Source organism: Macaca thibetana, chromosome 18 (assembly GCF_024542745.1).
Source record: "Macaca thibetana thibetana isolate TM-01 chromosome 18, ASM2454274v1, whole genome shotgun sequence".
Taxonomy (NCBI): Eukaryota; Metazoa; Chordata; class Mammalia; order Primates; family Cercopithecidae; genus Macaca; species Macaca thibetana.
In genome coordinates, this window is record NC_065595.1 from 50,474,155 (window position 1) to 50,618,333 (window position 144,179).

Consider the following 144,179-nt stretch of genomic DNA (forward strand, 5'->3'; position numbering starts at 1 on the left):
AGAATGTTACATAAACTTAGTTGATAAAGCACCAGGAGAGTTGGAAAGGATTGAATCCAATTTTGAAACAAATTCTACTGTGGTTAAAATGCTATCAAATAGCATATCACATGCTACAGAGAAGCCTTTAGGAAAGGAAGAGTAAATTGACACAGCAAACTTTATTGTTGTTTTATGTAAATAAATTGGCTCATTCCTCCAAGCTTCAGCAACCACCACCCAGATCAGTCACCAGCCATCAACAATGAGGCAATACCTTCCACCAGCAAAAATATAAATCACTGAAGGCTCTGGTGATTTTCAGCACTTTTTAAGAAATAAAGTATTTTAAAATTAAGATATATACACATTGTTTTGTAGACATAATGCTATTACACACTTAACAGACTACTGCATATTGTAAATATGACTTTTATATGTACTACGAAACCATAAACTTTGTATGACTCACTTTACTGTGATAGTTGTTTTATTGTGGTGGCATGGAAACAAACTTGTAATATATCTGAGGATCTGAGGTATGCCTGTAATTCTATTTAGAGTGTGTATGTGTGTGTGTGTGGCTTCCAGTCTTCCAAAAAGCAGTTATCAAGAAGGAACAAGATACATAGGACAGTTGTTGGAGGAAATGCCTGTGAACAAAGGGTAGAAAGCAGAGGTGGGTGTGGAGACTTCAGACCACAATGCAAAGTTGAGCCCTTTGAAAGTAGAGAGAGGAGAAATGAGGGCTGCATAGAAAGAGCCTCTGATTAGAGTGCAGTTATCAGAGAATTTCAACTAGGCAATGAGGAACCTCAAAACAAAGACTGCCCATTGACTAAGTCCTTCATTTGTCAGGAATGGTCCAGCTCCAATTTCCCTGCTTGCTTAGTCATTGGCTGGGAGCAGCCCAGCATATATGTGAGGACAGTGTAAACTCTGCAGAACACTTTGAAGGTGCAGCCGTTGGAGAATTCCGGGTTATCACAATTCTCCCAGCAGTTCCTCCCTTTAAACGCAAACTCCGTGGCATATTCCCATGACTGCCACAGAGACCTGGGGGTTGTGTGCCCCTCTGGCCTTTAGCCATGCCAGGCTGGCTGACTGATTATTCCAGGTATAAACCCATCAGCATGGAAATTGAACCTGGGATCACCAAGAGAATTTTAGACTGTAATCAGGACCTTACATTGCCTATTCCCCTTTATTTGGCTATGATTAAACAGTCAGATACCCTGTCCTCAGAGATGAAGAGCTTCACCATTAAATCAACTGCAAATCAATTCTATTCATTCTTTTCTAACCCCATATTCCACGGGAATCATTCTCTGCCCAACACCATATTCAATAGAGTACTTGATATTCTGTGGATATATATGTGCTTTGTCTTGGTAGACATTTCCTTGCCACTTCTCTAGTCATTGCCAGTTACTGGAGTCCTTAAGTAAATAGATTTTTGTAAGTGCATCTGTATTCTCCACTGAGCCCTGACTTTCAAGAAAAAATACAATCTAACTCATTTCATAGATTTTGTTCAATTGCTGGAGCTAATTTTTCAAATGAAAACAAAAATAACCAAGAAAGTTTTTAGTTTGTTTGTTAAGCACCAATATAATCCATTTCACCTTAGAATCATGATCCACTATTTGACACTAAAGATATAAAAGTAAACATATTTTAGTCTCTAGTTTTTAAGTTCCTACATTCCATCTTGTAAAAGAGTCTTGTAAGTATACCTAATCAGAATATTCCACGCTCTTACCGTCAGCATTTAATCTACTGAAATTAGAGCTAATACTACTGAAATCTATTTTAACTGTCAATTGCAGCTTCACAAAGTGTAATGAGTTAGAGAGATATAAAAGCAAAAGTGGCAATTGGTAACAATTTTCTGAATGAGAGGAGGAAAGTTCTTGTGTAACTCAAGTGCTGTGCGTGTAATTATTGTCTTTAGAATGATTTGAATGTGCTTTTTGTGATTTAAGCTCAAGATAAGTACATAATCTTATTCTACATTAATGCAAGTAGGTTGGCAGATATATTAAGAAGATTGTCAGTGTTCCATTTGAACTATTGCCATCTCTTTTGTACTTAATTATAATCACTGACTCTTGATTTGCTACCTGAGCAGAAAAGTGTAGCACATGTGGTACCATGTATAATTTTGTTTCCTATTCAAGACTAAAGAACATATAAAGAATTTACTGTACTTATATTTTTGAAAGAATATTGGGTAATATAAGATCAACAGCACCTGGCTTTCAGGGGAAAAAATATGATAAAAAATCAATTGTCAACCAGGCACGCTGGCTCATGCCTGTAATCTGAGAAATTTGAGAGTCTGAGGCAGTCGGATCACTTGAAGCCAGGAGTTTGAGACCTGCCTGGCCAACATGGCAAAAACCCGTTTCTACCAAAAAAACAAAATTTAGCTAGGTGTGGTGGCATGAGCCTGTAATCCTGTCTACTTGCGAGGCTGAGGCAGTAGAATCGCTTGAACCCAGTAGGCAGAGGTTGCAGTCAGCTGAGATCATGCCAATGCACTCCAGCCTGGATGACAGAGCAGAACTCTGTCTCAAACAAAAGAAAATAATGCGTTGTCCAAAATACATTTCTTTATAAATATAAAAACATGTCCAATAAGGATAATCAGCCCCATGGAGTAGTCAAAGTAGCACAGTTATAGGAGTTAGAGAATTTAGACTATAATCTTAGTTTTTTCATATTATTGGTAATATTTTTTGTATTTAAAGTGTTTTTGAAATCACTATTTTTTGTTGTTGTTGTTTGAGACAGAGTCTCACCTTGTCACCCAGGCTGGAGTGCAATGGCGTGATCTTGGCTCACTGCACCTCTGCCTCCCAGGTTCAAGTGATTCTTCTGCCTCAGCCTCCCGAGTAACTGGGACAACAGGTGCGCACCACCATACCTGGCTAATTTTTGTATTTTTAGTAGAGATGGAGTTTCACCATATTGGCCAGTCTGGTCTTGAACTCCTGACCTCATGATCCACCCACCTCAGCCTCTCAAAGTGCTAAGATTACAGGCATGAGCCACCACGCCCTGCCTTGAAATCACTATTAAATTGATATATTATCTTCAGGTGAGCTACAATTGGCACCTTAAAGAAAATGGTTGATCCTGTCATTTTACCTGATCTCTGTGTTGCTTCTCTCCACATGCACCAAGAAGTAAGAGATTACATTTCTAACAGATGTTTAGGTTTCATGATGTAGAAAATGTGTCTCCACTTACTACTCTATTCTCAAATATTAATTGCGTTTGGCACACTGTAGGTGCTTAACAATTCCTCATTTAATAGATTCAATGTACAACTATTGCAAAAAGTAAACCTATTTTAACTAGATTTTTCAGATACCTAATGTCCCCCTCATAAATATGCTGGGAGAAGCTGATTTTCTAAAGCTGAATATAAAATCACTCTAAAACTTAATGAAAATAATCACTTTATATTTCTTACAACTTTTGTGGGTCAGGAATTTAGAAAAATCCTTACTAGGATTTTGTGTCCTCTGCAGTAACACAGTTACTATATCTGGACTGAAAATGGCCACAGCTTGGAAGCATCTCTTTCAGTCTCTCTCTTAGTCTTGGTGATTCCAGTCTAGTCTTTTCTAGTGGACTATTTTTGGCATCTTCACAGCATGGTGGCCTTAGGTCAGTAGGGTGTGTATATGCTGGCTGTAGACTTCAAGAAGGAAAACTAGTGTGAATATCACCTTTTATGACCAACTCTCAGAAGTCGCATAATTTCAGTTGCATCATAAACAAAAAAGTTTCATTTGTACAAAAAGTTGTAAAATTCAGTCCAGGTTCAAGGTGAGGTAACAAAGACCACCTCAACATTCACTGTGAGAAATGTCAAAGAATTTTTACATAAATTTTAAAACTACCACAGAAAATTAAGAGGATGTATATAAAGAGGTCTTGGGCATAGTCAGCATTTAGTAGTCATTTGACAATATATGATTAATTGAATTAAATGAGCTATGTGAATTTCTAATAGAGCAGGAGATGATCTATATATGACTATCCAGTCAAAATAATAAAATTAATCCAACAGTCTGTTGTAAACTTAAAGTATAAATTCCAAGCAGGATTTTTGTATAAGGGTAGAAGTTTCCTATAATTATTAGCTTAGGTGTATGATTAGATATTTTTATAATCAAGTTGATAATTGACTAGAAGTTTCAAATATTCATCACACAAATCAGATAGTCATTTACAAAGAAAATCCTAAATAAATAAAAATGTACAAAGCTGTTGTTTTGTATCTGGGGGATCTTTGATTTCCCTTGTCTGTCTATATTTTTTTATTTATTGACCATATTATTCAGGATAATGGAGAGCTACAAGTATACCTCAATGCTCATAATGCCATTTCCAACAAAGGAAATTACCGGTAAGCCTTGACTCCAATAATTACATTCTCAATGAAAATGTAAGCTGGGAGTTAATTCTGAGTTAAAAATAATAAGACTGAATCCACTGAAACTATCATATAGTAACTCTGTGTCTAAGTGACTAAATTAGTATTTTTAAATAAGTAAGAATTATGTACCAAAAATTTTTCTCATCTAAACCAATTTATTCCAGTAATTTTTTTGTTCCAATCCCCAGCCAGCAATCATGCTGAGATCAAAAGACAGACAAAAGCAAATAAAATAAAGCCTCCTAAAACTGTCTGTTCTTTAAACTTGTGACACAAGTCTTCCTTCAAGGGCACCCTTGAAAACGTATACGGTAGCAAAAAGTCACTTGCTGCTAAGATTGACACATTCTATCACCCAAACCATCACAAGGAGGAAACAATCTTCTCTGAAGTCAACCCCCTAGGGCTTCTTTTTATATGAGTTGCTGGTACACTAGAAATAATGCATACAGAAAAGGCGGGGACTGCATTTTTGTTGTTGTTTAAAGAAAAGAAATGACACAAAAGTAATTTAATATTAAATCAAGATGGCAACATTGTATTAACTCCACTGGTTGAACCCGCCCATGCACTGAGAAGTAAGAGATTACATGAAAGGGGTCCTTGCAAACTGAACCAAAGGATAGCAACAGACAATGCTCATTTGTGATACAGCATTTATGTCTTTATAGTAACAATAGCATAGGGCGAGATGGTATAGTTGGCATCATAGCTTTCATGTGAAAGATTTTGGATGATGAGAGGGATAAAGTGATACAAAGGCTGTATTTCTTTATATCTGAAATCCTACAGAAGTCCTAACACTATTTCCAATAGCTTGATTCTGAGTCCTTTAAATATTTGACATGTATATTTTCCTCAAAGATTATCTAAAGATACACTAGTGGAGGGATTTAAGCTACACATACCTATATATAAAATCAGATAAAAATCTGATTATTTAGCATTGTATAGGCAGAAGAGATTGGGGCTGATATTCAGCATATTGTTTTATTATCTCAGAGAAAGTCTTACTTTCCCTTTTGAAATATGGCAAGTTTGAAATTAATAATTATGCATTTTCAAGAAAAGAAAAGTATAGTTTTACGGAGCAACCAAGAAAAGTAGGTAATTCCTAGCCATACTTTATATATTAGCTGTTTTAAGAAATTTAGGGGAAAAAATTCATATTTGTCATTAGACAGTTACCAGTGCTTTGCTCAATGGGAAGGAAAGAGTTAACTGCAGTCCTACAAACCATTTACTCAGTATCTGGCATTGTGTAACCAAAAGAAATGAAGAGCCTCAACTACATCTCCTCATCAAGATACTAATGCAATAACCCCGCACCCTTTTCCCACCAGACCTCCTGGTCAAAGTGCTAATGTTATTTACTAGCGGACACTGGACAGTTATCAGAGTTACAACCCGTTAAAGTTTTTAAGCAGCTTTTACCAGATATGGTTAGATACTTTATTTGTAAGTCAACTTGAAAGTTATGAGTTCGTAGGGAATGGCTGGCTGGAGCATGGAAGCTAGTCAAGTAAGCTATGTATTAGTTGGGCATGGTTGGGCGTGCCTGTGGTCCCAGGTACTAGGGAGACTGAGGGAAGAGCAAAACTTGAGCCCAGGAGGTTGAAGCTGCAGTGAGTCAATTATTGTACTACTGCACTGGAACCTGGAGGACAGAGCAAGATTCTGTCTCAAAAATAAAAAAAAAAAAAAAGTACATTGTGTAATTAATGGATTATAGAACAGGAATGTTCCAAAACCTGAAGCACTCCCTCTGTGTGATTGATTCCTCTTCACACATTCCTCAAGAGACACATCTCTTAAACCTAAAATTAAAATAGTTCTGAATCTGGGAGAAAAGGTGCATTTTTGATTAGTCTCAGACTGCTGTAAGAAAAGAGTATTTCTCCTGGCCTAGGGATTCTTTGTCTCTTTTGAATTATTAGTCAAGTTTAGCATTGGATAAATCTATTACTCATGAATGTGTGATATACAAATAAACAATATGTCAATCTTATAAAAAGAGGTAAATATTAAATAACCTAGTTAAAAACCTGTGCAGCATTCTGACTCTTGAACTAAGCTCGGTCTCCTATACATCATATTGACCTTAGCATACAAAGGTAGAATTCTTTATTTGCACACAGTTCTTTAGACAACAAACTCTGAAACCGGACTTCAATGCAAAATGCAAATTCTTTTATTAAAAATTAATCAAAAATTATCATAGTGGATCCTTTGATCTATAATATTAACTTACATTGAGATATGATTTTATGAACTTTTAAGTGACTCAAGTAATACTCTCTACACTTTTTTATCTTGTGATATTTAAATGCTTTACTAAAACAATTACTAAAATTTGGAAAAGCTGATTTTAACCAAAGGGGGAGAAATAGGTCAACATAAGAAGCAGCAATAGATTTAGCACCTCTGGCATAAAACATTACTGTCATTAGAACACTATTAAAAACCATATTTGTATTTTGCCTTTTGGATTTCATTTCTTTGGATAAAAATACTTAATAAAGATAAAAGAAATAATTTAATGGAAGCTTTAGGCAATCTATAAGAATATGGGTTACAATTAGTTTTTTTTCCTATTTGGAGTATATTTCATTATTATATCTCATTTTTCCTAAAAGTTTTATAGTCTTTGGTGCGGAATCATTTTAAATTAAAACAAAGACATAAAAGGAAAACATAAAAACACTTCATTCTACTTAAAATATAAATGAAAGAAACATTTTGTTTCCTGTTTTTTGGTATTACAATCTATTTATTGAATCCCTAATGATAAATGTCCTACCCCATCCTAGGCTCTGAGGATACAAATATAAACTAATTAGACACATTATCTTCTTTGAAAGGCTTTATGGTCCAGTAGAAGGGACATAATGGAAATAAAAACTGATAAATGAAAAAAAAAGCAATTGCTAACTGTATCTGATGATACAAAAGAAAAAAAAAAGCCCTCTGAAAAAGATCAGAGTAGATCCTGTATCCACTTTATTTAATGTTTGTAGAGAAAATCCTCTGAATGGTGACTATTGTTAAGTATGAACATAAGCTCACTTATTTTTATTCAATACAAACTGAATTGAGTTGCTTTCTCTGTATGTGGAGATTAATAATCTAGTATCTAAAAATCTGTTAAAATATGGATATTAATGGGACATTTTAATAGGACATTTTTGTGAGAAGTCTGACATAGAACACGAACTATTTAATTTTTATAGGTTGAGAAATATCAATAAATATTGGACAAAGTTTTTCAAGGGCAAGGCCAATATCTTATTAATTTTGTTCTGCTGGCATTAGATTAGTGCTAATTCTCAATATGAAACCATGGAGGCAATTTCTACAATAGAACTAATCAGCAAGTTCTCATTATTACACTTCTCTAATAAAAGTTTTGCCTTTTAATATATTTTAAATATAGGTGATATTTAGCTGCTTGCAATGAATATAATAATTCAATTATCATAAGCTACTTCACTCTATGAGAAAGTTAAAAATATTTGAAAATTATATTTACACTTTTGCATATGCCATTTTAATGTAGTCCTCATTGCACCTCCCAGCAGCAATCAAAATGATATGGTCACTAAGGACTGTGTTGCTTCATAGAAAAATGTTTAAATAATAGCTCACTGCCCCCTGAAAAATAGAACATCAATGTTCCCACCCAAACATCACGTCGAATTAGAGGAGGGAACTGATGGGAGGTGATTGGATCGTGGGGCCTGATTTCCCCCTTGCTGTTCTCATGATAGTGAATGAGTTCTCACAGGATTTGATTGTTTAAAGTGTGTGGCACCTCCCCTTTCTCTTTTTGTCTCCTACTGCCATGTAAAAAGGGACACTTACTTCCCCTTCACCATTCACGTGACTGTAAGTTTCCTGAGTCCTCCACAGCCATGTGTAACTGTGAGTCAACAAAACCTATTCTCTTCGTAAATTACCCAGTTTCGGGTAGTTCTTTATAGCAGTGAGAAAATGGACTAATACAGAAAATTTGTAGTAGGAGTGGGGCATTGCTATAAGGATACCTGAAAATGTGGAAGTGACTTTGGAACTGGGTAGCAGCAGAGGTTGCAAGAGTTTGGAGAGCTCAAAGAAGACAGGGAGATGAGTGAAAGTTTGGAACTTCCTAGAGATTTGTTTAATGGTTGTTATAGAAATGTTAATAGTGATATGGACAGTGAAATCCAGACTGAGGTGGTCTCATAGGAGATGAAGAACTTGTTGGGAACTGAAGTAAAGTCACTCTTGCTATGCTTTAGCAAAGAGACAGGTGGCATTTTGCCCCTGTCGTAGAGATCTGTGGAACTTTGAATTTAAGAGAGATAATTTAAGGTATCTGGAAGAAGAAATTTCTAAGTAGCAAAGTATTGAAGATGTGACCTCACTGTTTCTCAGAGTGTACACTCAAATGCAGGAAGAAAAAGATGGTCTGAAATTGGAACTTATATTTAAAAGAAATAAAAGTTTAGAAAATTTGCAGCTCATCCATGCAGTAGAAAAGAAATACCCATTTCCTGGGGTGAAATTCAAGCCAGCTGCAGAAATTTGCACACATAACAAGGAGCTGAATGTTAATAGCCAAGAATATGGGAAATATGTCTCCAGGGCATTCCAGAGTACTTTACGGCAGCCCCTTCCATCACAGGCTTGGAGTCCTAAGAGGCAAAAATTGTTTTGTGGGCCAAGCCCAGGACCCTCATATTCTGTACAGCCTCAAGACATGGCATCCTCTGCCCCAGCCACTCTAGTTCCAGCCATGGCTAAACGGGGCCAAGGTACAAACTGGGCCATGGCTTCAGAGGGCACCAGCACCAAGTCTTGGCAAGTACCACATTGTGTTGGACCTGTGGGTGCACAGAAGGCAAGAGCTGAGGTTTGGGAACTTCCACCTAGATTTCAGAGAATGTATGGAAATGCTTGGATATCAAGGCAGAAGTCTGCTGCAGGGGTGGCACCTTCATGGAGACCCTCTACTAGGGCAGTGCAAATGGAAAATGTGGGGTTGGAGCACCCACACTGAGTCCCCACTGGGTCACTGCCCAGTGGAGCTGTGAGAAGAGGGCCACTGTCCTTCAGATCCCAGAATGCTAGCTCCACCAACAGCTTGCACCATGTGCCTGGAAAAGCTGCAGGCACTCAACACCAGCTCTGAAAGCGGCCAGGGGAGCTGTACCCTGCAGAGCAATAAGGGCAGAGCTGCCCAAGGCCATGGGAACATACCCCTAACACCAGTATTCTCTGACTGTGATTCATGGGGTCAAAGGAGATCATTTTGAAGCTTTAAGATGTAATAACTGTCCTGCTGAGTTTTGAACTTCCTGGGACCAGTTTCCCCTTTCTTTTAGCCAATTTCTCCCTTGTGAAATGAGAGTATTTACCCAATGCCTGTACTCCCTTTGTATCTTGTAAGTAACTAATTTGTTTTTTATTTTACACACTCATAGGACAAAGGGACTTGCCTTGTCTCAGGTGAGACTTTGGACTGTAGACTTTGGTGTTCATGCCGAAATGAGTTAAGACTGGGGGACTGTTGAGAAGGGATCATTGCATTTTGCAATGTGAGAAGGACATGAAACTTGGGAGGGGCCAGGGGCAGAATGATGTGGTTTGGATTTGTGTCCCTGCCCAAATCTCATGTTGAATTGGAGGAGGGGCATGGTGGGATGTGACTGTGGATCCTGGGACTGGATTTCCCCCTTGCTGGTCTCATGATAGTGAGTGAGTACTCACAAGATCTGATTGTTTAAAATTATCAGGGTTTTTGAGATGAAATTGACCTACCCCTCATTTAAGAATCTTATCAAAAATTTGTTTCAATGTCTATATCTGAATTTTAGTAATATAAAACAAATTTTATACATTTTAATGAGAGCTTGCATGATTAAAAGTAATGATAAACAAAAATAGTTACCTGATTCTGTTCCATACAGTTCCATTTTATTTATGATAGACTAAAAAAAAAATGGAAAATGAAGTCCAAGACCTTATTTTCATTGCTCAACTAATGTATTTTAATTACTAAGTACATGCACATGCATACGGACATCATATTGGCACTTTTCTGAAGAATTAAATTAAAAGTTACAAAGTGCACAAGATTTAAAAATTGGGAGAAATTTACAAAAATTTTTTGTCCTTTATTTAATTTATATATCATATCACAGTTCAGCTCTGACACTGTTCCTAAGGAATCACATGGACATAGTTATGTGCATACAAGCAAAATAAATAGATTCATGAATGCAAATAATTTATAATGATAATAGTTAAAGTTTGTTGAAGGGTTTAAATACTTTTTTTTAAAGTGCCTCCTGAATTTTTTATATTTTAGAGTGGATTAGAAAATAAGGTCCAACAGGCAAAATTTTAATACATGAGTCTTTACCATCTTTTCCTGTAAACCCCCATAAGGCCCACAGAAAACTTTTAAACAATAACTGCATCACTCCAGCCAAACCACAGAAAACAGCAGTCCTACCCCAATCCTCACCATGGTGTGAAGCCTACACTTTCATGTTTGTCTGACTACAGCAGGCACCTCAAACAACCTTGTGGTGTCGGAGAAGACATATTCATTCCTGTGAGGCAGTACCAAGCCCCTCTACCTAATGTGAGTGGAGACCAGGTGCGGAGCCTGCGCTTCTGATATGGACAGGAGACAGGGAAATACTGGGTAAAAGAGGGCAGACTCCTGGCAAAGGCCCCACCCTAAAGCCTGAAGATCTGCGACCCTAAATAAGGACAGTCATTTCTGTCTTCACACCCAAAAAGTTGCCTTTTGGCCCACCACACTTTCATCCTCCCCCATATAAACCTGAGACCTTAGCGGGCACACACACAAGCGGCGGAACATTGGGACCAGCAGATCAGCAATGGCGTAACAACGTGGCAGAGAAAGAGAGAAGAGGAGAGACGTCTGGAGGCAGAGGGGAGTTCAGCGGGGGTGGGTCAGAGAAGAGTCCGGCGGCTGGGAAGCCTGACACCAGGAAAAGACCACGTTCCCACTCCATCCACCCATTCTGGCTCCCCATCCATCTCGCTGGGAGCCACCTGCATCACTCAATAAAATTTTGCACTCATCCTTAAAGCCCACGTGTGATCTGAGTCTTCCGGTACACTGGGTAAGGACCTGGGATAAAAAAGGCTGTCACGCTGGCGCCTGCCCTTGCAGTAAGACAGAGCGTCCATGGATCTGATTAATACACAAGTGGTCTGCAGATGGCAAATCTAAAAGCACTTAGTAACATGTGCCCACAAGGGCTTCGGGAGTCACAGACACCACCCCCAGATGCTGCTGTGGGGCTGGAGCCTAAAAGCGCTCCTGCAGGCCTCTCCATCTGTCGGTCTGCGTGCATGCTCTCCCTAGGGGTTTGAGCTGCAGGGTGACCAAGCAGGTGACACCCTTGTCACACATCCTGTGAGGGGAATCAGGGAACTCTCTCATTTCACTCCCACAGGTACTCAGAGGTAAAGAGACATTTTTCGCCCTCCCTGTTGGGGTAGGTCAGTAGAGGTGTAGTGGAAAACCAGGGTTGTATTAAAGCCGGCCTTCGGGAGAGTGAAACTCCTACATCAGCAGCAATAATGCAAATCTCCTCCCCATCTGGGTCAACGGAGGCCAAAACTAAAACCTAGACTTCCATCAACACTGGGCAGGAATGTTAATTCACTTGCTATGAGTCATAGATAGCTTAAAAGTAAGGTGAAATGGCTACAGAAAATAAAACAATGGGACATCCATAATATTCCAAATAAAAATCATAATCATCCCTCATAAGTTTATTCAGTTCTATGCAGTTGATTTTTGTCCTACAAAATTTTGGATTAGCTGTCTCAAGATCCTATCTGTTTTTAGATTAGAGTTTTCAGTATTCTGACTCAATCCACTTGTATGACTAAGAGTTGTTTTTTGAGTGTGTGTGTGTGTTTGTTTGTTTTGTTCTGTTTCGTTTTGACAGGGTCTCATTCTATCACCCAGGCTGGAGTGCAGTAGTGCAATCTCAGCCCATTGCAACCTCTGCCTCCTGGGCTCAAGTGATCCTCCCACCTCAGCCTACTGAATAATGGGGACTACAGGCATGTGTTACTATGCCTGGCTATTTATTATTATTATTATTATTATTATTATTATTATTACTTTGTAGAGAGAGACGGGATTTCACCAGGTCGCTCAGGCTGGTTTCAAACTCCTGGACTCCAGTAATCCACCTGCCTCGGCCTCCCAAGATACTGAAATTGCAGGCATAAGCCACTGCGCATGGCCTGAGAGTTGTTAAAGTGGTGCTATCAGAATCCTGAGGCCAAAATCACCTGGCATAGTCGTGTTACATGGGGCTCTGAGACAATCTATCTGTTAAAACCAAAGCATGCTGGCCTGCAGCTGATTGCAAGAGCTTTCAGGAAAGCATCAGAGCAAAGTAAAATACTGTCTATAGATGACAAGAAACTTAAAATGTTCATGATTATATGTCCATGATGTGCTATTTCATACAAATTGGATGACTTTTTGTAACCAGCAAAAGAACCCTGAAACTCATTTCAAAGAAATAAAGGGAACAAAAAATAAATTGGTATAGTTATTGTTCCTCCAGACCTCCATTTCGAGCAGCACTTCTTTCTCTGCACACTTATACTACACTGACACCAACAGACAATGATGGCAGCAAATCTCAGAATCTTATAATGCTTGAATTTATGAGAATAGCCTATTCTTAATCTGATAGAATTTGGAGGAAAAATGGTGGCACATGCTTAGACATGGCAATGAATAAAAGGCCCAGGGATTGCTTGAGAGCTATTTTTCCATTTTGCAGAGACAATAAAACCATCTCTTTCTTCACTATATAAAGAGGAAACAATGATCAAAATATCTACTGAGTTCTGAAGCCAATGAACATATATTTTCTTCTGACTAGCACACACACAGCCTGGAAGTTCATTTTATTGGTCATAATCTGTAAAGAGGTTGCACAATGCTGCACTGTTTTCAATAGTGATAAGGAAGTAATGATTTATATTTAGACTTTGAAATTTCTTTAGCATATCACAACTAAAAATGTGTGTATTTACATATATATGTGTATATACATTATTTAGTTTTTGTGTGTGGATAGGTGCCATCATTAAAAATAATATATTCTATTGTTTAAGTAACTTTGATCTTTGATAAGTTCATCTGTAGAAGTCACCCAACAGGTTCTTCAAGAAAAGCTAGTTTTAAGATAAGTCTTTAATTTTTGTGTGTTTTTAATATAGCCTCTCCAGATGAACACAATGGATTAAACAGCAATCAATTCAAATGAAATTTATTCTCAATTATAGTGTCTCATAAGACCTTTTATTTATATACATACCTTAGTAAATGAATCACAATATGCAATGTTTTAATAGAGTATTTCCTAGTTTGAAACAATTAATTTTAAATGAATCTGGTTTTTGTTTTTGTTTTTGTTTTTTTTGAGACAGAGTTTTGCTGTTTGTCACCCAGGCTGGAGTGCAATGGCATGATCTCGGCTCACTGCATCCTCTGCTTCCTGGGTTCAAGCGATTCTCCTGCCTCAGCCTCCTGAGTAGCTGGGATTACAGGTGCCTGCCACCACGCTCAACTAATTTTTGTATTAAATGAATCTTAAAAATAAAAACAATATAGTATTCTGTGGTGTGCCTACAGAATAGATTGATAAACGTCAATGGCAATTGTAGATTGATTAGGAAAATAGTATATCAAATAAAACTTTCTCATTTAAAGATATTATTTGAAATCACAACAGTCAAGATAGATGGAAGAAATTACTTTTGCATCTTCTCAGATGGTGCATATATTCTGACCTCAAACTCCAAAAGTTTTGTCTGGAACATGTGGCTGATAAACCTAAGGGAATGAGAGCTCCATCAGTGCTTTCTGGGTTAGTTAGTGAACTGTTGTATAAAGCGTGAGGCCCTTGGACATAAATTGTGTAGAATTCACAATGTCAGAGACTAATACAGTCTTATTCAATTAATTTCCTAAGCTTAACAATATGCAGGTAGAACATAGATTGCCACTCGTTGATCTAAAGGTGAGCATTATGACAGATCCTTGAATCAGCTAATAATGCTGAATATTTAAGACAAGTTTACAGGAAATTAATGACATTTATTTTTAATGTTCAAAAACAAATTTAAATTTTTAGTAGAGAATGAACATTTTAAAAAATCACTTTATTTTGTATAATTGACATATTAAAAGATGTACATATTTAATATGTTCAACTTAATCAGTTTGAAGAGAAGTATATACCTGTGAAAATATCACCACCAAGGTCATAGACATATGTGTTACCTCCATTTTCTCCTACTCTCCTTTATTATTATTATGTTTGTGTATGTGTGTGGTAAGAACACTTAACGTAAGATCTACTCTCTTAGAAAACTTTATACAATACAGTATTGTTAGCGATAGACACTATGCTGTGCATTAGATCTTGCATAAGTGACATTTTGTACACTATGATCATCATCTCACCATGGCCCACCCACACATGCCTTCACCACAGCCCCTGGCAATCAGCATTCTATTCTCTGATTCTAGTTTGACTAATGTGTATTCCACATATAAGTGAGATTATACAGTACTTGTCTTTCTGTGTCCGGCTTGTTTCACTTACTATATGGTCCTCCAAGTCCATCCATGTTGTCACAAATGGTAGAATCTCCTTTTTTTTTTTTGGAAGTCAAATTATATTCCACTTCATGTATATACACAATTTCTTTATTAATTTGTCCTTTAATGAACATTTAGGCTGATTCCACATTGTAGTTATTGTGACTAATGTTGCAATGAACATGGGAATGGAAGTATCTCCGTGAGATCGTGATTTCTATTCTTTAAAATAAATACCCAGAAGGGGAACTGCCGTATCATTTGGTAGTTCTGCTTTTAATTTTTTTGAGGAATCTCCCATCACAGCTCAGTGCTGTCCTCAAGATAGTGAGTTCTCATGATATTTGGTGGTTTAAAAGTGTGTGGCAACACCCCTCCCACTCTCTTTTTTTGCTCCTGTTCTGGCCATGTGATGCAGCTGCTCCCAGGTAGCTTTGTGCCACAATTGTAAGCTTCCTAAGGCCAACCCAGAAGCTGAGCAGATGCCAGTTCTGTGCTCCTATAGCATGCAGAATCATGAGCAAATTAAACCTCTTTTCATTACAAATTACCTAGCCTCAGGTATCCCTTTACAGTAATGCAAGAATGGTCTTACACACTGCACACTGTTTATTATAATGAATGCACCAGTTTATACTCCTCCCAACATGCACAATGGTTCATTTTTCTCCATTCTTCAATAATCTTTTATATTTAAAAATAATATCTATACTAACAGTTATGAGATGATATATATCTCATCATGGTTTTGATTTGCATTTCCTTGATGGCTAATCATGTTGAATACCTTTTTAATATGCATGTTAGCATTTAGATGCCATATTTAAATAAATGTCTTTCTAGCTTCTTTGCCTATTTTTAAATTGATTTACTTATTTATTTATTTTTCCTATTGAGTTGTAGGACTTATTAGATGTATGGTTTGCAAATAATTTCTTTCATTCCTTAAGTTGACTCTTCACTGTTGATTGCTTTTTTGGTGTGAAGAAGCTTTGTAGTTTGATATAACCCAATAATCTTTTTTCATTTGTTTCCTGTGTTTTTGACGTCATGTCCAAAAGCTAATTGCCTAGACCAATGTTAAGGAGCTTTCTCCTTATGTTTTCTTTTAGCTTTATAGCTTCAAGACCTACATTTGAGTCTTTATTTCATTTTGAGTTGATATTTTTATATAGTGTGAGCTAAGGGCCTAATTTTATTGTTCTATGTGGATATCTACATATACTGATACCATTTATTGAGGAGGCTCTCCCTTCCCTATTTTGTATTCTCAGAGCACTTGTTGAAGTTCAGTTTATCTATATTTGTGGGTTTATTTCTAGACTCTTTAATCTGTTTCATTGGTTTCTGTGTTTTCTTGTAATCAAAAGAGCATGGAATTGGCAGAAAATAGCTTTGTAGTATATTAGCTTTGTAGTATACTTAGAAATCTGATAATGTGATTCTACCAGCTTTGTTCTTTTTACTCAAGATTGGCTTGGCTATTCAGGGTCTTCTAAGGTTCCTTTTGATTTTTAGGATTTTTTTTTTCTATTTCTGTAAAATATGCCTTTGAAATCCTAATAGGAATTATATTTAACCTGTAGATCAGTTTGGGTAACAATATGGTTTGGATTTGTGTCCCCACCCAAATCTCATGTTGAATTATAATTCAACATGAGAATTATTGTGTTGGAGGTGGGGACTGGTAGAAGGTGATTAAACCATGGGGGTAGATCCATCACAAATGATTTAGCACCATTTTCCCTTGGTACTGTACACTGATAGAGTTCTCACAAAATCTGGTTGTTTAAAAGTCGGCGGCACCCCTCCACTTCTCTTTCTTCTTTCTGTTCTGGCTGTGCAAAGTACTGGCTCCCCCTTGGTCTTCTTCCATGATTGTAAGTTTACTGAACACTCTCCTAGGAGCTGAGAAGATACCAGTGTCATGCTTTCTGTACAGCCTGTGGAACCATGAACCAAGTAAACCTGTTTTCTTTATAAATTTCTCAGCCTCCGGTATTTCTCTATAGCAATGTGAGAATGGACTAATACAGAAAAATGGTACTGAGGAGTTGGGCATGGCTACAAAGACACCTGAAAATGTGAAAGCAACTTTGGAACTGGGTAACAGGCAGAGGTTGGAAGAGTGTGAAGGGTTAAGAAGAAGACAGAAAGATGAGAGAGAATTTGGAACTTCATAAAGACTTGTTGAATCATTGTGACTCAAATGCTAATAATGATGTGGACAAAGATGGCTGGGCTGATGAGGTCTCAGTGGAAATGAGAAAGTTATTGGGAACTGGAGTAAAGGTCACTTTTGCTATGCTTTAGCAAAGAACTTGGCTGCATTGTGCCCCTGCTCTAGGAATCTGGGGAAATTTGAACTTGAGAGTGATGGTTTAGGGTATCTGGAGGAAGAAATTTCCAAGCAGCAAAGCATTCAAGATGTGCCCTGGCTGTGTCTAACAGCCTATGCTCATATGTGTGAACAAAGAAATGACTATTACAAGCAGTATGAATATTTTAACGGTATTGATTTTTCCACTCTATGAACTTGGGATATCTTTTCTTTTCTAGTTGTGTCTTCTTCAACTTCTCTCATCAGTGTTTAATAGTTCTCAGGTTACAGGTTGTTCCTTGGTTAAATTGGTTAAATGTTTTCTTAAGTAATTTACCCTTTGTGATGCTATTATAAATGGGATTGCTTTTTAAATTTGTTTTTTGAGTTTCAATATGTTTTAATAGCCCTAATAATTTTTGAACAGTCCCAGTAAACTCCATCCAGCAGTTTAGTAGTCCTTTATATTTGAGATAATCTGAAATATTCATATTTTGAGATATTTCCAAAATGTACCTTGCTCCAACTTACTCTGGGTAGTATGGAACTGTCAAATATTTTTGCTCTTCCAACTTTTATTTTAGGTCCAGGTGGTACATGTACAATTTTGTTATTTGGGCAAATGGCGTGTTGCTGGGGTTTGGTGTACAAATGATTTTGTCACCTAGGTAATGAGCATAGTGTATGTCAGGTAGTTTCTCAATCCTCACTTTCTTCTCACCCTCCACTCTCAAGTAAGTCCCAGGGTCTATTATTTCCCTCTTTGTGACTATGTGCTCTCAATATTTAGCTTTCACTTACTAAACTGTGAACAGAAGGTATTTGGTTTTCTGCTCCTGTATCAATTTGCTTAAGATATTGGCTTCCTGCTGCACCCATGTTGCTGCAAAGGACATGATTTTTTTTTTTAAACTGCATAGTATTCCATGGTATCATGGTATATATGTACCACATTTTCTGTATCCAGCCCACTCTTGTTAGGTTATTGTGAAAAGTGCTGCAATGAACATACAAGTGAATGCATCTTTGTGGTAGAATGATTTCTATTCCTTTGGGTACATACTCAGTGATGGGATTGCTGGAGAAACCCTAGTAAATACCATTCTGGACATAGACCTTGGCAAAGATATCATGATGAAGATTCCAAAAGCAATTGCAGCAAAAACAAAAATTAACAAATGTAGCATAATTAAACTAAAGAGCTTCTGCACAGCAAAAGAAGCTATCAATAGAGTTGATAGAAAACCTACAGAATGGGAGAAAATATTCACAAAGAATGCATTTGACAAAGGTCTAATATACAGAATCTATAAGAAATTCAAATAACTCAATAAAAAAGACCCTATTAAAAAGTGGGCAAAAGACATGAACAGACCATTCTCCAAAGAAGACATATAAGCACCAACAAACAAATGAAAAAATGTTCAACATCACAATTATCAAAGAAATGCAAATTAAAACTACATTCAAATTAAAATGGGATACCATCTTGCATAAATTGGAATGGCTATTATTAAAAAATCAAAAAGTAACAGATGCTGTTGAGGCTGCAGAGAAAAGGAAACACTTATACACTGCTGATAGAAATGCAAATTCATTCAACATTGTGGAAAGTGGTTTAAAAATTTTTCAAAGGAGTTAAAATAGAACTATCAAATATTTTAAATGGAATATTTTAGCAAATAGAATAATACTCTATTAAAAACAGCTTGGAAATTATTTAAATAACTTTTGATTTGTAAAGTGGTTTGGAAATTTCTCAAAGAACTTAAAATAGAACCACCAAATATTTTAAAGGGAAGATTTTTAGCCAATAGAGTAATACTTGGCTTATAAATGTGAAATAAATGAATATAGTTCTTCCAAGGGGCAAGTTTAGCAGTAAAATAGGAGGAAACCTCAAAAATACCAGAGTTGTTATGAACTGAATGACATATTTTACTTTATTTGCCTTAAAAAGTGAATTACGTTTCTTCCTATTTGAGTACTCTTTCTTTTTTTCTCTTGCATGATTGCCCTGGCCAGAACTTCCAAACTATGTTGAGTAAGAGTGGTGAGAGAGGGCATCCTTTTCTTATGCCAGTTTTCAAGGGGAATGCTTCCAGCTTTTGCCCATTCAGTATGAAATTGGCCGTAGGTTTGTCATAAATTACTCTTCTTATTTTGAGGTATGCTCCTGCAATACCTAGTTTATTGAGAGTCGTTAACATGAAGGAATGTTGACTTTTATTGAAAACCTTTTCTGTGACTATTGAGATAATCATGTGGTTTTGTTTTTATGTCTGTTTTGTGATGAATTACATTTATTTATTTGCATATATCAAACCAGACTTGCATCCTGGGGATGAAGCTGACTTGATCGTGGTGGATAAGCTTTTTGATGTGCTGCTGGATTCGGTTTGCCAGTATTTTGTTGAGGATTTTTGCATTGATGTTTATCAGTGATATTGGCCTGAAGTTTTCTTTCTTTGTTGTTGTTGTATCTGTGCCAAGTTTTGGTATCAGAATGATGCTGGCCTCATAAAATGAGTTAGGAAGCCAAACTGTCTTTGTTTGCAAATAACATGATCTTATATCTAGAAAACCCCAATGACTCAGCTCATAAGCTTCTTAAACTGATAATCAATTTCAGCAACATCTCAGGATACAAAATCAATATGAAGAAATCACAAGCATTCCTGTACACCAACAACAGACAAGCAGAGAGCCAAATTATGAATGCACTCCCATTCACATTTGCCACAAAGAGAATAAAATACCTAGGAATACAGATAACAAGGGAACTGAACAACCTGTTCAAGGAGAACTACAAACCACTGCTCAAGGAAGTCAGAGAGGACACCAGCAAATGGAAAAAACTTTCCATGTTCATGGATAGGAAGAATCAATATCATGAAAACGACCACACCATCCAAAGCAATTTATAGATTTGATTCTTTTCCCTTTAAACTACCATTGACATCCTTCACAGAATAAGAAAAAAAAAAACTATTTTAAAATTCATATGAAACCCAAAACGAGCTTATATAGCCAGGACAATCCTAAGCAAAAAGAACAAAGCCAGGGACACCATGCTACCTGACTTCAAACTATACTTCAAGGTTTTAGTAACCAAAACAACATGCTACTGGTACAAAAACAAACACATAGATCAATGCAACAGAATAGAGAACCCAGAAATAAGGCCAGGAACATACAACTATCTGATCTTTGACAAACTTAACAAAAACAAGCAATGGGGAAAGGACAGCAGGAACCTTACAAGCAAAGTGAGAATAAAATTATATACTCAATTGTTAGGGAGTTAAAACAAACAAACAAAAAAAACCCCATCAACCATGGATACTATATCCAGCGAAATGATCCTTCATAAATGAAGGAGAAAGAAATCTTGCCTAGAAAAACATAAGATGAGGGAATTCATCACCACTAGACTGAACGTCCAAGAAATGCTCAAGGAAGTCCCAAATTTGGAAGTGAAAGGACAACATTCACCATCATGAAAACTCATGAATATATAAAACTCACTGGTAAAGGAAACACACAAATTAGGACGAGAAAGAACACAAATGGTGCCACTGCAGAAAACCATTAAATCAGAATGATGAGCAACAAAAGAAAAAGAAACAAACAAACAAACAAACAAAATCAAAATAACTAGAAAACGATTAGCATTAGGAGAAATACCTAATGTAAATGACTAATTAATGGGTGCAGCAAACCAACATGGCACATATACACATATGTAACAAACCTGCACGTTGTGCACATGTACCCTAGAATGGGAAGTATAATAATAAAAGAAGACCAAAAATATATATAAAAAAGAACAAAACTTCACATATCAATAATAACCTGGATCATAAATGGGTTAAATTCTCCACTTACAAGATATAGACTGGATGAATGGAGGAAAAAAACAAACATGATCCAACTATATGCTGCTTATAGGAAATGCATTTTACCTATAGAGACACATATAGACTGAAAGTAAAGTGATGAAAAAAGATATTCCATGCAAATAGAAATCAAAAGCTAACAGGAATAGTTACCCTTATATCAGATAAAATGGACTTTAATTCAAAACTAGTAAAATAAAACAAAGAAGGTCAATATATAATGATAAAAGGATTAATCTAGTAAGAGGATATAACAGTTATAAATATGTGTACATCCAATGCTGGAACACTCAGATTGATAAAGCAAATATTACTGGATGCTAAGAGAGAAATCAACTCCAATGCAGTAATAGTGAGGGATTCAACACCCCACTCTGACCATCAGACAGATCATGCAGGTAGGAAATTGACAGAAAAAGTTGCATTTTAAATGGATTTTAGACCAAAAAGACCTAACAGACATCTACAGAACATTTTATTGAACAGCTACAGAATAAAATGCTTCTCCACAGCACATGAAAAATTCTCCAGGATAGAACATATGTTAGGCCAAAAAACAAGTCTGAAAAATTTAAAATATAAAAATAATATCAACTATCTTGTCAGACCACCACAGGGGAATAAAACGAGAAATTAAACCCCATAGGAAGTTTCGAAAATATACAAATAGATAAAAATTAAACAACATGTTCCTGAATAACCACTAGGTCAATGAAGAAATTAAGATGGAAATCAACAAATTTTGAAACAAATAAATATGGAAACAGAATACACCAAAACCTGTGGGATGTAGCAGAAACAGTGTTAAGAGGTTAGTTTAAACCATAAATGCCTACATCAAAAAAGGAGAATGATTTTTAATAAACAACCGAATGGTGCACATCAAAATAACTAGAAAAGCAAAACTGAACCAAACCAAAAATTAGCATAAAGAAGGAAATAATATAGAATTCTTAGGTACAGTATATATAAAAGATAATGTATTTTGTTAGAAATTAGAGTATTAAATAAAAGACAAAATTATACATTTTAGAAAAATTAAATGGTGGTTATATATATATATGTTATTGTAGGTTTTAAGTAGTTAGACAAAATCAACAATGCTTTATACTATGCCATTTATTTTGCTTTGACTCAAAATCTTTAAATGCATAGTATTAACAGAATTATCTTTATGCAGTTCTTATTGAATGTCTACTAGAATTAAGTATATTATAGAGAAAATGTTCTAGTAATATTAAAAAAACACCATGGAAATACTATCAAAATATTTCCCTAAATTTTTGTGAATAAAGAGTTAAGGAATATATTTCAAAACATTTTTACTGATTTTGCTTCCATATTGTAAAAGGCAACTCTATGCAGTAACGTTTTTTTCATTTGTGGCTGATGAAATGTTTGAACTATTTAAAGCCTGCAAATCTTATCTACCTCCCACCAGTGGAATTTAATGATAACTTGTCTGTTGAATTAACTTGTTCAGTGAACAAATCTGAAATGCAACAATTATGAAAAAGCAATATCATACATACAGTGACATTTTCATAAACAAGTACCTACTGAGACAAAATTTTTCTATTATTATTTTTGATGTTTCAGATTCAATCAACCTGGAATACCCAATTTTGTAAGGTCAAGTTTTGCATGACTTTCTTTCTCATAATTGTAACAACTTGACCCTGCAATAGTCATATGGGAACTGCTTATGCCTTGGAGTTTGCTCTTAATTGTAACTAACATCTTCAAACACACAAAACAAGTCTTTCCATACTTGTAGTAAATTACTCTAGGCATGGCGTTTTCTAGGCCTCAGGAGATTAATAGAGTATACTAACTAGATCTCCGACTATACAGCTTGAATAATGGGGTGCAATTTCTAGCTCTTGGATCTAGAAACCAAGAGCTGGAAACACTAAAAGCCAGGTAGCTTTAAACACATTAGGTAACATCTTTGAGGGACAATTTTTTATTTGTAAAATACCTAGCTACTTTGAGTATCTTTGTTCTAATTTGTAAAATATATTATTTAATATTGTTTGCTAGATTAAGTGTGGTAATATACACCAAGCTGGAGAATATAGATAGCTCTCAAGTTATCTCAGTAACAAAGTTATTATTTTGAATGTAATTTGTATCAAAATCTAATTGTTTAAGAAGAATTGGGGTAGAGGGAATTGCTGGAAAACAAAACACTGCTTTGGGATAATGTTGGAAGGAAAGAAAGAAACCTAATATCCCTACCTGACATCTATTCTAAATAGATTTAAAATGTGGGTAAATCACTTTATGACTTTGTTTCTGATTCCTTTATATGTGATCTAAAGGGCTCAGATTAGATGATCGCTTAAAATCTTTATTTTTCTAACAACCCTAAATTAAATGCACATTATAAATTAGTTAGGCATGCAGATGATATATGTCACTTTTGACTAGAGAATGCACAGATTGTCTGTGGGAGATTGTCTTACTATTACTATAAGAAATTAATGCTGTAAGGCTGATTTGCACAGCTGAGTATTATAAATCTCACTTCAGAAATAACTCTCCTTTCATGACTACTAATATCTACATATACTGTTACCATAGAGACCATATAGATCTGCAGTGTAGAAGATTATATCCCAGATATGATGACCATTCAGTCAGAAGGACTTCCCAATGCCTTCCCTTCTGGCATTATAGTTGAGAAGCTTTCTTCCCAGATCCAAAGAGCCAAGGGTTTTGTCACTATTCTGTCTTATATAAGCAGAAATTGTTGCTGGAAGGACACTGATTATCCTCAATCTTAAAGAGTCAAGAGTTGAGTCAACAAGATCCTGTGTATTAAGAAGTTTTCACATATATCATAGTGACATTTTTAATATTCAAAAGACAATTAAAATGTTTATTTTCGATAAAGTATAAACATGCAAAACCACTTTCTTAAGTTTATCTTTTTAAATAACAACTCTTTTGATATGTAATTAACATAACTTTCAAACTCTCATTTTACATGTACAATTCCGTCATTTGAGTATAGCCACAGATTTGTGCAATCATCAGCATAATTTAATTACTGAATATTTTCATCCCTCTAAAAAGAAACCCCATACAAAAATTCAGTCACTTTCTCATTTCTGTCTTCCCCTGGAAAACAGTAAGCTACTTTCTGATTACATGTATTTACATGTAATGAACATTGTATATAAATGGAATCATATAACATATTATGTTTTGTATTTGTTTTCCTTCACTTAGCTCATTTTTAAGGTTCATCCATGTTGCAGCATATAATATATATATATATACACACACACACATATACACATTTATAAATTTATAAATTTCTCACAAACATGTTTACATTTTATGATTTTTATACATCTTCAATTTCAATATAAGGGGATATTTACCAAGTTGATGCAAATAATAGTAACCTTTTTAGAAGTGCTATTTTCTAAGCACTTTGTAACTGGTTATCAAACAAGAATGTTAAGGCCAGAACATACTCCAAGATCAACCACATGCTTGACCATAAAGCAAATTGCAATAAATTTAAAAAATTGAAATCATACCAGCTATACTCTCAGCTCACAGTGGAATAAAAACAGAAATCAATACCAAGAAGATCTCCCAAAACTACACAATTATATGGAGATTAAACAATTTCCCCCTGAGTAACTTCTGGTTAAACAATGAAACTAAGGGAGCAATCAAACAAATCCTTAAAATAAATGAAACAGAGATACAATACACTAAAATTTCTGAGATGCAGCAAAAGCAGTATTAAGAGAAAGTTCATAGCACTTAATATATACCTCAAATAGCTCTCTAACAATCTAACATCACACCTAGAGAAACAAGAAAAATAAGAACAAATTAACTACAAATCTAGCAGAAGAAATAACTAAAATCAGAGCAGAACTGAATGAAATAGAGAACGAAAAGTTCATACAAATAATCAAAAGAACCAAAAATTGTTCAGGGTGAATGCTTTTGGGTGTCAGAAGGAGCGAACTCTGTGTGGCCTCATGGTGGCATAGAGGGGCTACCTGCTACCCCTGAAGCCTCCCAGGGTGTATTACAGGGCTCTTTTAGCTAAGCCATCTTCAGATGGCTTAAATGTTAACAGCTCAGTGGGCCCTCTGACTTTTCATGTAAGATGTCTTCCTTCTACCAGCGAGGGCCCAGTGTCAGTGTGACAGCCTTTTGTATCTGCACTCATGGCTCCCAAGCTCTTGTCCAGTATCCAGGAAAAATAAAGTTACAAGAACAAATTGAAGGATGGTAAGTGCAGGGGATGTTGTTGCTGATAAAGTGGCTCTCAGAGGGAAGGGAAACTGAAAAGGGGATGGGGTGAGGGGTAGGTAATCTCCTGAAGCCTGGCCATCTCTGGCCAGATTCTTCACAGAAGTTACACCATCAAGCTGTCCCTCTGAAGTCAAGCTGCTTCTCTCCAATGTCCAGCTGTAGTTTCCAATGTTCAGCTGCTTCTCCTCTCTGCCAGCTGAGTCTGGGCTCTTTATAGTCACAGGATAGAATGGGGCGGGGCCATGCACGTTTCAGGAAAAGGCAACATTTAAGTGTGAAAACAGAGATGTAAGTTCTCACTTTGGGCTACAGGTTAAGGCTTCCTGGATTGAGGGTGGGGTTTTGTCAGGACCCAAACTTTTCTGCCTAGAATTTCTCTGCCTACTGTAGCTATCAATAGTGAGAACCTTTTTGTATACCTTGGGGCCCTTTGTCTTCTTTTGAGAAATGTCTGCTGAAGTCCTTTGCCCATTTTTAAATAAAAGTTATTTGGTTTACTTTTGCTTTTGAGTTGTGGAAGATACTTATATATTTTGGATATTAACCCATTACCAGACAGATGGTTTGCAAATATTTACTCCCATTCTGATGGTTGCTTTCTCACTCTATCGAGTGTTTCCTTTGCTGTGCAGAAGCTTCTCAGTTCAATACAGTCCATCCTATTGGTCTATATTTGTTTTGTCACCTGGGATTTTGGTGTCAAATCAAAGAAATTATTACCAAAAGCAATATTAAGAAGCTTTTCCTTTACGTATTTTTCATGGAATTTTTTAGTTTTAGGTCTTCATTTAAGTCTTTAATCCACTTTGAGTTAATTTCTTGTGTATGGTGTAAGATAGAGTTCTGATTTTATTCTTTTGCATGTGGAAACCCAGTTTTCCCAACACCATTTAAGAAAAGATACTGTCTCCATTGTGTGTTCTTGGCACTCTTGTTGAAGATCAATTAACTGTATATGTGTGGGTTTATTTCTGGGCTCTTTATTGGCCCACATATCTGCCTTTATGCCAGTATTGTTAGTAGCATTCCTATTTTTTATTTATTCATATGCTATAATTATCCAATGCATTTTACTATTTAAACAATAAAAAGTTATATTTTAGATCTACTAAGAATAAGAAAATACATATATATATATATATTTTACATAAAAATCTTTACCCTGGCCTGACATGGTGGCTCACACCTGTAGTTCCAGCACTTTGGGAGGCTGAGGCAGGTGGATCACCTGAGGTCAGGAGTTTGAGTCCAGCCTGACCAACATAGTGAATCCCTGTCTCTACTAAAAATACAAAATTAGCCGAGAGTGATGGTGCACATCTGTAATCCCACTTACTCGGGAGGCTGAGGCAGAATAATCACTCGAACCCGGGAGGCGGAGGTTGCAATGAGCCAAGATTGTACCATTACACTCCAGCCTGGGCAAAAAGAATGAAACTCTGTCTCAAAAAAAAAAAAAAAAAAAAAAATTACCCCAATGCTCTTTATGTAAATCTGCATTTCTGAACTATATAGTTTCATTTTTCTCTAAGTTCTATTAACAATTTTTTTTTTTTTTTTTTTTTTTTTTTTTTTGCATGGCTGGCCCTCTGGTGATAATTCATTTAGTTTTTGTTTGAGAAAGTCATTTCTTTTCTCTTTAACATTAGAAAGATATTGCCCTGGGAATGGAATTCTATATTTGTGAGTTGTGTGTTTCTTTTTCCCTGTAACACTTTAAATATATCATGCCACTTTCTTCTTGCTTGTTTTCTTTGGTTTCCAATGAGATCACCTGTAATTCTTAAAATTGTTCTTCTGGCTTCTTTCAAAAAATTTGTTTTTGTCTTTGGTACTTTGCAGTTTGAATGTAATATGCTTACATTTAGCGGGGTGTGTGTGTGTCTGTGTGTGTGTGTGTGTGTGTTTATCCTGTTTGGTGCTCTCTGAGTTTCCTAGAACTGTGGTTTGATATTTGTCAATAATTTTGGAAGATTCTAACCTGTAATTATTTCACATATTTCTTCTGCTTTGTTCTTCTTTTATTATCTTTCTCGCATTATTATGCCCGTGTTGCATTTGTCTCACAGTTGTTACACATTCTGTTATATTTTTTCTTCCCTATTCTTTTTATCTTTTCCATTCACTTTGGAAAGTTTCTACTGACATACCTAAAAGGTCAATAATTTTTTCTTTGTCTGTGCCCAGTCCATTAAAGAGCTCAGCAGAGCTCAGCAGTGGCTTTAGCCATTTCTGTTACAGTAATTTTGAGTCTAGCCTTTCTTTTCAGTCTTTGTTAGAACATACATCTGTGTTTGCATTACTTGTTTGTTTTAGTGTTAGATCTATTAAGTTCCTTGTTTGAGCACTCCAAGGCTGTATTTATTATATATGATTCTTTTTGTGATGCTTACTTTGTTTCTTCAGACTTTTTGTTTGTTTTTGCTTTTAAGCATTCTTTCTTTTATTGAAAGCCTATCATGATGTATCAAGTATTAAGAATTTGAGACAAATTGTCCTTTATTGTGGGGTTTATGTTAAACTGACTCGAACATGTATGTATTTAATATTTCTGTAACAGTATGTTCAAGGGGTTTTAAATTATCTAGTGTCCTTGTATGTCTCTCTACTATCTTAAGTGCTTCCCTAATAACTCTTCTTCAGATAGAGCTTGCATCTTGCAGCTCTTTTTCTACAGTCCTACTTATTATATTGGAATACTGTTGGTGTGGCAGTAAGGTATGTGTGAGCAGGGTATGAAGGGAGAAATTTTATAGTCTCATAATTAAATTTCAGGCTTTGGATGTTCTTGTGTTTCTGAGTTATAATCTTCACAATTGTTTCATGTGTATATTTTAACCCTCCTTGAATGTGACAGGAAGGTAGGTATCTGGTAACGAAGAAATGCCCTTCCCCCAATAGGGATAACGCTTGGATAAAGTATTTCCTCTCTCAACAGCAAGTCTTTTTGTCAAAGATCTGGATATATTTTATAATGATTACTCTTTCCTACCCTTTGTCAGAAAATAACAAGGATGTTTCTTGGCTCTATACAATAACAACCTAGTGGGTTTCCTGGAGGTAAAACCCACCAAAGCATGATAATTTCTCTAAGAAGTGTCTCCAGGAGTTTCTCGCTCTCAGACTAGCCCACACTCAGCTTCCAGCAATTCATCAGCTGTTTCTTCTCCAGGTTACCAGATCTTAGAGGTGACTGTGATTCTCTTGTCTCTTTAGAATTTGGATTAGCAGTTTTTCTTGCAACCTCAATTATCTAATGGGTCCAAAAATGTTATTGCTATTCAGTTGGTTCATCTTTTTTCTTGTTGTAATTATACAAGCGATGATTTCCAATTTTTTTTACATTTGAACCTGAAACTATACTTCTATCCTTTTCTAATGTGGTAATATATACCATGTCTGGTGCTCCTAAATTATTGTTTGACGGTTATTTTTATAATTTTAGGTAATATTTCTAAATTTTAAAATGAGTTTTAAATATTATTTCTATACTAAAAATTTTTATTTTTATCATAATTAGGGTGCTGTTAACTTTGATCTGTCCTGTGAAACACAAATCAATTGTGGAGGACAGGCTGTTAAGATGCTACTTCCTTTCAGATTTTTTTTCTTTTTAATCAAATCGATTTTTATTTTCTAATAATTTATCTAGCTCTCTTGGACTTCTCTTTTTGTTTTCTGCCATTTTTCAAATTTATTTTCATTTTCTATTTTTTAAAATTTAATTTTATTTTTAGTTTCAGGATATATATGTAGGATGTGCAGGTGTGTTACACAGGTAAACATGTGCCATGGTGGTTTGCCATACCTATTAACCCATTATTTAGGTATTAAGTCCTGCATGCATTAGCTATTTCACCTGATGCTCTTCCTTCCCCAACACCACCACGCTCCCGGCAGATCCCTGTATGTTGTTCCCCTCTCTGTGTCCGTGTGTTCTCGTTGTTCAGCTCCCACTTATATTGTGAGAACATGCAGTGTTTGTGTGTTCCTGTGTTAGTTTGGTGAGAATGATAGATTCCAGCTCCATCCATGTTCCTGCAAAGGACATAATCTTCTTCCTTTTTATGGCGGCATAGTATTCCATGGTGTATATATACCACATTTTCTTCATCTAGTCTTCAGTTTGTTTAAATTTCTATCTTTCAGAGTATGTAACATCTGGGCATATCTGGAAATTTTTTACTATACCCTGATATTTAAGACACTGAAATGCTCATTGTTATCTCTTACTTCACAGATTGTGTTAGTTAACGTGTTCTTTATTATAGTTGATGTGACTGAACCACTTCCTTGGAAAACCCTCAGGTTTAGTAACTTCAGGTCTTTTCTGTTATGAATAAGTATTTAGTTTACTTTAGAATGAGGGAGAAGTTCAGGAAGGCTTTTAGTTCTACCTTTATTCCCACCTTTTTAAAATCAAACTACACATTTTAAAAAATTTATTTGTATAAATGTCTGGGGTACATGTGCAATTTTGTTTTATGCATAGATTGCGTAGTGATCAAGTCAGGGTTTTTAGGGTATCTACCACCTGAATAATGTACATGGTATTCAGTAATTAATTTTTCATCATCCTCCCCACTCGCAGCCCCTCACCTTCACACCTTTCTGAGTCCCCATTGTCTATTACTCCACTGACAGAGGCACATCATACTGCCATTTTTCAATTCTATTTTCAGAGAATCAAATTGTGTTACCTCATAACTTTCAACAATGGTGTAGTGGACTCACCTTCTTTGGGTTTCTCTAAATCACCTATCCATCAGTTTTTCAGTTTATAAAATTTTACTGGTTCTGGTCTTCCACTTTACTTATCCCTATAATTTAATGTTTCTAAAATGTGTTTTTCTATCACTGTAATGGGGGTTCAGGAGGAAATAAAGCTAGATGTAAGTTGTTCAATCTTCTACCTATAACCAGGACAGCAAAATGTGGTTTTGTTTCAAAACTATAATGTGCATAGATGTATATTTATGGTAATTGTAGTAAAATATAAATAAAATTCCTAAATAACCTTAGTAATTGGAATAATATTTCATGTGTTTATTTATATAAATTGTCATGAATATGTGTTTGTAATTATAGAAATTGCATCTAGCTTTGTATAAGAAAATTTTCAACACATTTGTTAAACAATACATTTAAATGTAAGGTAAAATTATTACTTTATACAAGTCTAAAATAAACATGTGTCCTAAATTGTACTTTACTAATTAAGTGACCAAGTAAGATGTCACAACAATGTCAAGGTAGAATTTAAAGAGTCTTACACTTACAAGACGAAGAAGAAATGCTAAAATGAATTTACAAATTGTTGCACAATGTGTCTTTCCAATTGGGCAATAGGCAATTCAATTACATTAGACACAATTAATTTGCATTTTTGGAATAATAGTGATATGGCTTAACAGATTTTAACAAATTTGAGAGCTGACATATAGCTAAAATCAAAGAAAACATTATGTAATTATGATGTACGTACTAGACAGGACGTACAAAAGTCTTTTTGTCCATTTCAATGTCATTATCACTATATAATCAATCAAATAAATGTAAATAATTTTAAAATATGATAAATCACTTTGTGTACTATGCAAGCTTAACAAATGTAAAATGTAGTTCACTCAAAATATTTTAAATATTTTTCCTTAAAAAAGTGTTAGTTTGGGACGCAATCTCTTTTGTCTATTTTTCCTTTGATGCCTGTGCTTTTGGGGCCATATCCTAGACACCAAAGTCATTGTTCAGATCAGTATCATGGACTTTTTCTTCCATGTTTTCTTCTAGTAGTTTTAAAACTTTAGGTATTCAGTTTAAGTCTTTAATCCATTTTTAGTTGATTTTTGTATATTATGTGAGAAAAGGGTCCAATTTCATTTTTCTGCCCATGGATTTCCAGTTTTCTCAACACAATTAATTGAAGAGATTGTTCTTATTTCATTGTATGTTCATGGCACCTTTGTCAAGAATCAATTGACCATAAATGCATGGGATTTTTTCTAAGATCCTTACTCTCTTCCATTGCTCCATGTATCTGTTTTCATGGCAGTGCCATGGAGTTCTGATTCCTGTAGTTTTTTAATATATTCTGAATTCAGGAGGTGTAATGCCTCTGGCTTTGTATTTTTTTCTCCAGATTACCTTGAGTATTCAGAGTCTTTTGTAATGCAAATTAATACAGGCATTATGGAATGCAGTATGGTTTTCAGTATGGATTCTCAAAGATCCTAAAAGAACTACCATGTGATCTAGCAATCTCACTTCTGTGAATATACCCAAAGGAATTAAAATCAGTACATCAAAGAGACATCTACATTCCCATGTTTATTACTGTATTGTTCATAATAGTCAAGATATTGGATCAAACTAAATGTCCCTCAGTGGATTAATGAATAAATAAAATGTTTTATATATTTATATAATATATATATACACACACACACGAATATTATTTGGCCTTAAAAAAAGAAGGAAATCCTGTTACTTGTAACAGCATAGATAAACCTGAAAGACATTAAGTGAAATAAGCCAATACCATAAAATAAATACTGCATGATCTCACTTATAAATGAAATCTAAAAATATCAGACTCACAGAAGGTGGCTGTCAGAGGTTGGGGCAAGGGAGAGGGAATGGGAAGAGTTTTTCAGAGGCTACAAAGATTCTGTTGGACAGGAGGAAAAAGTTTTGGAGAACCATTGCACAGTGACTACAGTTAACAACGTATTGTATACTTGAAAATTGTTAAAAGAATAGATTCTGAATGTTCTCACTACAAAAAAAGTATGTGAAGTGATTGATACATTAATTAGATTGATTTAATTATTCTACAATGTACATGTGTGTAAATATCACATTGTACCCCACATATACAATTATTTGTTAGTTAAAAATAAAATTAATAGAAATAAAATGGTGAAATTAAACAGTGAGAAATCTTTTACTTCATTTTCAAAAGTAAGGACAATAAAATTCCAAAGTGAATATAGAAATTGATTAAAATAGCAATTAGTCTATCATAGAACACTTAATAAAACCTGACAGGCTCATAATTAGGTACAACTGAAAGAATTAACTAATTTAGCAAATTACACAAAGAGCAGCACTTGCGCGTGTGTGTGTGTGTATGAGTGTGTGTGTCCATGAAGGGATAGACTATTGTGTTTGTTTCACTAGATATTGTGTCATATTACAAAATAAAAATTAGCAAAATTTTATGGTATGCAATAACATATAATAGAAATTTAACAAAAGAAGTTAGGATAAAATAATGGCTTAAAACATAGGATTTGAAATTCTAAAAGTATAACTTTGCCACCTGTAATGTAAACTTTCCATGTCTCAGTTGTCTCAACTGTAAAACAGAAATATAAATTACCACTCTAGAAAAATTGTTATAATTATTAAATAAAACTTATTTTGCCACAATTCTAAAGGGTAAACTATAACACTTAATATATTATGAAATTTAAACAAAACATAATAGATTAAATAAACATGTCCTTAAATATTGCTAAGTATTGGGAGAACTAAGAATATGTCAAAACCAACAAAACTGTTAGCGTAGACACCATTATTTAATAACTATTGCTAAAAAATAAAATGGCCACATAAAAGAGGAACTCTTACTCCTCTCCATACACTCAATTTTAGATAAATCAAACATTTATTAAAATATTATTTTAAATGTCCATAGAACACAGGATACAACAGTTATCCTGGTATAGAAAAAGAAATAGAAAAAAACGGTGGGTTTGATCATTAGGCACACCAAATATATGCAAATATACAATAATAAAGTTGATATATCCAATATACATAAAATATATGGAGTAAAAAGCTACAAAACCAAGTAATATGTTTGACGAAGTTCTAACCCGTATATGCTATTCTTTGTAGCAGTTTTCTATTCAAGTAAACTTTCAAACTAATGGGGAGGACTCTCTGTACTACCCACTAAATAACTATTTACAGGTAGCCTGAGGAACCTCTTGGTACATTTCATTCTTCAGAGGGTGGCATGGTGACTCTAATTCAATAATACCTTTGTAACAGAAGGGACAGCATGTCATTCAGATTATTTTGTAACCTTGGCTTAGTCTCATATGTAGCATAGTGAGCATAAATTCAACTGAAATTAAAACGTAAAGTTAGCTTTGCTCAAGTTCTACTTTGCCAGGGTCCCTTACACACCTTTGGTACTGGGCACCCAGTGATCAGTGATATGGGAGCATTGGTGACCAAGGTGCCCGTGCAACTGCAGTGCACCTTACACGGCATTGGTAAGACACCCTTCGTGACTGACAGGCATATTTCTCTGAGAAAGGAATTCATAGGGGACTGAGTGACAGTAACGTCCTTTGTTATTCATTTAGAGGCAATGAAACAGTAAAATGTATGTTAATAACTGAGTTATTATGTTCCTATTTGTGCCCGAAGACTAGTACAATCTGGTTAAATTCTATATTCTAAAAGAAAAAGGGTTAAACAAATATAATTTTATGCAAATATTTTATGGGGAGGAAGAGGAGGAAATAGCTAGATATTATATTATTAATATAATAATATCTTATAATTATATATACTTAATAATAATATATTAATTTCTGATATATCAGAAATCACAGATTTAAAATTAGATAAATGTATAGACTTAGTAACACATAGAAATTCAATTGAAAGAACTCTGTAGCACAATTTCAGAATTCATTAAAGTAGCTAAAACAAATAAAAGTGACAAAAACCAATGTTGGCAAGTTTTACCAGTGACACTCAAATTTGATTTCCTGTTTCTGGAGAGGAATTGAGTATCATGTAACAAAATCTAAAACAGCTCACATTTTTGCCAGGTGAATTTAACTGTATGTATCAGAAAAAACTCAGAGAGATTTTATTAAAAATATTGTATCCAAAGATCCAAAGACAGTATTGTGTATAATATCCTAAGATCTAAAAAACATGGCCTGGCACGGTGGCTCATGGCTGTAATCCCAGTACTTTGGGAAGCCGAGGCAGGGCGGATCATGAGGTCAGGAGATCAAGACCTTCCTGGCCAGCATGGTGAAACTCCGTCTCTACTAAAAATACAAAAATTAGCCAGGCACGGTGGTGCATGCCTGTAATCCCAGTTACTCGGGAGGTTGAGGCAGGAGAATCGCTTGAACCTGGAAGGCAGAGATTGCAGTGAGCCGAGATTGCGCTACTGCACTCCAGCCTGGCGACAGAGTGAGACTCCATCTCAAAACAACACAAAAAACAAAAACAAAAAACAAAATCACTACAGAAACATACATCCCATAATTCCATGATAAACAGTGGTATTCTATAAATACTAAAGTCCACAAAGAAAAGAATCAATTGTATAGTGAGTTTTACCAAGCTGGTATGGTATCTATGTTAGCTCAAGGTCAGGTGGTTTTCAAAGTGTATTGAGTTAATCCATAGGAATAATAATAGTATAGTGATACTGGAATTTAAATACTGATAATTTTATTTTCTTAATATTAATCCCAAAAATGTAGTTCAGCTCCTGTGCCAGTTACCTCAGAAATCCATTTGATAGAATGGTCACTTTGTGATGCTGCTTGGTGAGGGTCATTTAGGTCCACGGCATATGCAACTAACTAAAATCAACTGTGCATGCTGTGAATTAAGATGTGACGTCTGTGTGTGTGTGTGTATATTTGTTGTTTGTTTGTTTCTAAACAAGGTCACACTCTGCCACCAGGCTGAAGTGCAATGGCACAATCTTAAACAATGAAACCAATCTCTGCCTCCCAGGGTCAAATGATCCTCCCACCTCAGCCTCCCGAGTAGCTGGGACTGCAGCCTAGCTAATTTTTGTATTTTTGGTAGAAACAGGTTTCACCATGTTGCCCAGGCTGCTCTCGAACTCTTGGCTTCAAACAATCTATCCATCTCAGCCTCCCAGCGTGCTGGGATTACAGGCACCTCGCCTGTAAGAGTTATATTTTAACAGATTTCATTATGCCTTATTTCTGAAAAGCTTCCTGCAAGGAAATAACAAAGTACTAAAGCAGCAAAGAAAAGATTTCTTCTGCTAAATCAAAATAGACAACAACCAGACCCCTGGACCAAATGCTTCCTGCCTCCTTCCCCTGTGGCCTTAGGCAGAGGTGTTCATTGGTCTGCTGATCTTCACCCAAAAAGTGGGCAAGGCTCCTTGTTTCAGAGTTAGTGTGGATAAAATAATATTTCTGGCTTTTTCATCAACTGCCGTATGCTACCCTGTGATAAGACATCAAAGCCAGGACAGGCAACACAGTAACTTGATATAAAAGAGGAAGACAGGTAATAGTCAGATAGCATGTCCCTCTTAAGCTGAATTCTTTAACACTTGTCAACATAGTTATGAGAAAATTGACATGTTCATTTATACCACATTAACATCTGTTGGCACGGTCCTCAGGAAAATAAAAATCAGTGTGAGGAACTAGGTGATTGTATGTGACAACGTAGCCAATATTTGTCAGCTCTGGTTATTGTCTTTTGAAGTTGTATTTCTTTTGTTGTGTGAAGTAAAGCATCATATTACACTCAGGGGATGGCGTATTTTTGTAGATACTACATTTCTAATTGGGATAAAAGTTATTGGTGACTTGAATTGTCCAGTAAGATGACTAATGTTAGAGGCCAAAAGGACATTTTATAAAAATGACCAGAAGCCTGAGGGATCTGTTTTAATTGCACCATTCCCATTTTTATAGACATTCTGCTGCTATATGGTATCACATGATCTCTGCCCTTCTGCTTTTATGCTTTCTATTCTTAGAGCTGAGGAAGGAGAGCTGATCTCTTACCTGTTAAGTTCTGTTCTGTCACAGAAATGATCCAGTTGTTTCTATTCTTAGCACTAGTCTAAATAAAATACTTTTTAATTGACCAAGGTTTAGGTAACAATGTCAATGGAATGGAAAACATTTGGAGCCATAATATAGAGCCATTGATTGTAATGTTGGTTTGGGTTTCCAAATGTTTGTCAGGACAGGCAATCTTTACCAGGGAAAGCCGATAAACACATGTGTGTGTTGATACACACAACTTGGAGTAAAGAGACCTAGACTGAACTGATTATTAAAAATTGTTCTAATGACATATTTTGCTCAACATATTTTTGCTAACCCCACAGAATTCATTGTGTGAAATTGGTAATCATTCATTTTAAAGCATTTCTAACATTGACTCATGACTTCTGGAATTTGCTTTATCAAGACAACTGGAGAACTATTTGAGGGGGAAAGGGAAGAGTGCTTGACATGCTGTGTAGTGGAAGAATGATACAAATAAAAATTAGATGTGGTTTCCACAATGAGTCCTTGCGATGAGGGTTTCATACTCCAGTAGAATTCAACGAAAATATTTTCACTCTTTTTGGAAGTTGAGTAATAAAATTAAGCACTCTTTTCAACAAGAGAGCCCCTAACTTTAAAAAATAAATTCTGGTCAGGTGCAGTGACTCATGCCTATAATCCCAGTACTTTGGGAAGCCGAGGCAGGTGGATCACTTGAGGCCAGGAGTTTGAGACCAGCCTGGCCAACGTGGTGAAACCCTGCGTCAACTAAAATACAAAAATTAGCTTGGCATGGTGGCATAGGTCTGTAATCCCAGCTACTCAGGAGGCTGAGGCATGAAAATCGCTTGAACCCATGAGGCTGAGGTTGCTGTGAGCCAAGATCGTGCCATTGTACTACAACCTGACAGAGCTCTGTCTTAAAATAAATAAATAAATTAATTAATTAATTAAAATTTAAAATTAAAAAAGGAGAAAATTTAAAATTTATAAATAAATAAATAAATAAATTCAAGTTGCCAAGCTCTGACAAATGACATCTACATGCAGGGCAATGGATTTTTTACTTTAGAAGCCAATGTCCCAGACCCATATGAAGATGCTTATTCTGAGTTTGATACAGTAGGGCACAAAATATAATAGGTACTTCCACACACAGTCAATCACTGACTTTTGATTACAGATGCATTGAATATCCTTCTTAATGAATATTTTTAAAAAGGATAGAAAATCTGCCCCTATTATTCAATTTTTAATAATGTAGTTTTCCCTGCGTTGTAGAGTTTCTGCCCGGGTTACATAGCTAAGAACCAACAACAAGAAAAAAAGTTGTTCATAATCTAGAGTAGTGACTGATTGAAATATACACACATTAACTATATTAATAAACTGATTGAAATATCAAATAAACTGATTGAAATATCAAATAAAAATATGTCTAGTGAGTCGGTGCCCCTTCCACCTCTCTCTCTCTGTCTTTCTCTGTCTATCCACCTATGTATCTATCTATGTAGATCTCTCTCTTTACATATTGATATAAGCGTGCTGGGAAGGGAAGATCATGGTCTCTTTAAATGATAGGGAAGCCGGGAAGGGAAGGGCTGGGTAGAGGAGGGCGAGGTCCCTAGCTAAGGCCCACCCCCACAGACCTAAGTGAGGACAGGCATTCCTACTTTCCATCCCAAAGGTTGCATTTTCCGAGATCACTCTGGCCCGCCACACCTCCATCCTGGGCCTATAAAAACCCGAGACCCTAGCAAGACAGAAACAGAAGCTGCTGGACTACAAGATGAAAATATCGGCAGAAGATGAAAAGCCACCGGACATTGAGAGGACATCGAGGAAAGCAGACCCCCACCACACGCCCTGCCAAGGGGACAAAGGAACCTCTCCAGTTTCAATATGTATGTATATCTATCCACACACATATATACCTATATATATATATATATATATAAAATTAGCATAACAGTCGTTAGTAGTAAATAATATTATCATTTCCATTTTATAGAAGGAAAAAAAAGCAGAGTTAAATAACATTACCACGGTCAAGAAAATTGTTGTACTTAACTAATACATAAACAAAGATTTGAACCGAGGTTGTCCAAGTACAAAGCATTGTTTTAAAATCAGGATATTATTTGTAAAGTCTTTTCTCTTCTTAGGGAAGAATGATGTTCAGATTTTACAAATAATTCAGGTTCAGTATTAAAGATTCTTGTGGCTGGGCGTGGTGGCTCACGCCTGTAATCCCAGAACTTTGGGAGGCCAAAGTGGGTGGATCACCTCAGGTCAGGAGTTCAAATGAGCCTGGCCAATATGGTGAAACCCTGTCTCTACTAAAAATACAAAAAAATTAGCCGGGCATGGTGGAGGGACCTGTAATCTCAGCTACTTGGGAGGCTGAGGCAGGAGAATCACTTGAACCCAGGAAGCGGAGGTTGCTGTGAGCCAAGTTCGTGCCAGTGCACTCCAGCCTGGGCAACGACAGCAAAACTCTGTCTCAAGGAAATAAATAAACAAACAAACAAACAAACAATTATTGGAAGCCACTGACAGTGCACTAGTATCTTATCTGAAGAACATTATGGTCGCACCCTCCTAGTTCTCTTGTCCAGATATAAAAACTTATTTCATGTATACAAAATAATAAAAGATATATAAATATCTTGTATGTGTTAAGATATATATGAGATCTATGTCTACTATATACGTAGTAGATATAAATATCTTATATCTATTACACATATCAATGATTGTGGTATATAGCAGCAGTTCTTATGTGATGATAATTAATGATCTTTGAACAATTTTAAACAATAGGAGACATTTTTATGTCAATAAGATATTGCATATTAAAATGCCCTAGAAAATTTTAAGACAACAAAACTGTCTTCATATTTATGGATACACATATTCCAAAATATATTTCTATTTTTCAAAAGCATGTAACACATAAAATCGTAACATATATTTATTAGGCTCTACTTTTGCAGGATGATGTGAATTTCTTTGCTTTGGAAAATATCCTGAATTCATCTGTGACCCTCCAGTGCTTTATATAGTGCAATGGACTGAAAGTTTGCCGGCCAGTTCATATATTGAAAGCTTTCTCCATAATGTGTGGGTCTTTATAACTGGGGCCTCTGGAAGGCAATTAGGATTAGATGAGATCACGAGGGAGGAGCGCTTCTTAATTAGTGTTATGAGTGTTCTTCTTATAAAAGCCCAAAAGAAAGCTTGCCTCTTTGCCCTTCGCCATGTGGCCATACAATTAGAAATCGGGGCCGGGAGAGGTGTCTCACGCACTTTGGGAGGACAAGGCGGGCGGATCACCTGAGGTCGGGAGTTCGAGACCAGCGTGACCAACATGGAGAAACCCTGCCTCTACTAAAAATACAAAATTAGCTGGACGTGGTGGCACATGCCTGTAATCCCAGCTACTCGGGAGCCTGAGGCAGGAGAATCGCTTGAACCCTGGAGGCGGAGGTTGCGGTGAGCCGAGATTGCGCCATTGCACTCCAGCCTGGGCAACAAGAGGGGAACTCCATAGAAAAAAAAAAAAGAAAGAAAGAAAGAAAAGAAAAATAAATCATCCGTCTGCACATGGAACTGGACTCTCACCAGAATGCTACAGTGCTGGTACCCTGATCTGGAACTTTCAGCCTCCAAAACTGAGAAACTGACGTCTGTTGTTTATGCACCACTGAGGCTATGGTAGGTTGTTAATAGTAGCCTTAACTGACTAAGACGCGGTATCAGGACCCAAATTGTAATTCTCGAGTTAGCATTGGTTTAAGGACCAAAGACTTCGCTTTGGCTTCTACTTTTTTATATTCCACAATAGTTAGGATGATTGAATTTCTTTCCTGATTTCTAACCTATATTTTATTAATAATGATAATACTTAATAATGATATCACAAGTTTATTAATAATGATAATTTATAATGATATTGCAAGTAATAATTATTTAAATAGTAGCAATAGCTGCAGCTAAGATTTAATGAGAGCTCACTAAAGCAAGTATTTATTAAGTACTTTATATATTATCTCATTTATATCTCCTAATAACCCTTCAAAATGCACACTATTATTGTGACTGTTTTGCAGATGAGAAGCTCAAGTTCGAATGGGCCAGAGTCACAGAGCTAATACCTAATGAAACGGTGTTTTGCCTCAAATATCTTCCTATTCCTTGCTTGCAGACTCATCCTTTAAGGACTGTGTTTCCCAACTGAGGGATTCAAGATCCTGTTTCATGTAGTTCATGTTTTTCAAATGTATTAAAGATTAACTGCTGTTTTTTAGTGTAGAAATAAAATGATATTTAAACATTTTCTCATAGAAGAAAAAGAAACACAGAAGACAAAGACTACCTGTGCTATTTGTCATAAGAAGTCATCACCAATGGTCTGAAAGAATCTAGTATCCTTTGGATCTCTTACTCATTTCAATACAACTTATGATAGTGATAATTTTGATAAGTATGTTATTTTTAATTGCATTCTATAATTTCCATATATTGCTTAATTTATTCCACTACAACCACTAATAAATCACTAGTAAACCACTAGACATCAAAATCAAATAAATAAAAATTCAAAATAAATACAAATATTTTTAAATTAAAGAAATAAAACCACATACCAAAGATTGGCAAATACCCAATCGTTTTTTTTTTTCACTTATATAAAGTTTAGTTTAGGTTCCCTCAGAAACTAACTGTGATATGAAGATTAAGTGCAAGTATTTAATTTGGGGAATTGTTCCAGAGACAATACTATGGAAATAGAAATATATGGCTCTTATTACTTATTACTAGTACATCTGGCATTAAATAACTGCATTCTGAGCTCTATATATTGTATATGGTGTGATATCAACTTTCATTGGGGATTTGGAGAAAATAGAATATACTGAGCTGAAATTAGACTTCTTTCCATTTCTATTACCACAGCCTCTTCATATCTCTACTATTTCTTCTTTACTCCTGACATTCAGAGTGTTTTACTTTCTATCAATATTTCAGAGTTAATTTATTTAACTCTGTTTAGTAACTCCATGAGTTAACTAAAGATGGATGACAATACTGTCAAATAAAGTAATGGAATAAATTCTATTCAGAATAAAGAGATAGCAAATATCAAAATTGATTCCTACTAGCAAGGACAATATCTAGCAAATTAGACATTTGGATTTCTTTCATGTCCTTAGAATAAGTAGTTCCTTTGGAGGGACAGGAGCAGAAAACAGATTTCTGGGGACGTAAGAAATAAAGGGGAAATAAGAAGCAAGAATACCCTTTCAAGAAGCTTATCTATAAAGAAGAGAATATAGTGGAGAAATGAGGTCAAAGGAGATATTTCTGGAAATAGTTTTAAAGCCTGTATTACTTTTTATAAAATTAAAAAGAATTCTTGTGCATTGTACAATATTGAAAATCCAAATGGCTTTTGGTCAATATAAGGAAATATCTTTTTTTAATCACTTAAAAATGGAAAGGGATGATTTATTAGCAAGTGAATTATCTAATGATGCTAATGATTTTTCAAACAAAACATCATTTCCTGAATCAAATTCCTTTCTAACTATGAAGAAATATCCTCCGATATTGTTTGCTTGGAGCTATTTAGCTATATATACCTAAGCTGTGTCTATGCTCAAACACTTCTAGTTTGTGCTACAGATAAGCTCTTTAAAATATTTATGTTTTTTTTCTTTGTGGTAGATGAGAGTTACACCTCATTTTTTAAATATTTATATAAGAGATTAAAGATGTGCTCTAAGAATAACCACTGAACAGTATTTTAAAGAAAAAAACAGACTTTATATGAAGAAGAAATGAAAGCATATATATAAAAGAGAAAACATAGAGATTTTTCATGGTTTATTTAATTTAATTTCCAGATGAAAATGAAAAGTGTGCATATCCTCAACATCTCTTAGTACTCCACTTAAATTTTAGGTTTATTACATAGTTTAATCATTTGTACTGAGAGTTCAGTCTCAAATTCTGGGATAGAGTTTTGTTCCTCAAACAGAGTCTACTAAACTTTTGATCAGCTGAAAATATTTCACACAGGGGAACTTTTTATTTGTTAAAGATAAAATGTTGAAAACTCCACTGTTCTCTCTCCATTTATGCCTATGCTGACACCGTTTATCAATTTTTACATAGTAGGAGCTAGGATGAGTAAGTAACTCTGGGCTGGTATATGATTAAATATATTTCACACTGCAAGAGGTTTTTATTTCTAATTTAAGATCATGTTGGCAAACTGCTTGAATAATATTGATCACAGTTTTTTGATCCCCAAAGTCATTTAAAAGGAGTACAAATAGAAGAGTTATTGTGAAGGTAAATTGTATATGCCAACTTGATTGGGACATGGGTGTCCAGGTTAAACATTATTTCTGGGTGTGTCTGTGAGCATATTTCCTGATGACGATAGCCTTAGAATAGGTTGGCTGAGTAAAGCAGATTTTCTTCCCCAATGTGATTGAGCACCATCCAGTCCACCGAGAGCCTGAACAAAACAAACAGAACAAGAGAGGGGACTTCTCTCTCTCTGCCTGATTGGTTAGCTAGGACATCAATCTCCTCCTGCTATCCACTGAGACATCAGTACTCTGATTTTATGAACATCAGTACGCTGATTTTCATAACTACGGTGCCAGTTTTCCTGGGTCCCTAGGTTGCAGATAGCAGAGGTGGGACTTTTTAACCTCCATAATTTTGTGAGCCAATTCCTTACAATAAATCATGTATGCACTCTCTCGGTGTATCTGTATATGTCTTTATGTGCATGGATTGTTTCACTTAGCATAATGTCCTAACAGGTCATCCATACTGTATCATACGACAGCATATTATTTTTCAAGGCTGATTATTATCCTGTTACATATATGTACTACATTTTCTTTACCCATTCATCTTTATTATCATCCTTTTGTAAATAGGTACTACATTTTCTTTATCCATTGAAGGACACTTAAGCAAATTCTATATTTTGACTATTGTGGATAATGTGGCCATGGACATGGGAGTGCAGATATCTCTGATACACTGATTTCATTTCCTTTGGATATATATCCAGAAGTGGGATTTCTGGATCATATGATGATATTGTCTTCAGAAATATGAAAAGCAATTCTAAATTTATGTGAAACCATAATAAAACCCCAATAGTCAAAATAATCTTGATCAAAAGGAACAAAGCTAGAGACATTACACTACCTAATTGTAAAATATGCTACAAAGTTGTAGTAACCAAAATAGCATGGTACTGACCTAAAAACAGACATATAAACCAATAATAATAGAATAATAGACCTATGGAACAGAATAAAGAGTCCAGAAATAAGTGCATATATTTTACAGGAAACTGATTTTTGACAAACGTATCAAGAACACACAACTGGGAAAAAAAAAAACAAAACAGTCACTTCAATAAATAGTATGGGGAAATTGAATATCCAGAGGAATGAAATTAGCCCATTATCTCATACCACATACAAAACACAACTCAAAATGGATTAGAGACTTAAATGAAAGACTTGAAACTGTAACATTTCAAGAAGAAAACAGAGGCAAATTGTATCACACTGTTCTCACACTGCTATAAGGACATGGCTGAGACTGGGTAATTTATAAAGGAGAGAGGTTTCATTAACTCACAGTTTTACAGGGCTGGGGAGGCTTTATGATCATGACAGGGGTGAAGCAAACATTTCCTTCTTCACATGATGGCTGCAAGGAGAAAAGAAGAGCAAAAGGGGAAAAAGTCTCTTAAAAACCATCAGACCTTATGAGAACGAACTCACTTTATCACCAGAACAGCAAGAGGTTAACTGTCCCCATGATTCAATTACCTCCCGAAGGATCCCTCTCACTATTTGTGGGGATTATGGGAACTACAGTTCAAGATGAGATTTTGGTGGGGAAACAGCTAAACCATATGGAGAACATTCCTGATATTCCTATAGGGAATAATTGTGTGGCTCTGACCCCAAAAACACAGGCAACAAAAGGAAAAACAGCAAACCGAATTGCACCTAACTAAAAAGCATCTGCACAGCACAGGAAACAATCAACAGAACAAAGAGGAAACATAAACAATGGGAGAAGATATTTGCAAACTATCTATCTGATAAGGGGTCAATATTCAACATACATAAAGAACTCAGCAAACTATCGCAAGAACAGAAAACCAAACACCGCATGTTCTCACTCATAGGTGGGAATTGAACAATGAGATCACTTGGACACAGGAAGGGGAACATCACACGTCGGGGCCTGTTGTGGGGTGGGGAGAAGGGAAAGGGATAGCATTAGGAGATATACCTAATGTAAATGACGAGTTAATGGGTGCAGCACACCAACATGGCACATGTGTACATATGTAACAAACCTGCACGTTGTGCACAGGTACCCTAGAACTTAAAGTATAATAATAAAAAAAAAGAAGAACTCAAGTAACTCGGCAGCAACAAAGCAGCCAGATGAAAAACTAGGCAAAGGACCTGAATAGATGTTTCTCCAAAAAGGCATCCAGATGGTGAACATGTATATTTTAAATATGTTCAACACTAATAATCAGGGCAATACCAATCAAAACCACAATGAGATGTCACCTCACATCTGTTAGAATGGCTTTTATCAAAAAGACGAAAGATAAATTTTGGCAAGGATGTGGAGAAAAGAGAACCCTGTGCATAGTTGGTGGGAATGTGAACGAGTATAGTCATTATAGAAAAACATACGGTGGTTCCTAAAAAAAAAAATTATTATTTTAATGTTAGACAAAAGCATCTCATTTTTTATATTAGTTTTATCACATGAAAGATGTGTAAACTTTGTGTTGGTCTCAGAGCTTTGTTGCTAAATGAAGGTGAAAATGAGATGAGCCATGTAACCCCCCAGAAACAGCGTCTAACATAGAATAACTATGATGGTGAGGAGTAGGAGGAGGAGGAAAATATGAGTGCAAGTCTGTTATGGAATACCTGGTTAGAAAAGTGGCATCAATGGCGTTGCCTTTCTTGAGAAATTAACTTCTTACGTTATATTACCTAACATTAAGTACAATGAAGTATTGGACTTCAGGAGCCATTTATGGCACTTTGAAATCCATTTTTTGTTTTCTTTCCTTTTTAATAATTCTACTGTGGCATTTCTCTATTCATTAAGTGCATACATGTCTTTCTTATGTATATTTTAAAAAGCCATCTTGAATTTTGTTGTTTGAAAGATTGGAATTTCTAGTTTTATTTTTCACTTTGTGTTCATATTTGGCTGTATTACCATTTTATTTTTCTTGAGACAGAGCCTCATTCTGTTGCCCAGGCTGAAGTGCAGTGGTGTGATCTCAGCTCACTGCAACCTCTGCCTCCTGGGTTTAAGCAATTCTCCTCCCTCGGCCTCCTGAGTAGCTGGGACTACAGACCTGCACCACCATGCCTGGCTAATTTTTGTGTTTTTAGTAGAGATGGGATTTTATCATGTTGGCCAGGCTGGTCTTGAACTCCTGACCTCAAGTGATCCACCCACCTCAGGCTCCCAAAATGCTGGGATTACAGGCATGAGCCACTCACCTAGCCTTATTACCTTTTTTAATGACTGTTGATATTACTTAATTACTTTAAACACATTATTATATGTGTGTACATGACTGCATATATATAAAGTTTGTGATAAAAGTTACTTCCCTTAAAGAGAGTTATACAATCTTAAGAGAAATCAGAGTATGTTTGTTTATTTTAAACACTTCTGCAGATTGAATTTTATTAGTAAGAATTCATTTCCCAATGCATATCTCAAAATTATTGAGGCATTCATTTTTGTATTTCAAAACACAGTATACTTTTATTATTGGTAATTTTCTCCTCTTCCATTCTATATTATACTAAGACAATTTAATTATTGGTTGCTTTATATATTTTCGTTTCTTTCCCTTTTTTCATAGAAAGTTTTATTTTCCAAAGTGTTTAGAGTTCAAGATACTAATTAGTTTTTATTTTAGCAGATGTTACTTCATTTTTTCCTTTCCTTTTACTCCATGTTAACATTGTTGCTCAGAAAATAAAAACAAATATAGTAGGATTGCTGCATTTGGGTCTATATGAATAATGAACTTGTGATGTACTTGATCTGTGAGACCATAGATAGTAACTCTAATGCAGAGTCAACTTAGTGAAAATTAGTGCTCTAGGCACTTTTCATACATTATTTTATTTAATCATTAAAGTGACATCATTATTCCCACTAAAAGAAAAGTCAGAATGTGAGTAATCTTACTAAGGTTAAATAGTATTCCCAGCAACAAATAGTTAAGAGAATGGTTGGAGTTTCTAACCTGTACCTGTCCCATTCCAAAGATTGTCCCCTCCTCTCAACTCACCTCGACAATCCATTCTTTCCTTTCAACTGTGTATTTACTCATTTCATTGATTTTCTAACTCCCTTAAACATTTAATGTCCTCGTTATAGGACTCATAATTATCCATGCTTATGTAACTTTTAATTAATGCTTATTAACTTCCTTCCCCATAAATGATTTAAATGTGTCCATAATACTGAAAAGTATCATCTTTAAATTAAAATATTTTAACTCCCACATTTATTTGCCACTTTTTCACTCCACGCTTAATTTTTAACTTGTTACACTTGAGAATATTTTGAAATTGGTGCATTCTTATTTTAGTGTCATTTTCTTTCTAAATAAAATGGGAAAATATATATTAGACTTTCCCTGCTTTGCAATCAGCCCATTTTCTCCACAGTATTGATTTCTTTTCCATTTCATCTGTAGGATAAATTCTGCTGTTCTGAAAGTTCACAAAACCTTCCCTGCCAGGATTTGAATGATGGCCCTTCGGCTCATCCCACTAAACTTTCCTGCACAGTGGCTCATGCACCAGAAGCCCACAGAAGGTGAGTTCCTTCCCCTTGCATGTGCTCCACTTTTTCTATGTTTTTTTCTTTCTTTTACTTTTTGTCCCTCCGGCCTTTTTGCCTTCCTGTGCCTGAGACAAAGATGATTTTCTTGTTGTCTTTCTACTTCCCCTCTTGTATTTCTGTCTCTCCATTTCATATCAAACTTCCTTCCATGTTTCCCCATCTTCTCTGTTCGTAGTTAACATTTTCACCTTACCGATTTCATGGCATAAACAATGAGCAATATTTTCTGAGTAATCTTAAAGAAGTTCCGTAACAACAATTTATTTTCATTGTTTTTTCAAGTTCCACTGCCAGTGTGGTCTTCCTCTTATTAAGTGAGCCAGGCCATAGACACATGAATCCAAGTGGCAGTTGGTAAAACAGTGTGTAGCATAGTATTAAGTATAACTTTCTCTGATGGGTCCTGAGGTTGGGAACATTTCTCCAGTCAACTAGGCACACTCTCAATGCAGAGACAAGCTCTCATTCACTTTCATGCTCAAGCCTATGGACATATTTGTTGAGTGAACAATGCACTCAGGTAGATAAAAACAACAAAATCAAATCCGAGGTTTTCCTCACAAATAACCAACTATAAAGCTATAGACAAACAAATGCTTGTCATTTTATCATTAACACCAGTATTTTCTTGGGGGAGTGGAGAGAGAGTCTACTCTGCCTTAGGATAAAATGAGCTTATTTCACTATAATTCCATTGAATCATATGGCATGACTTTATTTTAGATAATTATACAATCCAATGTATCTGGATATATAAAGTATCCTATGAAATATTTACTAATATTTTTAAGTAAATATAAATTTTCATGTCAATATTTAATTTGGATAAGCTTCTAGCCATTATTCATCATGTTTTTTTAATGCATACTTTTATAAATCTGTGATTAGTAAAAATTCACCAATATAAGAAGATTATGATATGTTGCAAATATTGTAAAGCTGGAAATGGCAGAAAAAGTAAAAATGAAATTATAAACTGAGATTTTGCTCTTAAGACAATGTGCTGTAAAGAGGAAAGTAGCAATAAAATAATAAAAATACAAAATATTTTTGTTTTATAAGTTTATTTTGGTAATTACAATTTGTAATATATATAAAGGTATATAAGATAGTTCTACCTGTCATTTAAACAAGCCAATTCTAACATCACCATCTGTGGAAGAGAACAAAAAAATAAAAATAAACAAATAAGTCAATTCCACCCCACACACTCGCCCCTATGCAAACACATACATACACATCTTTTAGTTTTATATTAACCTGATGCCTATAACATGCCCATTAGGAAACTGGCAGATAAACAGTTTTCACATTCTAAAGTCCAAGACTGCATTAGTCAAATAGAACCCCTCAGCAGTTATGCTTTTTCTGTGTTTTCTGTCATCAAACTGCTTAACTTAAATTTTCCTTTATTTAAACAAAGCATGCATACATTCTAAAAATTAAAAAGTATATACTCATATAAGCTGTTGAATTAATTTGAGTTCTAATTATTTGAGAGTTATTTTCTTTAAAGGAAGAGGAAAAAACCACAAAACTTCACTACTGCTTTCTTGTTAGATGACAGACTCTTTTGTGTTTGAAGAAATGGCCACTGAATGAACATTAAGCAAGGGAGGCTCATTTTTATGACTGAAGGCATAACAAAATATAGGACATAGTTTGAAGAGCACACCTTCAGTGAAAACAAGTCAGCTTTCCCTGTATATCTATAACAAGAGAGAACAACCCAGGCCTTCTCTGGCTGCAGAGATGAGCTACCTCACCGCCCCAGGCATGCTTTGCTTTCTCCTTTCCTGATCTGCCACTTTTGTGGCTCAGCTGTTTTCTCCTTATGCTTGTGGTAATTTAAGCTTGTGATGCTGCTCACTCTAGTTCAAACTCTCAAGGGACAAGGTGGTTGACTGTATTATTTTCTAAATATTCACTATCACGACATACCATGTCTCTTCTATGGGCCACTCTATGGAAAAACTGCACATGCCTGCTAATTGACCACACCTATATCATGCCACTCGCTTGGCCAATGTAATGTGAGTAGAAGTGGTGTGTGTCATGCCCAGGTAGGTGCTTCAATAAGTCAGAATGTTGTTTACTATGTCCATTTCCCTTCAACCAGGAGATTGACAATGTTCAAACAGAGGCTTCTCTATCAATCTGTCTCCTGAACTGAAGACACTTGGAACAAATCTACAGTCAACCACAATGGATATGTACCATGAGTAAAACATTCTTGATTGTTATTTTACACCACTGAGATTTTAGAGTGATTCTTCTATCATAAAATAATATAGTAAATCCGGAAAAAGAAATTCTAAGATGGCCAGGTGCGGTGGCTCACGCCTGTAATCTCTGCTCTTTGGGAGGCCGAGGTGGGCAGATCATGAGGTCAGGAGTTCAAGACCAGCCAGGCCAACATGGTGAAATCCCATCTCTACCAAAAATGCAAAACAAAACAAAAAAATTAGCTGGGTGTTGTGGTGCGTGCCTGTAATCCCAGCCACTCTGGAGACTGAGGCAGGAAAATTGCTTAAACCCGGGAGGCAGAGGTTGCAGTGAGCCAAGATCACACTAATGCTCTCCAGCCTGGGCAACAAGCAAGACTCCATCTCAAAAAAACAAACAAACAAAAAAGAAATTATAAGATTAATTGCCTAGCATTAACCTAAGGAATTTATCTTGGATGGAGCTATTGTACCAACTTATGGGTTGATAGTCAGCCTATACATTGACTACCTTTTAGTTATACAGCTATCCTCACTTAGTCATCTATGGTCCGCAGAGAAATTTCAGGTAGCAACAAACATGATGATCTGGTCATAAAGAATATCTCAGAGTAGGCTTTGGGCATGACATACATCCTTTAATAAAGGTCATTTAAATGGAAAGGCAACTTGCCTATTCAATATTAATTCAGTGATACATGCAATGTTTTTGAAATAATTATATATATTCTAGAGAAGAAATTCAGATATTAGGACATAGGACATAGCTATAAAAAGCATTTTTAAATTTAGAAAATGAATCTGTTTATAATTCCAACTATATCCATGTGCTAAATGTCATTGTGACATAATTTTAAGATTCACAAAATGAATTTTAAACTGCAGAGATTATATTTATAATGAAATCCTTTTTCTTCTTCTTTGTGAAGTAAAATGTCATTGAAGTAGGTTCAATGTGACCTTTATTCAGAGTTGCAACTACTACACTACATAAAATGTTCAAACTGTGCAGTGCCAGGTGAAATTATAGCAAGTGAAATCACTAAAGCACTCCTAGAAACATTCAGACCATTATGTGTTTATACATTTTCATTCATGTAGCCATTCATTCATTCCTCCATTTAATCAGTGAATATCGAATGTTTATTATGTGCCAAGGACTATGCTAACTATTCAGAAAGCATCAGCAAAAAGCACACAGATCTGTTTGGAAGTCTTCCTCCTGACAAATGTCTTTAAAATAATAAGCAGTAATTCTAGTTATGTGCATTCCACATTCTGAGAATGTAAGACAATTAAAAGAAAACAGAACTAGCATTTTAGAAGAGTAGACCAGAATAAGAATATGTCATAAAATATTCAGAAAGTACATCATAATAGAAACACGATAGCATTTATTTACTTTCATGTCTTTGAGAAATACATTGATTAATAGATTATGTGTTCTAAATAGTACTAGTGAATATCTTAAGTGAAATGTTTTCCCTTGAATAATTTTGGAAATTACATTTTTCAGTTAGCAAATATTTTGTTATATAAAATAATTTTAGTAAATCTCAGGGTACATTAAAATATTAATATTAATCATATAACATATATGTTATTTTAGCATTACAGGATTTCCCAAGATGACACAAGCAGGTCTAATTTATCCCCTGAAGAAAGTAACATTTTAATATGAATGATGAAATAATATTGCATAGATTTTTAATACAAATAAGTCTATAACAAGTATTTAAGGGAAGTACAGGTAAATCATAAATAGTTTAGACAAGAGCAAAATCACCCTTTGAAGTAAGATTAGAAGATATTTTTCTTGAAGGTAACCTTTATGTTTTGCCTTACAGATAAGAACAATTTCAATAGTCATAACAAAGAATAAATGAAGAGATTAACGTAGGGTAAGATTGACAAGGCTGTAACACAAGCGTGAGAAAATGTGAATGGTTCACTTTGTCTGGAGCATAGTTTTGCGTAAAGTGAAGAACAAAGTTGAGTTGATGGGAGGAACTTGATGATGGGGCACCTTAAATATTGCTTTAAAGAAACTAACTCATTCCACTGGAAATAGGGAGACAGTGATAGTTTTTTCCACAGAAAGCAGGATAAGCGTAAGTTTTTCACTAGAAAGTTTAATCTAACAGTAGAGTGAAGAATGCATTACAAACGGAAGATGGTAGCACTAGAAATAATATAAATAAAAGCAATTGAGGACCTTTAAAAATTTAAAGGAGGAGATAGGAGAAATTCAAAGGTATTAAACATAATGATGAAGAGAAAATACAATAGAGTAAGGCAGTAGAGAGTGGGCAGCTCAGAGAATCTTGTCAGAAAAGGGAAACTCAAAGTTCTTGATTTTGAATATCAAACAATTTCAAGAAATAAGAAGTTTAACAGGTGGTTATGTCTAAATCAGAATCAAAATATGTCTTATAGAATAAAATTAATTATGTTTATCCTAAGTTTATTAGTTTTTCATAAATAAGGGTTTTCCCTTGACAGTAGAACCAGATTGCTAAATATACAGACCTTAAAAAAGCTCAACATTTAAAAAAATAAGTTATATGAGGACATCAGAAGTGTTCCTAATATGATAAAACTGGCCATGTATCATATTGTACATTACACATTATTGCTTGTCCACATTTGGTAAGTATATACACACTCCATTATACTTTTTTCTCTTTTGAAAACTTCCTTGTTGTAAAGAAGCAATAACATAACAGCCAACATAAAACAATTAGATTTTAATGTGTATTTGAGTAAAAGACAAAATAATTTGGGAGCAACATTCTTGTCTAATAAAACTTGTGGCCAACTTATTTGTAAGTCATGAGATTAAAAGTTCTTTGTATAAAAGGCAACATGATTCCAGCTATTCCATCAGTCCCCATTATATTTTTCTACTGCCTGGTCAAATATGAAGAATGCATTGCACAATAAATACAAAATGATGAGTCATCTTTGTTATGAAAAGTTGAATACTTTTCTAGAAAATCCCCCTAGTACAAAATCTTATAAAATAATAATTCATTAAATGATATTTAGAAGAAACATTTTATTAAACATGCAATTTAAGCATCAAGGTCATATTTTAAGTAGCTAAGATGGTAATAAAGTGGTTATCCAAAACTTTAAACATAATCATGTGACTTTATTTTTGTCAGTTTAAAACATAAAAATAAAAGTTCATATTAGATTATTTCATATATATAGTTGTTTTTCAAAGGCCTACATGTAACTAATGTTTCCCATACTTACAAATACTGTTTAAACACTTTTTAAAATGATTATCTGGTTGTTTATAACATTCAGACAAGTGGTTACTCCTGAAGAAATATCACAGTTATCCTTTACTTTATATCTGAATTAAGTCAGTATTTTAGAATACAATTATTAGTCCCTTTTAATTATGGAAGTTCTGTATCTTAAGGGAACTAAATTGTTATCGAAGTCACTTGAGATATCCAAGGTCTGCCATGTGGGACATAACCTCAGAGTCTTGACTGCCCTCCACTCTGGGCAAGTACTTTCTTCCTGCCTCAGTTCTTTCTGTAATCTCAATTCGTGTTTTTTCTTTTTTTTTTTAAAGCTGCCCAACTCTGCCCTGCAATCTTGTACAGCCTTTAGAATTGCCCTATAATGTTTCTTCATCACAATATTAAAGTGTCTACTACTTAGCTTTTCCTTCCAATTTTAGGGTGCAAACACGTTTTAAGATAAAGGTTTTCATTGCTGTATACTTCGCAGTGATTAGGGATATGGACTGTACTAAACAACGTTTGCTTCACACTTCTAGCCTGCCAATAAATGGAAGAGTGCATGCCACCGAAGTCCATTTTAATGACAATTCTATAGGCTGTTTCAGATGATAGTAAATCTGTACTTTTTCTCTTGTATACCTATTTCACACTTTATTAAATGATATTTTTCTAAATAGTCCATTTCACTGTAGATACTTTTAGAAACAGAAGTCATAAAGTGCACTTTTGATGGTCATCCTGAAATACTAAAAATGCCTAAAAGATGCATAGTTTTCTAGAGAAGAGTGGACTATTCAAAAACAATTAAGATGAAATAATTAGAGAGAACAGATGCCTGACATAATAAAAGCCTGAATTATAAGGCTTGTAAAACTCTGTTCAATTACTTTGAAATACATATAGTAATCTGAGTCAAAGACTAATTAAGTGAATACAGATTAATTATATTAAGAGACAAGGATCATTTACAATTTGGCTAGTCAAACTTTTATGGTGGAAAATGGTAGATAAATATACATTCTTTTTCTCCCCTTTTCTTTCTCCTTTTTTTTCTCTTTTATTATACTATTAATGAACAACTACTTTGAAAGCTGGTAATAAAGCTAAGTAGAATAAATTTACATTTGGAATTTAATATATATTTTAATACACTTAGGTGTTATAAGTGGCCATTTTATTTTTTAAAATAGCTCACAGTTAAAGGCAAAGATACATTTAGGGATAATGTATTCATTTGTTTTCCTTCAGCTATGAGTAACAAATAGCCTTTTTCAAATTGGCTCTGAGAAAAATGACAACATTATCCCATATAGCAGGATATTCAAAGGAAGGGCCAGTGCCAGGTGTGGTGAAACTGAGTCCTAGCTCTGTTTCTCAGATTTTCACCTTATTTATCATGCCAGTCTTCCTTCAGTCTTACTGTTTTCATGTTTGCAAGATGGCTATTAGCAGAACCTAGGGCAAGTGACCTTTTTTTTTTTCTTTTCATATCTAGGGTGGAAAAAAATGAAACTTCTCTCATAGCCAAGAGATTAAAGTTATTTCTTTATATGGATCAAGTCAGTATAGGACTTGTACCTACCTTTAACGACTGATGTGTATCTTGAGAGTATTCTCTTCTATGTCCTGATTCAACTTAGCCTGTTTCTGTATCAATTACAGACAAGTATGATTGTTTAGATTGGTCAGGAGCCACCTCTGGACAGAAGGATAAAGTTGGCTTCCTGTGATTTACAAAGTCTTTGTAGGACACAAGGAGCCAGATGAACAAAATTGGGATTATTTTACACAGAATAAGAAGTAATAACTAAATATCAGGTAAACAACCAATTATATCTACTACAGAAGGAATTTTATTTCTTCACTTTAGAGCAAATACTTAAAAGTGGTCAGTTGGAAACAAATTTCGTAAGTTTCTGATATTTGAAAATAATTATATGTTCTCAGAAATATTTGTTTTTACTACTTATTCAATAAATATATTTTTACTACTTCATATGTGTTGGGCACTTATAGATATTGATAATGTGACAGTAAATAACGTAACACATGTAGTCTAAACGGCGGAGTAGAAAATGTGCACAATGAAGTAATAGAGTGGGGACCACACCGGTCCATGACCTAAACCTTCTTTGCTGAACTCACTGCAGGGGGTGTACACATTTTACTTTATGACCCTCTTTCATGTGGCTGTCATGGGTGGAACCCTGGGCAAATATTCAACCTGAATATGACCATCAACTTACTCTCTTTCATTCAGCATGGTCTTCTCCTAGAGAATATCTAATTTAGAACATTGCCCCTCAACACTGAATTTGAAATTGATTCCTCATGTTCAGGACATTCAAAAAAGTTTTTTAAACTTTCTTTTAAAAAGTATCCAACCACATTGACCACTTAAGAAAAAGAAGTCTTGTGCAATTAAAGAAGAAAAAGGAGGAAGAAAAGGAGGAGAAGGAAGAGAGGAGTAGAGAGGAGCAGGGGAAAAACATACATACAAAAGAACCACACAAAAGACTGAGTTGATTCTGATGACATTTTCTTTCTTAGGTAGTTTTTATCTAAGCTCCAGACTCATTATCATCCTTGTTTTCTACAAGCCACACTAACATCATCTTAATACATTATTTTATTTTTTGCTGAAAAGCATCTTGAGTCCTGTTTCTGTAACTTGTGATGAATTAATTCCTAAATAATGTAGGTCACATGTGCTAATAATCTTGTTATATTTGTTGTGCACTTCAGGCAGTTTACATAAATGATGGGATATTAGAGCTGAACATTTATTCAAGCTAACCCTCTGGGACAATCAGTGCCCTAGTCAGACATACTCACTTAAAGAGTTTTCATCTATTAATGAATCACAAAGGCCACTCTTGGGGAGATGACTGCAGGTCCTTCAGCTCTTGCTAAAATCCAAAAGAAAATAAAAGAAAATTTCAAAATAAGTGTGGCTCTAATGTTCAGGATGAAAATGTGAACCTATCTTTAAGTATATAATGTATTTTCCCAAGTACTATCCCTTGAGGAAGTTATTAACACAGCTAAGAAATATTTACTACTTCTTGCCTCTATCCACATGGTGAGATTTCATGTCCTGCCCCCTATAATACAGGTGGATATATCAGCAAGCTCCGGCTAAAGAATTATGAATAAAAGTGACATGCTTCATGGCCTATCATCTCCCCCAACTTTGCCATGGACACCAACAATGCTTGGGACGATGGCTGCCCGATCAACATAAATCCTTAAAAGAAGATGATGGGCTGAATTGACAGCTAAGCTCAGTACTAGGTAACTGAATATTTCATTTTATTGTGAAAATTTAGGGAGTGTTTTTAATGATCAGTAAGTCATTAAATTCTATCATATTTTTCCATAGTTTGATAAGACAGGCAGAGTTTTTATCTTTAGATATCTATTCACAGCACAACTGTACATATCAGTTTATACCTGTATGATGCTTTACAATCATTTCGCTGCCAACATTCAGCTGATGTCTCTATTTGTCCATACCAAATGGGTAAAATGAAATGCAGATAGTTTCTACTACAGAAGCAAAACTGAATGACAAGTGTTTTGAAAAAACTTCACCTGTGATTAATGTGTACAATTGATTTTTATTTATGTGTAGTTAACATCTGAGAAGTTATCCATCTACGAAAGTAACAGCACATTGAAAAGATTGGTCCTCTGAGTTTCATATAGCAAGGGGAATATAAACGGAGCTGTGGGAAATTTCAGAAAGGCTAAATAAACCAAATAAAGTTCATCTTCCATCTGGGTCTACTAGTCAATATTTTAAGCCATCTTCTGGATGGAAAGGAAAGATGGAAATTTACACTATTGTACAGTTGTTATTTTGTTAAATACTATGTGTACTAATAAACTAAAGATCTCCTTTTGAGGTTATTAAATATATGGGAATTAGAATGAATTATATTAAATTTACTGTGAGAATATGCCTTGTGACTTTTCAGACAAAGCCCAAAAATATTTTAAAATTTGGGATAAAGAAAAGCACACTTATCATTGGCTTTTACTAGTTACTTGTTTACACATGTACAAAATCATATTTACTCATTTTTCAAACATTATAAATATTTTTCCTCCTTCTCTGTTGTCTGAAGTTAAAGCCATCTCATGATGACCTTTTCAGTATTCTGTAATTTGATTTGCTTGCCATACCCACCTTTCCCTGTTTTCCATCCCAGGAAGTATGATTGGAACAGACAACCAGTCAAAATGGAGAATATTAAAAAGGTCAAAGTAGTAAAATTTACTGTCCAATGTTTCCAGGAAATAAAAGAATATTTACAGTTTAATATGTGCCTTAGATGACAAGGCATCCAAATAAACAAAAGTAAGCAAGATTGTATTTAGCTTATGATAGCAAATATAACAAGCAAAGGGATTCAAGAAGGTGTTATAATTAGTAGTTATCCCTATATTTATTATTTTGAATGTTTAAAAGAAAGCCTTCTTGTCGATATGTCAGAAGTAACTTTGAAAGTTGAGAAGAGAAAAAGATAAAACAATGGCCTTAATTTTATAATTTTCTAACTGACAATGCATGAAATAATTCATGTTTTCACAGTTTACCGGAATTAAAATTCATCATGTCCAATTAAATTGAAAAAATGCATACATAAGATAGAGCTGGGCCGTCCATTGATGCTTTTATTTTAGAGTGAGGAATTATTATACAGTTATATTTATAACTAGCCAAGGTTTTATGACAAGGATTTACAAAATTTTGTATCTCTGCTTTCTAAGCAGAAATTATATGCTTTCTATGAATATTTTTTAAACATGTTTTTAATTTGCATAAGTGCATTTTATATTATTTCAAACCGTAGAAGCTCAGCATAGGCTATCATATCCTAGCATTTTATAGAGGTAAGACATTCATCCTCTTACACAGTAAGTGTTTTTTAATATTTAGTACTGTATGTTCTCAAATTCTTTGACGAATTTGCAAATATATGGTAGTAGCCAAGATGATTTAGATCTTATTAAGACATAAAACATTAAGGAAGTTAAAAAAGAAGCATAAGCTGATAAAAAGTATCACCAAAAAAAAGAGGATAAAAAAATCCTCATAAGAGCATCAATATTTGTTATTTAAAGCCTACTAAGTTTTAGTTAGAACTTAAAGAAGAAGGAACAGCATTAACCAAGGTACATTAAAAAATGTGAGAATTTTCAAATTTGAGTAGAGGAAAGAGTATACTATAAGAATTGGAACTAATAGAAGTTGTCTATAAAATGTAGGTTGGGCTTGAACAGAATGTTTTCAATGTCAATCTCCAGATTAAACAACAACTAAACAAGTTCTAGTCATTTTGTGAAAAGGATTCCAATGAAAGAACATTATCAGAAAGAAGCCAGGGTATTTTATTACCTGAAACACATAGGTAGTAGTAAATGTAGGTCAGAATCTTGTGGTCCATAACAAATGGGTAAAATGAAATGCAGATAGTTTCTACTACAGAAGCAAAACTGAATGACTATCAAGTTGTATTAGGAATGCTGCCATACGAAGACCATTTTTAGAAAGTGGTGTATTTATTTTTAGAAAATCTTCAAGAAGGCAGCTGTATTTATTAAACATAAGGCTACCATGAGAAGACAAAGATGGAGATAAGTGGACAATGCAACAAAACCAGAATTGCTGCGGGTGTAAAATCTTCATTGCGGGCATAAGATAGGGAAGGTAATTGAATTACTGATGCATAAAACAATAATTTAAAAACTAAGAAAAGCTTCCAGAATGCACAGGAAGTTAATCAACTTTTTAAAAATCGAAAATAGTAACAAATAGAATGGAGAACACCTGGAACCAATCAATATTGGTTGAATAATTAATATCCCTATAAAGAAAAGAGATAATAAGAATGAGGCCATGATTTAAAAAAAAAAAAATAAGAAGAAGCTAAAAGAAAAGCATTTTAGACATAAGGAAACATCCATCAGCCATTGAACAAGCATAAAACAAGAAAAATGCCTACCAAAGCAAATCTAGATTTAAGGAATGCATTGAATTGTCAAACAAACTAATGTAAAGATAGTACGGTGTGAAATATTTTGAAAAGTGTTGAAGCAAGGAGAAAGGAAAACTCATGCAACGGGATAAAAATCAAATGAAATTCAACTGAGGATATTGAAAAGATAATTTCCAACGTGTGATTTCCAGTGAAGTTGTTTGTAATTTATAAGAACATTAAAGAAATATTGTCAGTAAATACATAATCCGCCAACTTATTATTCATTAAATATGAAATAATTTTTCCAAATGACCAAAAACATTTAAAGATCTCAACATAAAAAAAGTTGATAATTTTTTAAATTACCTTGCAGAAGTAGAACAACTGTAAATGTTAATTGCAATTATATATTTCCATGCAGGACTTCTCCTAGAGTATAGAATTTTTATGAGAGAAACTATGTTTTGCTTTCCTTTAGTCCTAAATTTTTAGCAGAGTATCCACAAAAATATATTTTAAATGTTAAAAATATATACATAAGTAAAATGCAATGAAAAAAATCTGTGTACATCTGCTATTTTATAATGATTTTTTTTTAATTTTTACATTTATTTTACAAAGAAAGTAAATAAAAAATAAATGTCGAAGGAATTGGAGAAAATCTAACTAAATAAGTGGAGACATATGCCAGCCATGTTTACGGAAAGGAAAATATTGTACGTGTTGGAATTCTCTCCAAATTGATCTATAACTGTAAAGCAATTTTAAAGTGCATATGAATGTCTAAAAAAGCAAGAGCAAGAAAAAGCCCTCTGAATAACAATAAGGACTGGGAATGTTAGCTATAAGGTGTCAGGGTCCATAATAATTCATAATGGGTTTCTCTGAAACATGGTATACTAAATTATCAATGAAATAGAATGAGTCCAGAAATGTATACCTGTATGGACAAAATATTGATACATAATACAATTGGCCAGCCATATCATAGACCACAAGAAGGGTTTTATAATAAATGGAGGTAAAATATAATTATTTATATAAAATGAAATCAATCCCATACTTTACCTCATACATAAAAACGAATACATTCCACACAGATTAGGAAATTAAATATTCACACAAAACCTCAAATAATGTTAAATGTATTTATGCAAGTGTGTGTGTTTTTTTAACATCATAGAAACTGCTGACTCTAAAACTTGATGAGTTTGCTTAAACATAAAATAATTCAAGACACCTTAAGTAAAATGATAATTGTTGACCTTGGGGAAAAAACATAAATGAAGTTAAAAATCTAGTGGATAAATTTCACAGTAGATAAGACAGCTGTAAAGACAATGAATAATCCAGAAGACAAGTTAAATAAAATACCTGACTTAAGTATGGGATAGGAAAAGAATGTGATTGAGCAGATGTAATGTTTGAAGAGAAAATGGCTGAAATTCAAGAAGCATGAGAAACCAAAGTAGGATGAATGCAATAAACTATTCTTAGACTCATCATGGTAAAACTACATGAGATCAAAAACAAAGAGAAAAAATTTAGGACAGTTAAAGAACAAGGTTATTATTTGAAATGGAACTAAAATTAGAATGACAATGGACTGAAGGAAAAAACAGGAAGACAAATGACAATGGAATGGTATTCTGAAGTACTAAACACAAACAATTGGCAACCATTAATTCCATACCTGATATAAGTAGCTTGCAAGAATAAAGGTGAAATAAAAGCATTTTCAGGGGAAGAAAGAGAGAATTTACAAATATTAATTACATAAATCAACAATCCAACAACAGCACAAAAGACAATAATAATATCTAAGGAGACTTAGAAATATATAGAACCAAAATACAAACTTAAAATAGCAAGTAATTCAAGAAGGAAGTAACCAGTTAAAATGATGCATGGTCTTTTTATTGTCTGAGAAGATCTAATAACTCTTATTTCAATTAGACTTTGATAAGAAAGATTCATTTTTTTATCTCTAAGTGTTGATTGAATAAAATACAATCATTCATTTGTCATTGTTAGGCAATTATGTCATTCTGCCAACATCATAGAGTGTACTTCCACAGATCCAGATGCTATAGCCCACGACACACTAAGACTATATGGTGTAGCCTATCTCTCCTAGGCTGCAAATCTGTACAGTATGTTACTGTACTGACTACTGTCTACAGTTGTAACACAAGAGTAAGTATTTTTGTACCTAAACATATCTAAATGTAGAAAAAGTACAGTGAAAATACAGTATCATATTCTTAGGGGAATGCTGTTGTATATGTGTCCAGTCTTGACTGAAATGTCCTATGGGTTGCACGATTGTAATAAGTAATTCTTGGTGTAACAAATGATTCCAAAACTTAAAACAACAAATATCTATTTCACATGGTTTCTGAGAGTTCAGAATCCACGAGGTCATTTGGATGGTTCTGAATTTGGGTCTTTCATGAGGGTGGCTGGACTGCACCTTGGAATTGTAACAGAGACTGGAGTTTTCCATTTCCAAGATGGCCCATTCATATGGCTGTGGCTGCAGGTTATAGAACTGACATAGGATTGCTTGGATGTCTTCAATCCACTGAAGCTACAAGAACATCCAATAGAAAGCATAGGAAGAAGTAATAATGTCTTTTATTTCTGAATCTCAAGACACCAAACGGTCATTTCTACTATATTGTATTGGTTAGAAGCGAATCACATAGTACCGCCCACACTTAAGGATCAAGAGGAGTTGGGTTCTGCCTTTTGAAGGGGAAGGCTATTAAGTAATAGGTGAACATCTTTTAAAACCACCACATCATCCTGCTAGAAAGTCCAAATGAGAGGTCATCTACAGACACAGCTAAAGTTATTTAAGGCCAAGAATGTCTTTCAGTAAGGAAAGATGTGCTCAGAATGAATTTCTGAAATGGGTTAAAACTTAAAATAATAAGGCAAAACACAAATAGGTTGTCAACATTCAGCATGCATTACCCTTCTGCTTAGCAGACACAATCACTAGCAAGATTAAGGAAAATCCTATCACTCTTCCTCCATATAATATATTTTCTAGATTGTTTTCACAAGGACTGGTTAGATTCCTTAAAGATTCAAATAAGAGCTATTTAAAATTATATGTGCTTTCATTGTAAATGTCCTACTAGCCAATCTCCTGTTTATAACATAAAGAACATACATTAAAATTATGTTTTGGGGGTAATAAAGTGGTATTTTATAGCAATTGTGATTACAATAACATTCTTGGTTTATACTTTATGCTCACTTTTTATGACTATGCTATGACTTTACATTGGGGAAAGGAAAAAAGCGCAGCTATTTTACTAGGATTGTATTTTAATAACTTGAGCTAACGGATTTTCTACATTTTGTGCACAGAACAGAACTGATTTATGAGTAAGGATGAAAGGGTGTTCATCTTTTATTCCCCAAATACTCCTGTTCTAGCAAAATGTCAATTTAAATTGATTGGTTAGCTAGTGCAGCACACTACAGGATACAACTCAGGGAATGGTATGTTCACCTAAAGCTTGTAAAGCTAACATTTTACTAATTCTGAATACATTTTCCAAAGGTTTAAATGAGTAGTCTTTTTATTTTACATGTGTTTTTTTATTATAGTCTGTTAGTTAAAGTGACAACTTGTGCGTCCTTGATTTAACTACTAGTAATCATTTCATGTGAAGTTATTTTCATGAAAAATTTTATTTACTGATTGATATTCATTAAGAGTTAGATCAAGTATTATAAAAGTGGATAAAGTAAATTTATAATCAGAAATTATATATAGTTATTTTTACCACATTGTTAGGTTTCGTGAAAATATAAAATCCAATTTTTCAAAATAAAAATGCAGTATCTTTTGGAGACTATATTAATATAATTTACATGCATTTTAATTCTAGTTGTTTTAGTATCAATGAGGTTTAAAAATATTTGTGTTCACAGGAAAAATGTTGTAATCAAGTTAAAGTAACAAATATGCTGAAAGCTCCTAAGATGCTTTCAATTTTAGTAAAATAATGCTCATTTTAAGTTCCATGGAATCAAACAAGATTCTAGGCTCATATTCACGATGATCAATAACGGATGAATCTCAGGAATGAGTAGCAATAAAGACATCTATTTTACGTCATCATTTTCTTAGTTTTTCAAAATACTCATGAGGTTAATTTCACTTGTTTACTATGTTACTGATAGAGAACTGGTACTCCATATTTGAGTTGGATTTTTGAATTTCTCTAAAACTGGATAGTCAGGTATTTTTATTAATTATGAATGTTCTTTCACCCGCTTTGATTGTTCTACTTAAAATTAACGTATTGGTATATTAACATTAGGCATTTAGGTGGTTTATTTTCACTTAGTTTACTCTATAACAACAAAGAAAAATATATTCCTTAAATTTAAATGAAAATATTGTTAACACTCCAACTTTGATATACTTTCATGCTGCAGAGATTATTATAACTATTTTACTGGGTTTAACTGGATTATAATGAAAATTTATGAAAAATTCTGAAAAGTTTCTTCCTTCTATCTATCTTTCCTAATTTTAATACTAAAGATGTCTTCTCACTGTTTTATAAATATCACCTTTTTATTCAAAGTAGGAACCTACGTGGTGCATGCATACTATTAGAAACTGACCAACAACTTAGAAAATAACCGATGCCCATCTTTCAAACCTTTGCATAGCATATATAATTCATATTAATATTAATAGGTTATGTTCATAGTATCATGGAGATATTGAAGCCTGTTCTGCAGTGAAACTTGACCACTTATTAAACAAGATAGTAAACAAGCACTTGCTGATCCTAAGTCATTTGGGAGCAGCATGTCTTCATCTTCACATTGGTGTGCTTCAGAAAACAGAATTAACTTCAGGTAGCTTTGACCTTCTGTGCTGAGGGGTCACAATTGGCCAAATTCTTGATACTCCATCATTGTCTTAAGGAACCATTTGTGAGTTCCATTTTCACTCAAACATCCTCAGCTCTTCTCTTTGTTATACTTCTGCTTTTAGTCTTTAGAGTCAGAAAGTATGGGAGTCTTATGCCATTTCTTAGAAACCATTCAAATAAAATTAATTGCAAAATTACCAGCGTCTGCCAACTTTTCAAAGTTACTTTAAATATTCTTATAACTTATATTGAAATTTGGATAATTTTATTTTAGTTTGTTGATGGATTGATAGTGGTGTTTGAAAGCATGTTACTCAGAGTGTCATAATATATGATCAGCTGAATCTTTTCAGGCTAGCTAAGATTGTCCTATTTTATTTTAAAACACTCTTGGAATTGGTCAGTCATGTTTTCCTGTGTATATCTATATTTTACTTTCATACATAATATTATTTATTAGTAGAATTTAATTCTATTTTGAAAAGTCACAATTTAGACTATATCAATCTTGAAAACTAGAATTCATCATGTTAAGAGGAAACACCATTGTTCAAAAAAGACACAAAGGGAAGTTAGGTGTAAAACTTGAAATGAAAATAGCTACTTTCAGGTCATATAATTATAAATTATAACACAGTTTTACAAATCCTTCTATTAGTAAAATATTGTTCTTTATATAGCAAAACAAGAGCAGATACATGGCTTGCTTAAGTTCATTTTACCATTATATAATATCTATATTTAGTGCTGATATGAAATGTTGTCTTAATCCATAACATTTAATTGAATTAGAGTAAATGACATGTATCATTTAAGAGCCGCACACCTACCCCGATTCCCACAGAAGTAAGCAGAACACAATCTCAGCTCTGTCAAGGAAATTGTGCTCCTCTCTTTCATGCCTTGGGCACATACTCAGTGAACCACACTGCTATTGTTATTGTTGCTGTTTTCTTGCTTTGTTTTTCTGAAAAGACAAATTTTTTTTCCCTTTAATTGTATCAGTGTTTGTTTTGTGTTGTGTTGTTTTAACCAGTATTTTCAGCTCCATTCTCTTATCTCTTATTATGGATGACATCAGTGGAGGACTTTATAATTTTTGATGAGTTATTTTTAGAATTTTGAACCTCACTATACTAGTGGATGGAATGAATACTCTTTCTAGCTCAATTTCTGTATTTCTTTTTTTCTCTCCCCTTCCTCTGCTCTGGCCATTCTGTCCTGTCATGATGGGCAGATTTAAAAGTGATTTCATTATTCATAAAATGAATGATTATAAGACATGAGAATTTCATGTTTGTGTCAAGGTTTACTACTGATTGATATATTTGCTATTCAAAGTAAAACTGAAGGTGAAATAGCTAGGAAAGTATCTGTCTTGCTTTAGATAGAAGATAAAATGAAACTTTCTTAGAGGGAGAGTACTCTATTATTTTGGAATTACTTCATTCTATCATTTTGGAATCTTGGCCTCTGCTATGGTTTTTCAAATGCTTGTTAATGTCTGAATCCATCTAATGGACTTTACATTCACTGGATAGCTCACGTTCTTTATGTTCTTCTCTCGCTTAACTTTGATTTTATTTCCAGATGCTCCTTAAATTTCAGTTGGGGCCCTAACTTGTTTGCTACCAAACTCCAAATGATGTTCAGAAGAAACCGTTAGGACCATCTGTTTTTAAGGGGTAAATGCTCTTTTGCATGGCATATTCATATACAGAGACATATAAGTTGAAATTTTAAACCAGAGATATTTCTCTATTTATATGTACCTGTTGTTGTTTCTTGCCCCTTTCCCAAAAGATTCACACACACATGTACACACGCACAGGACATTAGCACTCATGAGAATTCTACTGTGTATTTTTGCTGGCAAAGTGGTTGAATGTAACTTTCTAACAATAATATTTCCATTGATAGGTCTGTGACTAATGCAAATTTCTTAGGTAAAAAATATTAATCCCTCACGTCATTTTTTCCATTTTACTATATTATTTTACATAACATAGTTGTCAAAAAATCTTCCATTTGTTATTTATTGAATACTGACTAAATGAATACATTTTTGAAAAATTGATTTAACAAACTTCTCTTAAACTACTACTACCTTAGTGTGTATGGTATTCTGACAAATTATCCTATCTGATCTTTATTTCTTGAAAACCCTACATATATAGGAAGAAATATTCTCAGATAAACTATTAGAAACATATGTTAAATTTTCTGCTTGTTGCCCATATAACACTTCTAGCCATGTGTCCTGAAATGATTATCTTCATTTCTGTAATCTCTATATCCAAGTCTAAGTTAATTTTTTTCTTTCTCATCCACCTTTCTTTTAGTATTTCAAGTACCTACTTTATTCTCTTAAATTCATTTCTCTTTTTTAGGTGAAATGTTACTTGTATTTTTTGATTGCTGATTTAACTTTCTTTCTTTGCAAAATAGATACAGAACAAGATTAAATATTTTTCTTCTGACGTATTTTTTTCATATTCTTAAGTAGTTTTCTCAAACTAATATTTTTAAATGTTTTTGTTTTAGATATTACCAACTATTGGAATATGAAAAAAACCATCAGATCTTATAAACTCTCATATACTATATTTTCCTCTAATTTTCCAATATTGCTATTTTGAGCTATTTTTAAAATTCATATTGAATATGGTGTTAAACAAAATTTTAAGTTGGTCTCCAAGATGTTTGGCCCTTGGTGTTACATCATGTAAAATCACCTCCCCTTGAGTGTAGATGGAACCTGTTACTTGCTTCTAGCCAAAGCAATGTAAGAAAGGTGTTGGTTGTGAGCCCCTTGATTTGATTACCTTATATGAGACTCTGTATTAGCAGACTGGAGAAAGAAATACTCCTTCTGGCCTTGAGGAAGCAAACGAGCAATGTGTTAGCTGAGTGTGTTTCTTCCTGGAACTCAGGATTGTTTTACAGGAAGTGGAAAGGACCACATGGCAGGGAACTGCTGGTGGCCTGTAGAAGATGACAACAGACAGTAAGAAGCCAGGACTTTCAGTCATACAATCACAAGGAAATGAATCTTGACAACAATAACATAAATCACACATTTGTATGTCTTTAAGATGCTAAGTTTTGTGATAATTTGTTATATGGCAATAGAAAATAAGTATTAATACAATTCCTTACACTATCATAGCTAAAAATATAAGTTGCAGCTAAGCTTTGCAATATAAATTTACATGTTCTTTCTAGTGCAACGTATTTTTCCTTGAAATTAATGATTAATGTGCATTTCTGTTGTGTTTAGTTATCCATGTGCCTATGATTAATTATCACACAATTCTCTGCTAGGCGCATAATTCTTCCCGCAAGGTATTCAAACACCTACACCTGGGGGATTCTCTCCTAGAGCCCCCTCTTCATGCTCCTGTAGAGAATGGCTTCCCTCATTAGGTTAATGAACAAATGCCATTACAGCATTTCATTTTCACATCAACCTGGAATGTCCTTTTTCTCTCTTCTGTGGTGAACTTTTTGTTTCTCATTGAAAGGTTCTTGTATTGGTTCCAATCCCCAGAGCGCGCCAACAGACAACATCAGGCGGTGTGGAGGAACAGGCTGTTTTAATGAGCGCCTGCGTGCAGGTAGTCTGAAGCCTAAAATGGCGTCAGCCCCAGATGAGGATGGGGCAGGGGTTTTGTAGTCCTCTGTAAACAGGAAGTATCCCAGTATGACGTGACTGCCGGAGGGCCTCTTTCTCGAGCTTCAGGGGTACCTGTCTTTCGGGCAGGGTAAGTGTTTCCTGTCCAGGGTAGGTGTCTTCTGGCTATGGCAGGTGTCTTTCGGCTGGCTCTCTTCGTGTTTCTGCTGTCTTGCTGATGCATGCTGCTGGCACAAGTGGCCTTGTGCCTTGGGACTGGACCTGAGAAGGGAGGAGTTACTTACCCCTTCAAACTTTCAGGCCCTGGGGAGAATCTTTCACTTATGTCCCAAGTTCGTTTACTTTTTGTGTCGGCAAAAGAGAACCTCTAGTAGTCTCCAAGAAAGTGTACAAGGGAGATACACTTTGTAGCACAACCAAAATCTTCAGATGTCCCTGCAGCACTGTCAGTCACTATGATTAACTTTCTACAGAATGAACTCTCACTACTGTTTCGGGAGAAGACAAGCATTCCTCTACCTGAGATGACTGAGAAAAGAAATCTGAATCTCCCTACCTTCAGTACCCCTCCCCTCCCCCTCCACATTAAAAGTTTCCCATGGCTACCGATTCCTGAGCCTTTCAAGTATTTGATATCAAGATCAAATTTTTAAAGTCTTTGGTGCCTTAAATTTCATCTCTCTTAGATTTACTATTTCAGGCAATATTTACCCACCTTTCTTCCAGTTTTCAAATGTTGTTGCCATCTCTTCTCATTTTCTTGTCATCAAGGATTTCCACCTTTTTATTTGTATCCAATTAGTATAGTTTCAGTTGGGTTTTAGGAAGTGAGAAGGCATTCATGTGTTCAGTGTGCTATTTTAAAACATAAACTCTGAATTATTTTACGAGACTCTTAATTGTTCAGCCAACCACTATGCGTTAGGACATAGATATTTTTTGGATAACAATCCTAATACAGATCATTATTTGTGAATACAAATATGTCACACTGCATACTGTATTATAGTATATTTGTGGTCTAAATTATTTTGTTTCAAAGTTGAAGCAAAGCTTTTTAACAATACACATTGTCTATTTGGTTAAATCATATGTGATGTAAATGTTTCCAGTTTCTAGAAATATGTTATATCAGTTATGCCATTAATCATGGAACTAATAGAAAGAAATAGCACAATGTTTTATTCTGTTGTATCAATGTACTTGTGATGGGAACATCTTTGATTCAATGCCTTATTTTAATGAAATTGCGGTTGCTCTCTAGCTTGAGGTTTCAAAACTCTCTTCAAATTCACAATAACTTGCTAGTTGATGATGCCAGCTACCTTTTATTACACTATTCAGAATAAATTGTGGCTGGAAGAGCTGCTCTATTAATACAGAGCACATTACCTAAAGCTTGGGTAATTTGGGATCAGGAGTTCTTTGTCATCTTTACAGTCTAGTGTTGCATTCACTGAAATAACACATTAAATTCGTATGTTCTTAAGCACCTGCCTTAATTGAAACCCATGGAAATGATAGCAAAATAACTGGCCTGAATAATAAATTACAGACAATCACAGTGCAATGAAAGGTGTCAAAAACATGTTTATATGGAGTCAAAGAACAGGGGCCCTGTATTTGATTTAAAAGTAAGGGCAGAATTGGAATTTCTTTCCCAATATTAAAGTGCAGATTGAAAGTGTGGCAGCTTGATTTTTTAATTTAACATTGCTTTGCTTTAATTATGCATCAAAAAGGCATGAAGATGCTGATATGTTTTTATTTCTTTACATGCAGTGTCTATTCTGACTGTAAAATGGAGTTATTTAAGGCATAAGAATTTGTGGAGCTTGAACACAAATAGTCCAAAGCGCAAGGAGGCTTTGGGTGTCTTAATGAGTTAATGAGTTCTGTAACTGAAATAAGAAGCAAAAAGCAAATGATTTGGGAAACCTAATAAAGAATCCAGGAGTTGTAAGTATTTTATTAAAAAGAAGATCAATTCATGGCAGATATTCCCTAGATGGCTCTGAAATTACATTGAAAAATTTTCAAACATTGTCATCACATAGAATAATTGGTAATACCAAAACCCTCTAATTTCTTATCAAGCTCTAATTGGGCTCTAGTCCTGTATAGATGGCACCATAATTTAGCTGCATTATAAACACATTTTTTTCCCTCACCAAATCAAGTTGTTTTTTTAAGATATGATTTCCCAATAAGGCAGGAAAATAGGATCTGGAGGCAGAAAACATAAGGCTGATTCCACACTTCAGCTATAACAATAAATATCCTCTCCATAAGGTGTAGGCCAAGGAAATGACCTTGTAATTTCACTTCATCATTTCCTTTTACATAGAGCATACCCCAGTGGAATCCTCTAGGGGGTATTTCAACTCCCCAAAATTCTGTAATGGGGCCTTTAAGCACCCATGCTCAGGCCCACACACACACTGAGGAGTGTACTTTCATTTTCAGTAAATCCCTGCATTCCTTTCTTGCTTTGTCTGTCTGTTTTGTCCAACCTTTTGTCCAAGAACTGGACGCCCTTCTACCATTGGCATATTTTGGTGAGCCAGCCGGGAGGAAGAGGTTAGCCCAAAGTTTGGAATGTATTCTTCTCCTTTCTCTTTTTCCTTTCTTCTCCAAACAGGCAAGCTCTTTTCCTTTCTAACCTGGGACCCTTGCTGGGCAGCACCTAAACATGGAAGCAACTGCAGGATTCTGGCCATGGCCAGTGAAACTGAGGGGTTTTCATGTAGAGAAGCCTGACCACTACCACCCTGTTCACTTAAGGAACCCAGGTCTTTTCCATTTTGTTTTCCTTTCTTTCTTTTTCAGTCTTTCAGAGGCTATTTCCTAGTAGCTCCTTGGAAATTGAGGGCAATTGGCTGAGGCGATTCCCTAGTACTGCCTAAAGGCCTAGAAATGAATGGAAATAATTGCCTTGCACCAAAGTGGGAAAAACTTTTTTTTTTTTAATCTTTTCCACATGTGGTCTCTAATCCGTACATGTGGCATAGCTTGAAGCAAATTTGCACATGTTTCAGATAACTTAAACCTTCTTTTCTTATGCTAAATTCATCCCTTCCTCTATTCAACAGGCTAAGGGCAAAGGAAACCCACCCAGCCTCCAGTTCCTATCATTAAAGTTCATGGCATGGGAAGCATGCGAAAGCATGGCCTTATCAAATTATAAGGATGCTAAAAGTCAAGGATTACACCCAGGTACTGAAGGAAAGTTCATAGCAGGCTCTGGTGGGATCACATGCAAAGTAGCACTGGTTCCCACCTAAGTAAGGTCAAAGACATCTGAAACTCTAAGACTGGACCCCACAGGAGGATGCTGTGTGGGTCCTGCAGACTCAACCTGCACAAAGGGTTCATGCTTGGCAGAGGTTCTGAGGTCTCCTTGGAAGTTTCTCTCACAGTTGTAATGCTGCTTGACCCCAAAATTGTTTAGAATCTGAATTGTACTCTCTATTGGGATAGTGGGACAGTGTTGCATGTCTCCAGGCTCTTGCGCTGCTGTTGTAAGCAGGGGGCCTGGTTAATGTTTGGTGCCCTCCTTTGGTACTGTGTTAGATATGAGTGAGAGAATCAATATGTCAGTATGCTCAGTTCTTTGCCTTCTACTTTTAAACTTGACTTCCTCATAAAGCAACCTTTTTACATGACCTGCTCCACTCCGACTCATTCCAATTACCTGCTCCACTGGGACTCATTCCAATTACCTGCTTATTTTCCACCCTGACTCATTCTGATTTCCTGCCCTGCCATAACCATTTTTCCCGTCAAACCACTCACCCCCGTCTCACTCTTTAAATTAGCCAATCAGAATTAGTTTAGCCTGTGCAGTCTAACCCTAGCCAATAAGGAAGTGACACAGCAGCAAGGGCCATATACATCAGGGACAAGAACCCCTTCCCCTCCCTTGTTCAAGCGTGCACTCACCATTGCTTCATCTGCAAGAGCGCACCCTTCTGTAGAAGTAAATTGTCTTGCTGAGGATTAAAAATAACATTTTATATTCGAGTGCTATTTCTTTGGCGGCATCAAAACTTAATTTATAACAATTGTTTCGTCGCAGTGCTCCTTGGAGTCTGGGGAGATTTAACCTTTAAAAATCAAACTGCCGACTGGGCATGGTGGCTCACGCCTGTAATCCCAGCACTTTGGGACGCCGAGGCAGATAAATCACAAGGTCAGGCATTCCAGACCAGCCTGACCAATATGGTGAAACCCTGTCTCTATTAAAAATACAAAAATTATCTGGGTGTGGTGGTGCATGCCAGTAGTCCCAGCTACTTGTCAGGCTGAGGCAGGAGAATTGCTGGAACCCAGGAGGTGGAGGTTATAGTGAGCCGAGATCATGCCACTGCACTTGAGCCCAGGTGACAGAGTGAGACTCCACCTCAGAAAAAAAAAAAAAAAAAAGAAAAAAATCAGACTGCTGTGGAGACTGCTTTAGCCGAAATTTTGGTTCGCCACCTTCCTTGGATTATATATTGGGGTAAAATAAAAATGGCAAGCTTATATTGCTATCTTATGGCTAAGGTTCCAAGCTATTGGATCTTCGTTTATGTGTGTGTATACATGTCTATATGTGTTTATTTGTATGTACTCTTATTGTTATATGTTTTGTCTACCAAATTGGCTTTTAAGTAAAAGAGCACTCATAAATTAAGCAAATAAGTCCAAGCAATTTTCAAGGACACGTGACCTAAGTATAACTTTACTAAACAAGCCAGCTTTAAAATTATTTGTGGAATAAAGATAGAAAGGCTTTCAGAATTGTCAGCATACATTTTGTCTGAATTTTATGTTTGTCTTTGCTAGATATTTTTAAATGTCAGTGTTAGTTCAAGCTGGGAGCTGCTTGGGGACGAGCCTGCCTCCCGTTCTAGTCAAAATCTCACTGGGATAAATGCATATCCGACTGCTTCCTTTGAAGAAAGGCTACTCAGAAACTCAAAGGAATGCAACTGTTTGTCTCCCACCTGTAATCTGAAAGCTTCCAAGCCCCCTCCTCGCCTCAAGTTGTCCTGCCTTTCCGGACCTAACCAATGTTTGTTTTACACATGTTGATTGATGTCTCATGTCTCCCTTGCTAAAAGTAAAAAATTAAGTACAGTGAGTGAGATAAATGTTTTAGGTAATCTTTCTTGTAAATTAAAATCTTAAAGTTATTTTTGATACTCACTTAATATCTCAGTCATTTCCAATTAAGAAAAGGTTGTGATAAAGGAAATATTTCTAAAATTGTAGAATTGTTCTTATGTATAAATGCTCATATCTATGTTGGAAATAATTTTTCAGTGCCACAAAAGAAATAGCACTTGAACATGAATTTTCTCAGCAAGGCAATTTTACTTCTATAGAAGAGTGTGTCTTGCAGGTGGAACAATGGCAAGAGCACGCCTGAACAAGGGACGGGAAGGGGTTTTTATTCCTGACACAGGTGGCCCCTACTGCTGTGTCATTCCCCTATTGGCTAGGGTTGGACTGCACAGTCTAAGCTAATTTCGTTGTCTATTTTAAAGAGAGCAGGGGTACAATCCAGAGTGTCAAGAGTGAACAGTTTCAGTGGGAAAGATGGTTACAGAACAGGTGACTAAAGGTGACTCAGGTCAGGTCAGAGCAGGTGACCAGGGGTGACTCAGGGTGGAGCAGGTGGCCAGGGGTGACTCAGAATGGAGCAGGTGACCAGGGGTGACTCAGGACAGAGCAGGTGACCAGGGGAACAGATGTGAACTACTGATTAGAACTGGTAGGGAGGTAGTTTACTGAAACTAGGGGCAAGGGGATGAGAAGAACATGGAAGTTAAACTTTAAAATGGAAAACAAAGAACTGAACATACTGACCTACTGATTCTTTGCAGAGAAACTTAGAACAGGGGCATGTTACAGCTCATTTGGCCCCACCACCCTCAGCTTGGTAAGTTCTGAGTTCTTGTCCCATGACCAAGAGGAATAAGATTCACAGCAACAGAAGAGTGAGTAGGGTGGAGAAGAATTTTACTGAGTTGCATAAGGAAAGCTCTCAGCAGAGGGGACCACCAGAATACAGGAGTAGACCTCCATTTATTTAGTACTTTTTAACAAATATTCTCTAATAGTAAATAAAAGCATTTTTAGGAAACGTTTTTGGAACATGTGACTACACGTATGAAAAGTGAATTTCCACTTACTTTGTACACAAAATATTAATTTGAGATATAAAACAAGCCAAAATGGAAATGTCACAATTATAAACCTCCAAGAAAAAAAATAGGAAAATATTTTTGCCCCTGGGAAGTAGACAAGAATTTTTTTACATAGAATATAGAACAGAATAATATTAATAATAAATTTGGATTTTTTTAGCTTTATTATGCTAAATCACACCACAATTGTCAAATTGAATAGGAAAGACACAGTTTTGAAGAAAATATTTTGTGATATATATGTGATATATATTTGACAAGGAATTTATGTCCAAAATAATTTAAGCATATTTTAAGTTTAAAGTAAAAAATTTAGTATTACAAATGAGGATATATAAATGGTGAATAAACACATCGGAATTGGTTAGCATGATTTACCAGGATATTTTTAAAAAAACAAAATGAGATATACCTACTTACTACAGTGGCTAAAATTTAAAAAAATAAAAAGCAATGCCAAGTATTGATAAGTGTGTGAAATATTGGAATCTGTCAAATATTGTTGACATAAATGTGAAATGAAACAACTACTTAGTAAAATATTTGACAGTTTGTTATCAAATTAAACTCCATGACCCAATAATTCCACTCCCAGTTATTTTATCCAAGAGTGAATAAAACATTTCTCTACAAAAATACTTTAATAAGAACATTCACAGAAACTTTATTTATAACAGCAAAGCCTGGAAATAACCTAAAACTATTTATCAGTAAAATATTAATTATGGTAAACTCATGTAATAGAATATTCTTTGACAACCACCATCATCAACAACAAAAACTGTTAGAATTCTTTCATGAGCCCCACAGATTCCATGCTGTGTGATAAACCCAGACACATGTCATAAGCATTTATAATTCTATTTATACAGCTATTGGGAGATACAAATTTCATTAATAGCTATTTTAAAAACACAACTGTCTATGGTGTATATTTACCTAAGAAAGTAATGAAGAAAAATTCTATATTTCTATAGACATATGACTTGCATACATCATCACAGTGCCAAAGCTTGACATATTTCACAACTTGCAACATATTGCACATTGAAGATCTGTGCCTTCCATATTATGTAAAATCAACTTCAAAACAAGCATAAATAACTATTAAAATCTAGTTATGTGTTTTTCATGGTGGTATGTATTAATGATTTTGAAGTGTGTGTGTGTATTCTGGGAAAGTACTTAAATATATTTTGAATATGACAATCAGGTTTTTTCTGTTGGAAAAGGGAATTGTAAATATAATGATAAAGAGAAAAGGCCAGTATATATCCCATAGTAAACTATTAGAATGGGTGGTACCAGTATGCTCATCATTTTGAATAGATAAATGGGTAGGTATATATAGATAGATACAAAGATAGATCACAGATGACAGACATATGGAAACACAGGTATATATACAGAAGTACACATACATGCATTTCTTAACTCTACCCCCCTGAAACTGATTGATGCAATAAGCATACACCTTGGACTCAGATCTTGGTCTCTAAATATGAGTATCTAGTGAAAAGAACAAGAGTTCTTTTGAAAAATAAAAAGATGATTTCAAGAATAAGACAGGGGAAGTATAAAATGACCTGGTAAAATCTGCACCAGAAAGTAAGAAAGTGCTCAAAAAAATGACAGGGACACCCAAATGACACACACAAAAAACCAGTTTTAAATGGGTCCCTCTGACCAAACCTGGGACATTTTGAGAATCAAAATAAATAATTATTGTAATGATCTCTAGTCCATTAGATAAAAAAGAGTCTATCAGTTAATAATTATATTAAGTAAAGAAAGAGAAAGTAACTTTCTTCCAGTAGAATTCCTGTTATTAAACATACAAGGAATGTGGAGTTAGAAAAATCAGTGTGCTAAAAATAACATGGAAACCTTTGATGAGGGGTAAAGGTTTACTTAGTCTCAAAGTATTGCAACAAAAGTTACTTATAGATTACAAAGGAAAACATAATCAAGGTCATCACCATCAATATTGTTTTTCTTTCTATGATGCACTGAGGACCTATTATCACTTCTGTGATATATCTGCTGAATGTATAACTAAGTCTGATAATTAAGGGACAGCCTGGTAAACAAGCACTCAAACAAAACAAAGCAAAACAAGCAAGTAATCAAACAAAGAAGAGCCTGGACTTGGTTTTCAAATAGGTCAAGGCCAAAAGGAAAGAGTAAGTGTATTAGGCTGTTCTTGCATTGCTATAAAGAACCATCTGAGGTTGGGTAATTTATAAGAAAAGAGATTTAATTGGCTCATGGTTCTACAGTCTGCTCAGGAAACATAGTGCTGGCATCTGCCTCTGGGGAGGCCTCAGGAAACTTAGAATCATGGCCCAAGGGAAAATGGGAGCAGGCACTTCATCTGGAGAAAACAGGAGCAAGAGAAAGAGTGCAGGGGCGAGGTGCCACACGTTTTTAAATAATTAGATCGCCACGAACTCAGAGCCAGAGCTCAGTTATCACCATGAGGTTGGCCCCCTTTGTTTGGATTTCATTTTCTGTTCTTTTTTTTTTTTTTTTTTTAACTTTTTAGAATCCATATCCAGGATATCAGCTTTTTGTTTTTCTACCATAATAATAAATTTGCTTGTTTATAAACTTTCCTCTAATTCTGATATGTAGTATTTTTGTTATCAAATTCATAATGTTTTCTAACTAAAATTGTGACCTTTTTCTTTGACATATTAGTTATTTAGAATGAATTGCTTATGTTTCAATAATGTAAACTTTCTAGTGTTTTTTATTTTATTTTATTTTTAATTTAATTTAGGTGTAGTCAGAGAACATATTCTGAATGGTTTCAATCATTTCAGATTCTTATGGTTCAAAATATGATTTATTTTGATAAATGTTTTCTGTGTACTTGAAAATAACATGAAATCTTTTAGTAAAAAAAGTCTCTTGCTTTTATTGTTTTGTTCTGGATGTTCTCTCTTTTGTTGAGAATTAAAATCACCCACTATAATTATGAATTTTCAGTTGTTTTATTATTTATTATTTTATTAGGCTAATTTTTGTATTTTAGAATTGTTTTTATCTTCTTAGTGGACTCAGCCTTTATAATTATGCAGTGTTAGTTTTCATGCTAACTAATGTTTCTTGCTTTAAAATCTACTTGGACAAATATTAGCACAATTATATGAAGATTATTGTCATTAGTTTTTGCATACTTGATCTCCTTTTTTTCTCATTATTTTACTTTTAACCTTTCTATATCCTTTTATTTAAAGTGTGTCTCTTGTAAGAAACATATATTGTTTTATTTTAATCCAATCTGACAATTTTTGTCTTCTAGTTAGAATACTTAGTTCATTTGCATTTCATGTAATTACTGACACATTTGCATTCAAATCTACAATACTGTTACTTTCTATTTATCATTGTGCTTCTCTAATACTTCCTCTACTCTCTTGCTGTTTCAATTATCTACTGCAGTGCAGGTAATTCTCCCACAAAACAATATTTTAAAGCAACAACCATTATAGTTTTCCTTGTAATTTTCAAGGCCAGTGGACTAGGTATAGTAGGTGGTTATTCTGTTCTTTGTGGTATCATCTGGAGCATTGGGGCCAGTTACATGAGGGCTTGTCTGGCCTGGAATATCCACGATGGTTCACTCACATGCCTGACAGTTGATGTTCAGTGTCACCTGGGAACTCAGCTGGGGCTTTTAAGTGGAACACTGTAGTTTTCTACAAATGGCTTATTCTCATGACCGGAGCTTACTGCAATATTGTGGCTAGGTTCCAGGGGAGGACATCACAGTTGTGACTGATCCAAGAGGAATGACAGTGAAAGATGACAAGCTTCGTAAGGTCTAGTCTGGGCTCAGATCTTTTCTTTTCTTTTCTTTTTTTTTGATGAGACGGAGTCTCACTCCGCTGTAGCCCAAGTTGGAGTTCAGAGGTGTGCGATCTCGGCTCACTGCAGCCTCCACCTCCCAGGCTCAAGCAATTCTCTTCCCTCAGCCTCCCAAGTAGCTAGGACTAAAAGTGTGCGCCAATACTCCTGGCTAATTTTTGTATTTTAGTAGAGATGTGGTTTCACCATGTTGCCCAGTGTGTCTCGAACACAAAACCTCAAGTGATCCACCTGCCTCAGCCTCCCAAAGTGCTGGGATTTCAGGCATGAGTCACCATGCCTGCGAGAATTTTCAATCTGTGGTCTCTACTATATTTCATTGGTGAAAGCAACTGATTCATGGAAAAGGGGAATAACCTCCATCTCTTGGTGTGAGGAACAGAGAAGGGAGGAATTGCTCAGAGTCATGTTTGGAAATTACCTGTAACATCCATCTTCTTTTTCCTTTTATTTATATCATTATCTCTATGTATTACCAAGATAGTTATGTGTTATTTTATTATTCTTGTACATTCTTGGATGGCAGTTATTTTCTAGCCTATTAAAGATATTATTACTTTGTCTCCTGACTTTTATTATTTATGGGGAGGAATTAACTCTTGAGTTTTTGTTGTGCTTTAAAGGTAATATTTTTCTTTAGTCTCTGGCTGCTTTTAAGACGTTATTACATTGTTTAGTTGTCAGAGTTTTATTGTGATTAGGCTAGTTTTTGTTTTGATTTGTTTTGTTTAAACTGGTATTTACCTAACTTAAAATTTATAGTGTTTCTCTTATCTGTGACTTGATTTCATTGTTCAGTTTTGAAAAATCACCAGAAATTATCTCCTGAAAATTAAACTTCTACTTCATTTTCTCATTCCTCTCTTTTTGAGCGACATAATTTTCATGTATTCTTTTGACTATATCTGGGATTAATGCAGATTAATAGTTTCTTCCAATTCATTTATTTTGATTGTATCTGTTTCTATTCAGCTATTAAATTCATTTATTGAGTTTTAAATTTCAGTTATTCTAAGTTCCAGAATTTCTATTTAATAATTTTTTTCATAATTTTATATCCTCTGTTGAATATCTCCACTTTATCTTTAATTCATGTTAAATGTATTGAACATTATTTTGAATTTATTATGTGATAAACTTATTTTCTGAATATGCTATAACTGTGATTCTACTGCCTATTTTCTGTATTGCCTTTTAGCCAAATCTTTTTATTACGAAAGTGTTCCAACAACTTGAGGTTTTCTCTGTTTTATTTTATTTGAAAGAATCAGATAGATATGGCAGAATAGCAGGGACGAAATAGACTGAAAAAATTATCAACACAGTCTAAGGGATTTTGGGGATTGTATCTAAAGATTTGGCATGTATGTTATCAGATTCTGCAGAGACTAAGAGAGAGTAGGGATGAAAGCATATTCAAAGAAAGAATTGTTGAAAATGCAGTTTTGCTTTCATCAAAAAGCGTTAGTAATTATAGATCACATGTTCCTACTCAGTAACTGAAGTCATTTGAAGCTGACTTTAGTCCTGAAAGGGCTGTTCTATGTTTGGTTCATCTTAACATTAGTTCCAATGGGAAAGTCTGGAGTTATTATCAATGCACTTCATTTTTATTTGACTTTGAGCTTTATTTTTTTTTAATGATTCCCCCCCCCATCCCAGTTCTGTGTGTAGGTTGAGTTTGCTGAACTTCTGTGTATCTGTCTCACAGTTTTGAGATGGACAGATATTTCAAACAGGAATACAATATCAAACACCAGCCTTGCCCTCTGGAATTCTTTTGCTCTTTGATTCAAATTCTGAAACTCTCCTTTCTTTGGAAATACCTGTTTCCTTGATAGTATTCAGAAATATTTGCAATCAATTGCTCAGCTTTTTAAATTGTTTTTCATGGAAGAATTGATGTGAAACACTCTATTCTCATTGTAGCAAGTGTAGTTTTCCCAGTGTGCTCTGCTCTTGTGAATTTCATCTAAATTATTTTTCCCTTTGCTTTAAGTAACATTTAAGTTACTGTACTATTACAGTGCCAAGAGTTGGAAGATGAGAAAAGTTTGCATTCATTATTTTATCTGCTTTTTAGAAAGGGAATGGATCTTTCTCTCTCTTTTTTAAGTGTGTTTAAAAATTGGGCTTTTCTCTCCAGTATGTGACCTCAGCCAAAACTTAAAAATAGAAGAAAAATTCTCATTTATGATTCTACTAAAACTGCAATGATAAGCAGTTCCCTATTTGTTGTTTGTTCCCACATGGTTTATTCTCCATTTTTTTCATTATTCCTTAATATATATAAAGTAGAGGATGGCAGGTTTGATATAATGCCTTTGATTTGAAAAATATTTTCTTCAAAATAGTTGAAAGCTATTAAAAATGTACATATATGTACATTTTGTACCTACCGTCTATACTCTTTCTTTCCAGAAAATAAGGGCACTCTTATTTAGAAAATCAGAAATATCTAGTAACGTATGTCTTTCTCATTATTATTAGTTATAAATATTTTAAAGCAAGACTATCCCCAATAGTAATGATTGTCTTTAAGACACAATAACCAAACACAAAATAACAAGAAAATTAACACATAAATATAATGACACCGTTTAGTCTTTATGACAGGCAGTGTTAATCCTTTTGTATACATTATCTAAAATAACTTGCAGAACTTATTTCAGTACTAAAAATCAGAAATCAGGGTTAAGAAATCTGCAAAAGGTTATATAAATATCAGCAGACACAGAAATACAACTCATATTTGACTCTAAGAGTTCTCCTTAAGCACTGGATTAGTCAGGGGTCTCCAGAAAGACAGAACTAATAGCATGGATGGACAGACAGATAGATGACAGACAGACAGACAGGTAGGTAGGTAGGTAGGTAGATAGATAGATAGATAGATAGAGAGATAGATAGATAGATAGATAGATAGATAGATAGATAGATAGATAGACATACATGTAGAGATAGAGACGGGATTTATTAGGGAAATTAATCACATGATTATGGAGACTGAGAACTTCCACTACAGGCCATCTGCAAGCCAGAGACCCTGGGTTGCCGGTAGCATGGCTCAGTTTAAGGCTGAACGCCTGAGAACCTGGCAGGGCACTAATATAGATCCTGGAGTCCAAAGGCCAAAGAACCTAGAGCTCTGATGTTCAAGGGTAGGAGAAGAGTGTATCCAAGCTCCAGGAGATACAGAGAGCACAGTTCACCTTTCCTCTGTTTTTGCTGCTTCTGGGGTCTACAGTCATTGAATGGTACCCAACCACATTGAGGGCAGACAGTCCCTACTTACTCCACTCATACTTACACAAAATCTCTTCTGGAAGTGCCCTCACAGACACGCCCCTAAATAACACTTTACCAGTTCTCTGGCTATTTCTTAATCTAGTCAGATTGACACCTACAATTAACCACCACAAGTACTTTTTTTTTTAACTTTCCCACAATTAAACACCATTATTTGAAAGCAAATGGCTAACAGTGAAGGAATTCTGAAGATCAGTGCTTGAAGATCAACAGTGATTGTCGCGTGGGAGAGAGTAGGAAGAACTAAGGGAAGAAAAGAAAGTGTTTAGATGCTGGGAGCAGCATATATGCAGAGTGGCTATGGTCTCCAATGAGTCACCTCTTCTACCCCTACATTATGCTTTATCTGCTGTATAAAAATAATTACATGTTTTGACTTAAAGAACTCTGAGTTCATCGTAACTCATACTTTCTTAAGATTGATGAGCCGGTATATCACAGCAACAGAACTATATCATATAGTTTATGAAATGCAGTGTGCTGGAGGAATCAAAGAGGGTCATTTTACCTCAGACCTAGAATTATTTTGGATAGTAAAAACCATTTAAGATAAATCACATGTGTGAAATACTATCAGTGTATGACACCGCAAATAATAAATAGATATATAGTGAAAAATAAATGAAGTTAACATAAGAATATAACAAAGGTGCAAAATATTTTGCAGCTTAAAAGTACATAAAACAGAAATAGGCATTTGATTATTTTTAATATGTTAAATACGTATATACATTTGTTTTGAATAGTCAAGATATTCAGTAACACAAAATATAAACTAAAATATAAAAATTATATCATGAATTCTAAAGGCAATTTAATATACCAGAACTCTATATAAATGTGTATATGTACACCTATACATTTATAAATATATATTTCCATATTTCTATATAGACATACATTTATATGTGTACATAATAATTAAGCACTATTTATATACATATATAATTTAATTTAATGTACTCAATACATCTTGTTTTGCTACTCTATTTGGCCCTATTTGCTATATATACTATTTTCGGACTTTGCCTTATATGATATAAATATCCTCTTTAATGTTACTGATGGAAATTTATAGCAAATTCTCATAATTTCTGTTTGCTGTTTATTTTCTCAATATAAGTGAATTTTTCAAGCTAAGACACCACAAAAAGTGAACCAGTGTATGTGCATTGAATGTTTTCTCATACAGCTTCCTGAATAAATAGTCACCAAAAAATGTTACAAAAACAATCTGCCAAGCAAGGAACACTGTGCTTATTGCTTTTGGTTTAACGATTTGTAACTACTATTTGCTTAAAAGTATAATTTATGTCTCTTCATAACATTAAAAAAGAAAAAAGAACAGTAAGGTGAGAGTTAAGAAAGAAGAGAGAAAGAGAATGAGAAAATACTTAGATGATTCAGAGATTTCTTGAGATTTTATTTGATGACTCTAATGACTAATGATGTTGAACTTCTTTTGTACATCACTTATCTTCTGTATGTCATCTTTAACAAAAAGTCTATTCAGACGTTTTGCCCAGTTTTTTTTTTTTTCTTATGAGTTTTAAAAGTTTATATTTTCCTGGTATAAATCCAGGAAAGTTATAATTTCCCAATATGTATATCTCAGTCTGTGGCTTACCTTTTCATTCTATTAAGAGTGTCTTTGGCAAAGCACAAGTTTTGATTTTGCTAGACTCAAATATATCAATATTTTTCTTTTCCGAATTGTGCTGTCGGTGCCATACTTAAAGACTCTTGCTTAATCTAAGGTCACATAGGGTTTCTCCTATATTTTCTTCTATAAATATATCTTATATTTTTATACTTTTTATTAGAGTCTATGACCCACTTTGAGTTTTGTGTTTTCTTTCCTTTGAACTGTGAGGTATGTGTCAAGGTTCATGTGGTTTTACATGTGGACATCCATTTGTTCCACTATGATTTCTTCAAGACTCTTCATTCTCTATTGAGCTGCCTTTGTACCTTTGTTAAAAGTCACTTACTGTATTTGTGTGGGCACACTCTGTTGACTACTGTAACTTATTTGAAAATTATTTTGGCTCTTCTAGATCCTTTTTATCTTCATGTATGTTTTAAATTAACTTGATGATATCTGAAAGAAACCCTTCTGGGATTTTGACTGATTTGTTTAAATTTTGGAGAATTGACATTTTAATAATATCGATTGATCCAATCTCTACCCATAGAGTACCTCTTCATTTATTTAGCTCTTTGATTTCATTCATCAGGACTTTTTTGTTCTTTTCTTTTTTGTTGTTGTTAAGTATACAGCATCACAACCAACTGAATATGGGGATTTTTATTGAGATAAGTAGAAATTCACAGGCAGTAGTAAGAGGTAACACAAAGAGCTCCCATATGCATATTTTCCAGAGTGGCATTATTTTGTAAAACTATAGTAAAAAGTCACAACCAGAATATTAAGGGTAATCAAATTCACAGTTCTTATTCACACCATCCCAGTTTTACTACTATTTATTTATTATTTTCATGTGTCTGTAGATTTGGTTCTGTAGTTGATCACTTGCGTATTTTTGTCCAACCACCATTTTGATGAAGATTCTGAAAAGCTGCATCATCACAAGGATCTCTTGTGTTAGTCTTTTATAGCTACATCCTCTTCTGTGGTCCCACCTCTGTTCCTCACCCCAACAACCTCTCAGTTGTTCTCTATTTTAAAAATAATATCATTTCGAAATGCCATATAGATGGAATCATAGAGTATGTATACCACTGGGATTTTAAAAATCATTCAGCATAATTTTCTGCAGTTTCATCCAAGTGTTGAACATATTAGTCATATATTTCTTTTTTATTACTGATATTTCATGGTATGTATGTACCACTGTTTGTTTAAGCATTTACCCAATGAAGGATATTGGTCCATTCTCAGTTATTAGCTCTCACAAATTAATCTAGTATGAACATTTATTTACAAATTTTTTGAGCATAATTTTCTTTTGAAAATGCTAAAGAGTATAAGTTCTGGTTACATGGAATTTGCTTGTTTAGTTTATTAAGAAACTGTCCAATATCAACTTTTAGTTTTTTTTTGTATGAGGTATAAGTAAGGTTTAGACTGATGTTCTTTTTTCTTTCTTTCTTTCTTATTTTTTGTATGGATGTCTCATTGCTCCAGCTCCAGCACCTGTTGTTGAAAAGGGTTTTCTTCCTCTAATGAACTGAATTTCTTTTGAAAATTTGTGAAAAATAAGAGGCGCTTATTTGTGTAGGTCTAATTTTAGGTACTCTACTCTGTTCCATTGATCTATGTATCTATCTATGCATCTATCACCGTCTTAGCTACTGTCACTGTATAATAAGGCTTAATATTGAATAGTGTCATATACTTTATTTTTCTTTGTCAAGGCTGTTTCAGCAATGCTAGATAGTATGATAAGCTTATCTATTTGTACAAGAAACTGGATGAGATCTTGATAGAAATAGTATTATGCTTATAGAACACTGAGAAAAAATGACACCTGTACTTTGTTGAGTCTTCCAATATATGAATACAGTATGTCTCTTCATTTATTCAATCTTATTTGATTTATTTCATCTATATTTGTTAACATTCAGCATATAAAATTTGTGCAAACATTTTAAAGTATATGCTTGAGATATTTCATTTCTTTTGAAATATTATGAATGACATTTTTAAAACTTTTTATATAATCGTTTACACAAAATGCAATTAATGTTTCTTTGTTGCTTTTGTAATCAGCAACCCTGATGAACTCACTTACTGGTTCTATTAGGCTTTTGTAGATTCCTTCAGATTTTCTATATCGCAACCGTGATATTGATTATACCAGTTTGTTTCCAACCTTTACACCTTTCTAATTATTTTTCTTGCCTTATTGCAGTGACTATAATCACTTTATGTTGTATAAGTACTATTTTGAATAATAGTGATGAGAGCAAACATCCTTGCATTGTTCTTGATTTGGGGGGCACACTCCATCTTTGACCTTTAATTATGTTAATAGCTGTAGCTTTTCTAGATGCTAATTATCAAGTTGAAATAATTCCCTACTAATTCTAACTTAGAGACGTTTTGTTCAGAATGGATGTTGAATTTTAAAAAATGCTTTTCATGTATCAGTTGATATTTTCACACAACATTTCTTTTCTAAACATTTGATATGGTGATTATACTGACTGATTTTTGAATTTTGAATCAGTCTGGCATCCTTGCAATAAACTACACTTTGTTCATGGTTCATAATTCCTTTTGTACATTGCTTGATTTGATTTTCCATTATATTTGAGGATATTTACTTCTATGTTTATGAGACATATTGTTCTATAGTTTTTCTTGATTTTATTTTTTATGATACTCTCTATGGTTTTAGAATCATGACAATGCTGTGTCCTAAAATGAATTGGGAACTGTTCCTTTTCTTACATGTGTTGAAAAATATTTACATTTACCCAGTGAAGGATACTTACTCTGTTCTACAGAACTAAATGTACATACACATACAAGGGAGTAGTAGCTAAACTGGGAAAATGTGAATAAGATCTGTTGATTTTATTACGTCAATAGTCTTGTTGTGACTTTGTACTACAATGTGTATATGAAATGTGTATATGGGAGCTCTCTGTATTATTTCTTTCAGGGTATTGGTGTTAATACTGTTTTAAAAGTTTTTACACTGCTACAGTGATAAAACAGGAAACTATCTAGATTTCCTTTTAGAATATTCTAATTAAAACTTAATTCTTTTAATGATTAGAGAACCACCTGGATTAGCTATTCCATCTTGATTGAGTTTTAATAGTTTGTGGTTTTGAGTAATTGGTTTACTCCTAACTTAACACATAAGTATGTAAACATAAAGTTAACTATAGTATTCTCTTGACACCCTTTTAATAGCTGGAGTCAATTTGAAGGAACATACTTTTAAGCAATGTATTATTGTATTTGTGTGGGGGTGTGTATTTTATTCCAATTTCTTTCTTTTGATTGGTATATTTAGACTATTTCCATTTAAGGTAATTATTGAAATGTTAGCACTTAAGTCGCTTATTGTATTATTTGCTGGCTGTTTGGTTCCTCTGTTTCTAGTTCCTTTGTTTCTCTTGATTTATTTATAGTGTCTTTGAGTTTATTTCTTCATATAGTTTTAGTGGTACTTACTCTGGATATTATAATTAAAACTGTGACACATCACAAACTAATAATATCAACTAATGAAAATCTCACTTCCATCTAGGTCCTTTTTGGTTCAATTTACATCTCTAATCCCATTTAATGTACATTTCCCACTTTCAAATATTATTGTCTTGAGTATTAGATGGTAGTATAATTTTTGTTTCAATCATTAAATGTGATTTAAAATATTAAGGGAAAAAAATCTATTTTATACACCCACATTTCTGCTTTTACTGTTGTTTTTCTTTTCTGATACTTTAAGAGTTTTTCTCTCATTGTGTCCTGTCTTTATGAGTAACTTCCTTGAGCTAATCCTTAAAAGTAGGTTTGCTAGCTACACATATTTAAGTTTTTCTTCATATGTGAATGTCTATTTTACTTTTATTCATAAAGGAGCGTTTTTGAAGATGTAGAATTCACAATTGATAGGGTTGTTTTTTCTCTTGAAAAATATAGTGCCTCTTGTTCTGGACTCCACGATTTTGGATAGGCACTGTCATTTGATTTAGTGGTCCTCTCTAGGTAATGCATTGTTTCTCCCTGGTTGCCATCAAGATTTTTAATTTGTATTTGGTTTTCAAAGGTTTAATTATTATGTGACTTGGCATGGATTTCTTAGAATTTATCTCATTTGACATTCTACTTCTTGAATCTGTAGGTTTGTGTCTTTCATTGAATTTGGGAAATTTTCAACTATTATTACTTTGAATATGTTTTCATCCCTACTCTCTCCTAGTCTTTGGGAAATCTGATAATATACATGCCAAATTATTAGGTACAATCCCCCAAACCCCTTAGACTCTGCTGATGTTTTCAGTCTATTTTGTTTCTGCTATTCTGTAATTTCTATCTAGGTCTTTCATATAACTACTACCTATTTCTTTGCTGACATTTTTTTTTTATATTTTGAAGAAATTTTGTAATTGATTCTTGCAGGTTTTTTTTTTTTTTTCTTTTTAGCAGGCATGACTCTTTAGATTTAGCATGCAGGTACAGGCGTACATTTGTATCTGTGGTTCTGATAGAATTTTAATTTTTAAAGCCATTTCAGTGATATTGTGGCCTACTTTGTTTTACTGAGGTTCCTACCTGTCCCTGCTTGTGCTGCCTGACTTGGCAAAATAAGTTTTTATAGGATGGGCTGTCTGGCATCTCTACCACAGGCAGAAGAGTCGCAGCCTGACTGGAACGATGAGGTTCTTGTTTTAGCACGTTTCTATGTGGTGTCCCTTCACCACCCTGACAGCTTTGATCAGGGCAGGGGCTTCTTAGGCTCAGAGAAGTTTCCCTTGTTGTTCTGCTTGTGATCTCTGAGTGATTTCTTTGCCAATGTCCTTCAGTCTTTCCAGTGTCTCTAAGCAAGAGAGGGAGTCTTAAGCTCACGTGGACAAAAAGACTTTCTGGGCTAAGTTGCTTATTGTGTCTGGATCCTCTTTGCTGGTGCTATCCAGCTACCAGTGTCTCCTGGAGAGCCAGGGGACACAAGCCAATGGAACCAAAGAGACTGCCTGGGCCAGGAGCTTGTTTTATCAGGGCCCCTCTTGCTGGTGCAGCATCTTTCCTTAGGTCATAGAGTCTTTGACTAAGTAGGGAAAAAGAGTGCTTCCCGTGACTGCTTATTATTAGTGGGGCTCATTGACTCCCCTTGTTTGTAATGTGAAGTTTGCTGGTGTTTTCAGATGGACTCTTGTAAAATCTGGGTGAGAAATGAGTCTATTTGGGCTGCCTTTTGTTGGTAGTTTGACCCAGAAAACTACATATCTGGGTCACTTTCTCCTAGAAATATATTTGTATGGCTTTGGCATAAGAGTAATTCTGATCTCATTAAATGAGCTGAAAATTATCCTTGTCTCACCTATTTTCTGGAAAAGATTTGTAGAATTAATATTATTTTATTCTTAAATGTTTGCTAGACATTTTAAGCCCAGATATTTCAGCTATTAATAGTATTTTCTCTGGTAGAAGGTATTTAACTTTAAATTAAATTTGTCTAAGACGTATGAGATTATTCAGGTTATGCATTTCAACCTGAATGAGCTATGAGAATTTATTTGTTTCAAGAAATTAGTCCATTTCAATTAAATTGTCAAAATTATGGGCATTTGATGTTTTGACATATTATCTTGTTATACTCAGTGTCTGTGGGGTCTGTAAGAGAGCCTTCCTGCTCTCCTTACTGTTTTACATAGTCTGAATTTTTATATATTCTTTTGTATTTATATTTCCTTTATATTGGTCAGAATTGCTGACAGACTTGTCAATATTACTTTTATTTTTCAAGGAACCAACTTTGCATTTTCTTGCTGTCCTATAGTAGTTTTTCTTCTCTTTTCAATGTCATTAAATTTTTTTCTGATTTTTAAGAAAATTAATAGAACAACATTAGTTTTACAGAAATTGAGTAGATTATAAAGATGATTTCTATATAACCTCTGTACACAATGTTTCCGCTATTATTGTCTTTCACAGGATAAATTTGCCAAAATTGATTAACTAATACTGATACATTATTATTATTAATGAAAACCATAGTTTACATTAATATTTACATTTTGTGTTGTATAAATGCATGGATTTTGACAAATACGTAATGTCATGTATCTTCCATTACAGTATCATATAGAATAGTTACCCCACCCTAAAATCACCTGTACTTCAACTACTCATCCTTTTCTCCGTATCTCCCCCTCCAACTCAGAAAACACTGACATTTTTAGCATCAATATGGTTTTCATATTTTCCAGAATTTTAGATATTTTGAATCCTCCTGTATGTATTTCAGACTGGCTTATTTCACCTAGCAATAGCCACTTAAGATTCCTCCATGTCTTGTGTAGCTCAGTAGCTCATTTCTTTTTATTGCTGAGTAATATTTTATTGTATGAATATATTATAGAGTTTTAAATCAATTTGCCTGTTGAAGAACATTTGATTTCTTCCAATTTTGGGCATTTATGAATAAAACTGCTATAAATATTCATGTGCAGGATTTTGTATGGATGTATGTTTTCGACTCACCTGGGTAAATACTTAGGAACACAATTGATAGATTATAAGGTAAGACAATTTTAGTTTTGTAAGAAAATGTCTAGACTGTCACCTAAAGTGGCTGTACCATTTTGAATTCCCACCAGCAATGAATGAGAATTCCTGCTCTTTATTTTCATCAGCTTTCTTTATTTTCAACTTTGTTGAATTTAAGCCATTTTAATATGGTATATCATTGTTTTGATTTGAAAGTTCTTAATGACATATGATGTTGAGCATTTTTATATGCTTATTTGCCACCTGTTTATCTTCTCTGGTAAGGTTTCTGCTACGATCTTTTGTCCATTTATACATTAGATTGCTTGTTTTCTCATTGTTGCCTTTTTTTGTAAATTGTGGAGACAAGTCTTTTATTAGCTCTGAAGTTTGCAAATATTTTCTCCCGGTCTTGGAAAATATTGACTTGTCTTTTTGTTCTCTGGATAGTGTTTTTCACAGAGCAGAAATTTTTAATTTTAAACAAGAACAAAATCATTTTCTTCTTTCATGATCATGTTTTGATGTTACGTCTAAAAACTCATCAACAAACCTAAGGTCATATAGATTTTCTTCTAAGAAAATCTATCATCTTCTAGAAATGTTACAGGTTTGTGTTTTAAGTTTAGTTCTGTGACACATTTTGAGTTAATTTTTGTGAAAGGCATATAATCTGTGTCTAGATTCACTTTTCTTAAAGATGAAGTCCAGTTGTTCCAAAAGTATCTGTTGGAATAACTATCCTTTATCCTTTGAAATGCCTTTACCCTTTGTCAGTAATTTGATGGGTTTTTATGGATTGATGTCTGGAGTCTGTATTGTATTCTGTTCCATTGGTCTATTTGTCTATTTTTTTCACTGCCAATACTACACTTTATTATTTTCTTATTTGTGCCACAATTATGTTTAACCTTATAATCTAACTTCTTTCTCATAATGCGTAAGGTGAAATCTTGTATTATTTATTTCAGATCTTTCTTCTTTAATGTAATAACTATATTATGTTACTTTAAGAATTGTTTTAGATGCATCCCACACATTTTGATGCTGTATTTTCACTTTCATTTTGATAAAGATATGTTAAGCCTTCCTTGAGACACCCTCTCTGATCCATGAGATTTTTAAATCTATGTGTAGCTTAGTTTCCCAATAATTGAGGATTTTCCAGATATTTTTTGGCTACTTATTTCTTTTTTTTTTTTTTTTTATACTTTAAGTTCTAGGGTACATATGCACAACGTGCAGGTTTGTTACATATGTATACATGTGCCATGTTAGCATGCTGCACCCATTAACTCGTCAATTACATTAGGTATTTCTCCTAATGCTATCCCTCCCCCCTCCCTCCTCCCCACAATAGGCACCAGTGTGTGATGTTCCCCTTTCTGTGTCCAAGTGATCTCATTGTTCAATTCCCACCTATGAGTGAGAACATGCGGTGTTTGGTTTTCTGTTCTTGCGATAGTTTGCTGAGAATGATGGTTTCCAGCTGCTTATTTCTAGTTCTATTATAGTCACAAAACATATTGTAGTCTCAAAACACACTTTGTAGCTATAATAGAACTAGAAATAAGTAGCAGAAAAATATCTTCTTTAAAAAATATTGGCAGGCATGGTGGCTCATGCCTATAATCCCAGCACTTTGGGATGCCAAGGTGGGAGGATCACTTGAGTCCAGGAGTTTGAGACCAGCCTAGGCAGCATAGTGAGACCCCATATGTACAAAAAAAAAAAAAAAAAGAAAAGAAAAAAAGAAAAGAAAAGAAAGAAAAAAATTAGCCAGGTGTAGTTGTGTGCACCTGGACGATTGCTTGAGCCTAGGAGTTCAAGGTTACAGTGAGCTCTGATTGTATGACTATATTCTGCCTGGGTAACAGGAGACCCTGTCTCTGGGGGAAAAAAAAAAAAAAATTGCTAAGGCTTTTTAAAAAAATAGCCACAATATGGTCTATTTTAGTGAATGTTTCACATGCATTTGAGAAAAATGTGTTTCCTGCTTTTGTTGGGTAGAGTCTTCCATAAATATCAGTTCGATCAGATAAGTTGAGTGCTTTTCAGAGCTTCTGTATCCTTATTTATCTTCTAAATATTTATTATGTTAATTAACAAGAGAAGAGGATGAATATTCTGTTTATTTATTGGGGTATTTTTTTTATCTTTTTTTTTGAGACAGTGTCTTGGTCTGTTGCTCAGGCTGGAGTGCGGTGGCACAATCTTGGCTCACTGCAACCCTCGCCTCCTGGGTTCAAGCGATTCTCTTGTCTCAGCCTCCTGAGTAGCAGGCAATTCTCCTGTCTCAGCCTCCCAAGTAGCTGAAATTACAGGTGTGCACCACCATGCCTGGCTAATTTTTGTATTTTTTCTAGAGATAGGGTTTCACCATGTTGGCCAGGCTGGTCTTCAACTACTAACCTCAGTTGATCCACCTGCCTCAGACTCCCAAAGTACTGGGATTACAGGCGTGAGCCACGGTGCCCAGCCTGGAGTTCATATCTTATATCTTCATCTGTACTGCTGTCTTTGGGGAAAATTGCTTCTATTTTATCTTTTATGCTTAAGTCTCAGCCAGTGTCTTCTACATTGGCACAGAGTAAATTTTTATTCAATGCACTTTGTATGAAAAATGTCTTAATTTATGCACAGTTTACTTTGGAAAACTATATAAATGACCCCGGAGATCCTGACTGGCAAAGATGCACTTTTACCCAATAACATTATGGTTTTATACATGCATGTGAAATGGATGAGACAAAGTAGTAAATTAGAAATTAACCTCGAACATTTTTTAGAAATATAATAAAATCAGGTTTCATTGTACAATATATTTTGCAACTCATAGTAACCATATGACCATTTTTAAATTACTTAAGCCTCTCCAGAAAACTCAAAGCACTATCCAAATTTTCATCCGAAATGAGTGAATAAATGCCTCACTACATGCATTTGTATTTTAAGGAGGCAATATCATACATATTTTTCTCTACAATTATACTACCTCCATCTTGCTTATCCAAATTACACAAATATATTTTAATGCATATTTATTTTTGTCCTTTAAACTAGTAGATGTACTGAATTGTATAGTATAAAATAGAAAGCAAATGTAGAATATTAGTTCTGATTAGAATATACTCGTCAATTTGTCCATCCCCTTCCATGTGGCTATATAGAAAAACATTATAATTACAAAATCTCTGTTTCAGTAGAGTAGTTACCTAAAGGTTGTATTAATAGTAACCGGGTTCTCAACAGCTAATGCAATAAATGTCCTCTCTTTCATGTTGCCACTGGGAGTTTATATGTGGATTTTAGGCATTTGAATGCTATAAGAAATCACATTTGGTAATACCTGAATCAGCAGTGGGCTTTAACAGAACCACACGTAAAGTTGCTTTAATTTGCCATCTTACACATTAACAGAGGTCAACTCAGGTGGTAATATTTTACAGAATGGTATATTTTGCAGTCATCTCATTATTAGATGTGTCTCATTTAAGATTCTTAAAGTAGCTTGGCTTTTTTCTAGGCTGTTACTCTTTGCTGTTTCACCGTCTTTGATTATTCCTCCCTCTGCATGTATTGAAATGAAATGCCTCAAGGACACCGTGATGGTAACACCGAGCAACATTGTTTTCTATATCTTGGGGAGGATATTGTTAGACCACTAGGCAAAATAGAAAGGTGGATTTAATTTGCATCAAATAAATATATTAAAGTTAAATGAATCAAAGATGCAAATACGTATTAACATCCAGCTAAGAATGCTTAGGAATTGTTTTACTTCTAAGTATTCAATCCCATCACCTCTACAGAAAGAAGTGTGGCAATCTCTTCTCCAGCAGGGCATGTGTCCTGTCAAAACATTGTTACTTTGGATACAAGGTCAGAATGTAAAACACATGTCAAGGCCATTGCTTCCTGCTCCTCTGTGTAGTGTAGCAAGTTGTAAGCATAATATTTTCCTGATTCATCTTCCTTAGACAAAATAAGTACTCCTTGGTTTCTATGATTTAAACAAAAGGAAAATAAGAAAGAAAGTATTGTTTTGAAGGGAAGCCTTTTAAAAAAGTAATTAAATAAAATTTTCCCTTATAAATTTCAGTGTGCTAAAAATATTTCCATGAACTGAATATTTACTACATTTGGATATTATATCATTTTTCTGCAAGCATTATATGCACAGGCTTAAAGATCAAGTCCTTTTTCTAAAAACCGCATTAGATAATTTAAATTACCAATTCTGCAACAACCAAAAATCATGCAATCAGCAACACTATTTAGACTTATTAATAATCTAGATGATAAATCTAATCAATTAAAATTTCCATGATCAGTTGTGATTTTCCAAGATTAATACCAGTATTTGCTCATCTTTTCAAGCTCTCTTATTGTGAAGTAAGACATTTATTTCTGTAATATGACTTTTTTTCACAATGATATAAACTGAAGTTTGAGTAAACCTCTTAGATTATATTTGAGAGACGTGTTTGAAAGGAGCCTTCATATGTAAATTATTTGGGATTTCTTGTTCTGAATAGCAAGAAAATCATATTTTCTGTGACTCAAACAATTGTGCCTCCATATTCATGGGTTCTGCATTTGTGGATTCAACCAATCACAGACTAAAAATATTTTAAAATAAATTGCACTTGTACCGAACACGTACAGGCATTTTCTTGTCATTATTCCATAAACAATTCAGTATAACAACCATATATTTAGCATTAAATTTTATAGGTAATCAAGATAATTTAGAGCATATGGGAAGATGTGTGTAGGTTTTATGCAAACGCTGTCATTTTATGTCAATGACTTATATCAATACCACAGAGTTTGGTATCCAAGTGATATACTGGAACCAATTTTCCATGGATACCAAGGGATGACTGCAATTATATTTCTTCAAGTATATGAACACATTCTACTTTTTGATTTTTAATTCAAATTGATTATTGCAAATCAATTGCCTACATATACATCACTAGGTAACTACAAATGGGATGGGTTTATCTTTCATATCAGAGAACGTATGAATCATTAATAAATATTTTCTTACATAATTCGTTGTCAGACTTCATTAGCTAACTACTGTGTCAAAGTACCAAGGTATTGAAAACCAAATTAATTTTACATTTAATTATTGTATTCTAACATCTATTGATTTTCATTCATTCACTCATTCATTACAAAATTATTTTGCAAATAAATAAATGAATGATTTTCCTTCTCAAGACCTTCCATATCCTTCAATATTAATATTAGAGAAAAACTAAATGAAAATAGATAATGTTGAACAGTATACGACCTGAAGCTAAATGATCTATTGCTGAATTCGCAGGTATTAACAGCAAAATTTCAATTTACAAAGATTAGAGAGAGCTTAAAATATTTTTGAAAATCACAGATCTCTTCCATAAGGAAAGGTAATTGAACATAAAATTTAGAAGAGGGAAAAAAGTCTATGAAGTAAAATCACCATATAATAAGATAAAAGACAACAAAACAGGAAAAAATTCTATGAACTAGATGTGGAACAAAGACATTATGGTGAATAGGCAGAATATAATATGGGCATTAAACCCATATTTACAAAGAATGAGATAGCTACAACCATTAAACATTAGAAATACATTTTCCCTTACTATTAATAAAAGAGTAGACATAAAACCACAATAAACCATTTTACCTGTGAGATTGGAAAGTATCAATAGAAATATCAATACCCATTTAGGAAATGGAGGATGAGGGAATGAACAATCTGTATGATTTAGATTGTAAATTAGAAAAACTTTGTCATATAAATTTATCTTATCCTATCAAAAGCTTTTAAATTGTCTTCATTATCAATGCAAATGCCCATCAATGATAGACTGGATAAATAAAATGTCGACATATACACCATGGAATACTATGCAGCCATAGAAAGGAGTGAGATCATGTCCTTTGCAGGGACATGGATGGAGCTGGAAGCCTTTATCCTCTGCAAACTAACGCAGGAACAGAAAACCAAACACTGCATATTGAATAATGAGAACATATCTACACAGGGAGGGGAAAAACACACACTGGGGCCTGTTAGGTGGTGGGATTGGGGGAGGGAGATCATTAGGAAAAATAGCTAATGCATGCTGAACTTAATACCTAGGTGATGGGTCGATAGGTGCGGTGCAGCAAAGCACCATGGCACATGTTTACCTGTGTAACATACTTGCACATCCTGAACATGTACCCTGGAACTTAAAATAAAAATAAAAAAGTAAATATTAAAAAAAGTTTAATAAATAAAGATGGAGCAAAATATAAAGAACGCTGAATACAGAGCTAATTTACAGTTAGGGAAGGTAGGATAAAGAGTTATTGATAATGGTCAAAATTTATTTTTAAATAAATGTTTTAAAACTTGGTATTTGTGTAAGTTGAAGGATTGTGTTATAGCATATATTTCTTACAATATATAAAACATTACAGTAAATATTAACATTAAATAATTCCAACTGATAATTTTAATTAGTTCTTAATTTACAAAGAAACTACAATTGATCAAAGCTACAGTAAAGATGCCTAGGCACTTACAACCACAGATAAACATCATTATTAAATAAATAAAATGAAATAAAATAAAATGCCTTCATTTACCTCCAGTGTTCATAGTTTGCTTGTGATATCACCTTTGTAATCAGAAAATACTATATAACAATGGTCATGCATTTTTATGAAATAAACAATGAGATATCACTTGTAAAATAAGTTATTTCTCTGCTATGCGGTTAGAATCAGAAGTTTATACTAAAGGATTTCTTCTCTCTTTCTACTATCGATTATGATCACAGCTGTCACTAGCATTAACATTGTGTGTATCATCACTTTCCTGCTTTAAAAAAATAGATAATGGAAATGTAAATGACCAATTATGGCTTATTATTTTCTGAATGCCAAATTAGTTTTCTCCTGGTTATGAGATGGGAATAATACACATACACATGTGCATGCATAGTCATTAACATAATATATATGGCCTCTATAATCTTTTAATAGAAACTGCATCTCAAATTTCTGTTACATGCTCAGTGTGGCAGAGACAGCTATTGGTTATGTAATATTCATTTTCCCTTTCTTTTATAATAGTAAAATCCTAACATTACCTGGACATATGGTCATTACCTGGACATATGAACATCCTGAATAAAAGCTGAACTGAAAAACCTGATAGCTTTCCTCTGAAGGTTCCAGGTTGGATTTAGATTCCACCTAGATCTACTGCCATGAGTTTTGCAAGACACAAGGTAGCAGGACTTTGCATCTGTTTCTTGTATCATGATTGGTTTGAGCTTTAAGGTTTAGCTATGGCCACAGAGCCAAATGCTTGTTAACTAGTCAGCAGCATTATAAGCATAAAAGAGTAAAAATCAAGGTAACCCCGTCCTTCCTTTTTATTGGAGTCTAATAGACCTTAAATCGATCTGGAGTCAGTATTCTTTGTTTCAGTGAGGCTTCCATATTCCCTACTGTCTTAGCCAGCTTGGGCGGCTATAACAGAATACCAGAGACTAGGTGGTTAATAAAACAAACATTTTTTCTCATAGTGCTGGAGGCCAGGAAGTCCAATATCAAGGCAGATTCCGTGTCTGGTGAGGGTGCTCTTCTCGATTTGCTGACAGCCATCTCCTTGTCTCTTCACATTTTCTGTGATTTGAGTGATGGCGTCCCCTCAGAAATTCATGTTGAAACTTAATCTTCATTGCAACTAGGTGCACCTTTGGGAGGTGACTACTTCATGAGGGCTTTACTCCTATGAATGGAATTAGAGCCTTTATACAATGGCTGAAGTTTAAGGGGAGTTCTTCCTTGCCCTTCCATCTCTTTCATTATGTGAAGACACAGGATATCTTCTTTCCATAGGATGTAGCAACAAGGTGCCATCTTGGGAGCATGGAGCAACATTCACCAGACACCAATCCTGTCAGCTTCTTGACCTTGTACTTTCTAGCCACCAGAAACATGAGAAAGAGATTTGTATTATTCATACACTACCCAGTCTCAACTATGTTGATAGAGCAGCACAAAGGTACTAACAAAGCTTGACTAGGAAAAGGAAAAAGAGGAGATAGTAAAACAGAGATAGAGAGAGAGAGAAGAGAGATGAAGAGAGAATTAAACTATCCTATCTCTCTTCCTTATAAGGGCATTAATTTCATCATAAAGTCTCCACAATAATGACATAATTATAGTCTTGCATCACATGATGACATTTCAGTTTACTAAAGACCACAGATATGAGTCCCATAAGATGCTAATACCATATTTTTACTGTCCTTTTCTATGTTTAGATAGGTTTATATATACAAATAATTATATTGTGTTGCAATCACTGAAGAATTCAGTACAGTAACATACTGTACAGGCTTGTAGCCTACTACGATGTTTACATAATTACAAAATCACCTAACAATGCATTTCTCAGAATATGTCTCCATTATTATTAGATTCTTGACTATTTTAGTCAATCAACAATTAGACATATAAAAGTAAATCCTTCTTAACTTACCAAAGTATAATTGAAACAAGAACTCCTATTTCTTTCCATGTAAAGACTATGGATTATTTTAAGTACTATTACCTCCTTCTTAAATTACTTGCTATTTTTTGCTATGTATTTTGATTCTATATATTTCCAAATCTAACAAGACATTATTATTGTCATCATTCTTGCTGTTGTTGGATTGTTGGTTTATGCAGTCAATATTTGTAAAGTCACTCTTTTTTCTTCCCCTGAAAATGCCTTTACTTCACTTTTCTTCTTGCAAGATATTTATGACAGCCACAGAATTCATGGTTGGCAAAGGTTTGTTTTTAGTACTTCAAGATACCACTTCATTGTCTTTAGGGTTGTGTTTTGTCTTGTTTTTTTGAGATGGAGTCTTGCTCTTGTTGCCTAGACTGGAGTGCAATGGCGTGATCTCGGCTCACCCCAACCTCTACCTCCTGGGGTCAAGCTATTCTCCTGCCTTAGCCTTCCGGGTAGCTGGGATTACAGGTATGCGCCACCACTCCTAGCTAATTTTTTTTTTTTTTTTTGTATTTTTAGTAGAGATGGGGGTTCTCCATGTTGGTCAGGCTGGTCTCGAACTCCTGACCTCAGGTGATCCGCCTGCCTTGGCCTCCCAAAGTGCTGGGATTACAGGTGTTTGCCACCACGTGCTGCTGTGTTCTTTTATTTTTATTTTTTTATTTTTTTATTTTATTTTATTTTTTTTTTTGAGACGGAGTCTCGCTCTGTCACCCAGGCTGGAGTGCGGTGGCCGAATCTCTGCTCACTGCAAGCTCCGCCTCCCGGGTTTACGCCATTCTCCTGGCTCAGCCTCCCGAGTAGCTGGGACTACAGGCGCCCGCCACCTCGCCCGGCTAGTTTTTTGTACTTTTTGGTAGAGACGGGGTTTCACCGTGTTAGCCAGGATGGTCTCGATCTCCTGACCTCGTGATCCGCCCGTCTCGGCCTCCCAAAGTGCTGGGATTACAGGCTTGAGCCACCGCGCCCGGCCGTTCTTTTAAATTAAATACATAATCATTCTAATTTTAGTCCCATTGCAAGTAATAATGTCATTCCTTAGCTTTCCTAAACTCTTTCTATTCATTTTTGGTTTCAAGTAGTTTTCCTATGATATGTCTAAGAGTAGTTTTCTTTGCATTTATCCTAATTTGGGTTCTCATGCATCTTGAATTTCAGTGATTTTCTCTTCAAACATTGTTTCTTCATTCACACTCTTTACTTTTCTCTATACTTAAGTCAAATATTTCATCTGACTTTTCTTTCAGATTGTTCCTTGTCTCTTCAGATGTCTTGTCTATTATAAAATTTATTCACTGGACTTTTAACTTCCATTATAATAGTTTTCTCCATGATCAAAAATGTTGACTTTACTCAAAGTGTCTTTAATTATTTTATATGTAAGCCCATTTATCAATTTTTTTTAGAGTCAGCAGGGTTTCTATGTTGCTCAAAAAAACTAATTTACACTTAACAGAAAGACATTCACCAATATTTTTTCTTTGAAGCTCCATTTTGACTATACAATTATATACCCAGTGTGGAATGTGCTTATTTTGCATATGATGTGAAGTAGGGGATTTATTTCATTTATATATATATAAGTATACTTTACCTCCATTTATTGTAAAACCCTTCCTTTCATCTCCAGTATGGCTTGCCAGTTCTACTATGCATCAACATTTCTTCCATACAGATAGTTGTTTCTGGGCTAACTAGTCTATTATCTGTAATGTAGTCTATCGCATTTCAAAGAAAACCTGTATCAACTGTTATGAGATCAGGCACATTCAGGGTTGTATGGTGTAAACACTAGCAAGTATCAACTATTATGAACAAGCTGTTACGTGAAGTATGACTGTATATCCCAAAGACTCCATCTCCAACACGATCACACTGGGGATTAGAATTGCAATTTATGAAATTGGGGGGCAAAAACAGTTCATGGTACCTACCTTTTAATTTTTATTTATCTGCTATTTTAAATCTCTTCTTACCAATATACTGTGTCACCTTCAACTATAATTTTTTAAATTATACTGAGGTTTGTAAATGTCCTAGTTAGTGGTAATCAACTTTTTAAAACATTTTAAAAACACTATTATCTTGAAACAAATTAAATAGATACTATAACCTACAAATACAATTTTAGTAATAACCAGCATAATGTCCTAAATATAATCTAAGGCATATGCAATATAAAATTAATTTGTAATAAATATAAAATCATCAATATGTAAATACATAGAACCAAAATAAAGATAAATTCAGGCATATATATATAGAAATCACCATGAGTAAAACAGCCACAAACTTACAGTGATACAAGTGTGTTGTATTAACTACTTAAGCGCTAAGTGTTCCACTGCCCTTAGTGATTTAGTCTTTCTTTAATGTTGAGTAACTTTTGATAAAAGCGAAAATTTAAAAATTATAGTTTCCTTTTAGTTTACAAGTTAGTTGCCTTCCTGGAAAATTCAAACCATGTAAAATTTAAATCATGCAAAAATTCTCTGAATTCACATGTGAAATGCTAAATATATAAGCTCGGGTAAATATAAGTCAATTTTTATTGACCTTAATGTACAGCAAGACATTTACACGTCCCATGGGAACTGTCACAATTCTTTATATGCAAAATATTATCACCCCAGGTTGTCAGTGAATAAACGCCAATACTATCCTTCCACTTATATTAAAACCAATGCCAATACATTTCTAAAATGTTGTCTAGGAGGTGATTCTACACACACACCCCCTACCTCAAGAACTACTTCCCAAGGTTCTTACACTTGCTTTTTCTTTAATCTGAATATCATTCACTCACATCTCTAAGGGACAAACTACCATGTAGTTATCAAGGTTCAAATAAAATGTTCTCCTTCTTGTGAAGGCATCATTTAAGCTCTGAGAGTAAAATGAATCCCTCCTTCCATGTTCTGTAAAACTGTATGCATCCTGCTAACATACCCCATTGCAACGTAGACATTAATTCACGTATTTCTTTCTTTCTATTTTTTTTTTTTTTTGGTGTATCTTCATTGCTCCCAAAGGCAGACTTCTCAAAGATCTGTGATAGTATCAGATTCATCTTCCAGACCTCTGCATCTTAAATACCTAACTACATATTGAGCATATGTTATTTGCTGAATAAATGAATCTGCATTTTCAGCTCTTGTTTTCTTTCTGTTTCTTTCTTTCCATTGTAAATAACTGGAGCTTTCTATACATACATATATATATACACACACACACACCCACATCTAATCTTTATAATTTATTATTTAAAACTGCTAAGTGAAAACAGCTTGCACAAACTATTATTAGTAGTAGTTTACTAAGACGATCATCTACACCTGCTAGTTTCTTTTTTTTCCTTTCCTTTTTTATTTTTATTTTTATTTTTTTGAGATGGAGTCTCACTCTGTCACCCAGAATGGAGTGCAGTGGGGCGATCTCAGCTCTCTGCAGCTTCCACCTCCTGGGTTTAAGTGATTCTCCTGCCTCAGCCTCCCGAGTAGCCTGAATTACAGGCACCCGCCACCATGCCCTGCTAACTTTGTATTTCAGCAGAGACAGGGTTTCACCATGTTGGCCAGGCTGGCCTTGAACTCCTGACCTCAAGTAATCTGCCTGCCTCGACCTCCCAAAGTGCTGGGATAACAGGTGTGAGCCACCATGCCCGGGCTAGTTTGTTTTCTGTATGTGTAAAAAGTTAGTTGATTATTGTAGCCTTCTGCATTATCTGCAATCAGTAGGACTTTATTTAAAAAGTAAAAAATCACGTAGAGTAGATTGTAAAAACTTTAACAGGGAAACTTTATTCAATTGTTCAAATACAGGAAAGAATAAATTTAATTCGCATTAACATAATTGCCTTTTATTATGTATTAATGACTTTAAAATCGTAACATATATAACAACTGGCATTTACACTAAAAGGAATGCATCTTTCAGTATTATTCTCATATTAAATATGTTAATTAATAAGAAATATCTGAGAAGAAGTATAGGAAGGATTAGGATGGAATTTATCTCAATCATATTTCATCCTGAAAGCTCTCAGACCTCATAAATCACAGTTTTCAGGAAGGAGAGCTCTATTGGTAGTACTGTAATTCTTTATAAGTAATTTTTCCATTTTGTTCTTTATTATCACTTTTGTTAAGCTCTTAAAAATGAATCAAGCCGAAATATAGAAAACGTTCATTTATTACCCTGTATCCATCATATATTCACCAGTAGCCAAAAGGATAACTTCAATTTCCCTAGAAATTTGACATCATAATGGCCTGCAACCACTTAGAATTTTGTCTAAGTGTTTTAGAAAATTGATATCTTTGCAGTTTGTGTTGAGTGTTGCAATAATAATTGCAATAATACTACAGCTTGAGTTAGATATACATATTGTATTATAAGTCTTGGCTTAGCCACTTATTAAGTGTGTGGCAAATGATTTAAATTCTTGGAAACTTGGTTTTGTCATTTGTAAGAAAAAGAAACAATAAAAGAGAAATAATAAAATATAACCTGGAAGAGAATTGTGTTGAATATGTGTGATAACTCATACAAAATGTAAAACGTCTACTCAACTTTTGCTAAAATGTGAAGACCACAATCATTTTGAATCCACTAACTTATATCTGGTTCCATTTTAACAAATTTATGCCTCAGCAAGGTTCAGAAGTGACAACTCACAACTGAGAGTTAAGTTCATCAGTTGGATTAATTAGATTCCTTCTATATTAGCATTTTGTGATTCACTAATCCTATCAGTGTGCTGCTAGACTTAATTTTCAAAGGCTATTTGAATTCCCCCTTATTGAAAAAGGGTAACTGATCTGATGCTGAAAATTTCTAAGCCTTAACTTGAGATTTTTAGCTAGGTCCATGCTAACCTCCAGGGTAGTGTGATGTAATGATGTAATACGACAGTAGTAGTCTAGACCTCAGCCAACCTTGGCTCTAACCATTGCTGTGCTACTTTCCAGCCCTGGGGCCATGGATGAGTCACTGGGGCTTTATGGAATTTAATAGAATTTTATGTAAAATATGATACAAATCTTCCTTTGTCTCCATTTTATAATATTTTACTTATGTATATGTTTATATTTATATTTAAAGAAGTATGTACCTATATTTATAATTTAATTATATATTACTATTATTTGGAATTATGAATATGAAGTACCAAATGGCAGAGAATATTACATATTTTAGAAAAATATATTGACAGGTATGCCTCAATGAAAACAATATTTCATTGGTAAAAGAAATAAATAACAACTAATAACCAAAAAATTGAAATCTAAAACTCCACAAATTTGCTGAGTCTGAATCAAATCATATTGAGTGACAGCTCTTGAAAATTTTCCAAAAAGTTATTTAAATCATATTCACTGGGGTTATAGCTAGTACACTATATTTTTAACTCAGTCATCCTTGATTAAAAAAAAAATTCTATTTAATCAACTGACAGGTTTTTTTTTCCTTTTTGTCTGTAATAAATTAATATATACTTAGAAAATACCTTAGACTTTTTATGCAGACAAGTACAATTTTGAAGCTAGGATGCTGTTGATTATGTATTATATGTATTATGAGTAAAATAAAAGTGCCATCTAGAAAAAAATAAAAAAATTTAAGTCAGCCACGTCCCAGGTCTCTTTTAGGGGAATAGACTGAACGTTAACATATATTTATTGACTTTTTAATAAAAACCATCCTGACTTGTGTGAGATAATATCTCATTATGGTTTTGATTTGCATTTCTCCAATAATCAGTGATGTGGAGCCTTTTTTACATATACTTTTTGGTCGCATGTATGTCTTCTTTTGAAAAGTGTCAGTGCAGAGTAAGAAAGAAACGCTTATACACTGTTAATAGGGAAGTAAATTAGTTGAACCATTGTGGAAAACAGTGTGACAATTCCTCAAAGAGCTAAAAATAGAACTACCATGTGACCCAGCAATTCCATTTCTGGGTATATACCCAAAGGAACACAAGTTTTCTACCATAAAGACACATGCAGGTGAATGTTCACTGTAGCACCATTCACTATAGCAAACACATGGAAACAAACTAAATGCCCATCAGTGGTAGAGTGGATAAAGAAAAGGTGCGACATATGACGTACACACCATGGAATACTGTGTAGCCAAAGGAAAAAACAAAAAACAAAAAACGAGATCGTGTCCTTTGCAGGAACATGGATGGAACTGGAGGCCATTATCTTTAGCAAACTAACCCAGGAACAGAAAACCAAATACCGTATGCTCTCACTTATAAGTGGGAGCTAAATGATGAGAACACATGGACACATAGAGGGGAACAACACATACTCAGGCCTACCTGAGGGTACAGGGTGGGAGGAGAGAGCAGATTAAGAAAAATAACTAATGAGTTCTAGGCTTATTACATGGGTGAGGAGATAATCTGTACAACAAAGCCCACGACACACGTTTTTCTATATAGCGAACCTGCACATGTACTCCTGAACTTAAACTGAAAATACATGTCTCTATATATTTTAAGACTGGCCTCCAGTTCTCTAACACATGCATGAATACTTTAAATTGTATCATGTACCTTGCGATTGTCCAAGTGTTCACAACTGCTCATACTTCCTCTTTGCTCTGTGTTGACTAAACTTTAGTCAAGCTACTCTCCTTCTCAAAGTTCAAAGTTCGTTGAACTTTGACTTGCTCCAAAGCCTGAGCAAGCAGTAAGACGCAGAAAATGCTTCCCCTATCAGCTAATTCTGAGATAAAAGACACATTTTCTGTCAAACTGCACTGATCATACTGTCAACTCACTTCCTCTTGCTTCCTGAACTTCTCTTTATTAGTTTCTGCTACGTTCTACTCAATTCTTATTATCAAATAATTTACCATCACATATTACAATTTATAAGCCAATTTAGTAGTGCTAAATAAACTTTTGTTTTTAGAAAGAAAATCCTCAGTTAAACATATTTAAACTTGGTTCCACACTTGTCAAAGTCTGTTGATGCTATCACTTTAATGTATGCGTTAGGAGGATGAGGTTTTTCTTGACACAGTTGTTCTTTTTTAGAAAATTTCACATTTAAAAAAATACTATAGCTTGATCCTTGCATATATTTACTGCCCTTCTTTGGCAACTGGCTTTCAGAAAAATCTTATATAGAATGATTTAAATGTCACGATTTTTTGCTATAGACTTTGTCACATCCAACACAATGAGAAAATTGGACAATTCAGTGTGGGGTGAAAAAACTGAGGAGATAAAATCAATAGTAAAGAAGAGGAGTGTATACTTTTCTTGCATGTTTCACAACTAAATCTGGACTTAAGGACAGTTAGATATATTGGATTTATTATCTGAATCTTATCTCATTGCATTAGTTAATAAAAAGTCCAGTTGTAGAACAAAGAATCAGTAAATATGTCACAGAGCACAAAGCTTAACCTGAAAGGAGTCTGTTTTTTTTCTATTCCGCACATCTCAGTTTGCAAAAAAAGTTTCAATAAAGTTTCCGTGTAACAGAGGGTAATTAGGAGAAAATGACCTTGAGGTTTATACTGCTTTTAAAACAGCCACTTGGCAAATCTTTGCAGGCATGAATGTCAGCTTAAGATAGATGTTTATAAGAAAACTGTGAAATGCAATATATGAATGGAAACTTCATTTTCTGGTCATGTATGGCAAATCTTAGGCCTAAAGCTCACTCTTTATCCTCTGATGCTGATAAGCATACAACAGCTTTCATAAGAATTAGTATATGAGTCTGTTAAAAGAACTAGTTTAAAGCTCCTATTTTCAAAATAGATTCTGCTTTTTTAGAAAAATCATAACCTTAAGTCTAAATTTTGTATCCAAGAGATTAGTACTCTGAAAATTAATATGCATGTCAATTTTCATATACACTGACATTTTATAATGTGCCATAAACTTCAGCCTTTCTAAATAGCATATCTCCTTCAAATGCAACAATTTTCATGCCATAATATTTTCATTTTTAAGCCAGTCTTTTTGAAAACTAAGAATGGTGATTTCTGTCTAAAACAATAACACTTTCTTGACGATCATAGTTTTCATCTCACATTATTGGTGTAACATATGTATTGTAGGGAGAAATGTGGAAAGTGTTTCTGTCACATTTGGTTTTCCCAATCCAATTAGAGTGTCAAGAAACAATTTCTACTGAAACCAAAATGGTCAAACATCTGATAATTAGACCCGGATCTCTATTATCTATAGAGAGTAACATGAATTGAGATATGATTACTATCACCTATATCAGATTTATTATTTGTGATTTTAAAAAAAGGTACCCCTGAAACATGGTAGATTTAGTGAATGCATTTTCATTATGAAGAAGTATGAAACAACCCTCCGGTTGGTATGCATTGGAGTACAATTAATGACATGGTCGGGTAGTATGATCAAGTGGGAGTTCAGAAAGAATTTGAATAGAGGAATCGGAAAACTGTGTCTTGTCTTTCAATCTTACAAATCAATCACTAGTTACAGGACTGGTAATGTTACCTACTTTCCATACTCTTGCTATGAGGATGAATGACAACAATTTGAGTTAATGTGATTTAAAACCAAGGTATATTCCATTGAAATAGGAAAGTTCCCTGATCCCCGTTCTAGTACCTGCCACAAGGGTGTGGCTCACCTGTTTGGTTGCCCTGCTGACTGCTCAAAACCTTTATGGGAGGGGGAGCAAGCAGATGGGCAGGTGAAGAGGCCAGGACAAGTACTTTGGGCTCCAGCCCCGTGGTAGTGTCTAGGGGTGGGTGCCTGCAAACCCAGTGTTACAAAGCTTTTTCAGCTTTGCTGCCCACAGAAGCCTTGAGTGTTATCCAGCTCAATGAACCCTCTGCCCACAAGGGCAGAGGGCCAGTGTGTGACAGCTTTCTGTATCCCAAGCTCTTGTCCAGCATCCCAGAAAACTCGGGTCACACATGGACTGGAAGGATGAATGTAAGGATTTATTGAGTGGTGGAGGTGGCTTTCAGTGGGATGGATGGGGAGCCGGAATAGGTGGATGGAGTGGGAAAGTGATCTTCTCCTGGAGTCGGGTCTCCCAGCGGCCTACTCCTCTCCCACTGTCCCCAGCCGAACTCCCCTGGGCGTTCAAGTGTACCTCCTCTTCTCTCTTTCTCTGTCCATAATTCCACTGTCCGTCTGCTGGTCTGCTGGCTTGCTGGTCTGCTTCTGGAGCCTGGGATTTGGGGTTTACACGAGTGCAGGATAGGGGACATGGGGGGCCAAAAGCCAACTTTTGGGGTGTGAAAACAGGAATGCCTGTCCTCATTTAGGGCCTCAGGTCTTAAGGCTTGAGGTTGGAGCCTTTGCTGGGGAACTGCCCTCCTCTATCCAGTATTTCCTTGTCTCCTGTCTGCATCACCATCAAAGTAGAGCCTTATCAATATTTGACATTCCTCAACAGAAACCATAATTCTTCAATAATACATTTTGTAAAGTCAGTTCCTTACATCACTCCAATGATTTCACTTCAATTACAAAGCTAGCATCAGTCACTATGAAGATAAAGAACGCCCACATAGAATTTTGTGTAGAATTTGACTCCAACACCTATAGTTACACCCAGATTTATGGGGTAGATGGATAAATCCTTGTAAGAAAACTCTGTAATGAAACATATGAGAACTTTGTCTTCTGGGAAGAACTTATAAAATAGATCACTGAATCAAGATAAAATATTTCTCTTGTGCAATGTAATACTATTAAATGAACAGTATTTAATAAAGGAATTAATAATGAACTAGTTCCTAAATAGAAGTGAACAAACCATAAATGTTCACCTTGATGAATCTGCATAAAATAAACACAATGGAATCCTCCCTGCAGCAAAAAATAAAATATTACCAGCAAACCCAAAGGTCCTCTTCTGCCCTCTCATTGTCCCTCTTTTATCCTGTACAAGTTAATCACTATTTTGGTTTCTAAATTTATAAATTAGCATCACACAATATGTCCTTTTGATGTCTAGATTCTTACATTCAACATTATATGTAGGAGATACATCCACCTTGGTTTGGCAGAGTGGTTTATTTATTTTAATTGATGAGTAGTGTTCTGAAATTTACTATAATATAGTTCATTCTTTTTTTTTTTTTCTTTTGAGATGGAGTCTGGTTCTGTCACCCAGGCTGGAGTGCGGTGGCGCGATCTTGGCTCACTGCAAGCTCCGCCTCCCAGGTTCACATCATTCTCCTGCCTCAGCCTCCTGAGTAGCTGGAACTACAGGGGCCCGCCACCACTCCCAGCTAATTTTCTGTATTTTTAGTTAGCCAGTTTCATCATGTTAGCCAGGTTGGTTTTGATCTCCTGACCTCATGATCAGCCTGCCTCGGCCTCCCAAAGTTCTGAGATTACAGGCGTGAGCCACCGCGCCCCACCAGTTCATTCATTTTTATTAGTGGCATGGTATCAATATATCACAATTTATCTCTTGGATAACTCAAATTGTTTCCAATTTGGAATTATAAATAATGTTGCTATGAACATCATTGTACCTGTATTTTGGTATACATGTATACACATTTCTGTTCGGGAAAACAATTAGAAGTACTAGAATATTCATATATTAAGCATTAATAGATGTCCCTAGACATTTTTTATCCAAGTGACTGTATCAACTTACATTTTTACTACTATAATTGCAGTTGTAATTATAATTACTCTCTGAAGATTAAAAAAAAGAAGAAAAATTTAGAAGTAGAAGGAAATAATATCAAAGATAAAAGACAGAAACTAATGAACTAGCCAAAAAAATAAAAATATAATGATAACATAAATAACAATTAGTATTGATAATCAAGAAAAAGTTTTTAATACAAATACTTTTAATGCATTGCATAAAATAAATGCATTGAAGTTGATCATTGTACTGTATGTAATAAAATATTACTAATTTTTTGGAAACATACATTAAAATATTTAGAAGAACTGATATGTTTGAATTACTTTCAAAAGGTTTATAATAAAGCAGTTTGGAAACCAGTAATCAGCAACCAGTAATCAGGGTAATGGTTATATGAGGTTCTTCGTACTACTCTTACAACTTCACGGTAAATATGACATTATTTCTAAATAGAAATTGAGGAAAACCTACTGCGTATTTGTCACACCAATAGACTAAATAATTTCAAGGTCAGAATAAAAGGATTTGATGAAATTCAAGTTCACTCATGATTTAGAACTCATAAAAATGAGAGTAGAAGAGAGTATCTGTAGCCTGATAAAAAGCATCTAACAAATACATTCACATACTTTCACACTTTATTTTACTTTACACACAATATAACATATCCATTTTAAGTATAAGTTGAGATCTGACATTTGTGTAAGTCCTATGTAATCACTGTCACAATCAAGAAATAGTGTATTGCTGTGGTCCCACATAAATTCCCTAGTTCTCTTTTGCACTTAATTCCTACCAACCATACCCTACCCCTAGACAAACACTAATATTCTTTCTGCCACTATTGATTCGTTTCCATTTCTATTACTTCAAATAACTGGTTTCATATAGTTTGAGATCTTTTGTGTCTGGCTTCATTTTAACAGGATAATGTTTTTTGAGACTATTCAAGATTTTTGCAGTTTATTTGAGATTCATCAAGATTGTTGCAGTTTCTTTCTTTCTGTTGCTGATAAAAGAAACATTTTGGGTATTTCCACTTCTTGGGTTAAATACTTAAAAGGAGAATCAATAGGTCATAGAAGTCTATTGCTTAATTTAGAAGAAACTGTTAAAGTATTATCTGAAAGGATCATACTATCATAGTTCCTCCAGCAATGGATGAGAGTTTATCTACTTCCTCTGCAATGTTTGGTACTTGATATTAGTCATTTTAATGGATGTATATTCGTATCATATTATTTATTGCATTTCTCTGATGCCAAATGATGTTGAAGGTCTTTGCTTGTGCTTATTGACCATTCTTAAATTTTTCTTTCGGAAATGTCTTTTCAAATCTTTTGCTATTTTATGACTTGTTTTGCTATTTTTAAGTCTTTTGCTGTTTTGCTGTCTTTCTTTTTATTATTGGTTCTAATGAATTATTTTTACATATAGTTACAAGCTTTTTATCAAACACATATCTTAAAGTAGTTTCTTCTAGGTTGTAGCTAGAATTTTTGTTCTTTTAAAAATGTCTTCAATAGAACAGATAATTTAATTTTGATAGAGGTAAATATTTCATTTCTAATGATTTATACTTCTTGTGTACTATTTTAATCATCTTTGGCTATTCCAAATCTGTAAAACATTTGTCATATATTTTGAATTAATTATTGTATAGAGTTGTGGTCTCCAACATTTTTGGCAATATCCATACATAAAGGATTAAAGAGAATATAATGAAGAATGCATGCCAATAAATATGAAACAGGTAATGTGGAAAAATTTATAGAAAATTATGTACTACAAAAGGTCATTCAAGAAGAAGTAGTTCATCTGAGTAGCCTTACAGTAAAGAAATATATTGTATTCATGTTTGAAAATTCAGACCAAAAACAATTCAAATCTAGGCACAGATGGCTTCATTAAAAAGTCAATCAAGTGTTCAAGAAAGAAATAATCCCAATTACACAACGTTTTCCAAAAAAGCAGAACAAACACTTCTCAACCTTGATGTCCTTCATGAGATTGAAGAGGTTTAATTTGAATACGTGTTAATTTTTCTTTGCAAATTTTCTTTTTATATCTACTGAGAGGATCATATGTTGATTCTTTTTTATTCTCTTAACAGAGATAAACATGCTTTTATTTTTGAATATTAACTACAATTTCAATTGCAACTTCAATTTCAATATAAAAAATCAACATGACATTTTATGCTGTGTTATAGTCATGCTTAAATTTGAACCAATAATAATTACTATATTCTGAAAAGAATATTTTTTAAAAAATCAGTAACAAACAAAATGAATTAAATGGCCTTGCAAATAAAATAAAGATAATTAAAATTAATTACATATTTATCATGCAAAGTGTGAATACTCTGTACAAATATAATTTTTTTCCTTTGAAGAAATTTTAGTGTATAATGGCTTATTTTTTAAAGATGGTATTGTCTGACCAAACCACACTCAGGGTGGTAAAAGGAAATAAGTTATATTGGGGGTTAAATTATCTTAATATTAGAAACCAGATAATAGCTAACAGGTTTAATTTTTAGATAAATCATAGAAACACATGGGCTATTTAGAAATATAACTTTCCAATTTTTACATTCTACCTTGATTTTGAAGAATGTTGTCTGACATTTTTTAATTCAGTTGCTTATATATTTATCTCATAATTATTTATTGAAAGACTACTAATGTTCTGGCCTTGGGATAAACTTTGGAGATAAAACAGCAAATACGAAAGATATACTTACCACCTTTCCACAGACTAATTTAGAGAGATGAGGAAGATTATAAGAAAAGATAAAATATAAACAGTGTCACTTATGCCATTAAAAACAGGCAGATAGGCTGGTAATGATGGCTCATGCCTGTAATCCCAGCACTTTGGGAGGCAGAGGGGGATGGATTGCTTGAACCCAGGAGTTCAAGACCAGTCTGGGCAACATAGTGAGACCCTGTTTCTACTAAGAATACAAAAATTAGCTGAGTGTGGTGGCTATGCCTCTGGTTTTAGCTGCTCAGGAGGCTGAGGTGGGAGGATCACTTGAGCCCAGGAGGTTGAGGCTGCAATGAGCCTAGATTGCAGCACTGCACTGGGAGACAGAGTGAGATCTTGTGTGTGCGTGTGTGTGTGTGTGTATGTTTATAACAGCTATAGAAGCACATGATAGGGACATTTAATTCAAACAGACAAAGTTTGATGAAGGAACTGCATTTTGGCTTAGTTTTGAAGGATGACTCAAATTAGCCTAGTTGCTAGAGCTTGTACATGGAAGGAAGAACATTCAGGCAGAAAAACAGCAAGTCCTAAATGAGACAGACAGCAATTGAAGAAATACAAATCACAAAATTAAAAAAAAAAGTTCTTATGGGCGTAACGTGGACTAAGAAATCTTAGGAGGTTGTTGGAGGAAACTCGAGATATGTAGAATGTAGTAGGAGCAGAAATGCTTAAAAATGGTATTTGACAAAAGTGACCAATTGGATATGAGTTTAGAGGGTAAGACAGCCTCAAGGATGACATTCACTGCTTTGAACTTAGAAGCTGAGTTAATTAGAGATACTACCTTTGAAAGCTGAACTTGTGAAGAGGAAGAGTTCCATTTTGGGCATAGTGACTTTGAGGAGCTTATGATACACCAAAAGTTGGTGGTTGGATATATGAGTCCGAGTGGAAAAGGAGACTGAGCAATACATAAAGATCTGACATCATCAACAGTTAGGTACACAATGGAATTGTGAAAATGAATAAGTTCACTAGAAGGAAATACAGAGAAAGAAAAATCTTGAATGTCTATATTTTAGTACATCAGAACTTGATTATTATTTCAAGGTATGTTAGTTACTAGCTACAGGAGTTAGAGTAAATTATATTACTTGTTAGGACCTCAGTGTTATTATCTGTAAAATGCAGGGTCTGAGCAATATAATAGAATATATAGCTCTAAAATGCAATGAATCCAAGACTCTCTGTTTTAGCCCATTGTTTTAGATAGTCAACACAAAAGGTATATATACAATTATTCTTTGTTACCCATGGAGGAATTGGTTCCAGGACTCTGTTTTACACATGGATATCAAAATCCATGGATGCTTGTAAAATGGCACAGAATTTGCATATAACCTTCACACATCCTTCCACATACTTTAAATAATAACTAGATAACAATACTACTTAATACAATGTAAATGCTATTTAAATAGTTGTTATAATGATTGTTTTGTATTTGCATTACTTTTTATTGTTGTGTTGCTATTTTTATAGTTTTTTTTTTTTTCTTTTTGGAATGTGTTCAATTCACGGTTGGTTGAACCCACAGATATGGAACACTCAGAGAGCTAAATGTATAGCCACAGTGGCTAAATGCATATCCACAGCAGCTTGGCTTGGCTACATCTAGTCTGAGAATTTCATAGTCCTAATGCCAGTATTTATTTAATAATATTGCATTTATATCTAAGGAACACTGAAACAATTGTTTACCATTCTCTATAATTGGTACAAATATCTTGTTATTTTCAAAGGTGATTGAGAGAGCGTGCATTTACCAATTACCTGCTTTATGCTGGACACTGTTAAGAGAACTTTTACTTACCAGAAGGACTGGTCAGTTTAAGAGAGCTACAAAACTTTTTAATTTCTATATTGATATATTATTTGCCTTTTCCTAGATTTAGCACTTGAGGTTTGTAAAAATGGTAATTTTAATGACAAACAAATATGATATCCTTTTCAAAATATATCTCCTATTATTCACATTAGAATTAAAGGTTATCAACAAAATTCAGTTAGTTAAAAGTAGCAAGAGTTAAATTTGAGCTGGTTCCACAGTAGTGAAGGCCTGGTAATCAACTTTCAAACCCATTGGTTTTTCAAGTGCTACAATCTCTGAAAAGAAGAGAACCAAAGAAAACTCCACACTATTCACAAAGTTTAGTTGCTTTTGTAAATGCCATCTGCTTCGTCTGTTCAGAAAAATCACTTTCATTATATTTCAAGTCCAAAGTCTCTTTTCTTTGTCTGTGACACTTTTTTTTTCATTATCCAGTGAAAGAATCCACACCAATTTTATGGTGTTTTTCTCCTCTTCTCCCTTATAGAATTCTTCATTTTGCCCCGTGGAAAGGAGCACAAGAACTACTGGTCAATTGACAATTCATTCAATTTTACAAGGCACATTTCATTTCTTCCTTTACAGTTTCAAAGAGTTTTGGGGGAGGAGAAAAACCTACTTCTATTCACAATCACGATGGCTTTGTTTGAGTTAAAAATTCCACCCCATGAAATATCTGTGCTGAGACATAATGAACAGTGTTAGTAATGTGGAAAAGACTCAAGTGGATAGAAAATTATCAAAACTTTCAGTAATCAATAGGCAAATTGTGCTTTAGCCTGAATGACTATTACCAAATAGGCAATTCATCATTTGTTAGCATGTTACAGCTTTTATAAGAAAATTATTGTAAATCTGGAGCTCTCCCACCTCAAACGTCACTGTTATTTATTAATGAATAATTATGAATAATATTGAGGCAATAGAGAATAGCAATACCTGTTATCTATCTATATCACTATGCATATTTATCTGTATCTATCTATGTACATGACATTTTGGAAAAGGCAAGGCAATAGTAAGTTCAGTAATTTTTATTATAAATAACATAATACTACAAACATGCAAACACAAATAAAATAATAAGATATGATCTCTAAAGCTGATAATTTCTATTTATTTTGACCTCCTCTTTCTCATTTGACACGTATTTGAGAAGATAATAAGTGGATTGCAACAGTTGTATTACATTAAAATTATAAAAAAGAGTATTAGGGCTCTATAGAGTAACCAACCACAGTTAGGAAGACAAACAGCAAGTTACTCAGAAAATTAGCTTTTGTAGGTCTGATAAGAGTGTATACCTCATATGAATTCACAGACACATGCTTATTTTGTTGCTATAAGCATTTTTAAAATTATTGCAAATTGCATTTTTCAATGTTTTGTCACTGAGCAAGAATTACTGATTATAAAGAAAAGAAATACAAACTTAAACATCAGAGTAGAGTGATCATCATTAAGGCTGTATCAAGAGTATTTTAATTTTGGTGGGTACAAAAATAGAAATTTGGATTACGTATTATTACTTTGACGAGGTGTGAAATTTGTTTGTTGCATACTTGAGTGTTTTAGAAATAACAATGAACTTATGCATGGAAAAGAAGGTATAGTGCTACTTTGTTCCCAAAAAAAATAAATAAATAAAACCCTGCATGACACGGTCCCTGGATGCAATGTGATAGGAACAATATTAGTGCATTAAAGATAGATCAAAATTGGTAGGACTTTAAAAACAATGGAATCAAATACCTGCAATCCCAGCACTTTGGGAGGCCGTGGTTGGTGAACCACTTGAGGCCAGGAGTTCAAGTTCATGCCTTGCCAACATGGTGAAACCTCATCTCTACTAAAAACACGCAAAAAAAGAATTAGGTGGTGTGCACCTGTAATCACAGCTACTTGGGAGGCTGAGGCAGGAGAATTGTTTGAACCTGAGAGGTGGAGGTTGCAGTGAGCCAAGGGCATGCCACTGCCCTCCGGCCTGGGCAACAGAGTGTTACTCTGTCAAAAAGAAAAGAAGCAACAGAATAAAGAACACAGTATCATGCCAGAGTTCTTTTTAACTCTTTTTGGGCAGCAACTGTCATTGCACTCTATTTTTATCTTACTCTCATTAACTTTTCCTACTATGTTGATTTTTTAAAAAAGAAAATTTGTAAAAATCAATGAAAAAAAATTGCAATGGAAAGGCTCAACAAAAATAATTTAAATAATTACTAAAATGATCTTGTAACGAATGTATTTCCCCAGAAAACTTTTCCCTATCATTAAAATTTCTTATACAAAGGAAATGTACATATAGAGCCAAGAGAAAATATATATATTTGAATATGTAGAAAAATAATATTAGAGAGAAAAATTATTTTGAAAAGGAAAATAATAAAATGCACAAAATACAGACAATTATAACTTGATGATTGCGGTAATAGAAACATTTTGGCTAGTTAAATGATAAAAATTATTTTTTTAAACAGTTTTGTAATTTTATGACATTGATAGACCCAAATTGGTGTTATTTCATCAACATTCTTTTTCTCATGTGTAGACGTTCTTTTGTTATTATTCACAACTGAATTAAGAAACAGGAAACAGATGAAGAAAACTCACTTAAGTTAAATGAATATGCGTTAAATATTTATCCTACACAGAAAACTGTGAAAATAACTCAATAAATACATACTAAATTTCACTAAAGATTAGAGATCTGTTGATACAAAAAGGAATGAAAGAAAGAAACAGAGTTACGAGAGAGATAGACAAACAATTGCAGAATATACTGAAACTTACTTCCCTTTATCTCCTTCTAAATTATTTTTTCATCAGGTTAAACTATTATACAGTGTCTTAGGAAATTAGAGACTATTTTTTGAGTGATTTAGGAAATTAGTTTCTCGGAATGATTTTACTACATTATGAATCTTCAAATAACATTTTATTAATTAATGTAGCTTAAGATTTTGGAAATAACTGAGGCATAAATAAGAAACAGCACAAGGGGCCAGGCACGGTGGCTCATGCTTGTAATCCCAGCACTTTGGGAGGCCGTGGCGGGGGGATCACGAGGTCAGGGGATCGAGACCATCCTGGCTAATACGGTGAAACCCCGTCTCTACTAATAATACAAAAAAATTAGCCGGGCGTGATGGCGGGCACCTGTAGTCCCAGCTACTCTGGAGGCTGAAGCAGGAGAATGGCGTGAACCCAGGAGGCTGAGCTTACAGTGAGCCGGGATCACGCCACTGCACTCCAGCCTGGGAGACAGAGTGAGACTCTGTCAAGAAAAAACAAACAAACAAACAAAAAAACAGAAAAGAAAACAAAAGAAAGAAAGAAGGAAGGAGGGAAAGAAAGAAAGAAAGACAGAAAGAAAGATAGAAAGAAAGAAAGAAAAGAAAGAAAGAAAGAAAGAAAGAAAGAAAGAAAGAAAGAAAGAAAGAAAGAAAGAAAGAAAGAAAGAAAGAGAGAGAGCACAAGGGCCTTCTGCAGAACAAGTCAGTAAGTACTGCAGTACCAAAGAATGGAAAGGCCAAGCATCAGCAGAAAACCTTGACTGTGTAACACATGGAAGGAAAGAGCTCAATTTAAGCCATCTGTCTAGTGTTTAGAATGAATTTGAGGGTCAATGGACACCTGTTAAGATATAAACCATATTCTCATTTGTAATTAAAAGATGCTGGTTTTAGACATCCACTCTATTTTATTGGAACCTTTACTTAATAGTGCAGTTGCCAAATTGTGCCACAATTAACAAGAGTAGTACTTCACTTGACAAATTACAGGGAAATTATCAGTATTACACTTCCCCCATATAAGAGCCTTGCAAATAATTGCACAACGCAAATAGACCACAAATGATCTTTTGGACTTTTCAAATAGGCATTGCTCCTCAAAATTTATTTCTCTTCTACCATTCAAAGCTCATAGATCTTTTAACTAGTACTGAATAATCTTGAAATTAAAGAACCCTTTAAGATTTCCTGAGATTAATTTTTTTCCATCAAGTTTAAAGCTGTAATTTCTAGGAATGAAAAAATAAATTCTCATGATCTGAGCTCAAAAATAATTCAGTAAGGTCCCTATGATAGGCAGAATTAAGATTCCTGATCCTTGGTATGCATGCTTTATATAATCCCCTACCTTTCAATGTGGCTGGGACTCAGGAATATGATGGAATATTACTGTCATGTTTAGACTATTTATCAGTTGACTTTGAGTTAATCGAATGGAATGTTACAATGAGTTAGCCTTCCATATTCAGGTGAGCCCTTCACAAGACAGTGAAGTATTAAAGAAATGCTCTCCTCATGTCCTAGAAGAAAGCAAATGGCAATGCTTTATTATTATTATTATTATTATTATTATTATTATTATTGAGAAAGAGTCTTGCTCTGTAGCCCAGGCTGGAGTGCAGTGGTGTGGTCTCAGCTCACGGCAACCTCCACCTCCAGGTTGAAGCGATTCTCCTGCCTCAGCCTCCCAAGTAGCTGGGATTACAGTTGTGCACCACCACGCCCGGCTGATTTTTGTATTTTTAGTAGAGACAGGGTTTCGCCATGTTGACCAGGCTGGTCTCAGGCTCCTGCCCGAACTCTTGACCTCATGTGATTCGCCTGCCTCTGCCTCCCAAACGTTGGGATTACAGGCATGAGCCACAGTGCCTGGTCAGCTGCAAACGGCAATGTTTAGAACTCCTTATGAAGAGGGTTGACCTCTAAGATATGGGCACTTTGATCCTAAAACTATACTGAACTGTATTCTGCTGGCAATCTTAGGGAGCCTGGAAGAAGATCCTAAGCTCTGAATGAAATCCTAGCCTTCCTGACATACTGGCTTAGTAAGACTTTGAGCAGAGCATTCAGCTAAGCCAGGTCCAGTTTCTTAACCCACAGAAATTGTGAGATAATAAATGTAAGTTGTCCAAAGCTGTTAATTTTGCATATTTTTTACAGCCATTGAAAACTAAAATAGCCCATTTTCTGCATCTACATAAATTAAATCATGTTTTGTTATACCCATAACCATATACAAAAAATGTGAAACTGTCTACATTATAGTTGTTTCTCGGCCAGTATTAATCTCTCTCACATTTTCTTTGTCTTCTTTTCCGAGCTTAGAATTTTCACAAAATGACTACCAAACAGTGAGAAGTGAGCCAGTTGTGAACCTTTAGGCAAGACTCTTTAAACTGCTGGTTACAAAGTGCTGCTTACAGTTGGCCAGGATGCTTGGAAATCGTGCAAATGTTACAGCAGAGGTGTGGTCATCTGGAGTGCTATGGGCCAAATTGTATCTTTCCAAACTACCAGTGCCTCAGAATATGCCTACATTTTGGGAAAGGGCCTACAGGGGTAATTAAGGTAAAAATGAGGTCCTATGGGCGGGCCTTAATCCAATACAACTGATGTCCTTATGGAAAAGATTCGGGCACAGACAACACAAAGATCGAGGGATGACCATGTGAAGACACCATGAGAATGTGGCCATCCACAAGCCAAGGAGAGAGTCCTCAGAGAATCCAAATCCACTGACACTTTAATCTTGAACTTCTACTCTTAACACTGTGAGAAAATACATTTCTGCCATGTAAGTCACGTACTCTGTACTATTAATATTTTGTTGTCTCAGCCCTAGCAAAAAAATACATGGAGTAGTAGAACTCTGCTTGAAAAATGATTTGTTTTGGGGAGATTAAGTATTTATATCAAGTATTGTATTGTCTTTTATAGGAAAAAATACCCCTGTTTCACAAGCATTTGATAAAAATGCCTAGTCCCTTACTATGGGTTTTTCAACAGCAGAAACATACAAATTACAGAGGAAATTACCTAACTTACTAAAGACTTTAATTCTCTTCTGACTTTTATCAGGCTGTTGAGATAATGGTCTATTAACGTAAATTTATAAAAAATAAGTTTGATTTTGCCTATTTGAGGTTTATGACAGGATGTTATGGGATGCAGGTAGATAATAAAATTGTTGCTGTAATGAAGCAAATTAACAGATCTATCATCTCACATAGTTATTCTTTTTTTACAAGGGGAGCTAAAATCTACTTATTTAACAAAAAACTTTAGTCCAAGATGATTTTGTTTACTGTAGTCTTCATTTTGTATATTAACACTCTATTAATGTAAATTTACACTGAACTTATTGAAGATGTATTAAGAATATTCCATTATCTTTTTGCTGTGCAGTAAAAGGCTCACAGAAAAATACTTCACACATTTTTTAGGAAACCACATTAGGATTGGAATAGAACTCTATTTATTCAAGAATTCTAATTCTTATTTTCTAATATGTAAGAAAAATGTGTGCAATATCTAGTGTTTTCAAATTAAACACATGTAACTTAAACCTTTAATTTTTAAATTAATTTTTGTGTATATGCATTTAATCATCTTTCTGTTTTTTTCTTTTGCCTTAATGTTTGTTTATTCCTGCTTGACTTTTGAAGAATGAACATTTTAATCTATTTATCAATTCTATCATTTTATGATTTGTAAACTATATATTTTATATTTAAATTTTAATTTTCCTGCTCTCCTTTGTTGAATATTGATATTGTGATAATTTCTTCAACATTTTTCACTATATATAATTTATTTAACTAGTTTCTTATGAATGGATATTGCTAACAGCTAGAAATAAAGACTTAAGCTTCTTAATTTCAAATACTATCCTTATAATTAATGGAGGAAAATTGATAATTGACTTATGTAATCATGCAATTTTCCTTTAGTTGTATTCATAACCATGACTTTTTTTTTTTTTTGAGATGGAGTCTTGCTCTGTTGCCCAGGCTGGAGTGCAGTGGTGCTATCTCAGCTCACTGCAACCTCTGCTTCCGAGTTCAAGTGATTCTCCTGCCTCAGCCTCCCCAAGTATCTAGGACTACAGGCACACACCACCACACCTGGTTAATTTTTGTATTTTTAGTAGAGGTGGGTTTTTGCCATGTTGGCCAGGCTGGTCTCGAACTCCTGACCTCAGGGGATCCACACACCTTGACCTCCCAAAGTGCTGGGATTACAGGCCTGAGCCACTGCACCTTGCCAATCATGACTTTTTAATGAATGAAATCATGCAGGCATATTTAGTCATGTTTTCATGGCATGTTTTAAAATCTCTAATTTGTATTCACTTGGGTTTTCCTCTTGTAGTCTTCATGGTTGTCTTTGCAGCATTTTTAAATAAATATTTTATTTGTATTAATTTTATAGTTACAAAAAAAGGGCAAAGATAAGACAGAGAACTCTAATATACATCACACAGTTTTTCCTATTATTAACATTTTATCTTTTTATGGTGCATTTATTACAACTAATGAGCAAATATTGATACATAAGTCAATATTTTATTCAGATTAGTTTTCCATATGTCTCTTTTTCTCTCCCAGGGGTCTATCCAGCATACCATAATACATGCCATTGTCATGTAGGGTAATTTCAGCTATAACATTTTCTCACACTTCGCTTGTTACTGATGACCTTGCCAGTTTTGAAAAGTATTAATCAGACGTTTTGTAGAATGTCCCTTAATTTATACTTGTTAGATGTTTTTCTTAGGATTGAACTTGAGTTTTATAGCTATATATGTATATTCATATATGTATGTAATATATATGTATATATTAAAATTATATGTATATATTTAGTTCTATGAACTTTTTATAGTTCTTCTCCAAGGGATAGTTGGACTGAATCAAGTTTATCAGCTTTTCTGGAAGTGGATATCCTATAACCAAGTGGGTATGCTAACCAGGATTAGACACTCAAATCTCTTCGGGGGCCAGGTTGATGTACTAAATATTAAAAGTAAAAGCTTATAAAATAATAGCTTGTATAATAACCATCATGTGGGGTGGTGGCCCTCCATCGGTGACGCGAAGGGTTAGTGTGATACCCTTTTTGGGTACCTGCAGTCAGTGTGTCCCGAGCTCTTGTCCAGCATCCAGGAATAATGAAGTCATATGGACACTTGAAGGATGGTGAGGGTGGAGAAATTTACTGAGCAGTGGGAATGGCTCTCAGTGGAGAAGGGAGCTGGAGAGGGGGGATGGGAGGGTCAGGTGGGTCTCCCCAAAGTCAAGCCATCTCTCTTACCAACTGAATCTGGGTTCTTTACAGGCACAGGACTGGAGGTGCAGGGTGGGCCATATCAGTTTTGGAAAAGGCAACATTGGATTGGTAAAAAGACATTATTCAGAAAGAACCAAACTGGAGAGAGGGGACACACAGGAATAGAAGTTCTCACTTTGGGCCGTGGGTTTCAGGCTACTTTGGCTTGAATGTGGGGTTTCACCAGGAACCTTCCCCTGTCTGCCTAGAATTTCTCTGCCTCCTGCCTCTATCAAAGGGTCTTAAGAAACCTAGAGATTTGTCCAACCTAAGGATATTAAATAAAGTATCCTCTGTACTGGCCATATAAAATGCATTAACAAGATATCCTATCCATGGTTTTCAAATTCAGACCATTCAAATCACGCATGTGAATAACAGAAATTTAGAATGTCTTACATTTACATTACTTATTTTCTGTTTTTCTGCTAGTTTGTAATAGCAAACTATTTTAATGGTGAATCACACTTTTAAGTCCACATGACTTCTCCTAACCCCCTTTTCTCCTTATGAGAGTATAAACACTCCAGAGGTATTTATTTTAGCATGCCTGGAAACTAAATTTGGATATATGAACGTTAGTGTGTTTTCTTTTACTAACTACAAAAGATTACGTAGCAAAATTCTTATGTGAATGTCTATAATGTGAAAATATATAGGGACAAAATGCTGAGAGATCAAACTCAATTTGAACTGTTTATAACATCCTTTGCAGTAATATGGCTCACATACATTATACAATTATAAAAAGATAAGGATTTGGATTAAAAATTCCAAACTTAAATTCCAGAGTTTTATTTTAAAATTTTCTTAATGATGAAACTGTTGATTTTGCAATGTGAATTTGATTATGAAGAGAGGAGCCTGAATCATATGCTGTGAAAGAAGATGTTATAGTAAGGACATCATGAATTCTTTAAATACGTTCATTCAACATTATTAGATTTAATTTTTTCATGTTATAGTTCCCATGGTGATAAATACGCTTATAATATAGCATTCATAAATCAGATTGATCTTTGCTTTATTTACATTTTTTATAGGTTCCAGGAACTTCACGGAGAATTTATTTTAAGAAAATTACTATTCATAATGATTTGGCAAACTTCTTGCTAAATGTATTATTAGTTTACTATTTTTTTTTTTTACTGTTGTGTGATAACATGATTTTCCTTGTAATTTTCAATGATCTGTTACTGATAATAAGGACTAATAATGATTTTATCTATACTTAATTCCCTTGAGTTTTCCAGCAAGACATTTTCCCTGAAAATCTGCACAGTAAATGATTTAAAATGGAATGTAAATTTTAAAATGTTGCCACTTTATTTTTCTGAGATAAGAAATTAAAATGAAAAAATACAGCAGCTGAATATCAGTCAAATGATCTTATTTAATATATCTATTTTACTCAGTGAGAGCTTATGCTGACTGAGGAAAACAAGCATTCAATTTATTTTGTTAGGTTTTTTTGCTTTATTTTGTTTGGTTTTGTGTAGAATATGTATCCTGGCTGGAAATGGTGGCTCACACCTGTAATCCCAGCACACTTTAGTAGGCTAAGGTGGGTTGATCACTTGAGGTTAGGAGTTTGAGACCAGCCTGGCCAAAATTGTGAAACCCTGTCTCTACTAAAAATACAAAAATTAGCCAGGTATGGTAGTGGGTGTCTTTAGTCCCTATTACTCTGGAGGCTGAGGCAGGAGAATCGCTTGAACCCAGGAGGCAGAGATTGCGGTGAGCCGAGATTGTGCCACTGCACTCCAGCCTGGGCAAAAGAGCAAGAATTCATCGCAAAACAAACAAACAAACAAACAAAAGAGAATATGTTTCCTGCCTAACAAACAACCAAACACATAAATTAAGATAATGCTTTAGAGCAAAGGCACACAGTTTGGTGTGTATTGAGACAAAAAAGAAAAATCGACTTCCATTACCTCTCTGTACAGATTGTGTCCTGCCATGCAATATACTGTCATTATAGCGCCTTGTTTGTGGTCAAGTGCTACATTTGAACCTTCCTCAGAAAAGTGCATGCAGAAGGGATTATTTTTTATCAATTTGCATAAATATCACAAGTTAAGTGACAGTGTTTAGGTCTGAAAATGTTGCAGCTTTCAAAAATCCCTTACGTAAACGCAAAGGAAAAACTATACCTTGAGGACATTGTCAGTCAACAGTAAGTGAGAATTAATTAAAGCATGGCTGAGAGTAGGGATTTCATGGAATTTAACTTGGGAGGTGTGCTGACATTATGAGGATTGGTAATGGATGCTATGGAGAGCACTGGTAGAAGGAGCAAGAGGTGTTTATTACTATGTGGTAGTTACTCATCCCTGAGTTTTCAAAATATCTGCCCATATTTGACTATTATGTATCTTTATTTCAAGGTAGGCAGAAGAGAAACTAATGAGAAAATTATCTTTGTCTTCCCTTGCACTGAATATTGCAGGCTTTGATGGTGTTCCTATGTTTATTAAATATATAGGTATCAAAATAAACATTTACAACAGTCTTTAGATGCTGAACTTCAGGAAACTTATCGAAATAATTTTTCTGGCTTCAAACCAGATTATAGAAAGCTTCCACTGAGGCAAACACCAACCAGATGGTGGTATGAAGAATAACTAAGCTTTTGCATCAGGGAACTTCCACATTCAGAATAATGCACACCTAAAATACACATCAAATGGCTATTATATAACACTCTGTTCCTTTGCAACACTAACAAATGAGTTGTGAAACTAAAAATGGAAACAGTACCACATTTGCTTTGCTGTCCTGATTAAAGTGTTGTCAGATGTGTGAAACCTTGTTTTCTGTGAGGACCAAAATAATCTTGCACCTTTTCTTTCTGCACTTGATAGCGAAACTCACTTATGAGCATTTTAGTTTGGTAGCTCAGCAGTGACATATTGCAGGGGTTTTGAGATACCAGAATACTTAACAATTTTTATGTGACTGAGTTCCAGTGTGCTTTCCATTACACGGAATTGCCTCTATTTGTTGCAAGCATATTGCTTTGGTATTTATACACACAATATATTTAAAATGAACATTTGAAATAGATTCATCTAATGATGGCATTTAAAAGGAAAGAACACCTTTTGTTTTCAATGATACATTAGTCAAGCTCTTCTTTGGCTATTTTTTGTGTGAGACTTTCCTGAAGTTTCACTATCATTACTGAATAATAAATCACAGGAGCAGAGAAACCTTTAGCTCAATTCATATCTGATTTTACTTTATACATTACATAAATGTCTTCAAAGTCAAATAACAAATAGTATGAACAGTTTAGAAAACAACCACACTTAGGGAAACTTTTATTTTTTCAAGCCATTCTCATTCAGTTTTCCTTGTTGTTGTTGTTAGATGCTCTGATGTATTTGTCATCCAAGAAAGCTCATCAGCCATTTTCTCCAAAAAAAAACAAACAAAAAACAAACAAACAAACAAAAAAAAAAACAAAAAAACTATTAATCAAAAGGAATCACATACAACTTTGCAGTGAACATGCCTAGTTTTATGATTCAGTATTTTTATTCTCCTGATTCAAGAAAAACTTGTTATCAGCCCATATGAATCTGGTTTTGACTTTATATTGTGTCAGGATTTCTACTGAAAAATCAAGATCCAAACTGATTTCTGACATACTAGTGTGTGACAATGTATGCATGACAAATTTCTTTCCAGAATGATTACTAAATGTGAAACAACTACCCAGAAACTGGAACACATTTAACCCTGTGTGGCAGTTTTTGGGAGTCCTGAATGTAGGTGGCTCCAATAGCAGTTGAAAAAAGACCATTTTATAAAGTGACTCAGATATGTGACCAACTCTTCATTTCCATGTCTCTTTTCCAGTTACATCCCAGGCTCAAAACACCTGTAAAAACTCATTTCTTACAATCTTGGTACTTACCTCAACTGAAGAACTTCTCCCTTGGAGCTAAGGTTTTCTCATGTCTGTGTACTTTATAAGAAAGGGGGATATAAAATCAGAATAAAGTGTTAACGGGATGAAATGGAAATAATGTGGAGACTTTCCTCAGCCATGTGACATGGAAATACACTTTGTTTTAAAATGTAGGAAGCCGTGCCTGCTGATGCAATTACTTGGGCATTATATGAAAAGATAAGCACACCAACTTAGTGGAGAGCTCATCTGAATAGATGCTGATAAATATCCATCACTAAAATACTTAAAGCTGTAACAGGAAATAAAATTTCACAAGAAGAGAATGCATACGTTCAAAAATATGTTTACGGGAAAACTTTCAGGAGCATTCTGTGAACAATTATAAGGATGGAAGTAAATGAAGAAAGAGAGAAAGAACAAGATGAGAGAAAAAAAATGAGAACAGAATGGTGTTTTATACCTCAAAAGTAAAATATGAATAACAAAGCAAAAAGAGCAGATAGCATAATTTGTCATGCAAAGACCAAATGGCAGGGAGAATGTGAAGAGGCTACTGGATTGGAAGATTATCTAATTGCAAATTTTAAAAAATTCAGTATATTTCAGCAGGATAAAGAGACGAGAGATAAGTTGTAGTAGGTCAAAGAGTGAATAAGATGAAGAGCCAGAAGGAAGCATATATATCTCACCATTACAAGAAGAAGATAAGGAGAGATTAGAGATGCCTCTAGAAGGGAGAAACATAAGCAGGAATTCAGACTGTATGAAGAAACATAAAAAGACTGAGAAAGTTTATATTGAAAATAAAATATTTACATATATATATGGTATTTAGGCACCGAGGCATGCAGCATGTAAAAGAAAACAGCCAGAAATCCTTATCTAATGTGACCTTTGAAAGAATTTAAGTTTTAGGTAAAAAGAAGGGAGTGGGGGCCACAAAAGCACAGGAAGAGTTATTTACCTTGAACCCAAGGTAGATTATTCTGAATTTGAAACAGATGTAATTAATAATAAAAACAGGGAGTTGACAGTGGGAGATATGATACACGAGGGAAATCATACATAATATACTCAGATTCTTCATATGTGGACTCCATATATTTGCTGACAGTAATGAACGAGCTTTGAAAAAGGAGGAAAGTTTGAAACTTCTGTGATGGAAAATGCACAAAAGACTAGAAAATGATATGGTTCAGACTATATTTTATGCATTGCAATTTCTATGACCCAAGTTACTGAATATCAGTGCAACTCAGTACTCATAGTACAGGCATTAACTGGATTTTATCCCCATCTCTCCTGCTTGTTGCAGGCCATTAATTTAGAAGGAGATAAGAAATAGAAAACGTATCCAGTTATAGACTTGTATTAACTATGGTTTTTGGTCCACTTGGGTGAGGAGATGAGAAACTGATGATACATTCATTTAAGATTTATTTGATTGCTTCATGTTTATATTTTAAATATTTGAATGTTGCTTCTTGAAATCAGTACATATTAAGCAAATGTAATCTTAGAAATTAAAAATTGTATTTTATCTATTTCTATATTTTATCTATCTTTAACAATGTTGTTTCACCAACTGATATATAAGCCTCTTGCTCATAGCAGTAATATTATTTAACTAAATGATTTGGCAGTTAAGCAGTTCTATACATCCTATCTATGCTTTTTCAGGAGCCTACTTTTCTCATTCATGAGTTAAATGGACTCTGTGTTATTCATAATACCATCATTATTTATTTGCTTTTTTGTGAAATATGTAGTAACACTAATAAAACTGACTCTTGCTTTGTAAAACTCAATCACCTACCTTTAAAATGGAATTCTGCTCTATTCAGAATGGTTTAGGAAACTATAATATGGTATCTAAAATTTTAAATAAATATTAATTGCAAATGTGATTATTTTACACTAAACATACAATAAATAATAACTCTGAAATTTCTGCATTGTATGAAGCCAATATTGTCGGTTGCTTTCTTATATCTCCAGAAATATTTTATAATAAAAATCTACTTTAAAATATAGCAAAGAATTAGAATCTATGCAATAAATTAAACACAATAGTATAAAAAGTTATACTGTCTTATTTCAGTAGCAGTTGGGTTACATTACTTTGAAACTTCTGATGAGATGGGGCAATGTTTCAAGCTTTAGTCAGCATTTAGATGCTGTAAATGAAACTAAGTGTATAATCTTCTAAACATGCACAATATGAGTGTACTTAACTGAACTGTACATCTAAAAATGGTTAAAATGGAAGTAGTTTCAAAATGGCTGACTAGAGTCATCTGGTACATGCCTCCTCCACAAAGAAGAACTGAAATAGCAAGTAGATAAGTACTCTTCAAATAGATCACTTAAGAGAGAATGCTGGAATTCAACAAATAAATGACAGGAAATAATTAAGGTAAACAAGGAGAAGGAAGTAAGACAACCTGCTTGGGGAGGTCAGCTGGAAGTTCAGAGAGGCTCCCTAATGTGAGGAAAAGGTGACACTTGGTGGTCCACATTTTCACTGTGGACTCCTATAATCCTAGCCACAAGAGAATCCATCAAACTACAAGGGTCTTGAGGTTAAAATAAGGAGCTGCCTAGAGACTGTGCAGGGGTGTGACTCCCTAGAGGGGAGGAAGCTCATGCAGGGTCCCACATCACCACCTGAGTTCTAAGCAGCTATAACAAGGTTCCATTATGAGAGCTCAGCCTCCGTCGTACTGGATCTTGTTCTGGGGCCCAAAAATACCTACATCTTCACATCCCTGAAGCACCATTAGCATCCTCTACTTGCAGCCAAGTGCCTCTTCGGGTTGCAGCTGCCAAGTGCCTCTTCGGGCTGCAGCTACCAAGTTGAAGCATGAGCCAATGACAGTGACCCTGCTACCCCCTGTAGCAGGGCTATCATATATTGAAAAGCACACCAAGGAAGGGGTACCTCACTTATAATCACCACCTGGGGCTGATGCATGTACTCCCCAGCCACCTGTTTACAGTTGTTACCACTGAAAGCAACCCTCCCTCCCAGCAGCAGGGTTGCTGCCCCGTCCAAATATTGTGCTGGGAAACTGGGAATCAACTCACTTCTCCTACCATAGCCAGCACCCATACACACTAGTGGAGGGCCTGAGGACAGGTCCGTCTGGCCAGGCTCCACTACCCCTAGTACCCAAGTATACCCAGTAGAAGCCTGAAGATTGCCCTGCCATATCCACCACCATTATTAGTACTTGAGTAATCTTCAAAGGGACTTGAGTATGGACCCACCCAACCTGATATTACCACCATAGCTTTCACCCACCCACGTGCCACTCATGGGCCTGGGAACTAGTTTACCCAGCCCATTGCAGCCACCGCCAACATGAGTGTGGACTGCTTAAAACTTGTCCTGCCATTGCTATTGGCATTGCCATGCCACACTCACTGCCCAGGGGCTCATGGACACATTCACCAACCCCACCTGCCATTATCACTGCCAGCAACCAAACAAAACACCTGAAAACCCCCAAAATGGTTTATCTGGACTCACTGACACTGTTGCCAGCATACGCCACCCTGGGGCTCAAGGACAAGAAAGCTTGGCCTGACACTGCCACCAATGGAGCCTGAGGACTGGCCAACTTGGTGTCCCCTTCTACAGCAAAACTTCATCAGAGCCTTCACTAACAACTACGCCCTAAGGCAGTGAGGAAATCACAGACACTACTGATACTGTTTACAGCCCAAACATCAAATAGAGACTATGCAGAACCAAAGCCCAGGAGCCCTACACAGCCAATACCACAGATATATCAAGGAAAAGTCCTCACCCAGTAAAGCAAATTCAAATGGTTGGATGAAGTGACTATTACCCCAGGTTTACAGATATCAACATAAAGACACAAGAAAAATAAAAAATAAAAAGAAATATGACACCGCCAAAGAAATCCAATAATTACCCACCAAAAGATTCCAGTGAAAAAAATCTTTTTATGAAATCCCAGAGAAGGAATTCAAAATAATGATATTAAAGAAGCTCAGTGAGATATGAGAGAACTTGGAAAAAATAAAATGAAAAACAGAAAATAATTCATCATGTGAATAAAAAATGTTCAAAGGAGGTAGAGATCATAACAAAGAACCCCACAGAAATTATTTCACCAAAAGATTCATTGAATAAAATATAAAATACATTTGAAAGCTTCAACAATACACCAGATCAAACCAATGAAATAATTTTAGAACTAGAAAACAGTCATTTGAAATAACTCAACTAGGTACATGTAAGTGAGCCACCAGAAGATTAACAGCAGATTTCTCAGTGGAAACTACAAGGCCAGGACAGAATTGGACAATATATTTAAAGTGCTGAAAGAAAAAAAATAACTTACCAGCTAAGGATATAATACACTGCAAAGTCATTCTTCATAAATGAGAGAAATAGTCTTTCTGAGACAAGCAAAGTTGTGGGAATTCATCACCACTAGACTGGACCTACAAGAAATGCTTAAGGGAGTCTGACGCTTGGAAGTGAATGGATGATATGTACCATCATAAAAACACATGAAAGTAAAAAAGTCAGTGGTAGAGCAAACACACAAATGAGGAAGAGGGAGACCTCAGATATGACCACTACAGAAAACCACCCAAACACAGTGATAAACAATAACAGATAAAGAAAGTGATGAAAGATATACAGAACAATAAAAATTCAATTAATAAAATGATAGGAATAAACAAGCATATATCAATAATAACCTTGAATGTATACAGATTAAACTTTTCACATATAATATATACACTGAATGGATTAAAAAAGATGATTAAACTATATGCTGCCTACATGAACCTCATCTTGCCAGTAAAGACACATATGGATGGACTAAAAGTAAAGAGACAGAAAAAGATATTCCATGCAAAGAGAAACCAAAAGGGAGCAGGAGTAGCTATACTTATATGAGATAAGCAATAAAAAGAGTAAAAAAAAAAAGTCATTACATAATTATAAAGGATAAATCCTATGACATCCAATGACATTACATCCAATGACAAATTACATCCAATGCCAAAGTTATTACATAGTCACAGAGGGATTAATCCATCAAGAGGATATAACAATTCTAAACATATAATCACCCAATGCCTGAGCACCCAATATAATAGAGCAAACACTATTAAATCTCAAGGGAGATATAGACTCTAATACAATAATAGTTGGGGACTTCAACATGTTTCATGATTAAAACTCTCAACAAATGAGGCATGGAACCTTCCTCAATATAATAAATGATAAAAGTGACAAATGCATGGCTAACATATATATGTGTCATTTACCTTATATGTGAATAGGTAAAAGCTACAAGCTTGCTTCTAAGGATTGAGACATGACAAAGATGCCCATTTTCACTACACCTATTTAATAGTACTCAAGTCCTAGCTAAAGCAAGCAAGCAAGCAAGAGAATGAAACAATGTCCAAACTGAAAAAGAGGAATTCAAGTCATCCCTCTTTGCGGATGACATGATCTTATATAGAGAAAAATCTAAAGCCTCCATCAAAAACTCTTATATCTGATAAATAAATTCACTATTGTTGCAGAACACAAAACCAGTCTACAAAAATGAGTTATATTTCTTTTCTTTTCTTTTTTTTTTTGAGATGGAGTCTCATTCTGTCGCCCGGGCTGGAGTGCAGTGGCCGGATCTCAGCTCACTGCAAGCCCCGCCTTCCAGGTTTATGCCATTCTCCTGCCTCAGCCTCCCGAGTAGCTGGGACTACAGGCGCCCGCCACCTCGCCCGGCTAGTTTTTTGTATATTTTAGTAGAGACGGGGTTTCACCGTGTTAGCCAGGATGGTCTCGATCTCCTGACCTTGTGATCCGCCTGTCTCGGCCTCCCAAAGTGCTGGGATTACAGGCTTGAGCCACCACGCCCAGCCAAAAATGAGTTATATTTCTTTACACCACTAATGAACTTAAAGAGAAAGGATTCAAGAAAGTAATCCCCTTTATGATGGCTACCAAAATATAACCAAAGATATTTAAAGAGCACTACAAGGGAAACTATAAATCTCTGATGAAAAAAATTTAAGAGGACACAAGAAAATGTAAAGACATTCCATGCTGATGGATGGGAAGAATTAACATATTTAATTATTCAAAATGTCCATACTATCTCAGTCTACCAATTCAATACAATCTCTATCAAAATGCCAATGTCATTTTTTACAAAGAAATAGAAAAAATTCTAAAATTTACATGGAATCAAAAAAAAAAAGAAGAGAAATTCTGAGCAAAACAAACAAACAACAGCAACAAATAAGAAACCTGGAGGTATCATATTACCTGACCTCAAAATACATTACAAGGCTATAGTAACCAAAACATTATGGGATTGATATAAAAACAGACACAGAGACAAACAGAACAGAATAGAAAACTCAGAAATAAATCCACTTATTCATAGCAAACCAGTTTGTAACAAAGGTGCCAAGATCACACACTGGGGAAAGGATACCCTCGCAATAAATGTCAAGGGGCAAGTCAAGGTGCATGCTGTAGACAAATGAGTCTTGTCTTTTATGTACTCACAAATCAGTTCCACTAAATCTATATGTTTAGCCTGCATCAATATTACATTTTTTAGAGTTATAATAGCTTTAGAATGTGTTTTGTTATCTAGCAGAGCAAATCTCTTACTTTCTCTTCTTTCTCAAAACTAATTGAGCTATTCTTCAGAATTTATTTTTGTTATAAATTTTAAAATTATGTTTTTGAGTGATACAAAAACCCTTTTGTTATAATACCATATTCAGTAAGTAATTTGGAGAGGACCGACATTTTTACAATATTGAACAGTACTATCCAACATTTGTCTATTTATATTGTCTGTTATGTCCTTAATAAAATTTGATAGTTTTCTTTACAAAAAAAAAATTGGTTATCTATATGCAGAATAATTAAACAGTACCCCTATCTCCCAACATATACAAAAATCAATTCAAGATGGATTAAATGTATAAATTTAAGAACAAAAATTGTAAAATGTCTAGAAGTAAGCCTAAAGAAAACACTTCAGGACATTTGTCTAGGCAAAGATTATATGGCTTAGACCTCAAAGTCACAGGCAACAAAACCAAAAATAGACAAATGGGAGTATGTTAAACTAAAACAGCTTCTGCGCAGTAAAATAATCAACCAATACAGTCAAGAAAACCTGCTGAATGGGAGTAAGTACTTGCAATCTATTTATTCAAAGAACTAATATCCACAGTAAAAAAGAAACCCAAAAAATTCAACAGAAAAAAATAAAATATATCCTATTAAAAAGTGGGCAAAGGATATATATATGTATATACACATATACGTATCTCAGAGAAAACATACTTGGCTATCTGGTGTATGAAGTATGCTCAACATCACTAATCATCAGGGAAATAAAAATCAAAATTACAAAGAGGGATTATCTTATACCTATTAGAAAAACTATTATTAAAAAGACAAAAAATACATTGCTGGCGTGGATGCAGAGAAAAGGGAACTCGCATACAATCTTGGTGGGAATGTAAATTAATGCAGCTACTATAGGAATGAGTATGGTGATTTCTCAAAAAACTAAAAGCAGTACTACCATATGATGTAGTAATTCTACTACTGCATGTTTACCCACAGGAGAAAAATCGATATATCAAAGGAATACCTGTATTTGCATGTGTATTGTGGCACTATTCACAATAGTAAAGAAATGGAATCAAACTGAGTATCCATCATCAGAAGAATGGATAAAGAAAATGTGATCTATGTACACAGTGGAATACGATTCAGCAATATAAAAGAATAAAATCATATCATTTGCAGCAACATGGATAGAACTGGAAGTCATCATGTTAAGTGATACAAGTGGAGCACAGAATAACAAGTGTTACATGTTCTCATTCATATGTGGGAGCTAAAACTGTTGATCCCATGAAGGTAGAGAGTAGAATGATAGATATCAGAAGCTGAGAATGGTGTGTGTGAGAGATGGGGAAATAATGAAAGAGCTGGGTTAATGGGTACAAACATAAAGTTAGATAAAAGAAATATTTTTAATAATAGGGTTAGGTGACTATAGTTAACAACAAGGTATTGCATATTTCAAAATAGCTAGAAGACAGTAGGACATTTATCATTTCTTACACATAGAAATGATACATAATGAGGTGATGAATACTCTAAATATCCTGACTTGATCATTACACATTCTATGTGTCCAATAAGATGTCACATGTACCCCATAAATATGTTATAAATATTATGTATCAATAAAAAATAATGAGAGTGAAAAAATGGTTAAAATGGTAAATTCCATGTCATATATATTTTAACACCATAAAAAACTTCTAAAGTTAAAAACAATTTAAGTATGTACACTTAATTTATATTTATGAGTTAGAAAATTGTATCAGATGTTGACAAGGTAAATTGAGCACTGTTTCAGTCTCTGAAATATAGTATTTTGAAATGTAGTAATATTAACTATTTGTTATTATTTGTTTTCTATTTTCTAGTGAAATATTGTGTCTTTGCTATAAAAATAGTCTTGCCATCTATATTTTTACTAGGATTTTAATAATGATGGCATATATACAAGCTATGTGATACTAAATTATGGTTATGATTAGCAAATGTATTAATACCATGAACAGTTCATCACATTTATTCAGAAATATTTTGAAGAATATAATAATATCTACATGTGATCATTTAATCATTAATTAAAAAATATAAAATTATTCTTAGTTCAAGGAGTAATAAAAATAAAATTTTAAATGAATTTTCAAATTAATATATAAGTAATGTACATCTGTGCTTAATTAAAATAAATTATTTCATACCTATTGTGTATATTCAATATATAAGAAATAGAAAAATGTGACATCATCACATCAATAAAAAGTCCAAGGCATGATAAAATGTAGACCAAACATTATTATTTGTGAATAAGCTTTTTCTATATCCTGTGTGTTGACAGAAATGATGACTCATGTAGCATATAAGTTTTCTCAATTTGCATAGTACATATATAAATTTTCCAAATACATAAAAAACATACTGAAGACTGGGGGAAAATAATTTAGTTGTACTACAAGTATATGCCATAACCTTATTGAAGGAGGTGAGCAGTAAAAAGGAACTGATAGGAGTAACCTTGTAAAATATTGTTTTGACTGAAAATTGTAAGGCTAAAGAGAAAAGGAACTTTATACAAACACTGTACTCTAGTTGGTCTTTTCTCATGGGGTTTCAGGTTAACAATTCTGAAACTGCTTTATATACACATTGGGGTTGAACAAATGAAAGGTAAAGGGCAACGGTGTGTTTTCTCACTGTCTAGAAGGGAAGTTAGAGGTAAACAAAGGATGAAGCCTAGAATGAATCATGTGGTGCTAAGTTAGCATGGGAAATATCAGTATAAATTGATGTTTTGCTTAGTATAAGTACATATGGATTTACAGATCATATAAGTATAGATGTGTATACACAAATGTGTGGATGCAGAGGTTAGTATTCATATATGTATTTCCTAGCTCTGTCTCTTGAGGAGTCCTAAAAACAGTGGCACCCAGCCAACAGAGAGCAAAGACCTGGGTTTTTAAATTTTATTCTCAAATATAAAGATCTAAGGTCTTTGTAAAAATGACTGATTCTAAAAATGGAGCTAGAGAAAAAACAAGATAAGTCTGTAGCATCTTGTAGTATCTGAAAGGAAGGAAAAATACCCAAACAAAAAGATGAGAGATGACAAAGGATCAAAGAAGCCAAAATAAAACAGCTCCCAATGGATAAATTAGGAATTATTTGAGCAAAACAGTAATAATCTTGTGTTGGATTATAATAAAAAAAGATGCGATATCTCATATGTATATAAATAAAAGACTGAACAAAAAAATGAGGAAAGAGAAATAGAACAGTTTGTGAATTTGGGCAATGTATCCATATAAGGCTTTATGTGATGTGGTATTACTTCTCACATTTTCAAATATATTTCACAAACCATATTGTGTGAGTGAGTATGTCACCATTCACAATTCTTCCCAATGATTCTGTTTAAAAAAAAAAAAAAAAAAGTGTTCCCAGTTTCTACGTGTCTTAGCACTGGTGTTTTGCTAGTTTCAATTTTCCAAGGAGAAGTTTTTCCTTCAGGAGAATAAGCAAAAACAGATAAATAACAACATAATCAACAATAAAATAATTGCCCCATTTAACTGGAAGCTAAGACTTCCATATGGATGTCTCCATACTGTTTAATGGATGGTCTTGACTAAAGTTGCTTAAATAGTGAGAAAAATATAAATTACAAAATTGAATTTCTTCAAGCTTCTCTTATTAAAGAGTCAACCCTAGTTTTAGTAACATATTTTTGTCTTTCTACCCAACTCTTTTGCTTTTTCTTTGTTATAGGTTATAATAATGCTTAGAGAATTAATAAAGTTAGGTCATGTAAAAACCAAAAACAGATCAAAACATGAAAACTAGTATTTTCAAAGGAAAACAAATAAGAGAGAGTAACGGTAACAGCAGTGTATTAATATATAGTAATTTTGTGATTGTATTAATCCATTCTCACACTGCTATGAAGAAGTATCTGAGACTGGATAATTTATAATAGAGGATTTTAATTGGCTCATGGTTCCCCAGGCTGTACAGAAAGCCCAGTGGCTTCTGCTTCTGATGTTGCATCACTTCACGTGGCCAGATCAGGAGGAAGACAGCAAGGTGGGAAGTTGAAATGCACTTTTAAACAAACAGATTTCATGAGCACTCATTCTCTATTGCAAGGAGATTATCATGGGGGAAATCCACTCCAATAATTCAACAACCTCCCACCAAGCCCCACCTCCAAAATTGGGGATTACAATTTGACATGAGATTTGGGTAGGGACATGGGTCCAAACTACATCATTCCACTCCTAATCCTTCCCAAATCTCATATCCTTCTCACATTTCAAAATACAATCATGCCTTCCAAACAGTCCCCCAAAGTCTTAATTCAGTCCAGCATTAACTCAAAAATCCACAGTCCTAAATCTCATCTGAGACAAGGCAAATCCCTTCTACTTATGAGCCTGTAAAATAAAAAGCAAATTAGTTACTTCCAAGATGCAATGAGGATAGAGGCATTGGGTAAATACTCTCATTCCAAAAGGTAGAAACTGGCTAAAAGAAAGGGGCAACAGACCTCAGGCAAGTTCAAAACCCAGCAGGGAAGTCATTACATCTTAAAGTTTCAAAATGATCTCCTTTTACTCCACGAGTGACATCCAGAGAATGACTGTGGGAGGGATATGCTCCCAAGGCCTTGGGAAGCTCCACCCCTGTAGCTTTGCAAGGTCCAGCCCCCAAGCTGCTCTCATGGGTTTGTGTTGAATGTCTGCAACTTATAAAGGCACAGAGTACAAGCTGCAGGTAGATCTTCCATTCTGGAGTCTGGAGTATGGTGGTGTTATACCCAGACCTTTTGTTCCCCAAAGAAGACCACCAGAGTCCAGAGTCAAAGCCAAGCGGCAAGGATCTTTTACTGCAAGTTCGAACTTGGTCCCTCCATTCTACAGCATACAAGAGGGCCCCGAACAATGCGAGTGCTTGCTTTTTATAGCCCGATGTAAATAAGATACGTAAAGTCACAGAGGAACAAGGGAATTCTTTTGGTTACAGCATTACAATTGGTTTACATTTTAAGTTATATATTTAGCAGTTTTCTATTGGTTCCCGCGCTTTCAGTAAAACCACAAACGGCTGTGTCCTTATCGGGGACTTTTCCAGGTGGTGTTTGTACTGGGCTCAGGAAATTGAGAGATATATGGTGGGATGTGTTTGTACTGGGCTCAGGAAATTGAGAGATATATGGTGGGATGTGTTTGTACTGGGCCTGTTTGTGTTGAGCCCAGGGCTGAGGAATGTGCTTTGTGTTGAGCCCGGGGCTGAGGAAAGATACCATTTATGAGGTGAAGTGAGGCCCTCACCAGACATGAGACACTGAATATGCCAGTGCCTCAATTTTGAAGTTCCAAGACTCCAAAATAAACATGTGTTGTTTATAAGCCAACTAGTTTATGGTACTTCTGTCAAAGCTACCCAAACAGACAGATTCTCTCTCTCTCTCCTTCTGTCTCCCTCTCTCTACGTATATCATTCATCAGATACCATTATATATGAAACACTTAATTTACTTACAACTCCAGAGAAATATTTTTACTCTGAAAAATATGAACTTTGAAATCATGTCCTTCTTGAACACTTTAGTTGCAGACAACTTTTAAATAAAATAAACATTACCCAGCATAGGCTTCTGATTACAAACATATTTACAGATAAATTAATAAAATACAGCTACCAAAACTGAAAAATTTCAGGCTTTTTTTGTTATAAAATGGCAAAATTGCACCAATCTTTTTAAAGCATGGGCTATGACTACTTACTCCAGGTATCTAAATTATGCACATTTAAATAAAATAATGAAGTATCCATTTGCAACTTACCAGTAGAACCTGGAAGGTGAAGAATTGTATTGGTGTTTGTCTTTATATATAATATATTATCAGGATGCTAATATTATTTCATAACAAATATTAAAGGTAAATTATTTTTCTCTACTACAAAAAGCCATGATGAAATACTCATCTTTGATAAAACTTTTATGTAGTTAGATAGCAAAAGTACTAAAAGAATCACTGCTGTTGATTTTAAAATTATTTTCTTTTTTTAACGTAAAACTTTAATTTGTACTTTAGATCTTGCTTATTTTTTGCAGAAAGAATAAGGATTTATCTATTTATAATTAATTAATTATTTTTTGAGACAGAGTCTCATTCTGATGCCCAGACTGAAGGCAGTGGTGCTATTTTGGCTCACTGCAACCTCTGCCTTTGGGGTTCAAGCGATTCTCGTGCCTCAGCCTCCCAAGTAGCGGGTTTACTGGGATTACTGGCATGTGCCACCATAACTGGCTAACGTTTAGTATTTTGAGTATAGATGGGGTTTCCCCATGTTGGTCAGGCTGGTCTAGAACTCTTGACCTCAAATAATCTACCCACCTTGGCCTCCCAAAGTGGAGGGATTATAGCCATGAGCCACCGCGCCTGGCTGCATTTATTTTTTAAATGTTGTGATAAGCAGAAAAAAGTTCACTCATTAATTAAGTTGGTAGATTTTTGGGCAGGAGGGCTAGAGGTCCTTTCCAAGAGTTCAAATTGTTTCTATAACTTCAATATACATATATTTGAAAACATATTTCATTTATATGTAAAATAGGACAGCTTTTCTCCTGTCTTTTGCCAATCAGTGGTTTTTCCACTCAAGCAAACTTGTACTTATTCTGTGAGAAAATATCTATTCATGTGAAAAAAAATCTAGTTCTCCCAATTTTTATGTAATTTGTATTGGTATCTTGAAGTTACTCCAGAATCTATTTTTTTTCCTCACTGTAAATGTCATTTCTTTTCATGCTGCTTGAGTTGCAATTAATGTTAGAAGCATGATGTACATAGAGTAAGAAGATGAAAAAATATTTCTTTTGTCTATGAATTTAAGTTTAGAAGAAAAGGACATATCAGCTAAGCAAAAGAGTAAACCTTGATAAAGAAAAAATGGAGAGAAATGGAAGGATAAGTATTTCTACATGCTGCATTGAAAGAGAAACTAAAGAATAACTGAAGCCTGAAATGCTAATCTAGTTTCAATTTTCTTGAAGCATTTCTTATTTCTAATTCACTGTGAAAGAACAAGTAACTCAATATTAAACATCATGCTGAAAGTCATAATATACAATATTCTATTGAAATTGTGTTAGTGGCTACATACTGGAGAGCCTTGCATATTTCTTCACTGATAATGAATGACATTAAGGGGGTAATATAGTAAATCAAACTTCATTATTATCCATTTTTACTTAAGATCAAATACAGGACTCTTTCCTACTGGGAGGTTATTGTTATAAGACAAAACAACTGAAATTATGTCAGTTTCATAATTATGCTTTTATTCACTTCATGTTTTATTTATGTATGATTTACAACCATAGGTTCTATTAACTTTGGACCATAGGTTAGCTCTAAGTTTTTCTGCTCTGCAGTAGCAAAAATTATAGTGAGAGAGAAAGACGGAGGAAGAAAGAAAAGAGGTAGGAATAGTAGGGGATGAAGGGCCAAGAAAGAAAGAGAGAAAGGAGAGAGAGCAAATCTAAAAAGTAAACTGGAAATATTACTAACTCGTATATATAAATAATATCATTTAAGGTCATTCTGAATATGCATTATATTCAATAAATATTTATTGAAAATCTTAACATAAAACAATAGCTCGTGGAAGGTGAAAGTAATATGTCTGCCCCACAAGGTCTGCCTCAGTTCCCTTCCCCAGAACACAGACTGAGACACAAACCCCCAAAATAATCTAATAATTGATTTTTATTTGTTTTAATGTCTCAGGGGTGAGGGAGAACTTAGAACACAGTGTCAAAATAAATTTCTCATTGTTCAGAGATAATACGTAAGTTGTTTTTGGTCATATACTGAACAACTGGTTGAATTAATAAGTCTTTTCACTTTTTAAGAAATTCTAGGAGGCCGGGTATGGTACCTCATACTTGTTATCCCAGCACTTTGGGAGACTGAGGCAGCTGGGTCACCTGAGGTCAGGAGTTCAAGACCAGCCTGGCCAACCTGGTAAAACCCTCTCTCTGCTAAAAATACAAAAATTAGCTGGGTGTGATGGCGCAGGTCTATAGTCCCAGGTACCTCGGGGCCTGAGGCGGGAGAATCACTTGAACCCAGAGGCTGCAGTGAGCTGAGATCATGCCATTGCACTCCAGCCTGAGTAAAAATGTGAGACTCCATCTCAAAAAATGAGATCTGAGAATAACTTTTTATGACTTCATCTCTATTATTACTTTATATTTTTAGTGTAGTAATAATTTTAGTGTGGTAAAATATACATAGTATAAAATGTACTATTTAATCATTTATAAGTGTACAGTTCAGTGATATTAGATATGTTCACACTGTTGTGCAGCCAATCTCCAGAACACTTTTCATATCCAAGCTCTATATCCATTAAACTCATTATATCAATCTGTGTCAACTACACAGTAACACCCCATTTCTCTACTATAGCTCTTAGCTGTAGTCTTCCCTTGTCTGTGGCTTTACTTCCTGTGGTTTCAATACTTGCAGTCAATTGTGGTCCAAAAATATTAAATGAAAATTTCCAGAAATAAATAATTCGTAAGTTTTTAATTGTGTGCTGCTCTAAATAGTGTAATAAAACCTCATGCATTATATATTCAGAATCTCTGATCTCTGGTGAATTCTCAAATATTTTTGGTGAATTGGCTTCTTCTTATGTATATAATAGAAACATGTAATATCTTCCTTTTTTCTTACAACAGTTTTTGACTTCTAGTCTACTTTGTATGATCTTTGTAAATACATCTTTGCTCTCTTTGGTTATGATTTGCATAGAATGTCTGTTTTTCATTCTATCACTTTCAACTATTTATATTCTTAGATCTAAAGTGAGTCTCTGGTAGACACAGATAATTGAGCTCTATTATTTGTTTTATCCATGTTGTCAATCTATGTCTTTTGATTGAAAAGTTTAACCCATTTACATTTAAAGTGATTGATAGAAAAGAACTTACTTTTTGTATTTTGTTAAATGTTTTCTGTACTTTACATATCTTTTTTGTCTCTCATTTCCTCCCATACTGCATCCTTTTTTAGTTGAGTTTTGTAATGACACGTTTTGACTCCTTTCTTATTTCCTTTGGAATATATACTCAATGTATATTTTCTTTTTGATTTCCTTAGAAATGACATATAACATCCTAAAGTTATAAGAATCTATTTAGACCTGATGCTAACTTTGCTTCAATTGTATCCAAAAACTCTCCTCCTTTATAACTCCACCCCTCACACTTTATGTTATTGGTGTCACAAATTACATTTTTATATACAGTATACCATTTGGTGACTAGTTATATTTAGTTTATACACTTTTGTGTTTTAAATCATGTAGATGAATAAAAAGTTAAATTACAAGCCAAAATTAAATTATTATTTGTTTTTATGTTTGTCCATGTGTTTTTCTTTACTGGAAAGCTTTAGTATTTTTGTATAAATTCAAGTTACCATCTGGTCTCCTTTCATTTTAACTTAAAGGACTCCCTTTAACATTTCTTTTTTTTTTTTTTTTTTTTTTTTTTTGAGATGGAGTCTCGCTCTGTCGCCCAGGCTGGAGTGCAGTGGCCAGATCTCAGCTCACTGCAAGCTCTGCCTCCCGGGTTCCCGCCATTCTCCTGCCTCAGCCTCCCGAGTAGCTGGGACCACAGGCGCCGCCACCTCGCCCGGCTAATTTTTTGTGTTTTTAGTAGAGACGGGGTTTTGCCGTGTTAGCCAGGATGGTCTCGATCTCCTGACCTTGTGATCCGCCCGTCTCGGCCTCCCAAAGTACTGGGATTACAGGCTTGAGCCACCGCGCCCGGCCCCTTTAACATTTCTTATAAGACACATACATGGTAATGAGCTCAGCATTTGTTTGTCAAGGAAGGTTTTAATTTATTTCTCATGTCTGAAGGACTGTTTTAAATGTAGCATTCTTAGTTAACAACTCCCCCCACCACTCCAGCATGTTAACGATGTCATTTCACTACCTTCTTGCCTCTAGGATTTCTCTTGAGAAATCTTAGTGAGCATTCCTTGGATATAATGAGTCACTTTTCTCTTGACACTTTCAAGATTCTCTCCTTGACTTTGGTTTCCAACAGTTTTATTATAATGTGTTTTCGTGTGAGTCTCTTTGGGATCATGCTGCTCAAAGTTCTTTGACCCTCTTGTATTTGTATATCTATGTCTTTCTTCAAATATACAGTCTTCAGCCATCGCTTTTTAAATAACCCTTTAACTTATTTCCCTGTCTCTTCTCATTCTGAGGTTTCCATAATATGTATAGTGGTCTGCCTGCTATTTGGTGTTCCATAGCTCCTTTAGACTCTGTTTTGTTTTCTTCATTTATTCTTTTTTCTCTTCCAATTTGATAATAACAAATTACTTGTTTTCATGTTTGCTTATTTTATCTTCTGTCTGTTCAAATCTAACATTGAAATTTTCCAGTGATTTTTTCCATTTAGTTATACTTTTCAGCAATTTTTTTTCAAGCTATTTTTTAAATAATTACTATTTGTTGATATTCTCATTTTGTTTATATATCATTTTCTTGATTTCCATTAGTTACTCATCCATATTATTTTTTTAGCTCTTTGGGCATATTTAAGACAGTGTTTTAAAGTTTTTGTCTAGTAAGTCTTAAGCCTATGAACAGCCATCTCTTCCAGTTTTTGCAGTCGGGCTCCACGCAAGAGACAATCCTAACTAATCAACTTGAAGTCATGGTCTTCTCAGCCTTTTCTGGGCATGCATCTTCCCTGGGTATATGTCTGTCTTCTTAATCCAATGCTGCTATATATGGCTGTTTTAAAATTTATTTATTTCCATGTGTCTCACTCCTGCTTCATCTTGGGAAATCTGTTGTTCTATCACATTCCTAAATCAAACATCTTTTGCACTACGTGTATGTGGGTGTTTGGCATCCTGCAGTTTTCACTAGCCAGGCCCATCTGCTTTTCATGATTTCTCATAGACTGAGATCTGAGCTACTGTAGGCCATATGAAATTTGAGTTAGGTTTCACAGAGATCACTCTCTCCAGCAGCCAACATACAGGTTAGAGTAATGCAAATTTGTTCTATTCTGCTCTCTGCCATTTGCAGAAGAGAATTAGAATTTAACTGCTGCACTCCCCAATTCACGCCATTTTAAAAAGGATATGGGGCATAAATGAATTAAAATACTAACAAATTTTCTGTTATTTTAAGTATTTTTTTTCTTCATCAGGCACTTACTTGGTTGTTGTAGATTTGGACTCATTTTTAGAGCTCGTATAAAGTTATTTTAATGAAGTTTAGTTGTTTATTTAATGTTTCCATTGGGAAGCAAGGGCCTGTAGCTTCCTAGTATGTTATCTGACATCACGCCTCTATCATTACTCTTTAATTGACGTCATTGCTAAACTAATTTTAAATTTTCTCACAATGCCCAATGCATACCTCTATCTTAGACACTACTCATAAATTGGATCTGATTTTTTTTTTGTCTGTCTCTCCCATTTGATTGTAAAGTAAATTATTCTATGTCCTCAGTGCCTTCCATGTGATGGAGTTGTGGGTTTTGGGAAGAAAGAGCCTGCACTTGTCAGTAGGGTAGCCACCAGCCGCATATTACTACTAAAGTTTTATATTATGGTCATGACAACTGAGGAAACTGATGTTTTAATCTTGTTTAATTGTAATTAACTAAAATTTTAAAATCAAGTTTTGGTTCTGATTGGAACATTTTAAGTATACTTGGAGCAACCTGTATATGTGAATCTAGTTTTTATATTGTAACTATTATGAAGTCTGCAATTCAGATAAAGTTTTCTGATGGACATTTGCTACCAAAATTAAGTTATGCTCTAGTTGTAAAATAGAGGACATCAAAGAATTTTAGAGAAAAAGTAATGTAAAATTATTTTTAATATAGATTATATAAATAATTATTTATTGTGTAGTGAGTTAAATAATTTCACATTTTCTGTTTGCTTTTTTTAAGGTATCTATTAGAACATTTAAAATTAAATCTGGGACTCATGTTACATTTCTATTAGATAGTGTTGATCTAGACTTTCATCAGAATTCCAGATATAATACTTCCCCTTTATGAAATATTGTTAAGTACCAGTCTTTTCTATATTCAATATATCTTTAATTCATGACTAATTTCCTACTCATTGGATCAGAGTATAAAAGCAGTAAGTTTTTTAAAGCAATAAGTTAATAAGCAACATGTGAGAGAAAAGGAGAGCTCATATACAATCAACATATAGACCATTTTCTAAGGAAAATAATCCTAAATATTCTTTTTCCTGGTGGTGATAAGTAACGGTGTGTCTAAGATTTAGACTTTTGCTGATAAACAAGAAAGTTTAGTTAATCAGAGCAAATATTTCTATGTAGTTAATAATCAATTAACATTTATTTTAAAATTATACTACAGATTGATTATTCATTAGTATTAAAGGATTTTTTATTGCCCTACATCAAATTGCTTATGACATTGTATCTAAGATAAAATTAAAATAACTATATGATTATTCAATAATTCTAATTTTGATTTTTCTTATGTGTGTTTAGATTTTTTAATATTTATTTTCTCCTTCATGGGATTTTCCATTTTGGTTTTTCTATCAAAAAATGCTTTTAGTATTTCTTTAGATATTTCTTCTTACACAATATACAGCAGAGAA

At 34.4% G+C, this 144,179-nt stretch overlaps 1 protein-coding gene across 1 annotated transcript; it reads left to right on the top strand.

Annotated features, from left to right (window-relative positions):
* The first annotated feature begins 38,037 nt into the window (after nt 1–38,037).
* On the top strand, nt 38,038–113,843 carry LOC126941192 (uncharacterized). The gene is made up of 3 exons (XM_050767515.1): nt 38,038–38,319; nt 97,875–97,997; nt 113,266–113,843. Exons 1-3 carry the CDS (start codon nt 38,205–38,207, stop codon nt 113,481–113,483), a joined length of 456 nt encoding a protein of 151 aa, XP_050623472.1. The 5' UTR covers nt 38,038–38,204; the 3' UTR covers nt 113,484–113,843.
* The last annotated feature ends 30,336 nt before the right edge of the window (nt 113,844–144,179 follow it).

Excerpts from the sequence above, each read along its gene's own strand:
- LOC126941192 (XM_050767515.1), top strand. The coding sequence starts at position 38,205 with ATGAAAATATCGGCAGAAGATGAAAAGCCACCGGACATTGAGAGGACA. Across the intron at positions 38,320-97,874 it reads AACCTCTCCAGTTTCAATAT|ATGGAGTCTTGCTCTTGTTG; the intron begins GTATGTATATCT and ends TGTTTTTTTGAG. Across the intron at positions 97,998-113,265 it reads CCGGGTAGCTGGGATTACAG|AATTCTTCATTTTGCCCCGT; the intron begins GTATGCGCCACC and ends TCTCCCTTATAG.